The sequence below is a fragment of the Triturus cristatus genome, chromosome 4_1, assembly GCF_964204655.1.
Source record: "Triturus cristatus chromosome 4_1, aTriCri1.1, whole genome shotgun sequence".
Lineage (NCBI taxonomy): Eukaryota > Metazoa > Chordata > Amphibia > Caudata > Salamandridae > Triturus > Triturus cristatus.
The window spans coordinates 487,263,693-487,407,871 of NC_140585.1; positions in this window are offsets into that span (position 1 = coordinate 487,263,693).

Genomic DNA, 144,179 nt, shown 5'->3' on the forward strand with positions numbered 1-144,179 from the left:
AGTAGTAGAGAGTAGTAGAGTAGTAGAGTTGTAGAGAGTGAGTAGTAGAGTGAGTAGTAGAGAGTAGTAGAGAGCGAGTAGTAGAGAGTGAGTAGTGGAGAGTGAGTAGTAGCGAGTAGTATAGAGTGAGTAGTAGAGAGTGAGTAGTAGAGAGTGAGTGATAGAGAGTAGCAGAGAGTGAGTAGTAGAGAAAGAGTAGTAGAGAGTGAGTAGTAGAGAGTAGTAGAGTGAGTAGTAGAGAGAGAGTAGTAGAGAGAAAGTAGTAGAGTAGCAGAGAGTGAGTAGTAGAGTAGTAGAGAGTGAGTGGTAGAGAGTAGTAGAGTAGTAGAGAGTAGTAGAGAAGTTGAGAGTGACTAGTAGAGAGTGAGTAGTAGAGAGAGGAGTAGAGAGTAGTAGAGAGTAGTAGAGTGGTAGAGAGTGAGTAGTAGAGAGTGAGTAGTAGAGAGTAGTAGTGAGCAAGTAGTAGAGATTGAGTAGTGGAGAGTGAGTAGTAGACAGTAGTAGAGAGTGAGCAGTAGAAAGTGAGTAGCAGAGAGTAGTGGAGTAGTAGAGAGTGAGCAGTAGAGTGTAGTAGAGAGTGAGTAGTAGAGTGAGTAGTAGAGAGTGAGTACTAGAATGAGTAGTAGAGTGTAGTAGAGAGCGAGTAGTAGAGAGCAAGTAGTAGAGAGTGTGTAGTAGAGAGTGTGTAGTTGAGAGTTAGTAGTAGAGAGTTTAGTAGAGAGTGAGTAGTAGAGAGAGTAGTAGAGAGTAGTAGAGTAGTAGAGAGTGAGTAGTAGAGTGAGTAGTAGAGAGTAGTACAGAGCGAGTAGTAGAGAGTGAGTAGTGGAGAGTGAGTAATAGAGAGTAGTAGAAAGCAAGTAGTAGAGAGTGAGTAGTAGAGAGTAGTAGAGAGTGAGTAGTAGAGAGAGAGTAGTAGAGAGTGAGTAGCAGAGAGTAGTAGAGTGAGTAGTAGAGAGTGAGTAGTAGAGAGCGAGTTGTAGAGAGTTAGTAGTAGAGTGAGTAGTAGAGAGTAGTAGAGAGCGAGTAGTAGAGAGTGAGTAGTGGAGAGTGAGAAGTAGAGAGTAGTAGAGACTGAGTAGTAGAAAATGAGTAGTAGAGAGTGAGTATTAGAGAGTAGTAGAGAACGAGTAGTAGAGAGAGAGTAGTAGAGAGTGAGTAGTAGAGTAGTAGAGAGTGAGTAGTAGAGAGTGAGTAGTGGTGAGTGAGTAGTACAGAGTAGTAGAGAGCGAGTAGTAGAGAGTGAGTAGTAGAGAGTGAGTAGTAGAGAGAGTGGTAGAGAGTAGCAGAGAGTGAGTGGTAGAGAGTTGTAGAGAGTAGTAGAGTGAGTAGTAGAGAGTAGTAGAGAGTGAGTAGTAGAGAGTGAATAGTAGAGAGTAGTAGTAGAGAGTAGTAGAGAGAAGTAGAGAGTGAGTAGTAGAGAGTAAATAGTAGAGAGTGAGTAGTAGAGAGTGAGTAGAAGAGAGTTGTAGTGAGTGAGTAGCAGAGAGTGAGTAGCAGAGAGTAGTAGAGTAGTAGAGAGTGAGTAGTAGAGAGAGAGTAGTAGTGAGTAGTAGAGAGTGAGTAGTAGAGTAGTAGAGAGTGAGTGGTAGAGAGTAGCAGAGAGTGGTAGAATGAGTGGTAGAGAGTAGTAGAGAGTAGTAGAGTGAGTAGTAGAGAATAGTAGAAAGTGAGTAGTAGAGAGAGTAGTAGAGAGTAGTAGAGAGTGAGTATTAGAGTGAGTAGTAGAGAGAGTAGTAGAGAGTAGTAGAGTAGTAGAGGGTGAGTAGTAGAGAGCGAGTAGTAGAGTGATTAGTAGAGAGTGAGTAATAAAGAGAGAGTAGTAGAGAGTGAGTAGTAGAGTAGTAGAGAGTGAGAGGTAGAGAGTAGTAGAGTGAGTAGTAGAGAGTAGTAGAGAGTGAGTAGTAGAGAGTGAGTAGAAGAGAGTAGTAGCGAATGAGTAGTAGAGAGTGAGTAGTAGAGAGTAAGTAGTAGAGAATGAGTAGTAGAGAGTAGTAGCGAGTGAGTAGTAGAAAGTGAGTAGTAGAGAGTAGTAGAGAGTGAGTAGTAGAGAGTGAGTAGTAGAGAGTAGTAGAGTAGTAGAGAGTAGTAGAGTAGTAGAGCGTGAGTAGTAGAGAGCGAGTAGTAGAGAGTGAGTAGTAGAGTAGTAGAGAGTGAGTGGTAGAGAGTAGTAGAGTGAGTAGTAGAGAGTAGTAGAGAGTGAGTAGTAGAGAGGGAGTAGTAGAGAGTGAGTAGTAGAGAGTAGTAGAGAGTGAGTAGTAGAGCGCAAGTAGTAGAGTAGTAGAGTAGTAGAGAGTGAGTAGTAGAGAGTGAGTAGTAGAGAGTAGTAGAGAGCAAGTAGTAGAGAGCGAGTAGTGGAGAGTGAGTTGTAGAGAGTAGTAGAGTGAGAGGTAGAGAGTAGTAGAGTGAGTAGTAGAGAGTAGTAGAGAGTGAGTAGTAGAGAGTGAATAGTAGAGAGTAGTAGCGAGTGAGTAGTAGTGAGTGAGTAGTAGAGAGTAGTAGAGGGTGAGTAGTAGAGAGTGAGTAGTAGAGAGTAGTAGAGTAGTAGGAAGTAGTAGAGTAGTAGAGAGTGAATAGTAGTTCTTAGGCTCTAAAGCCACTCTGCTGACCTGGTTCTCTGTCTCTACAACAGCTCTGCTGACCTGGTTCTCTGGCTCTAAAGCAGCTCTGCTGACCCGGTTCTATGGCTCTAAAGCAGTTCTGCTGACCTGGTTCTCTGGCTCTAGAGCAGCTCTGCTGACCTGGTCCCTTGGCTCTAAAGCAGCTCTGCTGACCTGGTTCTCTCCCTCTAAAGCAGCTCTGCTGACCTGGTTCTGTCGCTCTAAAGCAGCTCTGCTGACCTGGTTCTCTGGCTCTAGAGCAGCTCTGCTGACCCGGTTCTCAGGCTCTAGAGCAACTCTGCTGACATGGTTCTCTGGCTCTAAAGCAGCTCTGTTGACCTGGTTCTATGGCTCTAAAGCAGCTCTGCTGATCTGGTTCTCTGGCTCTATAGCAGCTCTGTTGACCTGGTTCTCTGGCTCTAAAGCAGCTCTGCTGACCTGGTTCTCTCCCTCTAAATCAGCTCTACTGACCTGGTTCTCTGCCTCTAGAGCACCTCTGCTAACCTGGTTCTATGGCTCTGAAGCAGCTCTGCTGACCTGGTTCTCTAGCTCTAGAGCAGCTCTGCTGACCTGGTCCCTTGGCTCTAAAGCAGCTAAGCTGACGTGGTTCTCTCCCTCTAAAGCAGCTCTGCTGACCTGGTTCTGTCGCTCTAAAGCAGCTCTACTGACCTGGTTTCTCTCGCTCTAAAGCAGCTCTGCTGACCCAGTTCTATGGCTCTAAAGCAATTCTGCTGACCTGGTTCTCTGGCTCTAGAGCAGCTCTGCTGACCTGGTCCCTTGGCTCTAAAGCAGCTCTGCTGACCTGGTTCTCTCCCTCTAAAGCAGCTCTGCTGACCTGGTTCTGTCGCTCTAAAGCAGCTCTACTGACTTGGTTTCTCTCGCTCTAAAGCAGCTCTGCTGACCTGGTTCTCTGGCTCTAGAGCAGCTCTGCTGACCCGTTTCTCAGGCTCTAGAGCAACTCTGCTGACATGGTTCTCTGGCTCTAAAGCAGCTCTAATGACCTGGTTCTATGGCTCTAAAGCAGCTCTGCTGATCTGGTTCTCTGGCTCTATAGCAGCTCTGCTGACATGGTTCTCTGGCTCTAAAGCAGCTCTGTTGACCTGGTTCTATGGCTCTAAAGCAGCTCTGCTGATCTGGTTCTCTGGCTCTATAGCAGCTCTGTTGACCTGGTTCTCTGGCTCTAAAGCAGCTCTGCTGACCTGGTTCTCTCCCTCTAAAGCAGCTCTGCTGACCTGGTTCTGTTGCTCTAAAGCAGCTCTACTGACTTGGTTTCTCTCGCTCTAAAGCAGCTCTGCTGACCTGGTTCTCTGGCTCTAGAGCAGCTCTGCTGACCCGTTTCTCAGGCTCTAGAGCAACTCTGCTGACATGGTTCTCTGGCTCTAGAGCAGCTCTGCTGACCTGGTCCCTTGGCTCTAAAGCAGCTCTGCTGACCTGGTTCTCTCCCTCTAAAGCAGCTCTGCTGACCTGGTTCTGTCGCTCTAAAGCAGCTCTACTGACTTGGTTTCTCTCGCTCTAAAGCAGCTCTGCTGACCTGGTTCTCTGGCTCTAGAGCAGCTCTGCTGACCCGGTTCTCAGGCTCTAGAGCAACTCTGCTGACATGGTTCTCTGGCTCTAAAGCAGCTCTGTTGACCTGGTTCTATGGCTCTAAAGCAGCTCTGCTGATCTGGTTCTCTGGCTCTATAGCAGCTCTGTTGACCTGGTTCTCTGGCTCTAAAGCAGCTCTGCTGACCTGGTTCTCTCCCTCTAAATCAGCTCTACTGACCTGGTTCACTGCCTCTAGAGCACCTCTGCTGACCTGGTTCTATGGCTCTGAAGCAGCTCTGCTGACCTGGTTCTCTAGAGCAGCTCTGCTGACCTGGTCCCTTGGCTCTAAAGCAGCTCTGCTGACGTGGTTCTCTCCCTCTAAAGCAGCTCTGCTGACCTGGTTCTGTCGCTCTAAAGCAGCTCTACTGACCTGGTTTCTCTCGCTCTAAAGCAGCTCTGCTGACCCGGTACTATGGCTCTAAAGCAGTTCTGCTGACCTGGTTCTCTGGCTCTAGAGCAGCTCTGCTGACCTGGTCCCTTGGCTCTAAAGCAGCTCTGCTGACCTGGTTCTCTCCCTCTAAAGCAGCTCTGCTGACCTGGTTCTGTCGCTCTAAGGCAGCTCTACTGACTTGGTTTCTCTCGCTCTAAAGCAGCTCTGCTGACCTGGTTCTCTGGCTCTAGAGCAGCTCTGCTGACCCGTTTCTCAGGCTCTAGAGCAACTCTGCTGACATGGTTCTCTGGCTCTAAAGCAGCTCTGTTGACCTAGTTCTATGGCTCTAAAGCAGCTCTGCTGATCTGGTTCTCTGGCTCTATAGCAGCTCTGTTGACCTGGTTCTCTTGCTCTAAAGCAGCTCTGCTGACCTGGTTCTCTCCCTCTAAATCAGCTCTACTGACCTGGTTCTCTGCCTCTAGAGCACCTCTGCTGACCTGGTTCGATGGCTCTGAAGCAGTTCTGCTGACCTGGTTCTCTAGCTCTTGAGCAGCTCTGCTGACCTGGTCCCTTGGCTCTAAAGCAGCTCTGCTGACGTCGTTCTCTCCCTCTAAAGCAGCTCTGCTGACCTGGTTCTGTCGCTCTAAAGCAGCTCTACTGACCTGGTTTCTCTCGCTCTAAAGCAGCTTGTTGGAGGGAGGACCACCGGGGGGTCAGGGGGGCCACTCCGGGGCACCTTCCTACCGCAAAGTTATAGCCGAGCGCCGCTGAGAAGCCTCCTAGGAGAGGTCCTTCTCCTATGATCGTACTAGGCCCAGTAACACCACCACACAGGACTCCGTATCAGTTGCTTATCTAGGTACTTTATCAATAGTAGTATATTCAAAATATTTACAGGGGGATCGAGACTCGAGAGATCCAGAAAGAGTCTCAATGTCTTTGTAGGGACAGGGTAGCGGGACAGTCTTAGTGATGAGTACAGGCCCCAGCTAGGCCCGCAGGACACAAGGGTTCGCTCTCCTGCAATGGAATCTATAAGGAAGTTGGCACGGAAACTGCAAAGTACAAAGACAAGGTTTATTAACCCTTAAGGGTGGTCCTACAATCCATACAATACCCTTCAGTATTGCATAGAGTAGCACACAGAACTTGCATACACGGTCCCCTTTTATACACAACAGAGGGGCTCATAAGTGGGAGGGCACGACATGAGACGAGGAATGTTACCTTTTATGGACATTTGCAATACAAGATCGATATGTGGGCGGAGCTGACATACTCCTTAAGCCCGCGAAAACATGGTCAAGCAAGGACTAACTGATAACAGATGTGGTCAAGTCTGGGCATGCGCCAGACGGACAAAGGAACTATTTATAGACTGTTACTAGGCAGATTACAAGAGCAACTAACACAAAGATAAGACTCTCCTCGTGTTGAGCACGTGGAGACATGACAGTACAAAATGGAGTCCAGACTTCAGTCAACATAACAAAAGGAACATGTGTAAGGGAGGAGAATTCATGTCTTTAGTAAATGCTTAATCACATCGAAGTTGCAATTTACAACAGACGACCCTTTCAGCATTTACTGAAGACATCCGGCTTGTTAGAATAATCATCATATATATCAATTATCATCATCTCTTCTACTTCCTTAGCTAAACGTTTCTGATAAGTGACATTGGCAATAGCTTTCTTATCGGGGATACAAAATGATACACATACGGAACAGAGCAAAGGACCACATTGAATACAGATACAGCAAGAAAACAGAACTGCTATAATTATGCAGAGACCAGTCAAAACCTTCCAACCCCAAGCAGTGATCAATGCCCAAAACCATCCAGAAAAGGACCAAGTGCCATTTTCTGTATGGATTTCAGCTGCAATTTTATGCAACCTGTTAATTGCATTGTAGACTGAAGGTGTGTGGTCAGGAATAAACACACAGCAAATACTTCCGATAATTTTACAAGCTCCACCTCGATCAGCTAACATAACATCTAACACCATACGATTCTGCAATGCAACAATTCTGGTAATCTGTAATTCTTCCGTAAGATTTCCAAGAGCAGCAGCGGTTTGGTTTGTCACAGCCTCTACCACTCGTGTTAATCTTCGAATTTTCCTACTATTTAGGGCAGCTCCAACGAAGAAAAACAATCCTAGATTGAAGTCGATATACTGCTGTAAACTGGTGTCAGTTTGATCCACATCATCAATTGATAAAGTACGTTTATACCTATTTACAGTCACATTATTCAACAACTTTAAATCCTTATGATAGGATGCAGGTGCCAGAAATACAGGAGGTAACAAAAATGATACATAACATACTCCAGACCAACCGGCTGGCAAACGATAATAACCCTTAGTTCCACACACAAAGTACGTATTATGGGATGCTAAAAAAGTACTGTTATTCAATCCATCGATGTTTAATATGGTAATACAATCGCTAACACCGACGGGAATATAACCCACACTTTGGACACACAGGTCCGCTTGAGCTTGTGCCACTTGAATCACAAATTTATCTCTTCCCACAGTGTCTCTGGTGTTCGTAAAAACATATGGAATCGATTCATTGTCTGGTCGATACTCTTCCCATTCCCAAATTGTCCCATTCGCTTGCGGATATCCATCTTTATGCTGATGACATTCTTTATTGAGTCTGAAGAGTAATCGTCCCACTGTGGGTTTCCGAGTGGCAAAAAGCAAAGTGTACCATGCTCTACAAGAGCCATTATGAGAGAAAGGAAGAGGTATAAATGGCGTTCCTCCCTTCTTCTGATGAGCTGGCATCATACCACATATCCAACAGTTCGTAGCATTGGTGGCAACATGGGTATGATGTAACATCTGAATGAAAGTGTTATTCAAATAAGACTGACGATGCTTCAATTCTTGGTATGGAAGGGTATAGAAATAGTGCTCCGCAGGCACTGGAGTGGTCAGCACAAGCAACTCTCGGGCAGGAGTCACGTTCTCCACAAACCATGTGGTTATCCCAACAATAGTTACTGTGAGCATAAAACCTGTTGCGCAGAGGATCTTCTTCTTCTCCATGTCAAAAAATAAAAAAAATCAATATCTTCCTGAAACTAAAGGTTTGTCAGAACTCTTCCCCTTGGGCAGCGGTCGATTTCTTCACCAACGGGCCAAGACGGGTGTCACTACACTAATGCAGGGCTGATCCCCCCCCCTTGCCTCACTGGCTCTCCGTTTCACTAACCCAAAGGCCGTTCTGACAACATGTCCCGATACTGAAGGATTCACTTTCTTGGCCTCAGATGATATCGCCTTCCTCCAGGAGTCGCGTGGTCCGGAAAGAGCTCCTCAGCGTCGTTCGATTCTACAGCACGGCCTTTCTCTGTGGTCAGAATCTCTCGTTGATCGGTCAGTACAGTGGGCTCCACCAATCCGGGCGGTACTTTGCGGCAGTGCAGGGAATGAATCCAATTCTTTCTGTTGGAAACTCGCACAGCCGTCCTTGTTGCCAGCAAGACTTGCTCAGGGCCCACCCATCTCGGCTCCAGGCTGTTCGTCCTATCGAAGATTTTCAGCATGACATAGTCTCCAGGCCGGAGACTATGTCCTTCGCCGGTGGACCGATCAGGGAGCGCCTCCCGGACCTGTTGATGAATGGAAACCAAGTTATCCGTTAACTGTGCCAAATAATCATTCATCATTACGCAAGGTACATCATACACAGTCTTAGGTTTTGGCGGACCCCAAACATTCATTGGACGTCCAAAGACAATCTCATATGGTGTAAGACCGATTCGAGAGTGCGGTACCGACCTAATTGACAACAATGCCAGCGGTAAAGCGTCTGGCCAAGTCAAAGACGTTGAAGCTTGAATTTTAGCGATCTTGAGCTTCAGTGTACCATTATACTTCTCGACTAGTCCTGCAGATTGAGGGTGGAATACTGCATGGAACTTCTGGGTGATGCCTAGACCCTTCAGAACATACTTTATAACGTCCGCTATAAAGTGGGGCCCGTTATCACTCCACAGAAGTCTACAAACGCCATATCGAGGGAAGAACTCCTTCAACAGCATCTTAGCGGTAGTCATTGCAGTATTGTCCTTCGTGGGGTATGCCTCAACCCATTTGCTAAAGGCACACACCACTACTAGAACATACTTCAAATTATTACAACGCTCCAGCTGGATGTAATCCATCTGTAACACCTCAAAGGGTGCAGTAGGCGTTACGAATCCTCCTGCTGGGGTCCGAGTCCCCTTTCCTGGGTTGTACCGCAAGCAGATCATACAGGTCTGCACCACTCTCTTTGCCGTGCTAGCAATCTCTGGATGCTCCCAAACTTGGGTAAGCAATTTTACAATTGCGGAAGCTCCAACATGTGCTAGCCCATGTGCCATCTGAACCATAGGTTGTACAAAAGCTGTGGGTAATTTCCATCGATCCATCTGCTTATTTCTCCAGCAACCCTCATCATCCAATTCTCCCTCACTGGACCATTGCTCCCGTTCTTTATCAGAAGCGGTCCTCTGTATTTCTCGCACTTCTTCCTTCGCATCATGCCACCTTTCTACTTGCGACTTTACTACATACATGGCAGTAGCACCGGGCTGCATCGCAGTCTCCCGCGCCACTCGGTCTGCTAACGCATTCCCTTCTCCAACTTTATCGACTACTTTCCTATGGGCGCTACATTTAATGATAGCAATTTTCTTCGGATATGTCAATGCAGTTAAAATATTATGAACTAACTCCCCATGCATTATTTGTACTCCATGCGACGTTAAGAACCCTCTTTCCTTCCAGAGCAGGCCGAAATCGTGCGCTACTCCGAAGGCATAGCGGCTATCTGTATAAACATTCACACACAATCCTGTACTGAGCTCACATGCTCGTGTTAATGCTATCAGTTCCGCTGCTTGAGCTGATTTCTGTGGTATGCGTGCTGTCTCCACTATTGTTTGCAATGTGGTAATCGCATACGCTGCTGAAGTCGTACCATCTGGTAGCTTCAGGCATGACCCATCCACCCACAGTTCTCCATCTACATCTGAAAAGGGCGTATCCTGGAGATCAATACGACCCTTTGTTTGTTCCTCGGTCATGAGGATACAATCATGTGCTTCTCGTGCCTCAGACCGAGTCTCGGGGTATGGCAACAATGTGGCAGGATTTAACGTCACGCACCTCTTCAACGTGATATGAGGAGCCAAAAGCGTCAGCTCATATCCCGTTAAACGGGCACTGGTCAAATGCTGCGTCTTTGTCTGATTAAGCAGGGCATCAACAGCATGGGGGACTAATACCAACAGCTTATGAGATAACACAATTCCCTCGCTCTGGCGTATTGACACAGCTGTCGCCGCAACCGAGCGAAAACAACCAGGCAATGCTCGGGCAACAGGATCAAGTACAGCCGAAAAATATGCACAAGGGCGCTGCTTATCGCCGTGCATCTGCACTAAAACTGATAATGCACATCCATCTTTCTCATGCACATACAACGAAAAAGGCTTGGTATAATCAGGTGTCCCTAATACTGGTGCTGAACAGAGGGCCTGTCGCAGTTTCTGAAAGGCAGTGTCACACTCATTCGTCCAGGGGAGCGGGATAGGTGTATCTTTTGTCAAAAGGGCTAACAATGGCTTGGCTATATACGAAAACCCTAATATCCACTGCCTACAAAACGAAACAAGACCCAAAAATGCGCGCACGTCCTTCTGCGTGGACGGCGTCGGTGTATCCAGAATCACTTGAACACGGTCTGGTGTGAGTGCACGTCCCTCCTTAGACAAAAGGTGACCTAGATAAGTCACCTTTGGTCTACAAAATTGCAACTTTTTCCGAGAGACCTTGTGATTGTGGGATGCCAAAAAGGACAGCAAAGACAACGTACTCGTTTCACACAACTCCGGGGTGTCAGCCGCCAGCAAGATGTCATCGACATATTGAATGAGGGCGACACCCTCGGGCAGAACAAAGGAGTCCAATTGTCTTTTCAAGGCTTGACTGTAGATGCTAGGGCTTTCCGTATAGCCCTGGGGAATTCTACAAAATCGGTAAGACCTATTATTGAGAGTGAAACCAAAAAGGTATCGACTATCGGGATGAATGGGAATTGAAAAGAAGGCATTTTTCAAATCAATAACAGAAAACATGGTCGCCGTAGGTGGGACCAAAGTAAGCAACGTCGTGATATCCGAAACCACTGGGTACTGGGGTATCACGATCTTGTTTACTTCTCTCAAATCAATGATAAACCGGTAGACTTTAGCATCCGTATCCTTTTTCAGAATGGGTAGAATCGGGCTATTACAAACATTATAGGGAACTTCTTCCACCACTCCCACCTTAATCAAATCCTGCACAATCTGTATAAGAGCCTCTTCCCCCTCCTGCGAAATACGATACTGTGGAAGGCGTGGTAACACCGCCCCCTCCTGGACACTAATGTGAACAGGCGGAATCACCATCTGTCCCACATCAGTATCCGAAGTGGCCCACAGAGCACGGGGGAGGGCAGCTAACACAGCATCTTCTGTAGCCACACACATCCGTTCAGACAGGGGGTAATTGTCATTCAATATCACCCGCACTCCAGCAGGGGAACACCGGATCGTAGCTCTGAAGTGCTTCAGCATATCAAGGCCCATAATATTATCCGGCGTGCTCGGAGCTAACAAAAACGGACAGGGTGCAGAAAAGGAATTAACCCGAAATGCAAGGGGCTGCGAAAGAGGGCTTCGGGAGAGTGTTCCATCAAACCCTACCGATGTAACCATTAAGCCAGATGGGGGAGCCCTCGGAACCAATTGTTTAGACAGCGCACTACGAGTCGCTCCTGTGTCCACTAGAAACTGATCAGTGGAGCCCAAAACCTCAGCTGATACGTAAGGACCCCTCTGATCAACTGGCACCTCAACTGATTCTAACCCCCATCCAACGCATTCCTATGCATGCTGAGAATCATGATACCCAGACCGGTCAATTCCCGACACTTGATACTGATTTTGTCGATCAAAAACATTAGACCTATCTCGTTGCTGCCCAGCAAGGTCAAAACGAGCGTGATCAGTAGAATTCCCTCTAAAATCCGAGAAACCCCCTCTACCTCTGGGGCCACTCTGAGTGTGTCCCTGACCGTGCCCCTGCCGTGAAGCATGCAACGCTGGGCATTCTCTGGCCCAGTGCCCCGATTGCTTACAATACGCACATTGATTCCTATTCAGATCAGATCGGCCCGAGGGAGGACCATAAAATCCTCCCCTACCTCTATTTACACCCCGTCGGGGCGGACCATATACTTGTGCTAACATCACCTTCGTTTTTAAATCCTTCGATTTCTTTTCCTCCTGCCCCTTCGCTTCTAGCTCCTGGCGCTCATAGTACTGAGCTATAGTCAGAAGGGCTGTCGGGGTCGTAGTGGACCAAGAACTTTCACTCGCTTTGAGGCGAGCTGCAATTGCCGGTAATAAATTCGCCACATATTTGTCAGCAAAAAGGTGCCGACCCGTATCATCCGTAAGAGACTGACCACTAAAATCATGGAACGTCTCCTCAAAGCGCGTAAAGAAATCTGCAACTGATTCATCGGCTTTCTGCTTACACGAGGCTAGCATATTCCAGTCAATCTTTTTAGGGGGAATGATGGTCTTCAACTTAGTCAAAATAGCAGCGGGGAGATCTAAAATAATCTGAGGTGGTTTCTGCGCAGGCTTTCTCTCCCTATCCTCATCCTCAAGTTCAGACCATCGAGCCTTAAAAGTGGCAACATCATCTACCTTCCGCACGGATCGCCACATATCTGGTGGTAGAATAAGCCCAAAGAACAAATCTATATCCGCTAAGGTCATAATACAAGAATTCAAGGCCCCCTCGACTTCTTCGTAAAAGGCCGCTGGATTCTTGCGGGGATCAGGCAACGCATTCTTTAATGCCATGACGTCAGCCCTGTGCCAGGGAGTATAAACCCAATTATACACAAAATATCCCTTAGCATCGGCGGAGGTAATATCCGAGCTAGTCCCCGCTCCTTTAGGAGGAACATACAAAGGCGCCGCCTCGCGCATTGGTTTAGCATGCACTGGATCGCTCTTATCTGATTGAGAGATGGATGAATGGCCGCCTCCAGTACGCGAATCCGACCGCCTTTCCTCCTCAAGATGTTGGCGCGCTTTCTCTTTAAGGTCTGCTGCCGCATCCCACAACGCAAACAGTCGCCGAACTGCTTCAGGCGCTGTGGAAATATGGATTTTTCTGGTCAGTTATGTCCCCTATCTTGGACCCCAACGGTTCTATGTGCATGTTACAAGTACATGTATGTTCCCTCCAGTTCCAGTTATGAAGACGCAAATACATGTGCGTCCACCGTTAACATGTCCTCTTTCAGATCCGCCATGAATGGGCCGGATATTCCATTCCCAAGTACGAAAGGCCACCGCCTTTATATGGTTCACTTATGCCATTTTACAGTTCAGACGAGTAGGCCCTGATTCTGTCATCAAGCTTTTCTTGCTTTCTATCTCTGAAGCTCCAGTCCGAGCCTGCATCTGTGACCATGAACTTTGTCTCATCCTCTGTGCGGCTCACGATGCCTGACATCAGCTTGCTGCCTGCCAAGAACTGTATTTCACCTTCGAAATTATCTGCTCCGCTCCCTGCCCAATGCATTCCTGTCTAGTAGTTTAAGTAAACATTCTGCCAGCTACCGAGCAAAGGCCCGGCTTCTCTGTCTTTATGCAAGTAATTCATAGCCCTGTTACTATGGAAGATTCCTGCCCTCGCATCTAGTGTAGACACTTAGACGCTTGTACACGCACTAACAGTCAGTATAGTCAGTATAGAATAAGATTCTACTCCAAGAAGGCCTCTCTTTTGGATAACATAGTTCTTTAAACATAGGATGTTAGATATGATTTGGGATTAGGTTGACTTGACCCTCTAGACATCTGTCGCCACATGTAGAGCTAAATGTCAAGTCCCCTTCACCCCCTAGCTGCACGTCAATCACACGTCATGCTGCTGTGCGCGCATCTCTGCCAAGTATTTCTGCTGACATTGCGAAATTCTTTCATGGAACCACCCCATTATGACATCATGCCTGATGACGTTCCTTTGTTACGCCCAATCACGCCCATTTTTCATTACGCATGTACAATGTTATCTTCCTTATCAATTGTTACGCCTCTCGCATTTGCTTCACTGTAATGCCTATCGTATAAAAGTGATTAATTATCAATAATGTATGTACTTCACTTCCTGAACCTCCGTGGTGATGGAACCTGGAGGCCACGATTCCGAATCGTCCATTGAAATAAAGCCCATTCCGAACCTCTAATACCACGGATTCTGCCTCTTATTTATTGAGCTATTTTTATTATGTTCTGTATCAAATTAAGTCCCGGTAATTAAATTATTTACCACAGAAATGGCGCCCGAATAGGGACTCTTTCTCATCTCACGCGCCGGCGGTGCGTTGCAGGCCCGGTCTCCTGCCACAACTGGACGGACAACAACGCATACCAGCAGGATTTCCTGTATCTCCCTCCGGTCAAGCGGGGGCGACTGAGGCTGCGATCAACACCCAGACGAGGCGGTGAGAAGTGCGAAGTATCCCGACCAGAGCCTAGCTGAGAGAGCAAGATCCGAGGTATACAGAGGCCCACCAGGTTTCCGATGTCCTGAAGTGTCCGAAGTTTTCAAGTCGAGTCCAGTCCGGTCCAGTTCAGTTCAGTTCCGTTCCGAGGCCTTCCGTTCCGAGCTACCCGGTGAGTACCATTACTGGGGAGGCGTTCTGGCGTGCACATAAGTTGTGCCGGTCCAGACGGGTTTGGGTACACAAATCCGGTCTGCACTGTTTTAGCAGTGTATCTGTACTGTTTAGCAGTATATCTAGTATATCAAGTATATAAGTTCAGAATAATTTCCGTTAATGTCGAGAATTATGTTTTATGATTAAGTTTTCTTAGATCATCATCATCATCGCTGCTCATTTACATGTTAAATGTTAAATGTATTAATACGTCCTGCATATTGTGGTGTGAATGACTGTTCATTATTGTGTTTTATTGTATTAAGTTTGTTCAAGACCAAGTATCAGACCAGTTCTCAATATGCCGCTCTTTTCGAAACTAAGACAGATCACAACTAGAAAAGGGGTACTCGAAGAAGCTGTTCCCATTCCTCCTAGGGACACTCCAGGGTACTTCATGTATCATAAACACGGCCTAGACGCTATATTATTTCTTGATCTATGGGTAGACTACACTAAGGAATTACCAGAAAGTCAGAGGTGGCCCGCAGCTGGGACCTGGGATGCAGATTGCATCGTTAAAGTAGAGGAAGAGTTATGGAAAAGGAAAGCCAGACAGTCACAGAAAGACGCCATTGAATTATGGCGTAAAGAATCGTATAGACGCACAGAAAAAGCACGTAGACAGGAAGAGAAGAGTAAAGAGAATTCAAATAAAGTTCGAGAAAATCTATTAATTGAAGAAGGTACACGAGTAAAATCAGAACAAGTAGACAGACAAAGAAATGCCCTTATGAAGGGTATGTATCCCCTTCTGGCCGAGGGATTACCTAAGGCTACTCCGGGGATACCAAAAGACTGGCCACCCCCGTTATTTCCAATAAAGGTACATCCTAAGGGGCATCCTAGAACCGCAGAAGATGTTTTTCTTTCCTCATATTTAGATGACGCAGCTCCCGAGTATGCTAGCCCCGCCCCGCATAGACCGTCGACCGGGGAGGTTCAACGCCAAGATCCTGTATCTGTATCTCTACAACAACAAAACCTGACACAAAATCCGGCAAGCACGTCCATTTCCACATTCGCACTTTCCACATCTGTTCCTACAGCTACTTCTATAGCTGTGTCCACACCTATAGTTGCTGTATCGCGTTCAACGAATCCTTTCACGCCTGATAACCCAGACGGGGCTACTGGAGGTGCTACCAATATTTTTTCTACGCCACCCAGAGTAAATAAACTTACCTTTCAAGAGTCAGCACATCCACGTACCCCCAAACTCATAAATTCCCGCACGCTTAAGGAACTTCTTATAGATTGTAGATATGACCCTGTGCCCGGCAAAGAGGACGAAATGATCATGGCATCGTTACGTATCAGACGAGCTGCGGTGTATTTAGGAAAGCTACCAGGAATGACTATGCATTTAGACAATATATATCATTATGTCCAAACAGGGCGAGATTCTGAAAGTATTAACAGAGCTATGGAATACCAGAAAGTGGAGATACAGGGGGAACTGTTACGTTTCCTCATAAATTGTGTGATCAGAAATCAAGACCGACCGGGGGTAGACCCGGAAACAATGGAAACTCTTACCAGATGGAGCCAGAATATATCAGAAGGGAGACATGATAGGCAAAAATGTATAATAGCCATGTGCAGAAAGATCCGTAAAGAAATAGAACGCCTACACGAAGAGAGATTAGCGGTAGACCAGTTTGAACAAAACGAGGAGGAGGAAGGATCAGGACCGTCCACAGGACAGTCAGAAACTATAGCCTATGTAGGTAGAGGAAGATCTTGTAATAGTACTAGACGTTTTACTGACCCGATACGTCCGATATGTCCAGACAATAACAGGAATTTCCAAACACCTATAATAAATATGAGGTCCCCCGAGCATTCGTTCCAAACCGCTGACAAATTACTGCGAGAACGAAGGGGTTATCATTTACTCGATTCTATGGATGAACAAGAATTAGCCAGGTCAGCCGTTCATTGGGTTGACAGTCCCGAAAAATATGGTGATGATACAGTAGCACACACATTTTTGAACCTCACCCCAGATGAACAGCGTTTAGCTGGGATTGATATGATTCAACAACTTCTTATACTATATAAAAGCCAACATTCAGATCCTGGTCCCTTACCTGATATATTGACTGAATTACTCACGAATAGATGGAAAGGTTCAGGTACTAAGTTAATTAAGGAAATACTAGAATCCAGAAAGCAGTACATTCTTTTTGTATGTCCAGAACATGATTCACTGCCCATCAAGGAAAGACCGATGTATTACATGGACAGACAGAATCCCTTACGAGAAGTACACCCAATAAAGGGCGAGGACAATCAGTTTAAACGTGTATTTGTATATACGCCCATATCAAAAATAGAATTGTTAGAAATGAAGAAAGTGGTACCCAGTCATGACAAAGACCCAGCGGGTTTCCACCGAGAAATTAAAGACATGTTACTCATGGGAGAGTATACCTATCCCGACATTATGACAATATTAAAGGTATTAATGCCTGCTGGCATTTATGAAAAACTCAAGGAAAAAGAGTGGGAGGTAGGAGACCAAAAGATAGATTGGACAGCATTAGAAAATGAAGAAAAGGCCCGAGGTCCAGGTTCGGGGCTTGGGGACAAAACTAAAGCACTACCAGGTTTACTAGTACAGGTACTGCCACGTTTATTAACCACGAAAAAGGAAGACTGGGGTGCAATTTCAGCCTGTAAACAAAAGCAAGATGAAGACACTAGTGATTTCTATGCCCGATTCGAAAAATGTTTTGGTATAAATAGTGGTATAAAAGCAAGTAGCGAGTCATACCCACATCTGTTTGTGACAAAATTAGTTGAAAATTCCTTGCCCCAAGTGAAGAATAGAGTATTAAAATTCGAAAGTACCTGGCAAGGTAATACCCCATCACAAATGTTACAAATGTTACAGTACCATTACAATAGAATTAGAGAAGAACAAGAACATGAACAAAGACGCATGAAAGACACGAAAATGAAAATGCTAGTCTCTCAGACAGTTCCAGCTGAAGGACATAAAAAGGGTACGACACAGTCCGGTGATTCAGCAGGACCTGTAAAAGGGACATGCAACTATTGTAAACAGCCAGGACATTACATACACGATTGCCCAGTCCTGAAGCGTAATATCGCCACAGGTATTACAAAAGAAAGACCACGGCCACCTAGACAGGATCAGAATGAACAAGGAGCACCGCAGCATGCACAGTCCATGCCAGCTCCACAACAGTCTATACAGTTTGTGCCAGCCGCACCAGCGTTGCCTGCTGCTGCCACACAAACCACGACACGACAGCTGTACCAGACCGCACAGTATGACTATCCTGATTATCAACGATATGCATGAACCAGCCTAGAGAGGGAAGTTGACTTACCCCTTATCAAGGTCCCTGTAGACCAAGAAGGACCTTATGTACATAGTGAATTATTAGGCCAAGATAGAAAATTTTTACTTGATACAGGGGCAAGTCGAACAACTATAAAACGTAGTGAAGTTCCAGGGGCACCCCTCTCAGGCTCACAGAATATTTCCCTTGGTTTTTCAGGAAAACCTATTGGTAATGAAGTATCACAGCCTCTTCCACTTACGATAGGACCCTTGACCAGAACTACAGATTTATTGCTTACTAAATCATGTCCAGAAAACTTGTTAGGTATAAAAACACTGAAAGCTCTAGGAGCTATAATATGTTGTTCTCCGGAAGGAGTAAGATTGTTTTTGCGTGATTTCAAAGGTCACTATGTGTCTCGAGACATGGATTCCCGACTGCAGACTTTACCCACACATTTATGGGCACAAGGCCCTACAGATGTTGGTTGCATGAACATTACACCATATCGAGTCACACTAAAGGCAGGAGTGGTACTACCACGAATGCGACAATACAAGTTACCCCCAGATGCTGTAATGGCTTTACTGCAAATCATTGACGAGCTTATTGGCCAAGGAGTGGTTGTGGAGACCGACTCCAATGTATGTAATTCACCGATAATTCCGATTCTTAAACGAACTGATCCAAAGGCTCCCCCAGTATATCGATTGGTTATTGATCTGCGCGAATTAAATAAATGTATTGTACCACAATACCCCGTAGTTCCTGACATCTCTTCATTACTGACAGCTATTGATTCCGAAGCAACGTTCTTTACTGTAATTGATCTCAAGAATGCCTTTTTCAGCGTCCCAATAGATCCAGAAAGTCAATACTTGTTCGGATTTAGTTTAAATGGACGTAGCTTTAAATTCACACGCGCACCTCAAGGATTTACAGAAAGCCCCAGCATCTATAGCCAAGCACTGAAACGAGAACTTGACAGTATACACATGCCAGTCAACACTGCTCTGCTCCAATATGTCGATGATCTGCTGATCACCGCCCGAAGCGAACCTGAATGTGAAAAAGCATCACTGACGGTTTTACAATTTCTAGCCGAAAAGGGGCACAAGGTGTCCCCTTCTAAGCTGCAATTCTGTGTCCAGCGAGTTATTTACCTTGGTCACTCGCTGTCCAAGGAGGGAAGGCAGCTTACACCAGATCGTATCCAGCTAATTGCAAATATGCCAATACCCAAGACACAAAAGGAGGTGCGGGCTTTCATAGGCCTCACTTCATATTGTAGGCAGTGGATCCCTCAGTATGCATTTCTAGCAAAACCACTCATTCAATTGACAACACAGGAGGCAGCCACATCGACTGTCCTCCCGTGGACTCAGGAACACACACTAGCTTTTGAAAGCTTAAAGAAAGCTCTATGCCAAGCACCTGTTTTAGCAACACCATGTTACAGAAAACATTTTACACTCTTTGTTACAGAACGAGAAGGTACTGCCTTGTCAGTACTCACACAGGAACAAGCAGGATCACACAAACCGTGTGCTTATTTTTCTAGTACATTAGATCCCGTAGCTCAGGCTCTGCCTGCGTGCCTGAAATCAGTGGCAGCGACAGCTTTAGCAATCAGACAAAGCGATGCCATAGTGTTAGGACATCCATTGACAGTCCAAGTACCACATGCAGTAGAGGTTCTTGTGAATCGAACGCAAACACAACACTTGACCATAGCAAGACTTACAGGTTACGAATTAACATTGTTTCAGCCACATATAGAAATCAGACGTTGTAACACATTGAATCCTGCCACACTTTTACCTGTAAATGGAACAGACCCACTAGCTCATGATTGTATTGAAGTTATTACAATAACGACGAAACCCAGACAAGACTTGACAGATGTCCCATTGTCAGACCCAGACCTGACGTTGTATGTAGATGGTTCATGTATGAGAACAGGTACAGGAGAGTTAGTGGCCGCTTATGCAGTCACAACAGACACTGAAATTATTGAAACCAAGTGTATAAATACCTTGTCCGCTCAAGCAGCAGAGCTCGTCGCTCTGACACAGGCCTGTATTCAAGCCACAAATAAAAGAGTCAACATATACACTGATTCACGTTATGCATTCGGAGTTGTACATGACTTCGGCGTGCTGTGGCGAGAGAGAGGTTATTTAACTTCTCACGGTGCCCACATTCAGCACGGACCCCTCATTCATGCCTTATTAGATGCAATACATCTACCCATTGCAATATCGATTATGAAATGCAAAGCTCATACGAAAATTACTGATATCATTTCTCAAGGCAATGATCTAGCTGACAGAACAGCTAAACAGACTGCTCAAACTCAAACATCCGACATGACAAAGACAATAGTCCAGACACCAACACATTGCATGATGGTTAAGGATCCCGCTCTTGATGTAATTGACATACAGACACATGCTACTCCAGACGAAATAAGGAAATGGACTGAATTAGGAGGGATCCAAACGGATCAAGGATGGATGACGAAGGAAAAATCTGTGTGGTTCCTTCCTGATTCAATGGTCCAAGTCATTATTAACACTGTCCATAGTCCAGCGCATCTAGGAGAGAAAGCTATGCTAGACAGCATTCAACATATTTGGTTCAACAAGCATTTACGAGCAGCAGCGAAACAAAAAGTTCGTACCTGTATGATCTGTTGTCAGTTCAACCCAGGAAAAAGCATTCCCGTAGAACAGGGTGGATTTCAGCCTCCTGATTACCCTTTTGAAATTCTCCAGATGGATTATATCCAGATGGAACGATGTCGAGGATTCAAATATGTTCTCGTAGTTGTCTGTGCTCTTTCCCGTTGGACAGAGGCATACCCGGTTTCAGATTACACTGCCCCGACTACTGCCAAACAGTTAGTTCGAGAATTCTTCCCACGATACGGTTTACCACGTGCTGTCTACTCAGATAACGGCCAGCTGTTCTCATCCGAACTAATGAAACACGTTTCACTTTTGTTAGGCTATCAGTGGAAATTCCACTGTGTCCGACACCCCGAGGCAGCAGGTCTCGTGGAAAGACATAATCAGACCCTGAAAATTAGATTGTCCAAAATATGCAGGGAGAAAGGTGTCGACTGGGTAGTAGCATTACCAGTTGCACTCTTTTACATGAGAATGGTAGCACACTCTCGAACAGGGCTATCCCCGTATGAGGTGATCTTTGGCAGACCACCAAATATGTGGGGGACGCCTATACCACGTAAAATAACTGATATTGACTGTAATATGCTGACAGATTATTTGGCTTCCTTGATGTCTGCACTACAATCTTGTCGTTCACAGGTAGCTGCAGCTTTTCCTGACAACACTGAGGTGAAACCCCATGACGTAATTCCGGGGGATCTCGTTTTAGTGAGGAACTTTGATCGAAAGACTCAGCTGGATCCTAGGTGGAGGTCGCCGCAATTGGTCTTGCTCACCACAAGGACAGCCGTGAAGATCGAAGGCAGGAAAGGCTGGGTACATTCAAGTCATATCAAGAAATTTTATGGACTACCATCGGATGTAAAAGCTACACCTCGCGTGTCTTCACCCATTGACTCAAAACTTCCTTTGGTTGAATCAAGTAGTCACGAACACTATAAACTAAAACTCAGATCTAATCAGTCGGGCAATTTGATTGTTTAAGTCCTCTCCAAGGTGAAGCGGTTGAATTTGTCTCTGACATGTATCCCTTAGATCTGAATAGAGGAAAAACCCGAAAAATGATGAAACGACATGCATACTGTAAATCACTGCGTAGTCATTGCACAGTGACGTTATTAATTTTGTTTTTCTTAAGTCTCTTAATAATTATTGCAAGTATATTGTTGCACATATATTATCCTATTTCTAGACATGTTTATAATGTTACTGCTGAACATTCTTTTAGTGAATTACCTCCGCATGAATTGTCATACAGATTTGCGCTGCGCAATAACACTTTTATTAGTATGTTACATCATTCCCATCAGGTTAACAATGCTACAAATTGTTGGATATGTGGCCGACTCCCTCCCTATCAGAACTATAAAGGAATTATACCTCTTTTTCCATACCCGTTCACACACAACGGCTCCTGTGGAGCATGGTTTAGTTTAATTAACTCCTTAGATTCAAATTCTGCAGTTTATCAAGACAACTGGGTATGGGGAAATCTGAACTTAGTTTTACTTAAAGTCTGCCACCCCAACAAGGAGGGACTTCCCAAAAGAACAGGAACTGATCTAGAAAATGAAGTATATGGATTAGGTAATTTTACGCTTAATCTTATGATCCTAAATATCGAATCCGAAGCTACTCCAATTTTGCCCGCCATGTCAGTATTTCCAGTAAAAGGTGAATTATGTGTAAGAAAGAATGGTTCCATAAATATGGGCCATAGTAGATGCACCACTGTAATAGAATTCAGTGATCAAGGCAAGTCGACATTTAGAGCTTCCCGCCATTCCTATTTTATATGTGGTCAGATGGCATATGTACGTTTGCCTCTAAATTGGGATGGTACCTGCTACATTGGATTCCTTTTGCCACCTGTTTTTCTAGCTCCTCCTGATTATCACAGAAATACTCATTTAGTACACAATAGAGAAAGGAGAGATCTCCCAATAGTCGATTACACTGAAACAGCATGGGAAAAATACACAGATTTCAATAAAGGTCTCTTTCCCTATATAGGTACCGTTACTAATAGTAAGCTGATACGTAGATTAACTAGAACCCTTGAAGCAGTAGTGAACGAAACTATTTCCGCCTTAGGCAATTTAACAGAAGAGCAGTCTGCTATGCGGATTGTTGTGCTTCAAAATCGTCTTGTCCTTGACGTCATCCTGGCCGATAGGGGCGGAGCTTGTAGGGTCATCGGATCAAGCTGTTGCATTTTCATACCAGAAAATTCGCCATCTGTATATAAAGCTATAACCCGCCTTCATAAGATTGTGAGCCAGATACACCAGAATCCAGGCACCTGGACTTGGTCCGGTTGGTTTTGGAGCGTGTTATCAGCCTGGGGATGGAGAGTTCTATCCTTCCTAGGTATTGGCCTTCTCATACTATTCAGTTGCTGTCTATGCCTGCAATGTGGACCAGCGATTTGTGGTCTGTGTGCCACATCGTGTATTCCACATCAAGATTTTCGTTCAAGATCCCGGAAGAAGAAAGAAGAACAAATGATGCTATATGAACAGATCAATGGATTAATGAAGATTGATATCTCTTGACGGGCAAGTAGGGGACAAGGAGGGAATGTGGAAATATGGATTTTTCTGGTCAGTTATGTCCCCTATCTTGGACCCCAACGGTTCTATGTGCATGTTACAAGTACATGTATGTTCCCTCCAGTTCCAGTTATGAAGACGCAAATACATGTGCGTCCACCGTTAACATGTCCTCTTTCAGATCCGCCATGAATGGGCCGGATATTCCATTCCCAAGTACGAAAGGCCACCGCCTTTATATGGTTCACTTATGCCATTTTACAGTTCAGACGAGTAGGCCCTGATTCTGTCATCAAGCTTTTCTTGCTTTCTATCTCTGAAGCTCCAGTCCGAGCCTGCATCTGTGACCATGAACTTTGTCTCATCCTCTGTGCGGCTCACGATGCCTGACATCAGCTTGCTGCCTGCCAAGAACTGTATTTCACCTTCGAAATTATCTGCTCCGCTCCCTGCCCAATGCATTCCTGTCTAGTAGTTTAAGTAAACATTCTGCCAGCTACCGAGCAAAGGCCCGGCTTCTCTGTCTTTATGCAAGTAATTCATAGCCCTGTTACTATGGAAGATTCCTGCCCTCGCATCTAGTGTAGACACTTAGACGCTTGTACACGCACTAACAGTCAGTATAGTCAGTATAGAATAAGATTCTACTCCAAGAAGGCCTCTCTTTTGGATAACATAGTTCTTTAAACATAGGATGTTAGATATGATTTGGGATTAGGTTGACTTGACCCTCTAGACATCTGTCGCCACATGTAGAGCTAAATGTCAAGTCCCCTTCACCCCCTAGCTGCACGTCAATCACACGTCATGCTGCTGTGCGCGCATCTCTGCCAAGTATTTCTGCTGACATTGCGAAATTCTTTCATGGAACCACCCCATTATGACATCATGCCTGATGACGTTCCTTTGTTACGCCCAATCACGCCCATTTTTCATTACGCATGTACAATGTTATCTTCCTTATCAATTGTTACGCCTCTCGCATTTGCTTCACTGTAATGCCTATCGTATAAAAGTGATTAATTATCAATAATGTATGTACTTCACTTCCTGAACCTCCGTGGTGATGGAACCTGGAGGCCACGATTCCGAATCGTCCATTGAAATAAAGCCCATTCCGAACCTCTGATACCACGGATTCTGCCTCTTATTTATTGAGCTATTTTTATTATGTTCTGTATCAAATTAAGTCCCGGTAATTAAATTATTTACCACAGCGCCTTAGAGGGAGAGAAAACACCATTACGCAATGCTTTAGCATCCAATACCACATCGTCAGGTTCAAAGACGCTGGAATATTTCCGAAAGGCACCAATCACTTCATCAGAAAAGTGTCCCAAAAAATACAACCTTTCTCTATCCTGCCACGACTCCCAAGAAGCCAACAGTTCATCAAGGGATAACTTGCCCTTACATGCACGATAAGAAACCTGCCGAAGCTCACCCATTCGCTCAGCCGATAACATGGACCGCGTGTCTACCTTACTCGAACCCGATCCAGAATCTTGTGGCCTCGGGGCAGACGCGCCGACATAAGGAGGCGGAGAACGATCTAATAAATAAAAATCATCGTCATGATTATTAAGGACAGGATAGAGTGGCTGACGAACAGCATATTGACCCGAGACTTGTAACCTATGTTCTTTCTCTTGTTTCTCCGTCTGTTCTCTTTCCTCCCGACGCTTTGCTTCCTGCGCTCTCACATGATCATTCTTTCGTTGCTCTTTATCAAACAGCGCTTTCTCGCGTTTCTCTCGCTCACGCACTTCCTTCACCCATAGTCGCACACATTCAAACATGTCTTGCCGCGCACGCCGTTTACACATACACTGTTCCACATACTCAATCTTACGTATATCAAACGATCCATACAACGGCCACCGTAACTCAGGATCCTTCTTGGTATATTTCCTCCATACTGTGCTGTACATTATGGAGGAAAGACCATGCTTCACATACATATCCCTATTAGGAGTCCCCTCTGGGGGAGCTGGAGCAGATTCCTCGAGGTTTAACCGGTTTCCAAAACAGCAGCACCACTTACGGAGTGCGCTAAAAGCAGGCATGCTCAAAAATAATGCAGAATATGCAGTATTATCAAAAAAAATGGCACTTAAACGTTGTGCTGGTCAAAGTTACACAGTTCCGGAGAAATATCTCCACATTACCTGCCTATATGTGTTGCAACGCATATATTCTCACAATAATCAATACAAGATTTGACCGGTCATCGCAAATCAAACTCAAATAGCCAACCCAGGCTTCAAAAACTCGGAGCAAGTACCGTACAACGGTTCTTACCAATCAAGAGTCCAGATTCCAACTGCCAAGCTCCGAAATTCGCCCAAACGGCTGTCACGGCAGAACCGACAGAAGAGGTCTCAGTCGAGGACCGGCGCCACCCAGATGGTCAGCTCGGAAGGGAAGGAAGAAAAACCTCGGGATGCCAGGACTAAAGTGCCTCTGGCAGTGATCACATCCCCGGCCAAATTCCTCACCTTCGTCGCGACCAATCCTTCGAGCATCCGAGTCGCCGATGAGCCCCACGTGACGGGCGCCAATTGATGAGTACAGGCCCCAGCTAGGCCCGCAGGACACAAGGGTTCGCTCTCCTGCAATGGAATCTATAAGGAAGTTGGCACGGAAACTGCAAAGTACAAAGACAAGGTTTATTAACCCTTAAGGGTGGTCCTAACAATCCATACAATACCCTTCAGTATTGCATAGAGTAGCACACAGAACTTGCATACACGGTCCCCTTTTATACACAACAGAGGGGCTCATAAGTGGGAGGGCACGACATGAGACGAGGAATGTTACCTTTTATGGACATTTGCAATACAAGATCGATATGTGGGCGGAGCTGACATACTCCTTAAGCCCGCGAAAACATGGTCAAGCAAGGACTAACTGATAACAGATGTGGTCAAGTCTGGGCATGCGCCAGACGGACAAAGGAACTATTTATAGACTGTTACTAGGCAGATTACAAGAGCAACTAACACAAAGATAAGACTCTCCTCGTGTTGAGCACGTGGAGACATGACAGTACAAAATGGAGTCCAGACTTCAGTCAACATAACAAAAGGAACATGTGTAAGGGAGGAGAATTCATGTCTTTAGTAAATGCTTAATCACATCGAAGTTGCAATTTACAACATTATTACCAGCCTGGTACGGGGAAGCTCTGCGCCAGACCTTGAGTTAGGCCGAAGGTGGCTCCGGGGATCGGAGCGGCAGGTGCTGGTCTCAAAGCAGCTCGGACGTGGAGAGCCGCGACGGTGTCTGCAGGGCTCGGGTGGTAGTTCCGCTTGGGTCGAGCCGCGACACAGTCAGCAGGGCTCCGGTGGTAGGTCCGCTTCGGTCGAGCCGCGACGAGGTCAGCTGGGCTCTGATGGTAAGTTCAACAAGGTCGGGCAGCGACAACGTCAGCAGGGCCCCAAAGGTTTGTGAAGGTCTTTAAGCACGGTGGATCCGCGACGTAGTCAGCAGGGCTCAGAGCGTGGTTCCAGGATGAGTCTTTCTCCGTAGGGTCAGCCGCGATCCGATCAGCAGGGCTCTTGACTCCGGGATACAACTGCTGTCCTGTTGCAGGGTCGCCCCAGATATAGGTCTGGAGCCCTTTGATGTCCGGACCCTTGCGCCCGGGGGGGGCGGAGAGGCCGGGTCGGGAGCGGCCAGACGCTCAGCAGGAGAGGCACCAGGCCCAGGAGAACTGTGGGGCGATCGCACCTAGGTGTGGGAGGACGGTTGGGGGTCCCATCGATACTGCCCTCCGCCGGGAGTGGGGAAGTGTTCGCGTGGTACCCCCTGGCCAGTTGTTGGTGCCTTGATGTCGGGGCTTGCTGGGGGCCGAGGCCGGGTTGAGCGGGGTCACGTAGGCTGGTGCGCAGAGTCACGTACAATCCAAAATGGAGGAGCCCCGAGGTGCAGGGGACCTCGTGCGGCTTGGCGAGGGGGAACAGGACCACGCCACGAGGCCGGCTCCAACAAGCGTCCCCCCCAGCTGAAGGCAGGGAGAGTTACCCATCTCCTTGGGGGTTCTCCTCGCCGAGGCGGAAGAATCTGGATAGGCCGTCGGCATTGGCGTGGTCGTTGCCGGGCCGGTGCTCTACGGTGAAGTCCATCCCTTGCAGCGAGATGGACCATCGCAACAATTTGGGGTTCCCGCCCTGCATCTGAATTAGCCACCGCAGGGGCCGGTGGTCAGTCTGGACTCGGAAGTGGGTGCCGAAAAGGTAGGGCCGGAGCTTTTTGAGAGCCCATACCACGGCGAAGGCCTCCCGCTCGATGGTGCTCCACCTCTGTTCTCGGGGCAGCAGTCGGCGGCTGATGAAGGCCACAGGTCTGTCGAGGCCCTTGGTGTCCATCTGGGAGGGGACCGCCCCAACCCCGTACTCTGAGGCATCTGTCTGAACCACGAATTCCTTGCCGTAGTCAGGGGCCTGTAGTACAGGGGCAGCGCACATTGCCGCCTTGAGGGTTTCAAACGCGGTCTGACAGCGGGGTGTCCAGTGCACCGTTTTGGGCTGCTTTTTGGAAGTGAGCTCCGTGAGGGGGCCCACAATACTGCCATAGTCTTTGATAAATCGCCAGTAGTAGCCTGTGAGGCCTAAGAAGGCCCGGACAGCTGTTTGGGTGGCGGGGGGCTCCCACGCCTGGATGGCATCGACCTTCAACTGGAGGGGCGCCACCTGGCCACTCCCCACCTGATGGCCCAGATAGGTCACTGATCCTTGACCGATCTGGCACTTGCTGGCCTTAATCGTGAGCCCGGCCCTTTGGAGAGCGGCCAGGACTTCTCTGAGGTGTCCTAGGTGCGCGGCCCAGTGGTTGCTGAAGACTGCAATGTCGTCTAAGTTGGCCGCGCTGAAGGCTTCTAGTCCGGCCAGGACCTTGTTCACCAGTCTCTGGAAGGTCGCTGGCGCGTTCTTCATACCGAAGGGCATCACCCGAAAGTGGTAGTGCCCATCGGGGGTGGAGAAGGCGGATCGTTCCTGGGCGCCGGGGGTGAGCCTGATCTGCCAGTACCCAGCGGTGAGATCAAAAGTGCTTAGGTAGCGGGCGGCCCCTAAGCGGTCGATCAGCTCGTCTGCCCGTGGCAGGGGGTGGGCATCGGTCTTGGTGACTGCGTTTAGGCCCCTGTAGTCCACACAAAATCTGAGTTCCGGGGGGGTGCCGGGGGCGGCGGCCTTCGGCACCAAGACCACAGGGCTGGCCCACGGGCTGTCGGATGGCTCGATGACTCCGAGGGCGAGCATCTTGGAGACCTCCGTTTGTATGCAGGCTCGGACCCGGTCGGGCACTCTGTAGGCGTGGTGTCGCACAGGGGGGCTGTCCCCGGTATCCACGTCGTGGACGCACCAGGGGGTCACCCCGGGCGTGAGAGAGAAGAGGGCAGCAAAGGGTTGCAGCAGCTGCCGGCAGTCATGGCGCTGTTCTGGGGTCAGGGTGGTGGAGAGTTTGACGCCCTCCATGGAGCCGTCTTGGTCAGAGGACCCCAGGGGGTCGGGTAGGGGCTCGGAGTCGCTTTCGCCCCCATCGTCGGTAGCCAGCAGCAGGCTTAGTTCGGTTCGGGCAAAGTGGGGCTTGAGCCGGTTGGCGTGTAGGACCCGGAGGGGGTTCCTTGGGGACTCCATGTCGACCAAGTAGGTGACGGGGCTCTTCTTCTCAACCACCTTGAAGGGCCCGGTCCATTTTTCCTGAAGGGCGCATGGGTCCACGGGCGACATGACCCAGACTTGCTGGCCCGGCTCGAACTCGATGGTCGAGGCATTTTCGTCATACCAGCGTTTCATGTCTTCCTGGCTGGCTTGGCAGGTCTGGCAGGACCGGCAGTGGTGGTCCACGTCTCTCCGCATTCGGGGCCAATAAAAATGGGTCACCAAGCGGCTGTAGGTCTTGTCTCGCCCGAGGTGTCCGGCGAGGGGCACGTCATGCGCCAGGTTCAGGAGGAACTCTCCGAATCGGAGGGGAACCACCAACACACGGCCGGCTCCTAGTTCGGCGACTTTCTGTTCGCTATATAACAAGTCATTGTCCCAATAGATCCAGTGGGTTCCCGTGGGGTCCCCCGTGGCCTGGGTGGCCGCTTGCTGTCGGGCCCCCTCGAGGAACGGGCAGGCCTTCTGCTCTTGTTGGAACTGTTCGCGGGTGGGGCCCCCGTCGTGGCGCCACTGGGCCAGCTCGGGGATCTCGCTGAGGGAGGCGGCCTCGTCGGGGAAAAGTTCGGATGGCCCGGCCTCATCGTCAGGCTCCTCCGTGCCGGAGGAGGGTGGCAGTTCTGGACCCGCAGGCTCGACGGGGGCCGCTGCAGCGGCTGGTTGGGCGGTCATGGACCGGGTGGTGGCGCAGGCCCATTCGGGCAGCCCTAGCATCCCCAGATGCTCTCGGCGCTCCACCTGGGCCCAGGGGGAGCTCTCCAGGTCGTTCCCCAAGAGGCAGTCCACTGGAGCGTCGTCGCGGACAGTTACTTTCAGGGTGCCTGACACTCCTCCCCACTCGAAGGGGATCCGGGCCATCCGGCACATGCTTTCGGTGTTGTCCGCGGTCCGGACAGGGCATAGGACATGCAGCAGGATCTGTTCGGGGGTCACCAGGTGGCAGCGGACAGCGGTCACACTGGCCCCAGTGTCACGGAGGGCTTCGGCCCGTTGCCCATTGATGGTGACCCACTGCTGGTACTTCTGGGTGTTGCTCGGGATGGGGGCTCGGGGCACCATTTCTCGGGTGCCCAGGCATACGAGTGACATGGCAGCCGGTTCCCACTCGGGGGACCCGACGTCGCGGTTTTCCTCCTCTTCTTCTTCTTCCCCCAGGGCTGCGGAGGCTATTTGTCGGGGAGGGGGCCCAGCGGTCCCGTTTCGTCGGTTCACGGGGCAGGCCGGGTCGCTCGCATAGTGGCCTGTCTGTTGGCAGCCGAAGCAGGTCACTGTTGGTCGGGGTCCAGGCCTGGCGATGGGGGTCCCCCTACAGACCTGGGTCGGGGACGTGTGGTTGGCGGCTTGGCCTCGTGGCGGGCTTCGGGGCTGCTCGGCCGGGAATTCTCAACTGCGGTGGGACCCTCCTCCTCCGCCCCGCTGGCGAGGAGGTCCCGTGGTACTCTGTTGGTAGTCCTCCACGGGGTTCCGGGGGACCCGGGTGTTGACCCATCGGTCGGCTTCGGCGGCGAGCTTCCGGGGCTCGGTCAGTTTGCTGTCAAGGAGGTGTTACCTTAGTTCGACAAAGCAGTTGTTGGCGAGGTGCTCCCAGACAATGAGGTCGAACAGTTCGTTGTACGAGGTGACCTTGCTCCCTCTTATCCACCCTTCAAAGGCTCTGCTGAAGAAGTCCACGTATTCGACCCATGTGGTACCGGGGAGCTTCTTGCAGTCCCGGAAGCGCTGCCGGTACATCTCGGCTGATAGTCCGTAGTGGGTGAGTAGGGCCTCTTTCATGTGGTCGTACAAGGTCATCACTGCATCAGGGAGTTGCAGCAGGGTATCCCTGCCCTCGCTGAGGAACCTCCCCCATAGGCTGGCACCCCAATCCTTCCGGGGTACCCGATGGGAGGTCATGGCTACCTCGTATGCTCGGAACCATTGCTGGATGTCGTTGTTTTTATAGTACTCCTTGACGACATCCTTGGGGATATGAACCTTTGGCTCGGTCAGTGGCAGAGCGTCCCGGGATCCGGGGGTGCTGGTCTCCCCCGTTTTGGATTTCAGTTCGAGTTCCTTGAGGCCCCTCTCGTGCTCGAGGGTTAGCCGTTTCTCTCCTAGTTCTCGATGCCGTTTCTTTTCTTCGATTTCCTCCTGCAGCCGTAGTTGCTCCAAGGCCAACTTTTTCTCCGCCAGCAGGAGTTCACCGTCCAGCCGCAGTCGTGCGAGTTCCAATTCGTGTGTCCGGACCCTCTCCCGTTCTCGCATTTCTTCGTGGGATAGGCCGGCTTCCGGGATGCTTCGTCCCCCATCTGCCGGGGTCATGGTCGGCGGCAGGTTTTCGTCCAGGGCCGAGGTCCCGTCGCCTTGGGGTGGAGTGGCCTCGGATTCTGCCCAGGCTTTCAGGGCTTTCTGCATTTCTTCCTTGGTGCCCAATCCTGTGGTTGGGATCCCTTTATCCTTGCAGAATTGTTTCAATTCTTTGTGGGTGTATTCTTCCAACCTCTCTTGCTGGAAGGTTGCGGCCACGGTTGTTTCTTGGCTGCTCATGGTTCTCTTTCTTTTTCCGTCTGGTTAGGCAGCGGGTGCGTTACTTGCCTGTACGATTGCATCTGGCTCGGATCCCGTCGCTGGCCACCAAATTTTGGAGGGAGGACCACCGGGGGGTAAGGGGGGCCACTCCGGGGCACCTTCCTACCGCAAAGTTATAGCCGAGCGCCGCTGAGAAGCCTCCTAGGAGAGGTCCTTCTCCTATGATCGTACTAGGCCCAGTAACACCACCACACAGGACTCCGTATCAGTTGCTTATCTAGGTACTTTATCAATAGTAGTATATTCGAAATATTTACAGGGGGATCGAGAGATCCAGAAAGAGTCTCAATGTCTTTGTAGGGACAGGGTAGCGGGATAGTCTTAGTACCAGCCTGGTACGGGGAAGCTCTGCGCCAGACCTTGAGTTAGGCCGAAGGTGGCTCCGGGGATCGGAGCGGCAGGTGCTGGTCTCAAAGCAGCTCGAACGTGGAGAGCCGCGACGGTGTCTGCAGGGCTCGGGTGGTAGTTCCGCTTGGGTCGAGCCGCAACCCAGTCAGCAGGGCTCCGGTGGTAGGTCCGCTTCGGTCGAGCCGCGACGAGGTCAGCTGGGCTCTGATGATAAGTTCAACAAGGTCGGGACGCGACAGCGTCAGCAGGGCCCCAAAGGTTCGTGAAGGCCTTTAAGCACGGTGGAGCTGCGACGTAGTCAGCAGGGCTCAGAGCGTGGTTCCAGGATGAGTCTTTCTCCGTAGGGTCAGCCGCGATCCGATCAGCAGGGCTCTTGACTCCGGGATACAACTGCTGTCCTGTTGCAGGGTCGCCCCAGATATAGGTCTGGAGCCCTTTGATGTCCGGACCCTTGCGCCCGGGGGGGGCGGAGAGGCCGGGTCGGGAGCGGCCAGACGCTCAGCAGGAGAGGCACCAGGCCCAGGAGAACTGTGGGGCGATCGCACCTAGGTGTGGGAGGACGGTTGGGGGTCCCATCGATACTGCCCTCCGCCGGGAGTGGGGAAGTGTTCGCGTGGTACCCCCTGGCCAGTTGTTGGTGCCTTGATGTCGGGGCTTGCTGGGGGCCGAGGCCGGGTTGAGCGGGGTCACGTAGGCTGGTGCGCAGAGTCACGTACAATCCAAAATGGAGGAGCCCCGAGGTGCAGGGGACCTCGTGCGGCTTGGCGAGGGGGAACAGGACCACGCCACGAGGCCGGCTCCAACACAGCTCTGCTGACCTGGTTCTCTGGCTCTAGAGCAGCTCTGCTGACCCGGTTCTCAGGCTCTAGAGCAACTCTGCTGACCTGGTTCTCTGGCTCTAAAGCAGCTCTGTTGACCTGGTTCTATGGCTCTAAAGCAGCTCTGCTGACCTGGTTCTCTGGCTCTAGAGCAGCTCTGTTGACCTGGTTCTCTGGCTCTAAAGCAGCTCTGCTGACCTGGTTCTCTCCCTCTAAATCAGCTCTACTGACCTGGCTCTCTGCCTCTAGAGCACCTCTGCTGACCTGGTTCTATGGCTCTGAAGCAGCTCTGTTGACCTGGTTCTCTGGCTCTAGAGCAGCTCTGCTGACCTGGTTCTCTGGCTCTAAAGCAGCTCTGCTGACCTGCTTCTCTGCATCTTGAGCAGCTCTGCTTACCTGGTTCTCTGGCTCTAAAGCAGCTCTGCTGACCTGGTTCTATGGCTCTAAAGCAGCTCTGCTGACCTGGTTCTCTGGCTCTAAAGCAGCTCTGCTGACTTGGTACTCTGGCTCTAGAGCACCTCTGCTGACCTGGTTCTCTGGCACTAAAGCAGCTCTGCTGACCTGGTTCTCTCCCTCTAAAGAGCTCTGCTGACTTGGTTTTCTGGCTCTAGAGCAGCTATGCTGACCTAGTTCTCTGGCTCTAAAGCAGTTCTGCTGACCTGGTTCTCTCCCCCTAAAGCAACTTTGCTGACCTGGTTTCTCTGGCTCTACAGCAGCTCTGCTGACCTGGTTCTTGGCCTCTAGAGCAGCCCTGTTGACCTGGGTCTCTGGCTCTAGTGCAGCTCTGCTGACCTGGATCTCTGGTTCTAGAGCAGCTCTGCGGACCTGCTTCTTAGGCTCCAGAGCAGCTCTGCTGACCTGGTTCTCTGGCTCTACAACACCTCTGCTGACCTGGTTTCTCTGGCTCTACAGCAGCTCTGCTGACCTGGTTCTCTGCACTAACGATGCACGCACCCGACTTCGCAAAAATATAATTAAAAATATTATAAGTTTATTCTAAGTACAAATATGTATTATTTTTATGAATATCTTAGATAATCTCTTGCCCTAATATGAATATTAAAGACACCCAGCACGTATATGACGTCATGCGGCACCCGCAACCACGCAAGCATCTTGTACCTTAATGCGCAGGTGTCGCGAATGCGTGGGAGCAGGAGTCGCGGACTGGTCGCATACCAATCGCGCACATCACGTAATAATAAATGTATATGATGTAACTGAAAAACACACAGCCGTCGCACACCGTACGCGGATCCTTCACGACTTTTCTAAAATGGTGGCTGGAATGCACGCACCCACCATGATGTGTACGCTTTGAGTGCGTGAATCCGTAAAAAAATTAGATTTTTTTTTATAAAGAATATAATATAAATATATTAAAATAAAAAATGAAAACAAGAAAATTAATCAATATTTCAGTTTGAATTTATTATTTTTTTTTTTTGCAATTTTCATAAAAATATATGTTATTTAATGAATAAAATATTTATAAATAAACAGTTAAAAAACTGTAGAAAACCAGTACAAAAAAGAGGTATAGCTACTATCACACTTAAAAATTAGCATTTAAAAAACCTTTGAAATTCACTGAAAAAAAAATAGGTTTCAGAGACGTTATAGTTCGAAATTAGCATTTAAAAAAGCTTTGAAATTCACTGAAAAAACCATAGGTTTCAGAGACGTTATAGTTAGAAATTAACAGAAAAAACCATAGGTTTCAGGGGTGTTATTGTTAGCTGGCCATTTCACTCGTACAAAACCATAGAAATTCCTCTGTTATAGTTAGTTCTGCTAACTATAACTCGCGCGCCCGCAATGCACTGCTGATGATGTCACATATTGCATCATTCATGACATGGTCAGTGACATCACTGATGACATCATCCACGTGACAATCTGATACACCTCATCATACACTAGTATAACCTTTCATCGCTCACAGTAAAATACAGAGTACCATATTTGAAACTCACTGATTCCTAAGTCTACACACACAACTACCCATTCAACAACAGAATCATTTATACATGCAGTCACTAATTAATAGAACACTATCAAATGCACTTATACACATATATAGACATTGACACATCAGCAGTCATCTTAGTCGGTTATGCAGTAATCCTACTCACTCATGAAAAAAATTAATCACTTACATTTACTCCTTACACAATTATCCAACAACACCTCATTTATTCAAATAGATAGCAACTCATAGTTAATATGTGAAAAAAATCCCCATTACAATTATACACTCATTCATATAGTTACTCTCACAATCACTGACTCTTACACATACTTATTTATATGCACCAACTCTCACATACACTGCCTTTTATTTTTTTACTTTGTTGAAGATGTACAACTAAAACATATATTCGCTCACCAACACACAAATAAATACACTCAGTCACCCAAACAACTGTTTCCACATACACTATTAAACCTATACACCTAGTCAATCAACCATTCACACATCTATGCATAGAGTTACACACACCCCATCCAACCACACACAAACTCAGTGTCCCATACAAATACTCACCCAACTAATCATTAACTAATATACACACTCATGTAGTTAGTGATCAACTGATGCAGCATGTTTACAACAACAGAGACAATGCTGCACACATTCACATAGTTTAGTTACTAATCCATGTATTAAGTGAGACACTTTTAATTGCTCACTTTAACAGACAGACGGACAGCTTCTAGATCCTCCATCCAGACAGTTATATATCCACTCAATCTTCAATACAGATTGGTATACGTATAATACATATTTAAATTTCAAACTAAACCACATTCACTGGATGATGTCATCAGTGATGTCATCAGTGATGTCATTTGAGATGCCATCAGTGATGTCATCAGTGATGTCACTGACCATGTCATGAATGATGCAATATGTGACATCATCAGCAGTGCATTGCGAGCGCGCGAGTTATAGGTAGCAGAACTAACTATAACGGAGGAATTTCTATGGTTTTGTACGAGTGAAATGGCCAGCTAACTATAACACCCCTGAAACCTATGTTTTTTCTGTGAATATATGTATATATATATACATACGGTCGCCAGTATGTAGTTATAGTTAGGATCTATTTTCCATAGGAAATCTGCAACATTCTATTCCCAATAAGTCTAGCGACGGTTGACGAATCTTTGTGAAATTTTCCAAACTTTTGGCCAGCTCCGGTCCGCTCCTATCCTGAAAGATTTGTGGTGATTCGTCAAGCGGGGGCCGAGAAAAAAGGGGGTCCCAAAACGTGTTTTCCCCATGCAATTTCCCATAGGACCTGTTGACGCAGCTACAGCCTGAACTGCTGAACGGATTTACACCAAATTTGGCAAAGAGGTAGTCCTCAGTTCAGACTCGTGCCTTTTGCATAAATGGTATAAATCTGTTCAGTAGTTCCTGAGAAAATTAGAGTAAAAAAGATAGATATATCTATGGCCTCAGAGGATCTGCGCACCCTAAGCGCACCCTAAGCGCACCCTCCCCGAACTGAGCGCGCACCCTCCCGATCACGCGCTGAATGCTAATTGGCTGTCAAGTGTCTGTCTACATTCAAAACCAGGAACTGTTGGCAGCCATTTTGTGCCTCGATAGAAGCGAGGCTGATTAAGGAAGGGAAATAAGTGTGTTTAAGATGTAAAGGGGGCAGGGTAGAAATACTCTGACCCTCTAGTGTTGCTTAGGGGGTTCCAGAAGGACCCCCTGGCGCCCCCCTTTTTTTTTTTTTTAAACGGCGAAATGCATGCAGGGTGCGCGGTTCCTAACGCGTTGGGTGGGCGGATCCCAAAAAAATGGAGACAAAAAATAAATAAAGTTTTGAAAATATAGTTTAAAAAATATTTAAAAAAATATAAAACTATATTTTAAAACATTAACAATTTTTTTTTAAACCAATAAAAACAATTAATATTTTTTAATTTTTAAAAGAATTAAGTGAAAAAATAAGTTAAAAAAGGGTGATAAAAAAGTATTTAAAAAAAACATAATTAAAGGAATTGACACACTGAAATTGAAAAATTTAGAAATTCAATGAAAATCATTAAACATCATAGCTTTAGAGATAAATTATAGATAGGAATTAGCATTTAAAAAATCTTTGAAATTCACTGAAAAAACCACAGGTTTCATGCACGTTATAGTTAGGAATTGCACCCAATATAACTCATGTGACTCCGGCCTGAGTTGCATGTAAATAAAAGTTCACATGAAATCCCCAGTGGGATGACGCACAGTCTCTGCTCAAACTTGCTGCATGATGATGCCTTTGTGAAAGGGCTACCTCCCATAACGAATGCCAAGTGGCATAGCTTTGGGAAACGCTGAAATGGCAGCGGGGCTTCTTTCGCGGCCAGAGCAGGCCGCCTAAATCAAGTCAATCAGAGTTGCCCCCAGTGAAAAAAGCCTCAGCAGGTAGGTTGTAATCCTTTTAATATGTTCACGCTGGCTGCACATAGTCGGCAAAGAAAGTCATCACAGTTTATATTCCTTGCCAGACGCATTTCAAATCCTTCGATTCTTCTTCAATGGCACAAGGATCACACAGCGCAGGACCGGAAAGTGCAGCTTGTAAATTCAAATCAGTTGGCAAGGAATATAAACTGTGATGACTTTCTTTGCCGACTTTGTGTGCAGCCAGCGTGAACATATTAAAAGGATTACAACCTACCTGCTGAGGCTTTTTTCACTGGGAGCAACTCTGATTGACTTCATTTAAGCGGCCTGCTCCGGCCGCGAAAGAAGCCCCGCAGCCATTTCAGCGTTTCCCAAAGCTATGCCCCTTGGCATTCTTTATGGGAGGTAGCCCTTTCACAAAGGCATCATCATGCAGCAAGTTTGAGCAGAGACTGTGCGTCATCCCACTGGGGATTTCATGTGAACATTTATTTACATGCAACTCAGGCCGGACTCACATGAGTTATATTGGGTGCAACTACGAAGACCATGAGGCTTCTGGATAGACCACGCCCATCTGGGCAGGTGATTTGAATTTACAAGCTGCACTTTCCGGTCCTGCGCTGGGTGATCCTTGTGCCATTGAAGAAGAATCGAAGGATTTGAAACGCGTCTGGCAAGGAATATAAACTGTGATGACTTTCTTTGCCGACTTTGTGTGCAGCCAGCGTGAACATATTAAAAGGATTACAACCTACCTGCTGAGGCTTTTTTCACCGGGGCAACTCTGATTGACTTGATTTAAGCAGCCTGCTCCGGCCGCGAAAGAAGCCCCGCTGCCATTTCAGCGTTTCCCAAAGCTATGCCACTTGGCATTCGTTATGGGAGATAGCCCTTTCACAGAGGCATCATCATGCAGCAAGTTTGAGCAGAGACTGTGCGTCATCCCACTGGGGATTTCATGTGAACTTTTATTTACATGCAACTCAGGCCGGACTCACATGAGTTATATTGGGTGCAACTACGAAGACCATGAGGCTTTTGGATAGACCACGCCCATCTGGGCACGTGATTTGAATTTACAAGCTGCACATTCCGGTCCTGCGCTGTGTGATCCTTGTGCCATTGAAGAAGAATCGAAGGATTTGAAACGCGTCTGGCAAGGAATATAAACTGTGATGGCTTTCTTTGCCGACTTTGTGTGCAGCCAGCGTGAACATATTAAAAGGATTACAACATACCTGCTGAGGCTTTTTTCACTGGGGGAAACTCTCATTGACTTGATTTAAGCGGCCTGCTCCGGCCGTGAAAGAAGCCCCACTGCCATTTCAGCGTTTCCCAAAGCTATGCCACTTGGCTTTCGTTATAGGAGGTAGCTCTTTCACAAAGGCATCATCATGCAGCAAGTTTGAGCAGAGACTGTGCGTCATCTCACTGGGGATTTCATGTGAACTTTTATTTACATGCAACTCAGGCCGGACTCACATGAGTTATATTGGGTGCAACTACGAAGACCATGAGGATTCTGGATAGACCACGCCCATCTGGGCAGGTGATTTGAATTTACAAGCTGCACTTTCCGGTCCTGCGCTGTGTGATCCTTGTGCCATTGAAGAAGAATCAAAGGATTTGAAACACGTCTGGCAAGGAATATAAACTTTGATGACTTTCTTTGCCGACTTTGTGTGCAGCCAGCGTGAACATATTAAAAGGATTACAACCTACCTGCTGAGGCTTTTTTCACTGGGGGCAACTCTGATTGACTTGATTTAAGCGGCCTGCTCCGGCCGCGAAAGAAGCCCCGCAGCCATTTCAGCGTTTCCCAAAGCTATGCCCCTTGGCATTATTTATGGGAGGTAGCCCTTTCACAAAGGCATCATCATGCAGCAAGTTTGAGCAGAGACTGTGCGTCATCCCACTGGGGATTTCATGTGAACTTTTATTTACATGCAACTCAGGCCGGACTCACATGAGTTATATTGGGTGCAACTACGAAGACCATGAGGCTTCTGGATAGACCACGCCCATCTGGGCAGGTGATTTGAATTTACAAGCTGCACTTTCCGGTCCTGCGCTGTGTGATCCTTGTGCCATTGAAGAAGAATCAAAGGATTTGAAACACGTCTGGCAAGGAATATAAACTGTGATGACTTTCTTTGCCGACTTTGTGTGCAGCCAGCGTGAACATATTAAAAGGATTACAACCTACCTGCTGAGGCTTTTTTCACTGGGGGCAACTCTGATTGACTTGATTTAAGCGGCCTGCTCCGGCCGCGAAAGAAGCCCCGCTGCCATTTCAGCGTTTCCCAAAGCTATGCCACTTAGCATTCGTTATGGGAGGTAGCCCTTTCACAAAGGCATCATCATGCAGCAAGTTTGAGCAGAGACTGTGCGTCATCCCACTGGGGATTTCATGTGAACTTTTATTTACATGCAACTCAGGCCGGACTCACATGAGTTATATTGGGTGCAACTACGAAGACCATGAGGCTTCTGGATAGACCATGCCCATCTGGGCAGGTGATTTGAATTTACAAGCTGCACTTTCCGGTCCTGCGCTGTGTGATCCGTGTGCCATTGAAGAAGAATCGAAGGATTTGAAACTCGTCTGGCAAGGAATATAAACTGTGATGACTTTCTTTGCCGACTTTGTGTGCAGCCAGCGTGAACATATTAAAAGGATTACAACCTACCTGCTGAGGCTTTTTTCACTGGGGGCAACTCTGATTGACTTGATTTAAGCGGCCTGCTCTGGCCGTGAAAGAAGCCCCGCTGACATTTCAGCGTTTCCCAAAGCTATGCCACTTGGCATTCGTTATGGGAGGTAGCCCTTTCACAAAGGCATCATCATGCAGCAAGTTTGAGCAGAGACTGTGCGTCATCCCACTGGGGATTTCATGTGAACATTTATTTACATGCAACTCAGGCCGGACTCACATGAGTTATATTGAGTGCAACTACGAAGACCATGAGGCTTCTGGATAGACCACGCCCATCTGGGCACGTGATTTGAATTTACAAGCTGCACATTCCGGTCCTGCGCTGTGTGATCCTTGTGCCATTGAAGAAGAATCGAAGGATTTGAAACGCGTCTGGCAAGGAATATAAACTGTGATGGCTTTCTTTGCCGACTTTGTGTGCAGCCAGCGTGAATATATTAAAAGGATTACAACATACCTGCTGAGGCTTTTTTCACTGGGGGCAACTCTCATTGACTTGATTTAAGCGGCCTGCTCCGGCCGTGAAAGAAGCCCCACTGCCATTTCAGCGTTTCCCAAAGCTATGCCACTTGGCTTTCGTTATAGGAGGTAGCTCTTTCACAAAGGCATCATCATGCAGCAAGTTTGAGCAGAGACTGTGCGTCATCTCACTGGGGATTTCATGTGAACTTTTATTTACATGCAACTCAGGCCGGACTCACATGAGTTATATTGGGTGCAACTACGAAGACCATGAGGATTCTGGATAGACCACGCCCATCTGGGCAGGTGATTTGAATTTACAAGCTGCACTTTCCAGTCCTGCGCTGTGTGATCCTTGTGCCATTGAAGAAGAATCAAAGGATTTGAAACACGTCTGGCAAGGAATATAAACTGTGATGACTTTCTTTGCCGACTTTGTGTGCAGCCAGCGTGAACATATTAAAAGGATTACAACCTACCTGCTGAGGCTTTTTTCACTGGGGGCAACTCTGATTGACTTGATTTAAGCGGCCTGCTCCGGCCGCGAAAGAAGCCCCGCTGCCATTTCAGCGTTTCCCAAAGCTATGCCACTTAGCATTCGTTATGGGAGGTAGCCCTTTCACAAAGGCATCATCATGCAGCAAGTTTGAGCAGAGACTGTGCGTCATCCCACTGGGGATTTCATGTGAACTTTTATTTACATGCAACTCAGGCCGGACTCACATGAGTTATATTGGGTGCAACTACGAAGACCATGAGGCTTCTGGATAGACCATGCCCATCTGGGCAGGTGATTTGAATTTACAAGCTGCACTTTCCGGTCCTGCGCTGTGTGATCCGTGTGCCATTGAAGAAGAATCGAAGGATTTGAAACTCGTCTGGCAAGGAATATAAACTGTGATGACTTTCTTTGCCGACTTTGTGTGCAGCCAGCGTGAACATATTAAAAGGATTACAACCTACCTGCTGAGGCTTTTTTCACTGGGGGCAACTCTGATTGACTTGATTTAAGCGGCCTGCTCTGGCCGTGAAAGAAGCCCCGCTGCCATTTCAGCGTTTCCCAAAGCTATGCCACTTGGCATTCGTTATGGGAGGTAGCCCTTTCACAAAGGCATCATCATGCAGCAAGTTTGAGCAGAGACTGTGCGTCATCCCACTGGGGATTTCATGTGAACTTTTATAACATGCAACTCAGGCCGGACTCACATGAGTTATATTGGGTGCAACTACGAAGACCATGAGGCTTCTGGATAGACCACGCCCATCTGGGCAGGTGATTTGAATTTACAAGCTGCACTTTCCGGTCCTGCGCTGTGTGATCCTTGTGCCATTGAAGAAGAATCAAAGGATTTGAAACACGTCTGGCAAGGAATATAAACTGTGATGACTTTCTTTGCCGACTTTGTGTGCAGCCAGCGTGAACATATTAAAAGGATTACAACCTACCTGCTGAGGCTTTTTTCACTGGGGGCAACTCTGATTGACTTGATTTAAGCGGCCTGCTCCGGCCGCGAAAGAAGCCCCGCTGCCATTTCAGCGTTTCCCAAAGCTATGCCACTTGGCATTCGTTATGGGAGGTAGCCCTTTCACAAAGGCATCATCATGCAGCAAGTTTGAGCAGAGACTGTGCGTCATCCCACTGGGGATTTCATGTGAACTTTTATTTACATGCAACTCAGGCCGGACTCACATGAGTTATATTGGGTGCAACTACGAAGACCATGAGGCTTCTGGATAGACCATGCCCATCTGGGCAGGTGATTTGAATTTACAAGCTGCACTTTCCGGTCCTGCGCTGTGTGATCCGTGTGCCATTGAAGAAGAATCGAAGGATTTGAAACTCGTCTGGCAAGGAATATAAACTGTGATGACTTTCTTTGCCGACTTTGTGTGCAGCCAGCGTGAACATATTAAAAGGATTACAACCTACCTGCTGAGGCTTTTTTCACTGGGGGCAACTCTGATTGACTTGATTTAAGCGGCCTGCTCTGGCCGTGAAAGAAGCCCCGCTGCCATTTCAGCGTTTCCCAAAGCTATGCCACTTGGCATTCGTTATGGGAGGTAGCCCTTTCACAAAGGCATCATCATGCAGCAAGTTTGAGCAGAGACTGTGCGTCATCCCACTGGGGATTTCATGTGAACTTTTATAACATGCAACTCAGGCCGGACTCACATGAGTTATATTGGGTGCAACTACGAAGACCATGAGGCTTCTGGATAGACCACGCCCATCTGGGCAGGTGATTTGAATTTACAAGCTGCACTTTCCGGTCCTGCGCTGTGGGATCCTTGTGCCATTGAAGAAGAATCAAAGGATTTGAAACACGTCTGGCAAGGAATATAAACTGTGATGACTTTCTTTGCCGACTTTGTGTGCAGCCAGCGTGAACATATTAAAAGGATTACAACCTACCTGCTGAGGCTTTTTTCACTGGGGGCAACTCTGATTGACTTGATTTAAGCGGCCTGCTCCGGCCGCGAAAGAAGCCCCGCTGCCATTTCAGCGTTTCCCAAAGCTATGCCACTTGGCATTCGTTATGGGAGGTAGCCCTTTCACAAAGGCATCATCATGCAGCAAGTTTGAGCAGAGACTGTGCGTCATCCCACTGGGGATTTCATGTGAACTTTTATTTACATGCAACTCAGGCCGGACTCACATGAGTTATATTGGGTGCAACTACGAAGACCATGAGGCTTCTGGATAGACCATGCCCATCTGGGCAGGTGATTTGAATTTACAAGCTGCACTTTCCGGTCCTGCGCTGTGTGATCCGTGTGCCATTGAAGAAGAATCGAAGGATTTGAAACTCGTCTGGCAAGGAATATAAACTGTGATGACTTTCTTTGCCGACTTTGTGTGCAGCCAGCGTGAACATATTAAAAGGATTACAACCTACCTGCTGAGGCTTTTTTCACTGGGGGCAACTCTGATTGACTTGATTTAAGCGGCCTGCTCTGGCCGTGAAAGAAGCCCCGCTGCCATTTCAGCGTTTCCCAAAGCTATGCCACTTGGCATTCGTTATGGGAGGTAGCCCTTTCACAAAGGCATCATCATGCAGCAAGTTTGAGCAGAGACTGTGCGTCATCCCACTGGGGATTTCATGTGAACTTTTATAACATGCAACTCAGGCCGGACTCACATGAGTTATATTGGGTGCAACTACGAAGACCATGAGGCTTCTGGATAGACCACGCCCATCTGGGCAGGTGATTTGAATTTACAAGCTGCACTTTCCGGTCCTGCGCTGTGGGATCCTTGTGCCATTGAAGAAGAATCAAAGGATTTGAAACACGTCTGGCAAGGAATATAAACTGTGATGACTTTCTTTGCCGACTTTGTGTGCAGCCAGCGTGAACATATTAAAAGGATTACAACCTACCTGCTGAGGCTTTTTTCACTGGGGGCAACTCTGATTGACTTGATTTAAGCGGCCTGCTCCGGCCGCGAAAGAAGCCCCGCTGCCATTTCAGCGTTTCCCAAAGCTATGCCACTTGGCATTCGTTATGGGAGGTAGCCCTTTCACAAAGGCATCATCATGCAGCAAGTTTGAGCAGAGACTCTGCGTCATCCCTCTGGGGATTTCATGTGAACTTTTATTTACATGCAACTCAGGCCGGACTCACATGAGTTATATTGGGTGCAACTACGAAGACCATGAGGCTTCTGGATAGACCACGCCCATCTGGGCAGGTGATTTGAATTTACAAGCTGCACTTTCCGGTCCTGCGCTGTGTGATCCTTGTGCCATTGAAGAAGAATCAAAGGATTTGAAACTCGTCTGGCAAGGAATATAAACTGTGATGACTTTCTTTGCCGACTTTGTGTGCAGCCAGCGTGAACATATTAAAAGGATTACAACGTACCTGCTGAGGCTTTTTTCACTGGGGGCAACTCTGATTGACTTGATTTAAGCGGCCTGCTCCGGCCGCGAAAGAAGCCCCGCTGCCATTTCAGCGTTTCCCAAAGCTATGCCACTTGGCATTCGTTATGGGAGGTAGCCCTTTCACAAAGGCATCATCATGCAGCAAGTTTGAGCAGAGACTGTGCGTCATCCCACTGGGGATTTCATGTGAACTTTTATTTACATGCAACTCAGGCCAGACTCACATGAGTTATATTGGGTGCAACTACGAAGACCATGAGGCTTCTGGATAGACCACGCCCATCTGGGCAGGTGATTTGAATTTACAAGCTGCACTTTCCGGTCCTGCGCTGTGTGATCCTTGTGCCATTGAAGAAGAGTCGAAGGATTTGAAACGCGTCTGGCAAGGAATATAAACTGTGATGACTTTCTTTGCCGACTTTGTGTGCAGCCAGCGTGAACATATTAAAAGGATTACAACCTACCTGCTGAGGCTTTTTCACTGGGGGCAACTCTGATTGACTTGATATATATATATGCGACTACATGGGCAAAGTGGAACTTTTGTCTTTCCGAGGGATCGGATGTTCGCGACCCGCCGCCCATATTCCTGTGACTGAGACACTGCTGTCTGCTGGCGGTCCAAGACGTCTTGGAGAGACATAGGCACTATCCTTCAGTCTCCAGCCTTAGTCACTTCGGAAGGGTAGGCTGGAAGAAGGGGACCCGTGGTCTTTTATTTCCTGTATTTTGCCGAGCCTGCTGCCGGTACCACGAAATTTACCACCACACTGCATTCTGGGACTCGCAGTTCTGACATTTGGGCTGCAGCAACTCTTTGCAAGGAAGATATGGTACAGGTGTGCCCTTCGTCACATGATTAGGAGGGGCCTATGTAAGACACCTATCAGGAGTCTCGGCATCGAACTAAGGCATTTGAAAAAGGCGCACAGCCGAAACCGGTCATGCCGTCCAGCTTTTCAATAAAAGACCGAAGCAAACCCCGTTGTGTCCTCTGATCTACTCTGAAGCGAGGAGAGTTGGTGTGATATATATATATATATATATATATATATATATATATTATCTACTGGCGGTCGCCAGTAGATAGTTATAGTTAGGACCGTGTTTCCATAGGAAATCCGCAACATTCTATTTGGAATAACTTTGGCGCCGATTGACGAATCTTCGCGAAATTCTCCAAATAGGTGGGGCGCTCCGCTCCGCTCCTTTCCTGAAAGTCTCGGGGGGATTCGTCAAGCGGGGGCTGAGAAAAAGGGGGGGACCCAAAACGTGTTTTCCCCATGCATTTTTCCATAGGACCTTTAGTCCGAGCCACAGCCCGAACGGCTGAACAGAATTACTTGAAATTTGGCAGAGAGGTAGCCCTCAGGTCAGGGATGTGCCTTTTGAAGGTCTCGTGTAAATCTGTTCAGTATTTCCTGAGAAAATAGCATTTAAATCAATATATATATCTATAGGCGCGCTCCGAGCGCGTACCGTAAGCTTACCGTACGCGCACGCCGCCGTGCACGAGCGCGATTCTGATTGGTTGTTAGATCTTAGTAAACATTCGAATCGGTCGAAACCAGGAAGTGTCGGCCGCCATTTTGTCTCTCGCAGTCTGAGGGGGTGAAAAACAAAGGTGGAGAACGTGAAAAGGGGGCAGGGTGGACAGTTCCTGACCCCCTAGCCTTTGTCAGGGGGTCCCAGAAGGACCCCCAAGGGCAAAAATTAATTTTAATTTTTTTTTGAAAAATCGCAGAATGTGCGTAGCGTACGCGCACGGCGTAAACAGAAAAATTCCGCGAGAAAAATTCCGCGAACTCCGCGTAACTATTCCGCGATTACGCGTACCGTACGCGCACGGCAAAAAATGCATAAAAAAAAAAATACAAGTTTCAAGAGTTGTAGAAGATAATAACTATGATGTACAACTGTATGTAAACATTATTTTTTTTAAAATTAACCATTCCATAATGCAGGGTATAGTACATATATTATTTTATACATAGGTTGGATATTATTTTTTACCAAAAATCTCAACAAAAAAATTTGCATTTAAAAAAACGTACAAATTCACTGAAAAAACCATAGGTTTCACACACGTTATAGTTAGGAATTAGCATTTAAAAAACCTTGCATATTCACTGAAAAAACCATAGGTTTCACATATGTTATAGTTAGCAGGACATTTCACTCGTGAAAAACCAATGAAATTCCCCCGTTATAGTTAGTGCAGGCAACTAAAACTCACGCGACCGCAATCCTCTGCTGATGACATCAAATATTACATCACTGATGACATATGTGTCTTTCTGAAAAAAAAATATTTGTAATATATGTATAGCTAAAAATGAATGGAAGAAGACATGGGTAAATAAGTGTCTAAATACAGTGATGTAATATCTGACGTCATCAGCAGAGGATTGCGGTCGCGTGAGTTATAGTTGCCTGCACTAACTATAACGGGGGAATTTCATTGGTTTTTCACAAGTGAAATGTCCTGCTAACTATAACATGTGTGAAACCTATGGTTTTTTCAGTGAATATATATATATATATATTACCTACTGGCGGTCGCCAGTAGGTAGTTATAGTTAGGACCCTGTTTCCATAGGAAATCCGCAACATTCTATTTTGAATAACTTTGGCGCCGGTCGACGAATCCTCGCGAATTTCTCAAAATAGGTGGGGCGCTACGCTCCGCTCCTACCCTGAAAGTCTCGGGGGGATTCGTCAAGCGGGGGCTGAGATAAAAGGGGGGTCCCAAAACGCGTTTTTCCCATGCATTTTTCCATAGGACCTTTAGACAGGGCTACAGCCCGAACGGCTGAACAGAATTACTAGAAATTTGGCAGAGAGGTAGTCCTCAGGTCAAGGAAGTGCCTTTTGTAGGTTTGGTGTAAATCTGTTCAGTAGATTCTGAGAAAATAGCCTTTAAATCAATATATATATCTGAGCCAGCTTACGGTACGCTTACCGTAAGCTTACCGTACGCGTACGGTGGCGTGCGCGAGCGCGATTCTGATTGGCTGTTACATCTAAGTAAACATTCGAATCGGTCGAAACCAGGAAGCGGCGGCCGCCATTTTCTCTCTCGCACTCTGAGGGGGGGGCTGTAAACAAAGGCAAAAAACATATAAAGGGGCTGTTTAGACAGCGCCCATGCACATAGCCATGTTAGTTGAGTCCTCAAAGATCCCCCAAGGCCAAAAACGGTAAATTTTTATTTTTTGAAAATTTCGCCGATTACGCTTACCGTACGCGTACGGTGCGCTTACGCTAAAAATTTTAATAAAAAAAAAAAAAACACTCTCTGTGCATGGCATATTATTGTCATCACTTACAAATTAAATTTAACAGATTACCTATCACAAGGAAGCGCATAATATGTCCTCCATGTGCGCACAGTGCGTAACGTGGGCACGCGGTGCGCGTAGCGCACTGCGTGCCCACCTTGCGTGTACGGCACTAACTGCGTAAAGTGGGCGCGCAGTGCGCGAAGCGCACCGTGCGCGCACGGAACGAACTGCGTTAAGTGGGCGTGCACGCCACGAATGGCGTAAAGTAACTTAGCATTTAAAAAACCGTACAAATTCACTGAAAAAACCATAGGTTTCACACACGTTATAGGTAGGAATTAGCATTTAAAAAACCTTGCAAATTCACTGAAAAAACCATAGGTTTCAGACATGTTATAGTTAGCGGAAATTTTACTGATAAAAAACCAATGAAATTCCCCCGTTATAGTTAGTGCAGGCAACTATAACCCACGCGACCGCAATCTTCTGCTGATGACATATGTGTCTTTATGAAAAAAAAATATTTGTAATATATGTATAGCTAAAAATTTATGGAAGAAGACATGGGCAAATAAGTGTCTAAATACAGTATTAGCATCAGCAGAGGATTGCGGTCGCGTGAGTTATAGTTGCCTGCACTAACTATAACGGGGGAATTTCATTGGTTTTTTATCAGTAAAATTTCCGCTAACTATAACATGTCTGAAACCTATGGTTTTTTCAGTGAATATATATATATATATATACAGATATATATATATATACACATATATATTTTACCAACCGGCAGTTGTTACTGTCTGATTTCCTTACCGTACCTTTGGCGTTGTGTTGTGCCTTCTTCCTGAGTGTATGGGGAGTTGCACGCCGCCTTTTTCTCTTTTGCTGCTCTTTTCTGGGTGTTTCCCTTCCGCTTCCTTCCTCGCGTGCTGCAATTTATTCTGGGTTTGTGGCAAAGCCACAGTAGGTTCCATGGGTGGCGATAATGAGTATTTTAAAGCCGCCTCCCTGCTCCTTGTTGCTTGGGTTCACTTGTGGTTCCTGCCCCGGAAGGATTCTTGCCGATGGCATTTTGCTGACCCCTCATTATTTGATGTTTGCTTTGCCCAGATTATTTGGATTGGATTGCTTTACTAGCTCCATGGACTGCCGTTTTTTATTGGATCTCGTTTTTCAGGTGTTTTGGATGTTTTTCCCTCCTTCTCAGGATCCGGACCATGCAGCACATTATCGGGTTTTGGGAATTTCCCGATATCATTACTGTCCCTTTTCACAGTGCACTGGTGAATATATCCCTATTACCTCCTCAAGATTAACACTTGGATTGTTCCTTTATTACTTCTGTGTTTTGGGTGCAGGTTTTTTGCATCACTGGCTTTTTCCTGCATTTTCAGTAACCCCATGGCATTTTTTGGAGTGCTTTTCCATCCTAAAACGGACTGGGTATTCTCTCTCTCTCCCTGCTTCTGGATATGTAATTGGTGAACATTTACCATTGGATTTTCCTCAGAGTCCAGCACATAAAAGAGAGGGGATGAGCCAGAGATATGTTTATTTATTGTATGCCTTGTTGTGGTGATTTAATATTTGTTATCCAACTCTGTTCTTTTGTTACTTATTCAACTGTTCTTTGTTCTTTTCTTTTCTGGTTTTGAAATCTTTGTGGTATGCCTGGTGTCCCTGAGAAGTCCAGAGGAGAACATCCCAGTGATTATCCACTCCTGCCCTTGTTTTCTTTTCTTCTTGCCTTCCCCCAGTGCATTGTCCACTCGTGCCTTTTCTTAGTGGGGCACGAAGGGGCAAGGTATCGGGTGAGTGACGGGACATTCTTCGTTCCTGTAGTACCTGGCATTCAGGTGAGTGGGATCGGAACAACAGATGCCAGTAGGTTGTTATAGTTAAGATGTAGTTTCCATAGGAAGAACATTTTTCCATTTGCTCATAACTTTAAATGAATCTTTGCGAAATTTTCAGCAGCTGTATTGAAACTCTGAAGGTGATCCGTCAAGTGGGGGCTGAACAAAAAGGGGGGGCAAAATGCTCTTTCTCTATGTTACTTTCCATAGGAACTTTAGACACAGCTACAACCCAAACTGCTGAACGGAATTACACCAAATTTGGCAGAAAGGTAGCTCTTGGTCCAGAAAGCACTCTTCTGTTAAATGGTGTAAGTCTGTTCAGTAGTTGCTGAGAAATTTAAAGATGTCTCAGATATACAACTGAGGCTGCGGTGGATCTTTGACCCCTCCTTATCTCGTTCATGAGATCTGATGGCTGCCAAAACTTCAAACCAGGAAGTGTTGGCAGCCAACGTGTGACTTGTTTCAACCGAGTCACAAGAAAAACATTTTTTTTAAAGAAAAGGGGCAGGGTTGAAACACCGTGACCCCCTAGGCCCCTTGGGAGGGTCCCACAGGGACTCCACATGGGCCAAAAAAGCATTTAAAAGAAAGAATAGCAGAGGACCAGGGGGAAGGGGACCCTGTAAGGGGCCCCCAAAGTCACTGTCTGCCTGCCTTTTCATGGTTGGCGGACTGCCATGAAAGGGCAGGTAGAAAGCGACATCATAATCCCGACGGTGAAGCCGAGGCTGGGTCTGCCGTCATTATGGGATTATCATTCCATCCGCTGCCCCAACGGGCTCTGTGAGCCCATCGGAAAAAGAGAAAAATCTCCTTGCAGGGTTGCCTCTGACCGCCAGTATTATAATACAGAAACCATAGATGTCAGGCCGATTATGTAATGATTATTTTACTGGAGCATTCTACACATACAAAATATTTAATCTGGTTAGTCAATTAAGTATGGACCAAAAACAAAATAACCATCATCCATCAACACCTAATGTACACGGATATACAGAATGACATACCAAGGGAAGTTAAGGTATGCAATGATATTAACACACAAACACAGAAAGACGTTCTGTGAAACAATCACTTATAAGATAGAATAACTGAGAAAAAATGGGAAAGGCGACAGCAAGAATGTAGAAGAATAGTTAAGTAAAACAGCAAGGACAGAGAGATTGGTGCGGGTGTGCTGAAAATCAAAACATCTTAAAAAGCTGTTCCAGATGTTAGGAGATTTCAGCATATCTCTACATATCTTTTAAATCATATATTACCAACAAATAAAATCCTCCAGTCATACCTCAACTGAAAGTTTCTTTGCTGATTTCCAGTGCCACAAAATGGCCCGCTTCACACAAGTAGGGCCCACCCAATCCCAATGTACCTACTTCAGTCCAATTATATATCATACATTTAAGTTTCATTGATTCAGATGAAGTTGGTTTTAACTTTAATCAAGAGGGAATTACACTTACTAGCTCCATGACTATTTATACCTTTTCAGCTGCTAACACCAAGGAATGTCCTTTCTAATGCTTTTTCCACAAAGCTAGCTCTCGGAAGACAGCAGAGTATCAAAATTGCTTAACAAAATCGAGTCTAATTCCTTTGCAGCCACACACAAAGGGTTTTGACACTTGTCTTATGTGTCCTCAGGCAAGCTGGGTCCAGGGAAGGGAGGCAGAAATTCCAAACACCTCTGAAGGTGGAAACCTCCAGAATCTTCTCCTGCTTCGAAGTGGGAACCAGGTATACATAATGGATCCTGAGACACAACACCTCTGGACCTGTGGAACACTCAGTAGGACTGCTGTGAAGCTCTGCAAGAAAGACTATTACTCAGCTGCCTCGCTGCCTGAGTGAAAAAAACTGGACCAGCATCTAGAACTCAGGACCAGTAGAGGGACTCGATGGGCTACTTGGCAGGTCTCCTGATCAGTTTCTCAGGGACAGAAAAGGCTTCAATCACATTGATCCCAGCAGCTGGCCTCTGTCTGCTGGCAGTCCTACCGCCGAAGTGGTGCCACAAACGTCCCTGACCCTTTGAAGTGGACCTGAAGGTGCTCTGCCAACCCAGCTGTGATTCTGTGAGCAGAACTGAGGCAGTGTGACACATCTCCTCTCAGCCGTTTTGGAACCCCCATGCGTGATGCAACCCCGATACAGGACCTCGCATTCCGCTGAACTATTGCTTTATGATGCATCCTTGACGCAGACCTTTGCCTCGCAAACCCCTCATCGACTGCATCCTTGACAATGACGCACAACTCTGTATTGCAGCCTCACAGATTCATTAAAACTGCCTCAGCATGACACATTCTCAACAAGGGATCTTGCAACGCTCCACAACTAGGAATTAAGGTACTTTTTTCAGTGGGCCTAACTTGTCCCTGTATCCAGCGCACACTCCATCATGCTCAGCCTGAACTTGTCACTTGGTCCTGGAGTGGTGTAACCAGATAACCACAGTTTGCACTTTGAGCTTCTAGGAACTATCTGTACTTAAATCTTTGAAATAGCGTTTTACCCTCCTCAACCAGTCACCCAATTTCCTACAGATACGATTTCTAGAAAAATGATTTTTATGAAGAACGCTTTAGACACCAAAGCAGGAAACATACATGAAGATCTTCTATAAGATATATTGGGACACATGCATAGCACCTTAAGGATTACCCAGACAAAACAGCCTTTGTGTTAAGGGTGTGGGAAGAATCATGATAAGTTATGCATTGGCATTATAAGGGCGTACGGAGTAAAAATCCAAAAAGTCCGTCTGTGTGAAATCCATAAACAGTTGCTTAACGTGGAACATGCCAGAATAAGTGATAGGGTTGTTGTGAAAACTGAGCTGTCTTATAGCCAAGACAGCAAAATATAGAAATGTGTGTTACAGAATGACTCATCGGAAACAAAATATGTTTATAAGGAACACAGAGAAGAATTACATCGTAGGGAATCAGAGTAGTAGCCAAAATAAAAAAGAGTTCCACGCAGTGCTTCAGGGGAAAAGGATCTGCAGGGGATTTCATCTTGAAAGGACATTGTGCCAACCCTCTGAGTCATGACTCAAAAAACACTTTCATTTTTCCCACGATTGCATCTCAACATTGCTTTAGCAGTTTTCTTGCAGGCCATAGTTCTTGGCAAGACCAGCAGCAGTATGGTGCCATACAAAAAGAGTATGGTGCCATACAAAAAGAGCTGCACAAGGTGCCAAAACATGATGCTCCATGGGGGTACTGATAATCATGCAGAATTACCCAAGAATTATTTGAGATGAATCTTGCATATGTTGCATCAGAAAAATGACTGATGGTTACACATTTCAAGCTAAAAAATAGCACGAAAGGCATGTCGGGTTGTGCAAATGCACGGCCATTTCGTTTAAATAGGTCTGCTCCTGCCAAGCCATCCTCCCGTATTTCTTGCTCCCTAGACACCATCCAACCCAATCCACCCCATTCTGCTTCACCCGTTACCCTTTTCTTAATATATTTTCACTTTTTTATTAGGTTCCTACTCCCCTCCGAATTTATTTTACATTTTTTAACCTCTGTTATTCTGTCATTGTTATTTTGTACGCGTCCCACCCAAGCTATGGCAGAGGTAGGCAGCGGTGCTGAGTCCCACATCCTTGTGGCCGATGCCACCATGGGGGGGGTGACATCATGTCACATATTTAGGGAGGCGGTGGTAGTTTTTTATGGGCCTCGCAACCTACAAAACCAATGGATTGGCTTTGCCAGTGCTTGTTCTTCATACTAACTCTGTATGGGTAAATGTTTCACCTCATTAGTGGCAATTTAATTGCCATGCCATCAAAAAGCAATTGAAAGGTGACCGCTCAACCTTTGTGCGGGTCTTCAACTCTGCAGCAACAGGTCTTGCTGTATTTTAATACTTTTTGATCCATCTGAGCTAGAAACACATTTTTCTGTTAAAATCTGCAGATGATGGATAATCCATAATTAGATGGAACACAGCGGCCACGGCATCACAAAATTCCAGTGGTTCTGGTCATTATTTGTCAGACATAAATTGCATATAGAAACCGATCTTTTTCTTCCACGCGGCAGCCTATGGTAAGATGTGTTTGTGGGACTCAAGTGTGAGCCGAACCCTAATATGGACGCCTAATTCCAATCTCTCTTTGACGATTGGATGCCTGACCCCAAGATATGCTGACCAGAAGTCTTGTTATTCGCAAGGCTTCAGTTGGCCACTTGGGTGTAAGGAATCCTGATAGGCAAACACTGCTGCCTTCTCTTTGTCACACTCTTTCCACTTTGTCATGAGTCAACAAGATCCTAGGGGTTGTCGCACAGTCACTTGCACCAAGAAAAGTAAGGTCATGGGGTTTTCCCACAAACAAAAGACACTCAACAAGTATTTATTGAGAAGGAATTGCAATGATTTTAATCAATCACGCAATACAAAGGTATCCATTCATTCATTCATTCACTAAACAACCACCCCCAGGAAGACATGTAATTGGGCTACACATACACACAGACATGAAAACTATGGAAGAGCAAAGTAGGAAGGCCTTTTATCCTGGGCAGAAAAATCTAAGGGGCATATCATCAAGGATGCGATATAAAATTATTGCTACTTTTGCGAAAAGCGGCGATAATTTTATCGCTTAATCAGCAAGGTCATGCTATCGCGGGAATCCTTGCATTATCGCCTGTTTACTGAACGCCCAGCTTTGCATCTCTAATAAGATGCAAAGTGGGCGTTCCTGCCCTGACATAACTGGAGAAATGTCGCTAAGCGACATTTCTCCAATTATCAATGGGCACGCTAACCTGCAGAGCGACAAGCAAAGTAGCGTTAACAGAGGTTATCGCTACTTTCCTTACGCCTGCTTCAAAACTGACTTAGCCATGATATCCTATGGAAGGTGGATATCATGGCTAAGTATGCCTTGCCCTATCATCAAGCTATCGCCAAATTTTGTGAGATTATCGGTGGATTTCCAGCGATAATCTCACATTTGACAGTTAGCGCTTGGAATTTTATCGCTTTTGAGATAAGCGTTGCTAATAGCATGCTATCTCAGCGATAAAATTCCACGTTACCTGGCGATAATTATCCTAGCGCTAAGTGCGCTTAGTGATAATTATCGCCGGTCCTTGATGATATGCCCCTCAGTACTTTCAGTTGATAGGCGCTAAATGCACAAGCACTATCACACTTGCAGAGCAGAAAACAAAGCATCAATTAAAAGATAATATTTGACTTTTGGTAGCACCTTTTGTTGGGCTGGTTCAAGCGTCACTCAGGTGAACATCAGTTTAGCGCTCCTGCGCTTTTGTTTTTTTCCCATTTTTGGCCCACCTCTGGAATTCGGCCCTGATAAGCAAGGCTTGGTCTTCGCCTCATTGTGGTGCTGCAGTTTACTAACATAGGCAATGGAACATTCACCTGACTCCACGCGCACGATCGGACCCGGCTCCTTGGCTCCATCCAGAGTACTCACTGCCAGGAATGCGCCAAGAGCAGGTCCTACACACTCTACAATCCTTTCCTGCTTTTCGAATGTTTCTCAGACAAAATCATCAGATAGTCCTGCACTTGTACGTCAATCAGTGTAGTCCCCTAGATGCAACGCTAACACTCACCTTGCTCAACACAGCATCCTGCTCAGTTCTCCAGGTGTATCCTGGTAGCTGGGGGCCATGTCACAGCATTTCCTCATTTCTCAGTTGGGAAACTGTAGTAAGGGTTTTAGACTAATTGTTGAGGGAATGTTCACGATGCCAAAGTAATCTGGGGTTTGTGTCATTATACAGAAAGCCAAAGGTTTTTTAGAGAGCTCTGTGTGCCATAGGAGACTCTGAGACTGTAACCAATCCACACCCTTCCATCAAATCATCACTTGTATGTCTCTCCCCTGTCCCTTTCTTTTCATCAATAGTGTAATCATTAGTTTGGCATTCTTACACTCCCGAAGATCGCTACATTGGAGAGAAAGTGTTCACCACAGCAATAACCAACAATCCTCAACTTTCACATTTCCTTACACTCCTGTTCCCTTGACACTGGGAGCTCTCCTACTCGTTGCTAGACACATAACACGTCTTTCTTGTATGCTCTTCCTCCATCTGGCATAGTAGCTCCCCCTCTGCTCTCATACCCTAATGGTGTGATACCTCCTTACCACTTATCCACCATTCCCTCCTACTCTCCCGTAGCAGTGAAAAATAATTTTAAAAAAGGATTCAATTTTTTAAACTTTATTGTGTATGTGCTATTTTCGACACCCCAAGAATGTGAGGCTGAGTTTGAAAATGTGGGCAAACAGAAGAATTATCCAGCTTTGCATGATAGTGTCATACCCATATCTCTTTGCAAATTCATCCTTGTAATCTTAGGGATGAAGAAAAAAATAACTGAAGTCTACATGGACAGCAAGCTAATTTCACTTATCTGTTGAAAGTAGAAATGCAAAGACAGTAAGTCTTCCTTTAATGTTCTATTGCATGGAAGGATCATTTATGCATGCTTATATTTGTATCAAACTCAAAAGGTAATGGGACGAATGCTTGCAATTTGTTTTACCACTGGCAATTTCTTAGAGTTGCATTCCACACCACCATTCTTCTGCACTCCATGTCCCCTCAGTTTGGACCCAGCCATAGGCAAATCAATCTTGACCCTGCTCCAACCAGGAAGTGGTGGCAGCCATCTTGGGACTCGAGACTCACCCGAATACAATATGCCAATTCATTTCACTAGCAGCTTAAAAAGTTTCCACAACAAAACAGTGCTATCAGTACACTTGACGGTTCGATTTTAAAGTTAAAAGAAAACACATCTATCAGGCCCTTTCACATCACAGTAAAAGTCTCAGATATACGTTGTTTAAACTCAAACCAACTGTAGCAAGGGTCCTGGCTCCTATTGCCCACATCCACCCCAGAAACTTAGTGACAGTGAATGTATACGCTAATCTTGGGTCTCATCTGAGGATTCTGTGTTCAAAATATTTTATTGAATTTTGTTCAAATACAACTAAAAAAAAAATAGACAGGACATAAAATATTATGATTAAGCAATAATACCTAAATAACATTGTATATCATCATAATCAACCTCATAAAGAGAAAAAAATAAATAAATAAATTATCTTAGGTAATGAGAAAGTACATAATCAAAAAATACCAAAAGGGAGGGTAGGAGGAGGGGGAGGGAAAGAACAAATATAACAATTGACGTAGAAAATGCAAACAGAGCTACTATAAGCCATAATAACACTAATCATAGTAAGTTCAAATTTGAAATAAAATTAATCATACAACATTAAATGGATAAATATGCATCAACAGGTAACCAAAAAGATTGATAAGAGAAAATATTATGAGTGATCCCCTTCACAGATAATTGAGCACCTCTTCTAGAAAGAATAACCCATGACCACCAAGCATTAACAGATAATACAGAGACATCTTTCCAACAAAAAGTAATGGATTTTAAAGCAGCCGAAATAAGAAAATTAAAAAGCTTACTCTCTAAATCATGTAAATTTTGTAGAAGAATAGCAGATTTACAGATTATTAACTGATAGGAAAGATCAATTTGAAATTTAAAAATCTTCTTAATGACATCCCAAACTTCAGACCAAAATTTAAAAACCAATGGGCAATCAAAAAGCATGTGTTGTAATGAGCCAGGGTGTGATTTACAATGCCAACAATTAGGAGAGGGAGAAGTTTAGCTTGGAACAAACGTGATGGAGTCCATAAACGATTATAAAGAATATAAGAATTCGTTTGGTAGATCGAAACAGGCAACCACCCAGATATACTATTAAGCCAAATATCTTTCCATGTGTCAGCGGACAAGGAAAGAGAAAGTTCATTATTCCAAAAAGTGGAAATCATCTCTATATTGCTACCTAAAGTATCAGATAATTTTTTATATAAAATAGAAACCCCATGAGATGATTTTGAAACTGTTTGAATATAAATTGCTAAGTCAGCTGTAGCATTAGCAGGAATGGCATTAGGAAAGGAGTCTAAAATTGAATTGCACAAATATTGATACTTAACAAGATCAGATTTAAATAAACCAAAACTTGTTTGCAATGTTTCAAAAGAAATAAACGTATTATTGGAATAGACATCTTTAAGGTAAAAAATGCCAGCCTTAATCCATGAGAACCAGAAATTAACTTTCCTGTTCAATTTAATAACATTACTATACCATAATGATAATTCAACAGTGTTATTCATGGGAAAAAGAAAAATTAAATCAAGATCATTAAATAACATTTTAGTGGATTTAATAATAACTGACTTTTGAATAAATGGAGCATTATTATGCATGGATACCAAAGTAGGTAAAGGAAATGCGAAGCCACGTAGGAGAATTATTCAAAAAGGAGCAATTAAACCATAATGAACTTTGTTTTAAAATAAAAGCTTTATGATAAAGAAAAAAGTCTGGGATACCAAATCCAGCATTACGTTTAGGAACTTTTAATTTTTTATAAGAAATACGAGGAGGTTTGTTGTTCCATAAAAATTTTGACAAAAGTTTATCAACATCTTTATAAAACTTTAATGGAAATTGAGTAGGAACCATGGCAAGGGTATAGAATATTTTAGGAGCTATAGTCATTTTAAGAGAATCCATCCTACCCCACCATGAAAGATGTAATGCAGACCATTTAGACGTTTTGTCCTTAATATAGTTTAGGATAAAATCACAATTTAAATTAATTGTCGATTTGATGGAAGAGGAAAATAAAATTCCAAGATATTTTAACTTATTCTTTTGCCAAATAATTTCCTGCATGGGAAGCATATCAGGAGTGCAATAAACATTTAAGGGAAAGAATTCAGTTTTGTTAGTATTTAAAGTGTATCCAGAAACTGCAGAATACTTTGTTATAATATCCATTAATGAGGGAAAAGAAGATATAGGATCACTAACAAATAAAAGCACATCATCCGCATAGGCAAGGGTCTTAACAGTAACATCCTTAATAGTGATTCCTTTAATATGGTCACAATTTCTGATTAGGTTAAGAAAAGGTTCAATGCCAATTAAAAATAAGAGCGGAGAAAGAGGACAGCCTTGTCTTGTACCTCTAAAAAGCGAAAATTTAGTTGAAATTTGGCCATTAATAAATAGACGAGCAGTAGGGGCAAAATATAAAGCTGAAATCATACGAATAAAGGAATCTCCAAAATTAAATGAGGACAACGTATGGAATAAAAATTGCCAATGGAGTTTATCGAATGCTTTTTCAGCATCTAAGGCTAAAATTCCAGATGGCATTGATAAAGTGGGACTTTGTTCAATAATGTGTAGCAAAGTTCTCGTATTATTAGCAGAGTATCTATTCTTCATGAAACCAGATTGGTCAGGGTGTATAATAGAATCTAATATGGGGCCCAATCTAGTAGCAAGTATTTTAGCATATAATTTACAGTCTTGGTTAATTAAAGATATGGGACGGTAATTAGACACTCTGGTGGGATCTTTATCTGGTTTTGGGAGTACAATAATTAAAGCTTCTGTAAAAGAACCAGAAGTAGTTCCAGTGGATCCAAAAAACGTAAAAAGTTGGTGCAAAAATGGTAAAAGATGTGACTGAAATTCTTTGTAGAATTCCGCAGGGATCCCATCAGGACCCGGAGATTTGTTCTTTTTAAGAGATTTTATAGCTGATAGGATTTTATCTTTGGTAATAGGAGCATCAAGTCTAATTTGATTAGATTGTGAAATCTTGGGTAATTTACATGATTTTAAAAAGGAGTCCAATAAGGAAACTTCCAGAAAATCTGGTTTATTATATAATGCCGAGTAGAAATTCATAAATTCATTAACAATTTCATTGTGAGAGAGAGCAATATTACCATGAGGACCAAGAATTGAGTTGATTTGAGTTTTATCTTTTTTTATGCGCAAATAATTAGCTAATAGTTTACCGGATCTATTGGCATTAAAACTAAATCTAGCTTTAGCATTAGAAATTTGAATACCTGCCCTTTTGCTAAGGATTGAATTAAATTCATAACGTAATTTTTGTAGTTTAAATTTATATTGAGGATTGTTGGAAGTAATAAAAAGTCGTTCAAATTTCGCAATTTGCTTTTGTAAGTTTTTCACAGTAGCATGAAAGGTTTTATTTTCATGAGCCATAATAGATACTGTTACGCCCCTAATATAAGCTTTGAAAGCATCCCATCTATTTATCATAGAAGTAGACCCTTCTGGATTAAGTATGAAATATTCTTGAATAGCAGTTAAAAGTTTGGGCTTGTTATACTCATTCAGAATTATACCAGTGTTCATTCGCCATCTAGATTGTTTAGTATAAGTTGACTCCAAGTTCAAAACCAAAGAAATCATCGCATGGTCTGAGATATCAATGTTACCAATATTAGGAGCAGTTATTGAACCAATTTGGTGCCTGGAAACCAATAAGCAATCAATTCTAGAATGGGAATTATGAGGGTTAGAAAAAAATGTGTAACATTTTTCTGTAGGAAAATGTAACCTCCAAATGTCAACTAATTTAGTAGTTTGAATAAATGATTTGAAAGCAAAATATACCTTAGAAGGGCGAAACTTGGTAAGAGATGATCTATCTAATAAGGGGTCAAAAATGACATTAAAATCACCTCCGACAATTAAAGGAACATTACCAATCTTTAGAACCTCTGTTGTAAGATTAGACCAAAAAATATGATCATCTGCGGTAGGACCATAAACATTTAATAAAAATAGAACTGAGTCATGAACTTTAATTTTAACGAGTATATATCTACCATCCTTATCAGAAGATTTACTCAAAATTTGACAGTGAAGCTTTTTTGCAAAGAGAATAGCTACACCATTTTTTTTACCATTGGCCTGAGAAGAGACAATAGTATCTACCCATTTCTTCTGCATATAATCTAAAATGTTATCATCTATATGAGTCTCTTGTATAAAACAAACATCAGCTTTGCAACTACCAAGGTAATCTAAAATTTTTGTACGTTTAACTGGATGGCACAAACCTTTAACATTTAATGAAATTACTTTAATATCATGGATATTAGCCATAACAGAAGAAAGGAAAAAAGAGTATAAGAAATGAAAGATAAAAGAGGATCAAGAAAATGAGAAACAGGTATCTCCATAAAAAGAAGAAGGAAAGGAGAAAATAAAAAAACATGGAAAAAAGACAAACAGGAGACATAAATGTGAAATGTGAAACGCACACACGCTGTACAAGCATGACCGAAACCGCTGGAGCCCAATAAAGAGAAATTTCATAACAGTGTCAGAAAGAAAAACACAACCGGCAAAAATCAAGTAGCAGAGTCATTGGTATCCATAGAGTGCAGAGACTGTTGATCCAAAAAATACTTCAAATCTTCTGGACGTTGAAAAGATTTCGAAAAATTATCCTTCCAAATGCGCATCGTCGATGGATCAAAAAGACCATATTTATAGCCTAAACTGCGAAGTTGCGGGCGAAGAGCAGAGAATTCTTTGCGAATTGAAACAGTTTCTTTGGCATAGTCTTGATGAATAAATATTTTATTCCCATTGACCATCAAAGAAGGGATTTCTCTAGCTGCTTTTCTGATTAGAACCAAATGGTGGTGTCGAAGAACTTTAAAAATCATTTGTCGCGGTTTTGTGTGTTGAGGGTTCCTGTGTGAGGGAGTCCTGTGGGCTTTATCAATTTCAAACCTTTCTGAGAATTTAATTTGTAGAAGACCAGGTAATAAATTCTCCAAATATAATCTGCAGTTATCCCCCTCAACATTTTCAGGAAGATTAAATATGCGTAAATTATATTGTCTGTTACGATTCTCCAAATCCAATAATGCTGAGCACATAGGAGAAATTTTTGCCACCAGTGGAGTAAATGAGTCAAGTTTAACCTTATTATCGTTTATTTTGATGGAATTATCTGATATTTTCATTGAAAGGCTGGCCATATCTTTACGCACATTTTTTACTTCAGAGGCAATGGTATCTGTATTGACTCGAAGCGCCTGAATTTCTTCCAATATTAAAGACAGGGAAGGTTCAGAAGACTCCACTACTTTTGATTTAGCAGGAGGAGGAGAAACTTGCTGCTTCCTTTTATTAAGAGACCTCTTATTTTCCATTTTGAAGTAAAAAGAGTCAAAAATATAATTGCAGACACAAAATAATGAAGGAGGAAATGAAAGCTGTGTAAAACACCAAGGAATGACTGGTGCAGCAGCTAAAATGGGCTGGGGGAGTGGTTAGGCCCAAGCCAGGCCCTTTCCTACAAGCTTGCTCCGCCCCCTTGACTGAAAGTCTGGCTGTACCTGAATGCTGAGCAGGGAGCAGGAACCAGGCAGCGAAAAAACCCACTTCCGCCGTGCAGAGATGCTTGAAATTGCTCCACAGTGCAGGTGAGAGCTTTATAATGACAGCGACCTCCTCCAGGACATTTTTCTGACAGGAATCGTCGTTTAAAATGTCAAAAACGGGCCGAAAACGCGCGTAGACTCTTACGCGGCGGCCATCCTGGATCGCGCGCTCGCGCGTCTCCCCTCATCTGAGGATTCTAAGAGCAGTACAACTGCTTCAAGTCAATGGTTGCCTGCAGATTGAGTGACCCATTTCTGGTGGGGACAAACATATCCCGGTCAGGCAAATAGGACATGACCAATAGTTTTTCCAGAGCTGTTACAGGTGGAGCACAATACATCATCGTTTAGAGCCCATTTATTGGTAAATGTTTTCAAGGGCAATGAACCAACCCTGTATTGGAAATATAGTTTCCCATCCAGTGGCAGAGTAAAAGCATCCCAGTATGGTTCCAGAAAGATACTGCATATAAAGTCTAAGAATCTCCCCATCAATGAGGAGATAGCAATAGGTTCAACCTCATTTTGTCCAACCCATAGCCAATAGTGTTTTTTTTAATGCCTCAGCTGTCAACATTCTCGGGCATATGGCTATTAATAACTTTTTAATTTGTCGAAGCGGATCATTTTTATGGAACCTATCAGTCCCCATCACACCCTTAAAGGCCATGGCATATTTAGCTAGTTCTGGATGATACCATAACCTTCTCCAAAATAACAAAGGGCGGAGAGTGGCTTTATCAGCTAATGTATTCCTACCCATATCAAGCACCACAGGTTTCAGTGGGGTGCTAGACTGAAGACAAGTTAAATTTGTCAGAAACCTGTTCTCAGATCTTGTTAGAGAGGATATGTTCGAGAAACCCTACAGTTCATTCAGATTCATGTAAGACAGAGCTAACTGCTTTAGAATCATATATCTGCAGCGCTGGTCTGAAGGGTTTACTAGAAGAACTACTATGTCCTTTCACTATAGCACCAGTAATCTGCCTATGTTTGAGGCATATTAGGTCCACCTGGGGTTTCCATGAGAGGGTCGAAGATAGAGTGAAACTCAAGTAATTAAAACTATCTACTCTTTTCAAGTGGCATGCCCCCCAACTCTATTTTACCCTTAAAAGATTTACATTAAAAATGTAAAAACAATTCATCAATTACTATTCAATTAAAGAATGAACTCCGAATTCATAAATAAGTTTTATTCAATTATTAATTTCCCACCCTGCAGCTCTAGCAGCCCACACCTAAAATATAACTTAAAAATAACTATTCCATAATATATATATATATATTCAAAATAAATTAAATAATTACTTCACAAATAATCATTAATTGCTAATTAATTATTACTTAATTAACTTCTCGCCCTAGACCACTATGAACCTAGCATCACACAACTAAAATTAAATTAAATACAATAAGCATTTCACAAGTTATTTATTTAAAATTCAATTAAATCATTTATTTACAAATGATAATTAATAGTTAATTAATTATTACTTAATTAACTTCCCCTCTATTTCCCTGCAAACTTGGCATACCAGGAATAAAAAGTAAGTAAAATAAATCAATATTCCATATTCTACCTAAGTAAACGTCAATTCAATAATTAATTAAGAATGAATAATAAATGAATTAATTATTACTAAATTAACTGCCCACTCTACTCCCTCCACATCTAGCAGCACACAACTAAAATATAAGTAAAATAAATAAGTATTCCATAAAATACACAATTGAAAATCAATTAAATAATTAATTAATAATTAAGAATTGATTGGTCATTTATTATTACCTAATTAACTGCCCACACAATCCCCATACAAACCTAGCACCTTACAATTAAAATATAAGTAAAATAAATAAGCATTCCACCAATGACATAATTAAAAATCAATTAAAAAATACTTAATTAATTAACAACTGATAACTAACTGTTAATTCATTTTTACTTAATTAAGTTCCCACCCGACCCACCTACAAACCCAGCAACCCACTACAATACTATACATTATGTCATGTGTAATGTGCTTATGCCCCTACAGGTATTGTGATACTTAGGTGGTTGTTTTTCTCCTAGTACAGGTGGTGCTAGCGAGGTCCTGATTCCCTGCGTGACATTTTCCTAAGGTGGTTAGGGTTGCGTAGGTGGTACTCACCTGGTACCAGTAGTTACTGGTTGTGTGCTACATGAGTTATTTTGTGCTACAGTAATTTTCTATCCTATGTTCTAAGTGCTAAGTTCTAAAAGTGCTAATTCTTGACAGTGGTCCATGTGGCCCTGTCCCCTGTACATATAATCCCTTGTAAATTCTGCCCATGCCTGTTGGCACATTGTAAAGTGTGTGTTTTTATCTATTGTGTTTTGGTATAATACAAAGGCTATTGTTATATAATACCTTGTGTGGAGTTTCTTTTGTGGTGGGCCTTGGGTGTTGTTGCTGGGTGCGCGCGCAAATGCTTTACACATTGCCTCCGGGATAAGCCTGACTGCTCGTGCCAAGCTACCAAGGGGGTGAGCAGGGGTTATCTTTGGTGTGTAACTCCCCAGCCCTGACTAGAGTGGTGGTTTCTGCCTGGCTTTGGCGCGAGGCCTAGCCAACCAGAAATCCCATTTCTAACACATTACTATTAAAAATGTATAAAAAATTCGAAATCAATTAACATTACAAGCGATATTTTATAAATAATTAATATTTATATAAACAATAGTAACACATCAAATTAATATATCAAGTAAAACACAATAAGTCGTTTAAAAACTGAATTTTTAACCACTGTATTTGTGAAAACAGTATTGAATACATCGATATTATTTACAACAACATAACTTACCTCAAAAAACGATATTCTTCTCAACGATATTTGTGCATAATGATATTTGTGTGTCATGATACTGAAGTTTCAATATTTCTGTCTCCCGATATTTTGAAATTGATATTTTGTCCAAACAATTGTCCGCTCTCTGTGAGTGTAAGCCTGGACACAGACAATTATTTCGCTACTCCACCCAAAAAATGTTTCATCACTCCCTGATTGGATACATGAAGTTATTCATGCCACAAATGTTGTGCACAATATCATGTCCAATAAGAAATGGAAGGAGAATGACAAAGGAAACAGGCCAATAGGGTTCTGGACTAGAAAAAGAAATATTTCAACTTAGTGTATTGAAGATTACTGATAAGTAAAGGGCAATTATGTAATTGTCCTTCTGCTTTGTTCCAGTCACGGTTGTTACAAGTACCGGCGTCCTCCGTCATGCTATTAATGACCAGAAGGCAATCAAAAAAGTTGAGGAAGGAGCACACTGCCTGGCATACCAATACACAATTTGCCCAGATGAAATGTGGTAAATTCAGTCCATGATAAGACTCACTTGAGTTGAAATTCTCTGCAGTAGTCCCCAGTGTTGCTGTGCTGTGTATCTCTAGAAATGTGTTTCAGGATGTTTGTCCCTCTTCAGTAGATAGTAACACCTAAGTTTAGGGGTTCTGAAAGTGTTGCTCACCTTCGTCTCAAGTTTTGGAACCACTCCCAAAGTGAAGGAGCATCCCAATGAGCTTGTCGACCCAATAACTCAACATGGAGCCAGGAAGCACACTGCTTGCCATACTAGCAAGCAATTCGCCCAGATGAATTATAGTAAATGCAGTTCATGATGACACTCACTCGATTTGAAAGTCTTTGCAGTAGTCACTATTTTTGGAATAGCCAGTACTGTGTATCTCTAGACACATTTCAGGATATTTGTCCATCTTCAGTAGAGGTTGGCGCTTATATTGTGTCACTGGCAATGCTGATCACGGTCTTCTCAGGTTTCTGTGCCACTCCCAGAGAGCAGGCACATGCCACATGCCAATGAGCTTGTCAGACCAATAACTCAACATGAAGATAATTAAAAGAGCGAGGGAGGGAGCTGTCTGGTATACTAGCATACAATTCATCCATGGAGCATTGTGGTAAGTGCAGTGCAATGTAACACTCATTTGAGTTGAAAATCTTGCAGTAGTCAAAACTTTTGACCAGAAGACTAGCGGGCCGCTATCAATCTCTATGTATCTGAACATCAAGGAGACACACACAGGACACTGATCAAATGCCCCCAAAGGACAGTGAGAACAAGACGAAATAACCAAATAAGTTCCAATGGAACAAATAGAAACAGATGGATCCAGAAAGGTATTGAAGTCAAAAAGCAACAAATCCAGATATTGCCCACCTGCGTAAGAAAAACCTGAATCACAAGAGGCAAACACAGTCACCAGAACAAGAGTCAGTCACAAGGTGACCAGAAAAATTCCAGAGCCATCTGATTGGCATTCTGAGGCACATAAATTAAACCATCATGCCAGAAAGGGAACATGGGCAACCAGCAACACCCTCATTTCAGAGGCAAACATGTTGTCAAATGAGGAAATTTAATGCAGCAGATTATGAAAAGACTGCATTATTATAAGGTTGCTGGACTTCCTGGAATAGCCAAAACTTTGGAAGCGGTCAAGAGATACTTTTGGTTGTCAATCGCATTTGCTGTTATCAACGAGTGGGTGAAAACGTGCCATTTTGTGCCCAGATGAATCATTCTTGCGATAACCCTTTCAGGTTATTGGGATCGTTGCCTGTTACACCTTGACATATAGTGTGGTTGTATTATAGATTTACCCACGAGTCAGGAATTCATGGTTTTCCTGATGGCTGTGCATCATTTCAATAAGATGGATGGTTGTATATCTTTGCTAGGGTTGCCCATGTCTAAAGAGTTGGAATACGTTTTTAGCACAACACATTATTTGCTTACATAGTTTTCCACATGCTCTGATTACTGACACAACGTCCCGGTTTATTTCAAGACTTTGATCTGCCGTGTGTAAGAAGTTGATATGGAAGTCTGTTTATTCACCAGCAATGACTTTCGGAGAGATGGAAATATTGAAGGGGTGAATCAATGTGATGAACAGCAGCTGAGATATCCAGCTTTATACCCAAAGGAGGAATGGAGTAAGAAGTTGTTGGCAGAGCTAACATGCAATAATACTGAACATTGATCGCCTGGACTTTCACCTTTCTTTTGTATGCATGCCCACCATCCCAGAATATTATTGCTGCATCAATCCTTATGTGCAGTTGTTTTGTGGAAGAACATGTTATCAAGTTGAGAGAAATTCAGAAACCTCTAAAGGAAACTGAAAAAAGCTAAAGCTAGTTTACAATGTTATGTTGACCATAAGAGAAGTTTAGCACCCTGATATATTGTAGGCAAGAAAGCATGGTCACTGATAACAAATTTGCATTTAAAAAATCTTACAAATAACAACCAACATTTGTGGGTTCTTTTTCTGCTGAACAGATGTAAATCCAGTCACTGTACGAATGAAATTGCTCCAGCCTATCCAAAATCATCTGGTATTCCATGTATCCTTGCTGAAATCTTGTTCCGCAGAAACTCATCTTGCTCCATATGAATGCCGAAAGTGCATATCAAATACATAAGATTTTATAGGCAGCAATGGGCAGCAGCACATGCAATACCTATTCCATTGGAGAGGGTATGGTCCTGAGGAGAGCTCATGGGAACCAGCCTCTAATTTTCAGGCCCTACATTTGTTGTTGGAATTCTAAGCAAGACATCTTGACAAACCAATAGCTCTGCCACTGAGACAGTGACCTTTGGGAGGGCACTGTTAGGATATATGGTTTACTGTTTTGGCTTCAGTGGGTGCAGGACTGTAATACGTCAAATCATCTCATGCTACATTCATTCTAAGCACGCAGAGGCTGCCAATAGCCATTGAATGCCGAAGCCATGTGAAGACAGGCTTTGCGGCTGTGGAGAATGAATGATGCAATGATGTCTGACAAGGGAACTACATTCGCCAGGAATCCTTGAAATCACATGCTGTTTAGATATAGAGGCAGCCATCTTGGATCACTTGGTATAAATGCCCTTGTGTTTCAAGCCAGGACAATGACATTTGATTTGTGTAACTCTGCTTGGAGGACACATTCTCACAAGAGACAACTGGAGGTCATTTGCGTTTCAGGGAGCCAGTCTAGAATCAAGCTGTGCTGTGAAACAAACAAACTTTGAACTCTTTTGAACATTTTATTAGTTGTACAAACATTTGGAGAATCATTTTATTTGAACTCTGGGGTTCTTTTAATGAAGGAGCAATATGAATCATCCAGCCCGTGCAGGTAAGAACAGTGGGGCCGGGTGGGGAGGGGATTTCAACAGACGACCACAAGGGAAGATTAATTATTTATTTAATTTTCCATCATGGTCGTCTGTCGAATTGCCCCCGACCCGGCCCCACCGCTCTTACCTGCACGCTCTTACCTGCACGGTTCGCTCCTGGAATCCTCACACAAAGGATCCTATTTATTTTTGTGTATGTGATTATGTGCAAGGAATATGTAAAGTTATTGAACAGTATATGTATGTTGCCGATAATAGGAACCAATTGATATTTATGAGTATTTTATTGCCTTACAGCTGCATACACAGAGCAGTTAGGAACTAACTCTATCTTCTCCGGAGAGCGTGCCATCTTGATGGCAATGTAGTTAACCTTATCAATAAAGAAAAATGATTGTTAACCATTCAAGTATTATTAAATCTAGTTATGCTTAAGTTTCAGAAATATTACTTTCACTTCACAAACTCACCGAGTGACTTACACTAATATATTCTTCATTGTGTAGTTGCTCATGGAGGCAGAAGATGATATTACTCTGGTTGGATTCTGAATTCAAGACTTGCACTTTCTGACAAGAGGAATGGATTATCCTTTCTGCTCAGGTAATCACATCTCCCTGTACCCTTTCCTCCATTCCATGTTTCACCTGATGCACTGTACAGATGCACTGCACGCACAGGCCCATTATTATCTATTTGGCTGTAGTCTCATGAATCCACTCAAATGATCTGTATTTGACTCCTTTGGTTAAAGGTTGAAATTCCAGTGGGTCCACTCAATGTTTATTCTACGAGATTGATAAAATGAGTACCACTGAGTTGGGAAACATTAGACATGTAGGACAATAGGACCATGTGAACTCTTCAGATGACTTTACGCTTTACAAGTGTGCATATTATGTTATGTGCTGGCTGAGCACGGTGTCCCAGCACATGTTGGTGACTATCAGCACCAAGGATAGAGCGAACCTGCGGCATCTTGAACATGGCGGGAGCTGGCCTTTGGCGAGGGAAAAGCTTTGGCTGCTCCTCGATGGGGCTTTGTCCTTCCAAATTCCAGCTTCTTTCTGAAAGTGTATTGGCTTTGCTTGGAGGCACAGACCCACAGTGGGAGGTTGGCCTAGCGTTCCAGGTGGCATGGAAAGAAGGCCAGAGGGCTATTTTAGCAAGTGTGGCTCAAGCATCCAGCTGAGTTTTTTGTTCATGAGACATGGTGGAAATTGAAGGGCTAGACCCTTAGTTTTCATGTTATTACCAGAACAGCGATTTTACAGTTATCTGAGTGGCGCTTGTTCTGGAGACGAGCTTGGCACTGCAGCCTTCGCCTCTAGACTGCCATCCAGTGTACAAGTGTGGGCTGGAAACTGAGTTTGGCAGGGTGTATTTGGTGTTACAAGCACATTGTTTTATGGCAATGAATGTTTATAACCTGGAAGGCACTGAAGCAGGAAGTAATACTAATATTGCGATTACTGTTAATGTTTGGTTTGTTTGGATCAATTTTTCGTATCTGTTGTGTTCCCTAATAAGTATAGGCGTACGGCCTTTACATTCAACACTGTCCTCACTAATGTCCATTGTGGCTCACTTTCCCTGTGTAATTTCGATCCTCCGGTTATTGTCAGTGAACAGCAACAGCAGAGTAGGATTTTTGTTGGTGTATCAGCTTCTATATTTTATTTAACTTTTGGGTACATTTTTATTTTGATGTATCGTGTTTTAATATTCGTGCTTTCTTCATTGCTACAGTGAATTTGTTTTACACGAAATATAGAATGCATTAATCTAGAGAGAGGTGGCATTTGGAGAGGATGTGGCCTAATGGCTAGCGCGGTCGACCTCGATGCCGGGGAACTGGGTTCGAATCTTGGTAGGGACACCAACATCCTGTGATTCTGGGCAAATCACTTAATCTCCCTGTGGCTAACAAAATGAACATGTCCACCTGTAGCAACTGGTGCTCATGTAAAGTGCTCTGATACCTTCAGGTCAAGTTTACGCTATTTGAAACTCTCCAAACAATTGGCTCTGTTTCGGTTGATTTGGGTCAAAGGCTGCACAATATTATGTCTGTTCCACAACCCCTGACATTTTTGTGAAGTGATGTCCGTTAGTCCTGTTAGCCTTAGGGTGGTCTTCTCCCCAACTTTTTGTCTCACCTCCTACATTCCTGCAAAACTTATTTTTGTTGGCCATAGGACTCTGTGTACTTTACCACTGCCAACTAGTGCTAAAGGTGTGTGCTCACTCCCCTAACACATGGTTGAATTAGCTTATACCTAATTGGCCTATTAGCTGTACTTATAAGTCCCTTGTAGAGTGGTATACCATATTCCCAGGGTGTGTAAATTAATTGCTACCCATGGGCCTGCAGCACCTCTTGTGCCACCCACTTAAGTAGCACTGTAACATGTCATCAGGCCTGCCATTGCAGCCTGAGTGCAGTTTTAACCTCCATGTCGACTTGGTATTTGAACTGAGGTTCTGGACTTTTAAAAGTCCAGAGGTGTCAGGGAAACAACACCCGAAGACCCCTGAGTTCCTCCTGTCCCGGTGCACAAATAAACAGAGACACGGGCTTCTCGATGGCGGCGTCAAAGACCAAGGTTTATTTACTGCAGGGACACAGAAATCATAGGAACCACACAGAGGCAGAATCTACGAGACTGTTCGAATTGCATTAAGTGGGTCGTTTCTTAAATACAAGAAAAATGTCTTGGGGCAACATTACACGAATATTTCTCATGCCCAACCCGGTATCCCAAACAGATAATAAATAAATATCAAACAATGATTAGCTGTAGGTTTTTGGTATTCGATCAGGCTCTCTTGTCAGTTCTTCATTCTTTACTTGATCCTCCCCGTCATAAAAATCATAACCTCCCCATTGTAAAAGCCCAGAAGGAAAGGAGCAGAGCCAGGTGCAAAGGAATGAAACGTAGGATAAGAGGTGTTTATGGATCATAAACGGGCAGGGCAATCGTCTTCGGCCTTTCAGTCAGGACAACGGACACGAGAACCAGTATAGCAGGACTGGCCTCAGGCAAGGGAGGCAGCTTGATTCTGCCTAATCACGCATCGTCAGCCTTTCTCGGGCTCGAGCTTACGTGTCCTTAACAAGGTGATCCTGCCGGGGTCATCGTCCGTTCATTGACTATGTGAGGGCAAGAAACAAAATGGATGCCGTAACTAAAATGGGTGCCATGACCTTAGTGACAGAATGCCCTATTTTCCAGTGAATTCATGCTAGTTGCGCAGCGAAAACACTGTCATGTATATAATGGATCATTTGCGGTTCATTGGTACCAAAATCGTGTCAGTACTACGATACCGAATTCACAGGTTCGGATCGCTACAGAACCTCAGACCGTCCTTTTGCCCTTACATAGGCAATAACTCACTCTATGTCAGAGTCCATTTCTATGTTCATTAGGTCACTGATATGTTGTTGCAGCATTACTCTATCTCGTGGTGCATCTCTGAAAACAGGTGGTCTTCTTACGCACGATGAAACACAAACGCTACATAAGGCAGGGCCACACTGAATAATGAGACAGCACGAAAATAAAAATACTAACGTAACACCAATGACCATTAGAACCTTCCACCCCCATGCATATAACAGATTCCAGAACCATCCCATTAGTGTCCAGTCACCTTCCTCTACGTGAATGGAGTCGGAGATTTTGTGTAACTTAGAGATGGCCTTGTATACTGTTGGCGCATTATCTGGGATAAAAACGCAGCGACTTGATTGGATCATCTTGCATACCCCACCTCGATCTGCAAGTAACACATCAAGAACCATACGGTTCTGTAACGTCATGAGGCGATCCGCTTGAAGCTCAGCTGTCAGGTTACTAAGGGCACCTGTAGTTTCGATAATGGTGGATTCAACTACTCGTGTTAGTTGACGCAGGTTTCTACTGTTGACCATAGGCCCCCAGAACGGGAGGAAACCTTTGAAAAAGTCTCCTGCTTCTTGGCCAGCAGTATCCTCTTTACTGAATACACCTCTCACAACTCTCGTTTTGTGATAGTCCGGTGCAGCAGTGTATGTCGGAGGTAACAGTTGAGCGATATAACATGAGCCTGAGAAGTCAGCGGGCAGCCATGTATATGCTCTGTCTTGACAAACAAAATAGGTACCCTTAGCGGCTAAGAATGCAGGGGAAGATTGTGACGGGAACACGTATGTTTCAATACAGTCACTCTTCCCTAGTCGAGCCTTCGGATTCCTCCCATTTCCTTGCAAACAGACCTGACCTTGGTGGGGTACGACCCAGATCGGAGTTGAGCTCTTACGTTTGTTCTCACCCAGAGTAATGCCATATTCTGTAATGTTCCACCCCATGTAAACTCGCAACTCATCCTTGGGAATGTACGGAGTATTAGTGACATCTCTCACCATATCAGTGATTCCTTTTACCAAGGCTCTATTAGCAGAGTTATACCGGGCGGAACGCGGAGGTCATGGAGGGTAGGTCTCTAGAGCATAGGCGAACATGGTCTGAAATGCCCAGAATGATCCATTATAACTGAAAGGCAGAACCAAATAAGGGATGCCCTTGTCCATGGTATGTGGTATCAGGCCACATACCCAGCAGTTTGTTGTGTTAACCACTAGTTGATGTTGGTGCAAGAGCTGAATGAAAGTGTTATTTATAAACTCAGAGCGTCGAGCTTGCTCGTGGGCAGGAAAAGGATGAAAAGAATGAATAGAACCAATAGTCGGGGAAACAGAAATATGGGGAGATACTGTAGACGTAACAGGTGCAAAGATCAATTGAATACCAAAAATAATTCCGCCTATCAGAGTTATAAAAACAATCAGAAGTGTCAGGGCACATTGCATTAGGAAACATTTACTATACAATATGTCATATAATTTTGTCTTGTGCACATTTATGGCTTTAACCCGTCGTAATTCAGGAAGCTCCATCTTCTACAACCGTTCGCAACGGATGGTTTGTACCTGTTAAAAACTTACCTCTGTTTATCCTGGGAGTTCCCAAGACAAACAGAAGAAACCGACCTAATGTCTGATTCCCTGTAAATTAAAACAAGGCACACGTTACGACCCTACGGTAACCCAGACGGCAAGGTAAGAGGATAGCAAAAATAAAAGCAAACTTCCTGACTGTACGGGATGCAATACGATCAAAACAGTTTTACAATTATCAAACAGAAATGTAATAATGCAATGTCATCAGTTCATCACATGAGAACGTAGATTATATCTGTACTTTCCAGGTCTTGTTTGGTCTTGAAATAGCTGGTCCACAGGTGCAGAAATGTTCGATTCCACAGGTGACAAGTGTTCACTTTGTACAATACTCGGTTCAGGATTCAAAAGAGCGGTTTCTGCTGAGGTGCCAAAGTTCTGTGTTTTAGTTCGTGGATGGTCCGTTAGGTACTCTGCATCACTGAAAGGGATGTGCCTAGGAACAGGTTCTGTCTCGGATACACCAATTCCCTGTCTAACCCAGTTGTCATACGGGAGTGGAAGAGGGACACGCTTCGTGTGGCTGGCGTGCACCCAATTTTTCCTGCCAGCTAGGCGTACTGCAGTTCTGGTTACGAGGAGGACCTGGAACGGGCCCACGAATCTTGGCTGAAGGTTTCGAGTACGTTCAAAGTTCCGTACTACAACCTGGTCGCCGGGTTTCAACGTATGACCTGGACTCTCCGGCAGTTTAGGCAAGGATTCGAATACCTGTTGATGAATAAGGCTCAGTTTAGCAGTCAGATCATGAAGGTAATCGATCAACATTGGGTATTCTATCTGTTTGAATTCCTTTGGCCTAGGGACTCCCCAAACATTAGCAGGGCGGCCGAACACAATTTCATATGGGCTAAGCCCTACTCGAGAGTGTACAGTCGCTCTGGTGGACAGTAAAGCTAGAGGCAGAGCGTCTGGCCAAGAGAGACCAGTGGAAGCTTGAATTTTCGCAAGCTTCAGCTTCAGGGTGCCATTGTACCCTTCCACCAAACCTGCTGACTGTGGATGATTCACACTGTGGAATTTTTGTACTATTCCTAGACCTGCACACACACTCTTCATAACTTTCCCTACAAACTCACTTCCGTTGTCTGACCAAACAATCCGTGGCATACCATACCTAGGGAAGTATTCTTTGAGGAGGATTTTGGCAGTGGACATGGCAGTGTTATCCTTTAATGGGTATGCCTCAATCCATCTTGAAAAGGCACATACTACCACTAGGACATACTTAAGATTGTTACACCTGTCCATGTGGATATAATCCAATTGGATCACTTCAAAGGGACAAGAAGGGGGAGCAAAATGACCAGTTGGGGTTGGGGTTCCCTTGCCAGGATTATGCATCAGGCATACCATGCAGTTTTTCACCACTCTTTCCGCACACTTAGTAATTCCATCATTCTTCCATACTGGAGCTAACATTTTACAGATCCCTTTCGAACTGATGTGCGCCGCTCCATGCGCCATCGTGACTACCGCAAGTACATACGCATTAGGTAACATCCAACGTTGCTGCTCAGACAGATCGACCCAACATCCACTTGAATCCATTTTACCCGTTTTCTCCTTCCATTCGTTCTTCTCATTTTCAGTTGCTTCATTTTGGATTGCTTTCACACTGTCAATCGTATTCTCACACATTCCTGATTCAGCAATCCATCTTGCAGACGTTGCAACATACATTCGGCTCATCATGTTCTTGGCCGTTTCTTTAGCGACCTCATCAGCAAACGCATTCCCTCGGCCAACATCATCCGTAATCTTTCGATGTGCACTGCACTTCACAATCGCAACTTCATTCGGTAGGGTCAGGGATTCCAATAGATCGTTGACTAACTGTCCATGTTGGATCTTAGTTCCATGGGACGTGAGAAAACCTCTTTCTCTCCAGAGACGCCCAAAATTGTGTGCGACACCGAAGGCGTACTGGCTATCAGTAAACACATTCACTCTCTTTCCCTCAGCTAAAACACATGCTCTTGTCAATGCAATTAATTCTGCTGCTTGGGCAGAATTCTGACTCACTCTTGCAGTCTCAACAATCGTACTCAAAGTCGTAACTGCATACGCGGCCGTCACATCACCATTCTGTAATTTGAAACAAGACCCATCGACATATAACGTTCCGTCTGGGTCTGATAACGGAGTATCTTTTAAATCAATTCTACCTTTTGTCTCTTCCTCAGTTCTGAAACAACAATCATGGGGCTCTGAATCACTCGACTCCTGAGTAGTCGGCAACAGTGTTGCTGGATTCAATAAGTTACATCGCTTGATCTGAATGTGACTTGCCAAAAGCGTCAGCTCATAGCCTGATAATCTAGCACTGGTGAGGTGCTGAGTTTTCGTTCGATTCATGAGTGTATCCACAGCATGTGGAACCATGACTACTAACATGTTGTTCATGACTAGTCCAGCAGACTGTCGAATAGACACTGCGGCTGCTGCCGTGGCTCTTAAACAACTTGGCAATGCTCTGGCTACCGGATCTAATGTGGATGAGAAATATGCACAAGGCCGTTGTTTGTCACCAAATTGTTGTGTTAAAACACTCAACGCACAACCTTCTCTTTCATGGACATATAATGTAAACGGCTTACTGTAGTCAGGAGTACCCAACACAGGAGCTGAACACAGCGCATCACGTAAGTCGGAGAAGCTCTGTTGACATTCATCAGACCATGGCAAAGGGCTCGGAACACCTTTTCCAGTCAGGGCTACCAATGGTTTCGCCATGAGAGAAAAATTTGGGATCCATTGCCTACAGTATGACGTAATACCCAAAAACGCACGCACGTCTCTTTGTGTGCTTGGTACAGTCATCTGCGAAATTGCTTTGATTCTCTCTGGGGTCAACCTTCTTCCCTCCTTTGACAAAAGATGACCTAAGTAGGTCACTTCTTGGCAACAATATTGCAGTTTAGAAGGTGACACCTTGTGATGTAAGTCTGACAAATGACGCAATAAAGAAATAGTAGCTGCTTTGCAAGTTTCCTTGTCGTCAGCGGCTAGTAAAAGATCGTCCACGTATTGGATCAGAGCAACACCATGAGGAAGTACAAGAGCGTCTAATTGACTTTTTAATGCTTGGCTATAAATTGAAGGGCTTTCACAATAACCTTGTGGAGCGCGTTTGAATCTGAAACTACGTCCTCCTAAGGAGAAACCAAAAATGTCTCTACTTTCTTCTGCTATGGGAATGCTGAAGAATGCATTTTTCAAGTCGATCACCGTAAACCATGATGCCGATGCAGGAATCAACGTCAATAATGCAGTGATATCTGGTACCACTGGGAACTGTGGAATCACAATTTTATTTACCTCTCTGAGGTCAATCACAAATCTGTAGATTGGATGTTTGGAAGGGTCAGTACGTTTCAGAATCGGCAGAACAGGACTATTGCAGACGTTTCCTCTAGTTTCCTCTATCACATCTTTCTGTATCAAGTCTTTTACAATCAGCAAGAGTGCTTGTTCACCTTCGTTTGAAATCCGATACTGTGGGATTCGTGGAAATTTAACATTCGCTTTTAAACTTACCACGTAAGGGGGAATATCCAAGAGGCCTACGTCGTTGGGACCAGTTGCCCAAAGAGTATCAGGGAGAGAACGCAGCTCCGGTGGGAGCTTGTCCATCGACATGTACATCGGGGAGATGACTCCTTTACCTAATGTGAGCTGTACTCCTGAAGGAGAACAGTACAGTGTCGCATGCAGGCGTTTCAACAGATCTAAACCAAGCAGATTCTCATTACAACCGGTTGTTAAGATGAGGGGTGCTTCTAGCTCGCATGGCCCAACAGTGAAAGATAAATGACTGGACACAGGATTGTGAACAGGGGCGCCTGAGAAACCTACTGAAGTGTTCGTTAAGCCGGACAAAGGTGCGCCAGGGAGTTTCGTACGCATGATTGAACTTTTTGCTGCACCAGTATCCAACAGAAACGGTTCGACCACGCCTGATGTAACTACTGTGACATAAGGTCCACTCTGATCAACTGGAACTGATACTACTCCCTCTCTCTGCCTGCGGCTGTCCTATTGCTCGCTTCTTTGAATCTCTTCATTATGATCATAGTAATCTTCAACATGATACTGTGGAGATCTACTTGGCTGCGTAGGTTGTATATTTCGCTGGTCGAAATAATTCGATTGGCGATCAGCCTGTGGTGTCATCGTACCACGCCCTCTACCTCTAGGAGCTTGCATAAACCCAACATTACCTCTCTGAGCTGGGACACCACTAGTTTGTGGGTGCAGTACTGGACACTCATTCTTATAATGACCCTCCTTTTTACAATAAGCACACTGATTCCATGCTAACTGTTGTCGGGGAAAACTATAATTAAATCTTTGGGCCGTCCCTTGCTGGAATTGTGGCTGCTGCTGAAACTGGGGTCGCTGCTGTGAATCTGACTGATTCGAACGAGGCGGATATGCCTGTTGCAAAAGAACTTTGGTTTTTAAATCTTTCGTTTTCTTTTCTGATTTTTCCTTCTCTTCTTTCTCTCTATTCTCGTAATACTGAGCGGTTGCAAGTATCTGTGCTGTCGTCGACACTGCCCATGCACTTTCAGAATCCTTTAACTTATTACTAAGCTCAGGTAGTAAATTAAACACGAACTTATCAACAAACAACCTCTGACCTCCCTCGGTACTCATATCTTGCCCACTGTGGTCTACGAAGGTCTCTTCAAATCTAGTGAAGAAGTCAGAGACGCTTTCGTCCTTCTTTTGCTTGCATGCTGATAGTTTATCCCAATTTACTCATAACGCTGGCATCAGCGTTTTCATCAGATTAATTATTCTGCCAGGTAAGTCAGCAATCAGAGGTTCAGGTTTAGCTCCACCGACCTGCTGTGCGTCTGCCGCTACGATAGCTGGCCAATCACCTCCTAAGGCGACTGGGTGGTTCTCTTGCCGAATCTTGGCCCATATAGGCTGTGGCACTACATTACCAAATAGCATTTCAATGTCTGCCAAATTCATGATACACGCTTGGACTGTCTGTGTTAATTCTTTGTAATAACCAGCAGGATTTTTACGAGGGTCTGGTAATGCTTGTTTTACTGCTAATACTTCAGCCCGTTTCCAAGGAATGTGTATCCACACTCTCTGGAATTGTGCTAGAGCAGCTGCAATACCCAAGTTCCCATCAGCGGCAACTGCTTCGCGCCATATGGGCGGAACTTCTCTCATCGGATACTGACCTCATCTTTTCCTAGTTATCGGTGTACCATCAGGGTCTCTTGTCGCCCGAAAAGCGGACTCATCCCTATAAGCTAAAATTAATTCTATCGCTCTCCCTACTTCTGAACCTACCACCATTCCTGCGGCAAATTTCTGCTGAATATTTATTAAATCAGAGGGGACGGAATCTAAGTCATCATCTTCCCATTCCTCACACACAAGAGAACACATCACGTCAAAAACATAACGTTGAGTTGGTTCATTCCACTGCATAAATGTGTCTAACACTCTTCGTGCATCATACTTCGCAGCTTTCGACATCCACCTAAGAGCTGTCGAATCTAACGTCTCTCGTTCCTCGGGACCAGGAAGCTGGCTACGTCTCTGTATAGAGTCAGAAACGGGGGTCCCAATTAAGGACCTGTAGAGAGGAGTTAAGATATTAGTTACAGAGTCGGTTATTTTCCGACGAACGGAAAGCGGAGTCAGAATGACAGGGCTTGGGGACAGGGCAGCTGAAGCAGATGAAATAGTAAGGGTAGGAGTAGTAGGTAAAGCAGTTTGCGAAACGATAGGCAAAGGCGGAATAGGCGACCCAGGAAGAGGGGGTGCCGTAGGATCATGGATCACGGGAAAGACAGGAGCTGGATTCAAAGGAAGTGGAGCACCTATTCCAGGCTGACCAGCAGCTGGCTGTACAACAGGTAGTAACTGTGGTGCTGTAATGCCCTGTGCATACGGTGGAGGTGAACTCAACAGGTAAGACAACAGGGGATCCTTTTCAGGGTCCTCTATCGGCTTAGCAGGACATGATGGCAATACAGGGTAACATTTATCAATCGCTAAATTATGTTTTCTATTCGCCATCTCCATTGCTTTCTCGGTCTCGTTGACATGCAGCTGCCTAGCAGACTCCATTAAAGTCAACCCTTTCTCTTTCTGTTCTTTCTTTGTTTTCCTGATTTCTCTCTGTTTGGCTTCTTTGCGCCATACGCGAAAAGAATCAAACATTGCCGGCCGGGCTTTTTTCTTGAACAACTTCATTTCTAAATTATCTAGAATTTCTGTTTCGAAACTACCATGCGGTGGCCAACTAAGGACACCATCTTTCTTGGTATAACGGACCCATACTTCATTATACGTAATAGGACCCACACCATGTTTACAATAGAGCTCATATGTAGGAGTCCCAATCGGAGGAACCGAACACGAATCCTCCAACCGTGAATCCCCGTTGCAACGTAACCAGGACAAAAAACAGTTGCTACCCTTAGTCATGACTACAAAGACAAATTCCAACCAAAATGCGCAGAGAACTTAGGCCTACCAAAATGAACCAATACCAAATACAAAGATTATCTTAACAAGAGCAACCAATGATAATCTACAAATCCAAAGCAAACGTATCCAAATAACCAAACTGAGCACAACCCACTTAATACTTAACTGAAATGTGGAAGACGTCACCAAGGAGAACCCGTCTACGTCTCGCCGTACTAAGGTCTGCACCTTGGGTCCAAGACAGGGCGACAGTCAAGGCAGCGGTCCTCTGTAGCCGTCTGGGAACGGGAACCCTCGTGGAAGAGATCGTCGGGCCACTTTTACGACATGCAGGGATCGATGAAGCGGGGTACCTCCCTCCGGAATCTTCACACAAAACTTTTTGACCTTTTCAGGCTTTGGAACGGTACCGGATGACGTTGCCCCACGTTGGGCGCCAATTTGAGGTTCTGGACTTTTAAAAGTCCAGAGGTGTCAGGGAAACAACACCCAAAGACCCCTGAGTTCCTCCTGTCCCGGTGCACAAATAAACAGAGACACGGGCTTCTCGATGGCGGCGTCAAAGACCAAGGTTTATTTACTGCAGGGACACAGAAATCATAGGAACCACACAGAGGCAGAATCTACGAGACTGTTCGAATTGCATTAAGTGGGTCGTTTCTTAAATACAAGAAAAATGTCTTGGGGCAACATTACACGAATATTTCTCATGCCCAACCCGGTATCCCAAACAGATAATAAATAAATATCAAACAATGATTAGCTGTAGGTTTTCGGTATTCGATCAGGCTCTCTTGTCAGTTCTTCATTCTTTACTTGATCCTCCCCGTCATAAAAATCGTAACCTCCCCATTGTAAAAGCCCAGAAGGAAAGGAGCAGAGCCAGGTGCAAAGGATTGAAACGTAGGATAAGAGGTGTTTATGGATCATAAACGGGCAGGGCAATCGTCTTCGGCCTTTCAGTCAGGACAACGGACACGAGAACCAGTATAGCAGGACTGGCCTCAGGCAAGGGAGGCAGCTTGATTCTGCCTAATCACGCATCGTCAGCCTTTCTCGGGCTCGAGCTTACGTGTCCTTAACAAGGTGATCCTGCCGGGGTCATCGTCCGTTCATTGACTATGTGAGGGCAAGAAACAAAATGGATGCCGTAACTAAAATGGGTGCCATGACCTTAGTGACAGAATGCCCTATTTTCCAGTGAATTCATGCTAGTTGCGCAGCGAAAACACTGTCATGTATATAATGGATCATTTGCGGTTCATTGGTACCAAAATCGTGTCAGTACTACGATACCGAATTCACGGGTTCGGATCGCTACAGAACCTCAGAACCCCCTTGCCAAGCCATAAACTCCCCTTTTAGTACATATGTCACCCTAAGGTTGGACCTAGGCAGCCCTTAGGGCAGGATGCTGTGTAATTAAAAGGTTGGACATGTCCTAATATGTTTTACATGTCCTGGGAGTGGAAAACTCCCAAATTCATTTTTCACTACTGTGAGGCCTACCTCTCCCATACGATAACATTTGAGTTCCTGTAATTTCCAAATGGGACTAGGTAACCATTTCATGTTTGATGTCTCTGTAATTGGAATCTAAAATCCTAACTTATGGTAAAGTCGGATTTTAAATTAGAAGTTTTAAAATGCCACTTTTTGAAAGTTAAACCAAAGGGGGCGATGGACGGAGTGTTGAACATTGCAAGTACTCACCCCCAGTCAACTGATCTGGGTTTAATCCATCATCATTCTTTAGCTCACTCCGCCACCCCAGTATGGACATGGCCATATGCAAATCAGTCTGACCCTGTGCCTCATGGGAACAGTCCAGCCCGAACTGCCAAGCCATGTCTTCCCTGGACCGGAAACAAGCATCCTGGGACCGGTTTCAGGCTAATCAGCCGTCATCAGCCAGGCTAGCTTGAATCCAGTGACAAAGTGAGCAAGAGACCCACGTCTGAGCATATCCTGCCAACTTAGGGCGAACAAAGCAAAACCAAATGGGATGATGGATGGAGTGATGAACATTGCAAGCACTCACCCCCAGTCAACTGATCTGGGTTTAATCCATCCGCATGCCGCATGGGAACAGTCCAGCCCAAACTTGCAAGCCATGTCTTCCCTAGACCAGAAACAAGCATCCTGGCATTTTCCAACCCTTAGCCCTTTGGTGCCTGTCTTGGGTCGCATGACTGGGTGTAACTGACAGACTTAGTGAATTCTTCCCAGACAGTCACATAATAGAGGGACATGGTGTGCCTGTATGGGCCATCTGCTGACAGGATGGGGCGGAGCAGAGCACAGCATCAAATACAGCTTATTAGCCTGTGCTCTGCCTTCACACAAAGGGCCTAACAACCCCAGAGTGTTACTACAGTCAGCTTGGAACTAGGGTAGGGGAGGTAGGAAATCCCATGCACTTCAAAGTCACTGCCTAGAAGCATCTCCTGCTTTCCTGAACCAGGAATCCAGGGTGTGGAAAGAGGACCCCAGACATCAACCCTTCAGTACACTTCTGAACCTGTGAATACTCTGCCAGGAAGAAGGACTACTGAAATGCTAAACGGACTGACACTCTGCTGGACTGCTGCTCTAAAAGAACTGCTGCCCTGCTGTGCTGATCTGCTGACTTCTGCCCTCTTGCCTGAGAAAGAAGAACTGGACCTGCAACTTCATCTTGAACCCAGGACCCGGAGTGACTCAGAGGGTTAGTCTACTGGCCTCCTGATGTGGGCCTCAGGAACACAAAAGGCTCCTTCACCAACTCCCAGACCCAGTTTCAGCGAGTTTCTAACCCCCAAGTGGTGCCTCTCAGGTGCTGGACCCTTGGTGTAGCTCACAGGCTTTTAAAATCAAGCGTTCGGATCTTCATGACGGCAAACGGCCCTGCTTGTACCGAGACCACACTGCTCGCACTGAAATTCATTGTAAGGTACCGCCTTCTTACAGCAAGCATCAATCGCCCGCAGAGGACCACCAAAGTGAAGCACCAGCCCACCCCTCCATGAGGGCTGGCCCGCTCTTCATGCCACACTGCCCGCCACCCGCTATGTTCTCCTTGCGACCCTACCTAACGCGAACAAGACTCTTGGCACAATACTTGACGAGATAAACCTTCAAGGGGACTAATCTGGGACTGTATCTGACCTGCGCTCCTTCGCAATTGGTCTGAACTTTTGACTTTGACCTGGTCCAGCGTGACCAGATAAGCCTGGGTTGGTGCTTTATACTTTTAGGTGCTTTTTGACGTTTATTCTTTAAAAAAATCATAACTCTGGTTCTACTAATTAGATTTGAGTAATTTCAGTGTTGCTTTATTTATTAAATTCAGCACTAGTTTTCTAACCCGGTGTGGAAACCTTTATGTGTTCTGATTTCACTTTATTACTGTTTGAAGTGTTGCACAACTACTTTACACATTGCCACGGAGTTAAGCCTGACTGCTCTGTACCAAGCAACCAGAGGTTTGAGCACAGGTTAATTTAGGATCGGCTTGTGCCTTCACCTGACAAAGATTGTGGTTGCTGCTGGACCAGGGTTCACACCCCAGTCAACCAGTAACCCAATTTCTAACAATTTCCACACTAATAATGAAAGAATATGGCTCACTTTCATAATTACACTTGAAAGGCACGCTACCTCCAACAGCCTCCAAAAGCCTGTAATACATTCTGATGGACTAAAATAGATTATTTCACCTAATTGTAACTTTTTCGGGTAAAATAAGCACGAGCATGATGAACACTAAGGTAATGATTAATTACGTGCTTTCCATGAACCCGTACAGCACAGTGATGAGTCTGTAGTTCTTAGTCCCGAGAGTTACCCATACAGAAAACTCTGGAAGTACGGGGTGACCAGAGAGTTCATGTGGAATCCTGACATTCACTAAGAAATGAGGAATTACTATAGGAAAAGGCAATACAGCCCATGATTCTGCTCGTAATTCCTCATTCTCCCCTGAAGTTTCATCTTTCTGCATCTGGAGTCTCCAGTTTAAGCTACCTCGTTACTGGAAACATGTAATGTGAAAAAAATGGTAGGTGTTGCGTTCGCAGTATTGGGCCCAGATATTTTACCCTCAATGCTTGTGAAACACACGGCGGTACAAAGGGGCCATATGTACGATGAAGTGGTGGAGCGTGTCGTTAGCCTCCTGGGCTTAACGACCCGCTCCGCCACTTCAGAAATGCAAGGATGCACCATATTTCCAAGAATGTGGTGCAGCCTTGCGTTTCCCCCTGTAATGGCGCTAAATTTCACAACTTAGCGCCAACGTAGGCACCCTTGCACCAGAGTGCAAGGGTGTTTGTCTGTGTGCAGTGGAGGATTGGTTATGTGTAGGAAGGTGTCCCTTCCTGCACATAAACAATCCTAAAAAGGTTTGTATATGTACAGGAAGGGGCACCTTCCTCTACATAAACAAACCATGGCATTTTGCTTTTTCCATCTGTGCTGCACAAGGCAGCACACATGGAAAAAAGAAAAAACGAGGAGAAATAATGCATTTTTCCTCGTTACGCCACCTTAAAGACCTGGGTTTTCCTTGTCTTAATTTTGGCGCTGCCTCCTATGTACGCCACCCTTGTACATAGGGGACAGCGTCAAATACAATGGGTGTTGCGGTGGAACGCTCACCACAACACCCACTGCACGACCCTTTCACGCTAAACATAGCGTGAAAGGGTACCTTATGTACAAGGCAGCGTTAAGCTACGTTAAGTGGCTTAACGCTGCCTTATACATAAGGCAAGGCCCCTATCGCCATGAGAACGTCACAAAAAGTGACGTTCCCGTGGCGATAGGTGCTTGTACATATGCCCCAAAGTGTTTATCAACTTTTGGATACAAAATATTTTTTGCGTTGAAATTTGACTTGACCCCAGGCCCCTTTTAATTTATGCAAAGGGGTCATACTGTAGACAGAACAGTGCTTAATTAATATAGATAGCGAGGCCTAGGTTAGCATTAATTCCTAACACCAAAGGAAAGTATGTGTAAGCTTTGTTTAAGCAGAATATGACCGCATATAATTGCTATAAAACTACAGAATGTATACAGCTTAATTTTGGTTGCTTGTTCTTGCCTCGAAATTTGTACTGAAAGTTTCTTCTCATGTACAAATCTATAGCAAGGCACTGTTGGGTGAACTTTGAGCCTGTTGTAGGACTAGCGCAACTGATGACTTCATCGGCTTGCTCAATCTGGCACAGCACAATTAAGTTTTTTACCACATACATGTTTGTGGGTATTTATGACAAACCTTGGAATTGGGGCTGCTTTTGCCGTTTCTCTTTCACATTAATGCCCCATCGCCATTCCTCGTGGGCATGCCGTTTAGCATTGGCGCGTCACACCAACTTTAATGAATGGTGTGAGCAGCGAGCCATGACTAGGGACACAAAAGGTTCACCTTCTCACAAGTTTAACATTGTTCAGCTGCTTCACTCCAAATGGCCTCAACATGCGCATCAAAAACATTTAAAAGATTATGCATAAATAATGAAAACTGAAATCTTCTAGTCCAGGAAAAATCCAACCTTTTATTTGCGCGTAGAATTAATAATATTACATGAAAATCAACCTTGTCCATTGCCTTTGAAGTTCTCCAAAAATAACAAGTGGGAGGGTTAGCAGAGCACGATCGAGTTTGCGTTATGGCTCGTTTATGCTGTACGTTTGAATGCTGAAAGCCTCTTTGTAGATTCAGCTTAATGTTGCCATCCCTGGAGACCCTACTCTGCATGACTTCAGAGTACAGTGAATCAGTCATTGACTTTTGGAATCTGATATGGGGAATATTTACTCTTTTTCCTGTGAAAGTTAGGCACCACAGAACATCTCAGAAAGTCACTGCAAAAATGTGTTTGACGCTCACAAGATGGTCTGTTGATGAGTCAAAAAGTGTGGTAGAGTCATCGAAATCAAAGAAAAAATACATACTTTGAACATAGAATGGGTTGATGTAAGTAAAATATTGAGATAAATGAGACACCTAAACATTCAAATAAAAAAGGCAGATAAAGTACAATTATGGATTCAAACCTAAAAACTATTTATATTTTCAAATTATTGATGGCTTCGTAATCCAGAACTTGTACGACAGCAATGCAAGCCGTAACTTCTACACCAAAAGCTGTATATATACTCCTGTATGCATATATACTCATATACATTATAATACAACAGACTCCTTTGAACATTCTTTAGACTTAGACCGTATGTTTAAAGTCGTACAAAAGGGGGTGGTGATGGACGGAGCATCAGAACCAATCAAACACTCACACCCAGTCAACAGATCTGGGTTTGATCCATTACTGTTCTTTAGCCTACTCTGCCACCCCAGCTCAGACATGGCCATATGCAAATCAGTCTGACACTGTGCCTCATGGGAACAGTCCCGCCCGAACTGCAAAGTCATGCCTTCCCTGGACCGGAAACAAGCTTCCTAGGACCGGTTTCTGGCATTTCAGCAGTCTTCAGCCAGGCTTGCTTGAATCCAGTGGCAAAGTGAGCAAGGGACTCACGTCTGAGCATACCCTGCCAACTTATGACAAACAAAGCGGTACAAAAGGGGGTGGTGATGGACGGAGCATCAGAACCAATCAAACACTCACACCCAGTCAACAGATCTGGGTTTGATCCATTACCGTTCTTTAGCCCACTCTGCCACCCCAGTTCAGACATGGCCATATGCAAATCAGTCTGTCACTGTGCCTCATGGGAACAGTCCAGCCCGAACTGCAAAGCCATGCCTTCCCTGGACCGGAAACAAGCTTCCTAGGACCGGTTTCTGGCATTTCAGCCGTCTTCAGCCAGGCTTGCTTGAATCCAGTGGCAAAGGGAGCAAGGGACTCACGTCTGAGCATACCCTGCCAACTTATGGCAAACAAAGCGGTACAAAAGGGGGTGGTGATGGACGGAGCATCAGAACCAATCAAACACTCACACCCAGTCAACAGATCTGGGTTTGATCCATTACCGTTCTTTAGCCCACTCTGCCACCCCAGTTCAGACATGGCCATATGCAAATCAGTCTGACACTGTGCCTCATGGGAACAGTCCAGCCCGAACTGCAAAGCCATGCCTTCCCTGGACCGGAAACAAGCTTCCTAGGACCGGTTTCTGGCATCTCAGCCGTCTTCAGCCAGGCTTGCTTGAATCCAGTGGCAAAGTGAGCAAGGGACTCACGTCTGAGCATACCCTGCCAACTTATGGCAAACAAAGCGGTACAAAAGGGGGTGGTGATGGACGGAGCATCAGAACCAATCAAACACTCACACCCAGTCAACAGATCTGGGTTTGATCCATTACCGTTCTTTAGCCCACTCTGCCACCCCAGTTCAGACATGGCCATATGCAAATCAGTCTGACACTGTGCCTCATGGGAAAAGACCCGCCCGAACTGCAAAACCATGCCTCCCCTGGAGCGGAAACAAGCTTCCTAGGACCGGTTTCTGGCATTTCAGCCATCTTCAGCCAGGCTTGCTTGAATCCAGTGGCAAAGTGAGCAAGGGACTCACGTCTGAGCATACCCTGCCAACTTATGGCAAACAAAGCGGTACAAAAGGGGGTGGTGATGGACGGAGCATCAGAACCAATCAAACACTCACACCCAGTCAACAGATCTGGGTTTGATCCATTACCGTTCTTTAGCCCACTCTGCCACCCGAGTTCAGACATGGCCATATGCAAATCAGTCTGACACTGTGCATCATGGGAACAGTCCAGCCCGAACTGCAAAGCCATGCCTTCCCTGGACTGGAAACAAGCTTCCTAGGACCGGTTTCTGGCATTTCAGCCGTCTTCAGCCAGGCTTGCTTGAATCCAGTGGCAAAGTGAGCAAGGGACTCACGTCTGAGCATACCCTGCCAACTTATGGCAAACAATGCGGTACAAAAGGGGGTGGTGATGGACGGAGCATCAGAACCAATCAAACACTCACACCCAGTCAACAGATCTGGGTTTGATCCATTACCGTTCTTTAGCCCACTCTGCCACCCCAGTTCAGACATGGCCATATGCAAATCAGTCTGACACTGTGCCTCATGGGAACAGTCCAGCCCGAACTGCAAAGCCATGCCTTCCCTGGACCGGAAACAAGCTTCCTAGGACCGGTTTCTGGCATTTCAGCCGTCTTCAGCCAGGCTTGCTTGAATCCAGTGGCAAAGTGAGCAAGGGACTCACGTCTGAGCATACCCTGCCAACTTATGGCAAACAAAGCGGTACAAAAGGGGGTGGTGATGGACGGAGCATCAGAACCAATCAAACACTCACACCCAGTCAACAGATCTGGGTTTGATCCATTACCGTTCTATAGCCCACTCTGCCACCCAAGTTCAGACATGGCCATATGCAAATCAGTCTGATACTGTGCCTCATGGGAACAGTCCGGCCCGAACTGCAAAGCAATGCCTTCCCTGAACCGGAAACAAGCTTCCTAGTACCGGTTTCTGGCATTTCAGCCGTCTTCAGCCAGGCTTGCTTGAATCCAGTGGCAAAGTGAGCAAGGGACTCACGTCTGAGCATACCCTGCCAACTTATGGCAAACAAAGCGGTACAAAAGGGGGTGGTGATGGACGGAGCATCAGAACCAATCAAACACTCACACCCAGTCAACAGATCTGGGTTTGATCCATTACCGTTCTTTAGCCCACTCTGCCACCCCAGTTCAGACATGGCCATATGCAAATCAGTCTGACATTGTGCCTCATGGGAAAAGTCCCGCCCGAACTGCAAAGCCATGCCTCCCCTGGACCGGAAACAAGCTTCCTAGGACCGGTTTCTGGCATTTCAGCCGTCTTCAGCCAGGCTTGTTTGAATCCAGTGGCAAAGTGAGCAAGGGACTCACGTCTGAGCATACCCTGCCAACTTATGGCAAACAAAGCGGTACAAAAGGGGGTGGTGATGGACGGAGCATCAGAACCAATCAAACACTCACACCCAGTCAACAGATCTGGGTTTGATCCATTACTGTTCTTTAGCCCACTCTGCCACCCGTGTTCAGACATGGCCATATGCAAATCAGTCTGACACTGTGCATCATGGGAACAGTCCAGCCCGAACTGCAAAGCCATGCCTTCCCTGGACCGGAAACAAGCTTCCTAGGACCGGTTTCTGGCATTTCAGCCGTCTTCAGCCAGGCTTGCTTGAATCCAGTGGCAAAGTGAGCAAGGGACTCACGTCTGAGCATACCCTGCCAACTTATGGCAAACAATGCGGTACAAAAGGGGGTGGTGATGGACGGAGCATCAGAACCAATCAAACACTCACACCCAGTCAACAGATCTGGGTTTGATCCATTACCGTTCTTTAGCCCACTCTGCCGCCCCAGTTCAGACATGGCCATATGCAAATCAGTCTGACACTGTGCCTCATGGGAACAGTCCAGCCCGAACTGCAAAGCCATGCCTTCCCTGGACCGGAAACAAGCTTCCTAGGACCGGTTTCTGGCATTTCAGCCGTCTTCAGCCAGGCTTGCTTGAATCCAGTGGCAAAGTGAGCAAGGGACTCACGTCTGAGCATACCCTGCCAACTTATGGCAAACAAAGCGGTACAAAAGGGGGTGGTGATGGACGGAGCATCAGAACCAATCAAACACTCACACCCAGTCAACAGATCTGGGTTTGATCCATTACCGTTCTTTAGCCCACTCTGCCACCCCAGTTCAGACATGGCCATATGCAAATCAGTCTGATACTGTGCCTCATGGGAACAGTCCGGCCCGAACTGCAAAGCCATGCCTTCCCTGAACCTGAAACAAGCTTCCTAGTACCGGTTTCTGGCATTTCAGCCCGCTTCAGCCAGCCTTGCTTGAATCCAGTGGCAAAGTGAGCAAGGGACTCACGTCTGAGCATACCCTGCCAACTTATGGCAAACAAAGCGGTACAAAAGGGGGTGGTGATGGACGGAGCATCAGAACCAATCAAACACTCACACCCAGTCAATAGATCTGGGTTTGATCCATTACCGTTCTTTAGCCCACTCTGCCACCCCAGTTCAGACATGGCCATATGCAAATCAGTCTGACACTGTGCCTCATGGGAAAAGTCCCGCCCGAACTGCAAAGCCATGCCTCCCCTGGACCGGAAACAAGCTTCCTAGGACCGGTTTCTGGCATTTCAGCCGTCTTCAGCCAGGCTTGCTTGAATCCAGTGGCAAAGTGAGCAAGGGACTCACGTCTGAGCATACCCTGCCAACTTATGGCAAACAAAGCGGTACAAAAGGGGGTGGTGATGGACGGAGCATCAGAACCAATCAAACACTCACACCCAGTCAACAGATCTGGGTTTGATCCATTACCGTTCTTTAGCCCACTCTGCCACCCGAGTTCAGACATGGCCATATGCAAATCAGTCTGACACTGTGCATCATGGGAACAGTCCAGCCCGAACTGCAAAGCCATGCCTTCCCTGGACCAGAAACAAGCTTCCTAGGACCGGTTTCTGGCATTTCAGCCGTCTTCAGCCAGGCTTGCTTGAATCCAGTGGCAAAGTGAGCAAGGGACTCACGTCTGAGCATACCCTGCCAACTTATGGCAAACAATGCAGTACAAAAGGGGGTGGTGATGGACGGAGCATCAGAACCAATCAAACACTCACACCCAGTAAACAGATCTGGGTTTGATCCATTACCGTTCTTTAGCCCACTCTGCCACCCCAGTTCAGACATGGCCATATGCAAATCAGTCTGACACTGTGCCTCATGGGAACAGTCCAGCCCGAACTGCAAAGCCATGCCTTCCCTGGACCGGAAACAAGCTTCCTAGGACCGGTTTCTGGCATTTAAGCCGTCTTCAGCCAGGCTTGCTTGAATCCAGTGGCAAAGTGAGCAAGGGACTCACGTCTGAGCATACCCTGCCAACTTATGGCAAACAAAGCGGTACAAAAGGGGGTGGTGATGGACGGAGCATCAGAACCAATCAAACACTCACACCCAGTCAACAGATCTGGGTTTGATCCATTACCGTTCTTTAGCCCACTCTGCCAACCCAGTTCAGACATGGCCATATGCAAATTAGTCTGACACTGTGCCTCATGGGAACAGTCCGGCCCGAACTGCAAAGCCATGCCTTCCCTCGACCGGAAACAAGCTTCCTAGTACCGGTTTCTGGCATTTCAGCCGTCTTCAGCCAGGCTTGCTTGAATCCAGTGGCAAAGTGAGCAAGGGACTCACGTCTGAGCATACCCTGCCAACTTATGGCAAACAAAGCTGTACAAAAGGGGGTGGTGATGGGCGGAGCATCAGAACCAATCAAACACTCACACCCAGTCAACCGATCTGGGTTTGATCCATCACCGTTCTTTAGCCCACTCTGCCACCCCAGTTCAGACATGGCCATATGCAAATCAGTCTGACCCTGTGCCTCATGGGAACAGTCCAGCCCGAACTGCCAAGCCATGCCTTCCCTGGACCGGAAACAAGCTTCCTAGGACCGGTTTCTGGCATTTCAGCCGTCTTCAGCCAGGCTTGCTTGAATCCAGTGGAAAAGTGAGCAAGGGACTCATGTCTGAGCATACCCTGCCAACTTATGGCGAACAAAGCGGTACAAAAGGGGGTGGTGATGGACGGAGCATCAGAACCAATCAAACACTCACACCCAGTCAACAGATCTGGGTTTGATCCATCACCGTTCTTTAGCCCACTCTGCCACCCCAGTTCAGACATGGCCAAATGCAAATAAGTCTGACCCTGTGCCTCATGGGAACAGTCCAGCCCGAACTGCCAAGCCATGCCTTCCCTGGACCAGAAACAAGCTTCCTAGGACCGGTTTCTGACATTTCAGCCGTCTTCAGCCAGGCTTGCTTGAATCCATTGGCAAAGTGAGCAAGGGACTCACGTCTGAGCATACCCTGCCAACTTATGGCGAACAAAGCGGTACAAAAGGGGGTGGTGATGGACGGAGCATCAGAACCAATCAAACACTCACACCCAGTCAACAGATCTGGGTTTGATCCATCACCGTTCTTTAGCCCACTCTGCCACCCCAGTTCAGACATGGCCATATGCAAATCAGTCTGACACTGTGCCTCATGGGAACAGTCCAGCCTGAACTGCAAAGCCATGCCTTCCCTGGACCGGAAACAAGCTTCCTGGGACCGGTTTCTGGCATTTCAGCCGTCTTCAGCCAAGCTTGCTTGAATCCAGTGGCAAAGTGAGCAAGGGACTCACGTCTGAGCATACCCTGCCAACTTATGGCAAACAAAGCGGTACAAAAGGGGGTGGTGATGGACGGAGCATCAGAACCAATCAAACACTCACACCCAGTCAACAGATCTGGGTTTGATCCATCACCGTTCTTTGTACCGCTTAAGTTGGCAGGTTATGCTCAGACATGAGTCCCTTGCTCACTTTGCCACTGGATTCAAGCAAGCCTGGCTGAAGACGGCTGAAATGCCAGAAACCGGTCCTAGGAAGCTTGTTTCCGGTCGAGGGAAGGCATGGCTTTGCAGTTCGGGCTGGACTGTTCCCATGAGGCACAGTGTCAGACTGATTTGCATATGGCCATGTCTGAACTGGGGTGGCAGAGTGGGCTAAAGAACGGTGATGGATCAAACCCAGATCTGTTGACTGGGTGTGAGTGTTTGATTGGTTCTGATGCTCCGTCCATCACCACCCCCTTTTGTACCGCTTTGTTTGCCATAAGTTGGCAGGGTAGGCTCAGATGTGAGTCCCTTGCTCACTTTGCCACTGGATTCAAGCAAGCCTGGCTGAAGACGGCTGAAATGCCAGAAACCGGTCCCAGGAAGCTTGTTTCCGGTCCAGGGAAGGCATGGCTTTGCTGTTCGGGCTGGACTGTTCCCATGAGGCACAGTGTCAGACTGATTTGCATATGGCCATGTCTGAACTGGGGTGGCAGAGTGGGCTAAAGAACGGTAATGGATCAAACCCAGATCGGTTGACTGGGTGTGAGTGTTTGATTGGTTCTGATGCTCCGTCCATCACGACCCCCTTTTGTACCGCTTTGTTCGCCATAAGTTGGCAGGGTATGCTCAGACGTGAGTTCCTTGCTCATTTTGCCACTGGATTCAAGCAAGCCTGGCTGAAGACGGCTGAAATGCCAGAATCCGGTCCTAGAAAGCTTGTTTCCGGTCCAGGGAAGCCATGGCTTGGCAGGTCGGGCTGGACTGTTCCCATGAGGCACAGGGTCAGACTGATTTGCATATGGCCATGTCTGAACTGGGGTGGCAGAGTGGGCTAAAGAACGGTGATGGATCAAACCCAGATCTGTTGACTGGGTGTGAGTGTTTGATTGGTTCTGATGCTCCGTCCATCACCACCCCCTTTTGTACCGCTTTGTTCGCCATAAGTTGGCAGGGTATGCTCAGACGTGAGTCCCTTGCTCACTTTGCCACTGGATTCAAGCAAGCCTGGCTGAAGACGGCTGAAATGCCAGAAACCGGTCCTAGGAAGCTTGTTTCCGGTCCAGGGAAGGCATGGCTTGGCAGTTCGGGCTGGACTGTTCCCATGAGGCACAGGGTCAGACTGATTTGCATATGGCCATGTCTGAACTGGGGTGGCAGAGTGGGCTAAAGAACGGTGATGGATCAAACCCAGATCTGTTGACTGGGTGTGAGTGTTTGATTGGTTCTGATGTTCCGTCCATCACCACCCCCTTTTGTACCGCTTTGTTCGCCATAAGTTGGCAGGGTATGCTCAGACGTGAGTCCCTTGCTCACTTTGCCACTGGATTCAAGCAAGCCTGGCTGAAGACGGCTGAAATGCCAGAAACCGGTCCTAGGAAGCTTGTTTCCGGTCCAGGGAAGGCATGGCTTGGCAGTTCGGCTGGACTGTTCCCATGAGGCACAGGGTCAGACTGATTTGCATATGGCCATGTCTGAACTGGGGTGGCAGAGTGGGCTAAAGAACGGTGATGGATCAAACCCAGATCTGTTGACTGGGTGTGAGTGTTTGATTGGTTCTGATGCTCCGTCCATCACCACCCCCTTTTGTACCGCTTTGTTCGCCATAAGTTGGCAGGGTATGCTCAGACGTGAGTCCCTTGCTCACTTTGCCACTGGATTCAAGCAAGCCTGGCTGAAGACGGCTGAAATGCCAGAAACCGGTCCTAGGAAGCTTGTTTCCGGTCCAGGGAAGGCATGGCTTGGCAGTTCGGGCTGGACTGTTCCCATGAGGCACAGGGTCAGACTGATTTGCATATGGCCATGTCTGAACTGGGGTGGCAGAGTTGGCTAAAGAACGGTGATGGATCAAACCCAGATCTGTTGACTGGGTGTGAGTGTTTGATTGGTTCTGATGCTCTGTCCATCACCACCCCCTTTTGTACCGTATGTTTAAAGTCAACAGGGATCTAGCAGTGAAACCTGAAAGTTATTCTACAAAAAGATTCGTAGCCCACATGCACATGATTGTGCAAGTTTAAGATCTCGGAGGCAAGAGTGAATGTATAATCGTTGATTCCTTTCATGAATAAAGTGAATACATTTCTGCACTTTGTATAGGCAGCAGGTAAAGCACTTAAGCATGCCTTTTATGTTCTGCGATCATGTCATTGTGTTTATACAAATAATATATTCAAGATGGAGCACATTCATGTGAACAAGGATACATCCATAGCCGAAATGCGTCATACCTGGCAGCACAATAGAATACAATGCAGAGCATATCCATGAGCATCTGTGCCTTAGTGCCTTTCCTAAAGACATAAAATTGGATAGAAAGATATATATACAGCTGGGTAATATATATATTATATATATATATATATATATATTAATATATATATATATTAATATATATATATATTTTTTTAGTCTACGACAGGCGCCAAACCCTGACGCCGCGACCGCCGCGGACACAAAATGCTGGCGTAACAGAAGGAGGCGGAGAGAAGGAAACGCCGAAAGACCAAATCAAACGAACAGATAAAGAGGAAATTGGAAGAAAAAGTAAAATCTGACACGAAGACTATAATTAATCTAAGCACAGTCGACCTTTCTGAGGCGGTAAAACAGCTCCTCGCGCTAGGGCTCACATTCTGCCCTGAAAGCACCTTTGACTACAGCAACACGAGGATTGATGTTTACAAATTCAGAAGGAAGCTGAAGTTAATCAAATTTTTTAAGTTAAGACAGAACAATGCCAATCTCTCTATCACACCGACACCGTTGCCACCTGATGAACAAATCCTGACTGTGGCCGATATTCCATTACTTCGCACCATGGGAGAATTAGCTGTACCGGGCTCAACCAAACCAACTCATTTGCTATTACAGGATGAAGGTATCAAAAGTTTGTGTAGAATACCCACCCCCTTCAAGCCTCACTCTACTTTCATACCCATCATGCCATGGGATGCAATAGACATCTACAGTGATGTTATCACTGACGAACTTAAATCACTTCATCTAAAAACAGTCAAACAATCGACCAACAGGCGGCAGCGTAATCGCAATTATAACGACCTCATGAAAAAGCTCAAAAGTAACAATGAAGTGATTATTAACAAAGCTGCTAAGGGTGGGAACATTCTGCTGTGGCCTAGGAACTTATATCTCGAGGAAGCCAATAGGCATCTGAACAACACCAGTTGCTACAAACTTTCCAGCCACAAGGAAGTGGCCACCAGTAATAAAGACCTCAGAAAACACCTCAACACTTTCAGGTTGCAGGGCCTGCTGAACTAAGATGAAGTTGCATTTCTCAACAATGAATCACCGGTGCTGCCCATCCTGTATTTTCTGCCCAAGGTGCATAAAAATGTGACCCCCGATCCCTGGTCGACCCATCATCTCGGCCATAAAGAGTATGTGCGAAAACATTTCCAAATACGTCGATTACTTTCTCCAAGACTTGGTCTCCAGTCAAAAATCCTATCTGAGAGACACCAGTGACTTCTTGCTCAAAGTGAAGGACATTCCATGGCATGAGGACTACCTGCTAATTTCCCTTGACATCAAATCTTTGTACACGAGTATTTGTCACCAGGATGGTTTGTCTGCATGCAAGTTTTTCCTGGGGAAAAGACCGATTAATCACCATAGACACAATGATCTCATTCTTTTTCTAATTTCTATTTCTATTTCTATTTCTAGATTTGGTAAAGCGCAACAGCTACCCCAGCAATGGGGTGTCCCGGCGCTAGCAACAAGCAAACTCCTACTAAACGGGGGAGGGAAGGCCAAGAACCCTAGAAAGCGGGGAAGAGGTGGGTCTTGATAGCTTTGCGAAAGATTGGGAGACAGTCTATGGAGCGGATGCTGGGGGGGAGATCGTTCCATAGTTTGGGCCCTAGGACGCTAAAGGAACGGCCACCAATGCGACTAAGTCTGACTCTGGGAACTGTCAGAAGAAGTTGATTAGAGGAGCGAAGGTCACGGCCAGGGACATAGAGTCGGGCCAGCTTTCGCAACAGAGGGGGATTTCCCTTTTTGACGATCTTGAAGATCGTGATAAGAGCTTTGAATTTCACTCTCTGTTCTACGGGCAGCCAGTGTAGTTTGCGGATGGTGGCTCTGGCTGAACATCTACGTGGGAGACCGACCAGAGTTCTGGCCGCCGTGTTCTGGATGCGTTGGAACCTGGCCGTCTCAGCTTTATTTGCTCCCAATAGAAGGACGTTGGCATAGTCCAGGCGAGACAAGATGGTTGCCTGGATAATTAGCTGGCGAGCTTTAGAGTCAAATAGCCCGAGTATAGGCCGGAGGTTTCTTAGGAGCCCAATGCAGGTGGCTGCCACCTTTTTAGTATGTGACTGAAAGCTGAGGTTGGCATCCATCCAAACTCCCAAATTTTTAACACAGTTTTTAGGGGATGGAATGGTGCCAAGGGATGACGGCCACCAGTGCTCATTCCATAGGCAGGTGTTTCGGCCGAGGAGTAGCACCTCGGTTTTCCCGGCATTAAGCTGGAGGTAGTTGTCCGTCATCCATTGAGCCACTGATTCCATGCCCTCTTTAAACTTGGATGCCGCGATGGATGGGCTTTCAGAGAGGGTGACGACAAGCTGGGTGTCGTCGGCGTATGAGACCAGCGTAAGCCCCCACTCTTTGGCCACATCAGCAAGCGGCTGGACGTATAAGTTAAAGAGGGAGGGGCTCAGCGCTGAACCCTGGGGGACTCCTTGGGCTATGGGGTGAGATTTAGAAAGAAATTGATTGGTGCCTTAGGCACAATTTCTTCATGTTTGACAAGAAAGTCTACCATCAACTCAGGGGTGTAGCCATGGAGGCCTGCTTCTCTCCTAGCTATGCATGTTAACATGTTGGCTGGTGGGAGGAGCGGGTCCTCATGGTGAAACACTCAAGGGCATTCAACAACAACATAGTGTCCTGGCTGCGTTACATAGACGACATTTTTTTAATTTGGCGAGGGGATGTGAATAGTGCAAAAGTATTCATTGATGAGATCATCACCAATGATCTCAACTTAGAATTCAATGCTAACATCAGTGCCACCTCTGTCGAATTTCTGGACGTTCAATTGTGTAGCGCCAACGGTACTCTGCATTCTAAACTCCATAGAAAGCCCACTGCGGGCAACACAACACTCCACGCCTCAAGCTTTCACCCAAGGCACCTCATTGCCAGCATTCCGTATGGGGAAATGCTGCGGCAAGCTAGGATTTGTAGCAGTCAAGATGACCTTTATGAGGGCCAAAGTGAGGCGGCCGAAAGATTTAGGGCACTGGGTTACTCTGCAATTGCCATACGTAAAGCCATGGACAGAGCTAATGCCCTCCCCAGAGAAGACCTGCTGGCGGTCAAAGCCGTTCCTGAGATCACTATGAGTGCAACCAACATTTTAGCTGAGCCCAACAACACAGTCACCACTAGACTCATTATAAGCCACAACACTGAAGAAAGAGCAATCAGGGCTGCCATAAACAAACACTGGGGCATCATAAAATCAGACCAAACACTGGGGCCATTAGTGGCTAAACAACCTGACATTGCCTACAGGAAAGCCTTTTCAATGCGTGATGCACTTGTTAGGAACAGTCCTGAAATCTCTACCACCCAGAATTGGTTGGCGGATATAAAAGGTTTTGTCAAATGTCACAGTTGTAGGGCGTGTAAATTTGGCAAAAATATTACGCAGTTAGACTCAGCCTTCAGGCATGCTCCACTTCTAATCAAGTACAGGTTAACTTGCAGAACTGAGTTTGCTGTATACATTCTTGAATGCAAATGTGGGTTACGTTACATCGGGAGTACGAAATTACAGGTACACCTATGGATCCTCCAGCATATAAGGGCGATTGTGAACAGCGATCCAGCGTACACTGTAGCCAGACATTTCAAGGAGGTGCATAATAACAACTTAGAGCACCTCCAATACTCAGTCATTGACTGTGTCCCAGTACTGAGGCAGGGTGGTAATAGAGAAAGGCTTCTGAGGCAGTTGGAGAGCAAATACATCCTACAATTTAACACAAAGGCGCCGGCCGGCCTTAATACCAGTGAAGATCTACACCACTTCTTATGAGAATGATAAGTCTGCCAAACTCTGTCATTCCTGTGTATTTAATCTCACATAGGTATTTCTGATACACCTCGCCACTACAGTTTGAGGTTGCTCGATTTCAAGCACATTTTGTTTTAGATGTAGAGCTCTTCAGTATAAACTTTGGGTTTATTCACATCTTTGGTGTGTTCCAGCACCATGCTCTATAACATTCTTGTATTGTAGCTATTCACTGACTATGTGGTTTCTTGTTTTTCAACATGTGTATCATAACATATTTTAGTCTGCGACATGTAGCTACTCCGCGTTTATTTTTGTTTCACCCACAGGATTGATCCTTTCGATAACTAACTACGAGCAAAATTGAGCTCATTCAGTTTGTTTGCACTTGTATGTTATTTCTGTTTAGGTACATTAACTTTGATGCATTATGTCTGCATAGATGTCATTTAACAAAATATGTCATTTTTTCTTGTTCTTGAGGTGACACCATCACTACACGATCGAACACTGTATATTTATGCACCATACACACGAGTTGAACATATACACCCCGTACTTTAAGCCTTACCCTCACTCACTCTTATTACTTTAATTTTCCTAGTGGCGAGCTAACTTGCATTTAAGCATTTTAATTTCCTTCGGTTATCATGTCGGCATCTCAATAGTCCTCATACGGTTCCACGTGACAATGTCATACCTATTACAGCCTGCGTACCCATATCTTTACGAGGTTCACCACTGATCACCATTTGTTTGATCAGCACTTATTACACACAAGTGGTCAATATAATTTTCTCAATGCATGCACATTTCAGCGCCGCTACGCATTAGAGCATGTACTGCGGTCTCAGAAGCTCTGGCGATATGTTCACGCTTCTATGAGTTCAATTTATCGTATTGTCCTCGTTTTCAAAGCGCAATTTGCTGTATAACGACCGGTACACCAGTTGTCATGTACTCTTACTGTTTCATTTGGACACGTCGACACCGCACACACAGCAACACATTTTTTAGCACACTAGTGTTGAACATAGTCTGTTCACCATGTTAATGTATTTCAGCATCTGTGATGTCATTTTGCCTGTCAGCAGTAAAGTAATGATTTACCAACAGTCAGTACATGAGGTAAAATGCCTAGTCATATTGACTAACAAGGAAAAAATACTATCGCTGCCACTTGTATTTAAATGCACCGTTTGCCTTCAGTGCGCTATGTGAACAAGGCCGCATGTCTAGCGGCCGAAACGAGTCATCCGTACCCCTGATGTGTGAATAAACTACACTCTTGATTGAATTTGCCTATGGAGTCTGTATCCTGTGTTGCGCCGTTCCTGTGGATGGTATTAACTCTTGGATTTCGTTGTGAATATATATATATACATATATGTATATATGACAAACAAAGGTAACTCTGTAGGAAGCACTCGAGATTCAAGCAGCAAAAGGTTACCAGCCTTTATTGAAAGGGTATGGAGTAGTTCGTTCAGCCAGTAGATTGAGGCAGCCTTTCATTCGCCTGACGCGTTTCGAAAATCTCTTTTTCAAAGGTTCCTGGAAGGTGCGTGCTGTGGCGGAACTCCTTCCCAGATTTAATTAAAATAACACGCCCATAATTTCAGCTGCTCTAATGAAACTGTGTTGCATTCTGGGATTGTGAGTTCCTGTAATCTCCGTTAATCAGTTGCACTTATTCACTGCCAATATGAAGCCCTCAGTGAGCCCCAGCCGAATGAGCCAGTCCTGAATCCCACATGCTGCCTCTCCGCATCAGGGTAAGTATATCTTCTCCCCACGGCCCCCCAGTGATTCAGGGGTGGTGCATCCCGCGACTGAGCAGCCGCTCTTTAAATGACAAACCCCTGAAGTCATCTTGATTGGCATAAAGTGGTAACACTTAAAACATTTAATTTGCAAAGGAACAAAATGTGGGGGTTCATTTTGCCATAGAAATTATGATTAGTGCTGCAGAAAGAAAAATTAGGACACATTTTGACTTCTCAAATCCTCTTCTATTTCATTAAAAAGTTCTGACATGCAGACTGAAACATGCACTTTAGTAGTAGAGTGAGTAGTAGGGAGTAGTAGAGAGTGAGTAGTAGAGTGAGTAGTAGAGTGAGTAGTAGAGAGCAAGTAGTAGAGAGTGTGTAGTAGAGAGAGAGTAGCAGAGAGTGAGTAGTAGAGAGTGAGTAGTAGAGAGAGTAGTAGAGAGTAGTAGAGTAGTAGAGAGTGAGTAGTAGGGAGTGAGTAGTAGAGAGTAGTAGAGAGTGAGTAGCAGAGAGAGTAGTAGAGAGTAGTAGAGTAGTAGAGTGGGTAGTAGAGAGTAGAAGAGAGCGAGTAGTAGAGAGTGAGTAGAGGAGAGTGAGGAGTAGAGTAGTAGAGAGTGAGTAGTAGAGAGTGAGTAGAGAGAAAGAGTAGTAGAGAGTAGTAGAGTGAGTAGTAGAGAGTGAGTAGTAGAGAGAGAGTAGTAGAGAGTGAGTAGTAGAGTAGTAGAGAGTGAGTGGTAGAGAGTAGTAGAGTGAGTAGTAGAGAGTAGTAGAGAGTGAGAAGTAGAGAGAGTAGTAGAGAGTGAGTAGTTGAGAGTGAGTAGTAGAGAGTAGTAGAGAGTAGTAGAGTAGTAGAGAGTGAGTAGTAGAGAGTGAGTAGTAGAGAGTAGTAGAGTGAGTAGTAGAGAGGGAGTAGTAGAGAGAGAGTAGTAGAGAGTAGTAGAGAGTGAGTAGTAGAGTAGTAGAGAGTGAGTGGTAGAGAGTGAGTAGTAGAGAGTAGTAGAGTGAGTAGTAGAGAGGGAGTAGTAGAGAGAGAGTAGTAGAGAGTGAGTAGTAGAGTAGTAGAGAGTGAGTGGTAGAGAGTAGTAGAGAGCAGTAGAGTGAGTAGTAGAGAGTAGTAGAGAGTGAGTAGTAGAGATTGAGTAGTAGTAGAGTAGTAGTAGAGAGTAGTAGAGAGAGAGTAGTAGAGAGTGAGTAGTAGAAAGTAGTAGCGAGTGAGTAGTAGAGAGTGAGTAGTAGAGAGAGTAGTAGAGAGTAGTAGAGTAGTAGAGAGTGAGTAGTAGGGAGTGAGTAGTAGAGAGTAGTAGAGAGTGAGTAGCAGAGAGAGTAGTAGAGAGTAGTAGAGTAGTAAAGTGAGTAGTAGAGAGTAGAAGAGAGCGAGTAGTAGAGAGTGAGTAGAGAGAGAGAGTAGTAGAGAGTAGTAGAGTGAGTAGTAGAGAGTGAGTAGTAGAGAGAGAGTAGTAGAGAGTAGTAGAGAGTGAGTGGTAGAGAGTAGTAGAGAGTAGTAGAGTGAGTAGTAGAGAGTAGTAGAGAGTGAGTAGTAGAGAGAGTAGTAGAGAGTGAGTAGTTGAGAGTGAGTAGTAGAGAGTAGTAGAGAGTAGTGGAGTAGTAGAGAGTGAGTAGTAGAGAGTGAGTAGTAGAGAGTAGTAGAGTGAGTAGTAGAGAGGGAGTAGTAGAGAGAGAGTAGTAGAGAGTAGTAGAGAGTGAGTAGTAGAGTAGTAGAGAGTGAGTGGTAGAGAGTAGTAGAGAGCAGTAGAGTGAGTAGTAGAGAGTAGTAGAGAGTGAGTAGTAGAGATTGAGTAGTAGAGAGTAGTAGTAGAGAGTAGTAGAGAGTAGTAGAGAGTAGTAGAGAGTGAGTAGTAGAAAGTAGTAGCGAGTGAGTAGTAGAGAGTGAGTAGTAGAGAGAGTAGTATAGAGTAGTAGAGAGTGAGTAGTAGGGAGTGAGTAGTAGAGAGTAGTAGAGAGTGAGTAGCAGAGAGAGTAGTAGAGAGTAGTAGAGTAGTAGAGTGAGTAGTAGAGAGTAGAAGAGAGCGAGTAGTAGAGAGTGAGTAGTGGAGAGTGAGTAGTACAGTAGTAGAGAGTGAGTAGTAGAGAGTGAGTAGAGAGAGAGAGTAGTAGAGAGTAGTAGAGTGAGTAGTAGAGAGTGAGTAGTAGAGAGAGAGTAGTAGAGAGTAGTAGAGAGTGAGTAGTAGAGTAGTAGAGAGTGAGTGGTAGAGAGTAGTAGAGAGTAGAGAGAGAGTAGTAGAGAGTGAGTAGTAGAAAGTAGTAGCGAGTGAGTAGTAGAGAGTGAGTAGTAGAGAGAGTAGTAGAGAGTAGTAGAGTAGTAGAGAGTGAGTAGTAGGGAGTGAGTAGTAGAGAGTAGTAGAGAGTGAGTAGCAGAGAGAGTAGTAGAGAGTAGTAGAGTAGTAGAGTGAGTAGTAGAGAGTAGAAGAGAGCGAGTAGTAGAGAGTGAGTAGTGGAGAGTGAGTAGTAGAGTAGTAGAGAGTGAGTAGTAGAGAGTGAGTAGAGAGAGAGAGTAGTAGAGAGTAGTAGAGTGAGTAGTAGAGAGTGAGTAGTAGAGAGAGAGTAGTAGAGAGTAGTAGAGAGTGAGTAGTAGAGTAGTAGAGAGTGAGTGGTAGAGAGTAGTAGAGAGTAGTAGAGTGAGTAGTAGAGAGTAGTAGAGAGTGAGTAGTAGAGAGAGTAGTAGAGAGTGAGTAGTTGAGAGTGAGTAGTAGAGAGTAGTAGAGATTAGTAGAGTAGTAGAGAGTGAGTAGTAGAGAGTGAGTAGTAGAGAGTAGTAGAGTGAGTAGTAGAGAGGGAGTAGTAGAGAGTAGTAGAGAGTGAGTAGTAGAGTAGTAGAGAGTGAGTGGTAGAGAGTAGTAGAGAGCAGTAGAGTGAGTAGTAGAGAGTAGTAGAGAGTGAGTAGTAGAGATTGAGTAGTAGAGAGTAGTAGTAGAGAGTAGTAGAGAGTGAGTAGTAGAGAGTGAGTAGTTTAATTTAAAAGGAACACAATGAGGAGGTTCATTTTAACATAGAAATTATCATTAGTGCGGAAAAAAGAAAATTAGGGCACATTTTGAGTGACTTCTAAAATCCTTTTCTATTTCATTAAAAAATTCTGACATGCAGACTGAAACAAGCACTTTCAATACTGGTGAGCAGTAGCTTTACTACAGGGATCTAATAAGCAACTAGAGTGCTAACATTCCGAATTGATAGCAAATGAGTGACACATCTGAATGCTTTCTTGATGGAATGAAAGTAAAAAACCTGAACGTATTTCCTACTGAGGAGACTGTTGTAAATGAGGAAATTAGGAAACTTCAAAACAAATAAGTCTCCCAAGATGGCCGCCAGAGACAAAAGAGCCCAAATGTAGCACAAATATCACCGAGATGTAGCCCAATGACAGAATGTCCCAGAGTGTTTTAAAGAACAACTAGAGCGCTAACAGTCTTAATTATGACAAAAGTATGGCACACCTGATGCCATGTTGATTGGAATAAAGTGGTAATACTTAAAACATTTAATTTGCAAAGGAACAAAATGAGGGGGTTCATTTTGCCATAGAAATTATGATTAGTGCTGCAGAAAGAAAGATTAGGGCACATTTTGAGTGACTTCTCAAATCCTCTTCTATTTCATTAAAAAATTCTGACATGCAGACTGAAACATGCACTTTGAATACCAGCAGCAGACTTCCGTGGTGGGCAGAGACTGTCAGTTGATTCCTATGTGTTCTACTGCAGCTTCCCAGAGTGTTCTAAAGAGCAACTAGAGCGCTAACAGTCCTACTTATGACAAACGCATTGCACACCTGAAGCCATCTTGGTTGGAATAAAGTGGTAACTCCTAAAATATTTAATTTAAAAAGGAACAAAAGGAGGGGGTTCATTTTGCCATAGAAAGTATGATTAGTGCTGCAGAAAGAAAAATGACATGCAGACTGAAACATGCACTTTCAATACCAGCAGCAGACTTCCCTGGTGAGCAGTAGCTTTACTACAGTGATCTAATAAGCAACTAGAGTGCTACCATTCAGAATTTATGGAAAATGTGTGACACATCTGAATGCCTTCTTGATGGAATCAAAGTAAACAAGCATTGAAAATGCAATAGGTTTCGCCCTCGTTTAAGTTAAAGCAATTCTGTTTGTAATTAGGTGGCTTTTTAGCTTTGCTTGAATTAGAGTTTTTCAAACTTTCATGTACATATCATGCATATGTATGCATATATGTATTTGTATATGTTTGCATGCATTTATATTTATATAGATATGCAGATTATATTTATATGTTTATATATGTATGTATATATATACACATACATATATATAAATGCATATGCATATATATGCATATATATATATATGCATATGTGTGCATGTACAGAGAGGTAGAGAGGTAGAGGTGTATAGGTAGAGGTGTAGAGGTAGAGAGGTAGAGGTAGAGAGGTAGAGAGTAGTAGAGAGAGAGGTAGAGAGTTAGAGAGTAGAGAGCAAGTAATAGAGAGTAGAGAGTGAGTAGTGGAGAGTAGTAGAGAAAGTATCAGACAGTGAGTAGTAGAGAGTAGTAGAGTGAATAGTAGAGATTGAGTATTAGAGAGTGAGTATTAGAGATTGAGTAGTAGAGAGTAGTAGAGAGTGAGTAGTAGAGTGAGTAGTAGAGAGTAGTAGAGAGTGAGTAGTAGAGAGTAGTAGAGAGTGAGTAGTAGAGAGTGAGTAGTAGAGAGTAGTAGAGAGTGAGTAGCAGAGAGAGAGTATTAGAGAGTAGTAGAGAGTGAGTAGCAGAGTGAGTAGTAGAGAGTAGTAGAGAGAGAGTAGTAGAGAGTGAGTATTAGAGAGTAGTAGAGAGTGAGTAGTAGAGAGTAGTAGAGAGAGAGTAGTAGAGAGTGAGTAGTAGAGAGTAGTAGAGAGTAGTAGATAGTGAGTAGTAGAGAGTGAGTAGTATAGAGAGAGTAGTAGAGAGTAGTAGAGTAGTAGAGAGTGAGTAGCAGAGAGTGAGTAGTAGAGAGAAGTGGAGTAGTAGAGAGTGAGTAGTAGAGAGTAGTAGAGAGTGAGTAGTAGAGTGAGTACTAGAGAGTAGTAGAGAGCGAGTAGCAGAGAGCAAGTAGTAGAGAGTGTGTAGTAGAGAGTGAGTAGTAGAGAGTAGTAGAGAGTGAGTAGTAGAGAGAGAGTAGTAGAGAGTGAGAAGTAGAGAGAGTAGTAGAGTAGTAGAGATTGAGTAGTAGAGTGAATAGTAGAGAGTAGTTGAGAGCGAGTAGTAGAGAATGAGTAGTGGAGAGTGAGCAGTAGAGAGTAGTAGAGAGTGAGTAGCACAGAGTGAGTAGTACAGAGTGAGTAGTAGAGAGTAGTAGAGAGTGAGTAGTAGAGAGTAGTAGAGTGAGTAGTAGAGAGTGAGTAGTAGAGAGAGAGTAGTAGAGAGTGAGTAGTAGAGTAGTAGAGAGTGAGTGGTAGAGAGTAGGAGAGAGTAGTAGAGTGAGTAGTAGAGAATAGTAGAGAGTGAGTAGTAGTGCGAGTAGTAGAGAGTAGTAGAGTAGTAGAGAGTGAGTAGTAGAGAGTGAGTAGCAGAGAGAGTAGTAGAGAATAGTAGAGAGTGAGTAGCAGAGAGAGTAGTAGAGAGTAGTAGAGTAGTAGAGAGTGAGTAGTAGAGTGAGTAGTAGAGAGTAGAAGAGAGCGAGTAGTAGAGAGTGAGTAGTGGAGAGTGAGTAGTAGAGTAGTAGAGAGTGATCAGTACTGGATTCTCTCCGATGAGTGATTCTGACCATTAGTTACGGTCAGCGGAGGAAGCAAGATGGCGGCCTCGTAACGGAGGCCGACGCAGACGGGCAGTGAGGGCAATGAGGTTAATGAGTTAAGCCCCTAGGACACGGTCCGACCCGATTTTGGTAAAAAACAAGCTACGAAGATCTATCTTCGAAACCCCGTTATGCCGACGGCACTTACCGGGTGCCGGTTCTCTAGGCAGGCTCTCCGTCTGGCGCTGACCGTGTTCGCGGCTCTCTCGTCTGCCCACGGATTCCGCGAGCTTTGCGAGAAGGGGCGGAGTCAGGTCCAGAGGCCGCGGAGAGTGGCGCCGTGCAGCTTACGGCCAGGAAAGTCTGAAAGGGGCAGTTTCTGCAATCTCTGCAGGAGATCCTTGGTTTCGAGAATGCAGAGGGATACCACGGCCCCCAAAGTTGCTGTTGGTTCCAAATCAACGCACCACAGGAAAACATTTCAGAAGGAGGAGACCGAGGCTGAGGGGCCTGAGGACCTTCGAGGACTCCAGATACCAGCAGGACAAACGAAAAGGAAGCAGCAGGGGGCAGGCAGGACCCGGCTCACGGCAGCCTCAATCGCGGATATCTTCCCTAAAGTAGGTAAGGAGAAGGAGAAGGAGAAAGGCCCTAAGGTTGTTGAGGATGGTGTGAACATATCGGCAGATACTCTTTCTGGTAATTCTTCTTTGACTTTGGAAGAGCGTATTGACTCTGCCACCTCCACTGGTATATCCTCAGTTAACATCTTAAGCCCTTTATCTGCCCCTGCAGATAAGGAAGCCCTTCCAGTTGAGCCTTCCCCCCCTGCTGAGGTCGCCACAGGATGCCGTGGTGTAACCATCGAGCCACAGAAAGCCGATCCGTTGCCCATCGGTACGACTACCGATAAGGAGAAAGTGACGAGCGAATATTATTTCTCGGTCTCTGATGGGGCGGAATGGTCTGAGGAAGAAGAACATAGTTCCTATTCAGGCGCAGAATCAGACTCTGAGGATGGTGTTCCGGCAACGCTGGCGCGGCCTCCGGTGGTCAAAGTCAGTCTTTGAAAATTGGTCACTCCACCCGAGAACTGAGCTGGGATCATTCTCCTGACTTGGCCCTGCAAGGCGGATCTGCAGTGGGTAGTCCTCACCGTTCACTCTTGGAGACTATACATCAGGAGATACTTGCCCATAGAGAGGAAACTCGTCAGGATAATCGTAAGGCACAGGCCGCTATGAGGAAGATGCAGGGAGTGGTAAGGAAGCTCTCGAAAGTTTGCACGAATACGGCGGACAGAGTGACTAATCTGGAAGAGAGGGTGGTATCCACGGAGGCCGAGGTAGCTGCTGCTACCTGCAGTGTCAACACTCAAAGTTTCCAGGTTGTGGACCTACAGTGGAAAATGGAGGAGATGGAGAACAGGCTCCGTAAGAATAACCTGAGGGTCTTGGGGATTCCAGAGGGGGTGGAAGGGTCGGACATAAGAGCAATTATCATCAAGCTCTTTGAGCAAGCTTTTCCAGAGCTCTCAAGCTGGAATTGGTCTACAGAAATACAACGAGTCCACCGCACCCCCTTTAAGGCTCGCTCTAATGTCAAAGAAGGTGACAAACCCAGAGCAGTTTTGATATTTTTCGGTAATTTTATAATGAGACAGACCATTGCAGAAAAGGCTAGACCAGATGCTAAGAGGAGCGGCGATGGGTTTTCCTTCTTTGTTCGTCCTGATTACTGCCACACGACTGTGGAGAGAAGATGGCGATTGAGGGAAATGATTAAACCCTTGCAGGAGAAGGGGATCCAAGCCTATCTCATAAATCCGGCTCAGCTAAAAGTGATCAATGAAGGGAGGACTCTCATTTTCTCGTCTGAAATCAAAGCGAAGGAGTATCTGGCCTCCCTTGGCAAGAAGGTTGATTAGTTACCGGACTGAAAATAGGTTGGGAGTATAATCATACATGTACTGGGGGTGGTTGGGAACCGAGTTATTTTGTTTGCAGTATATAGCTAAATCAAGCTAAGGGGCCATAAAGGGTACTAGATATTGTGTGTTTTTTGCTTGTCCTCACATGCCCACTGCAGCTCCATCATATGCACAGACTAGGTCTGAGCGCTTCATCAAGGAGGGGTTGGGGGAGGGACAGCAAAAGGGGGGGTTTGGGCTGGGAGGAGGGGATGTAGGAGTTTGGGGGTTAAAAGGGGGAAAAATAAGGGGAAAAATTGCAGTTTGTCTCATTTTGTTTATTTTCTTAGCCACATAATGGCTTTGGTAATACAAAAGTTGTTTAAAGAGCAGGTTTATTATTATGTTCAAATAGTGCATCAAGATGACTCGCATTAAGGTCTGTTCAATTAATATAGGTGGGTTAAACGATTGGAGGAAACGTCTAAGGCTGGCCCATCTTGTTAAGAATAATGGAATCGATATTCTCTGCCTTCAGGAGACTCACCTACCCTGGTCTAAAAGGAGCCTTATGTCTCTTAGTGGTTTTGAGTTGGCGGCTTGTTCCACCCAATCTTCAACAAATAGGGGAGTTGCGATTTGATTAAAAACTTTTTTGGGAGGGGTCAGGCGGACTAAGTCGGATAGTTATGGGAGATGGGTTCTAGTGGAACTAGAAAGGGGCCTGACACTTTGTGTAGTGTATGCGTCAAACGAAGATGATCCAGAGCTCTTTGACTTTCTAGAATTAGAGCTAGCTTCCTGGCCAACCCCCACAATTATGTGTGGTGATTTGAATATTTCCTCTGGCTGGAGTGACTCTGTTGTGTATCAGGGCCGAAAACCAAGAGTTTTCAGGGCAATAAAAGCCCTTATCAATTCACATGGGTTGGAGGATGTATGGGGTACAAAAGAACCGTTAAAGCCCGGTTATACTTATTTTTCAAATCCTTATCAGAAGTTTACTAAGTTAGACTATTTTTTTATTTCTTCTAATGAAATAAATAGAGTAGGAATAACGAAACTCCCAAAATTTTTGTCTGACCACAATCCCCTGATATTGACTGATGAATTAGCGGGACATCATAGGGTTGGGACCAGATGGACTTTTGAGAGGCGTTTATTGTTGGATTTAAGATTCACCGGGCATATGTTGAAATGGGTAGATGAGTTTTTTGCTGCCAATAGGTATAGCACTTCCCGGAATGGTGTGTGGGAGTCATTCAAAGCTGCTCTAAGGGGCGAATGTATAAGTATTGGGGCCAGGATAAGAAAAGAGGATAAAAGGGAAGTCGAGGGGTTAATGGGTACTTTGTCTGCTGTAGAAGAGCAGCATATGAGAGATATAACCTCCGGAGGGGATAGCAGCAAGAGTCAGAGCGAATTGCTGAAAATTAGAGCAGAACTTCAGAAGCTGATTATTCAGAAGGCTTCGGGAGAGTACCAAACATCTAAGGCCAAATGTTACGAAACAGGAAAGCAGGCTGGCAGGGTTTTAGCTTTACAAATTAGGCAGGGGAAAGCTAGAAATATAATTTCCTTAATCGAAGAAAACGGGGAGGAATATACACAGACAAATGAGATAACTCAGGCTTTTAAAAACTTTTACCAACGCCTGTATGATGAGGAAAGGCGGGATGAAAATCAGGGGGTCGAGGTGGTTGATAATGGTCCCCGTCTCAATATTTTGGATAAGGATGAACTGGATAAGGATATTAGTGGGGGTGAGATAATTGAGGCTTGCGTGAGCTAGCTTCTGGTAAGGCCGCCGGCCCGGATGGGATCCCTCTGGAGGTCTACAAATGTTTTGAACCAGTGATTATACCATTATTAGTTGATTTAATCAATGGAATAATGTGTACAGGAGTGGTTCCAGCCTCCTGGCGAGAAACCAACATTGTAGTCTTCCATAAGAAAGGGAGACCCCATGAGAAACTGGGCTCCTATCGCCCAATCTCGCTAATCAATGCGGACACAAAATTATACTCCAAGATTTGGGCGAAGAGGTTGGGCAGGATCGTTGGTCGTCTTGTCTCCCCCTGGCAGCATGGGTTTATTCCGGGTCGTAGTACTACGGACCATTTTAGAAGAGCAATAGCGTTGTTCGATGCCCAGGTAGCCGGGGGAGGGGAGATGGCCATGAGCCTGCTCGACGCAGAAAAGGCCTTCGATAGGGTCGTATGGGATTTCCTATGGGGTGTGCTGGTTGGGAGAGGTTTCGGTGAGAAAGTTATCAGAGCTCTCAAAGCAATGTATGTAGATCCAGTCGCGAGGGTGGTGGTTATGGGTGAGAGCTCTGAGAAGATAGTCATTAAGAGAGGCACCGGCCAAGGCTGCCCTTGCTCCCCGATCCTCTTCGCACTGTACATCGACCCTCTTATACAGAAAATATTAGGGTCCCCCAGGATTAGCCCGGTGGTATGTAATGGCCATTCTAGTAAAATCTTGGCCTATGCCGATGATCTGGCAATTATTACTACCAATCCGCAGCAGGCTCTTTTGGCCCTGGTCGAAATAGCAGAGGAGTTTGGCAAGCGGTCGGGTTATCTTTTAAACGAATCCAAAACCCAAATTATCTGTACCAGGAATTTATGCAAAAGCGACACAAGATATGTGGATTCAGCAACATATTTAGGGATTAAGATCAATGCTTCAGTAGAGGAAATAATAGCTGAGAATTATCCTCCACTTTTGAAATCCATCGAAAAGGAGTTAAAGAGGATAGATGTGTTTCATCTTTCCCTGATTGGGAGGGTAAATGTTTTAAAAATGTCAATATTTCCTAGAGTTCTTTATTTGTTTAGAGCTATACCCCTATTTTTGGAGGACAAACTACTTAAAAGTTTGGATTCTATTTTTATAAGATTTATCTGGCAGTTTGGCAGGATCAGGCGGTCTACAAATTATATGTCGCCCCCCATGGAGAGGGGAGGGTTGGACTTACCAAATTTGAGATTATATCATTGGTCCTGTCTTTTGACTCAAATGTCTATTCTGTTTCAACATAAGATTACTCCCGGTGTTAGTAACTCGGCAGTCCAGGACATACCCTCTATTTTTGAGCTGTTAATTGGGGAAGAGGCCATAGGGTTGCTCTGGCGTGAAGTCGACCGTAGATATTATAAGAGGCCCCGCCTGAAGATCTTGGAAGGGGTCTGGGGGGTTTGGAGGTCTATTTCTAAGTATTGCAAAATCCCAAAGGTAAATCGTTATCTCCACCTGTGTAACTCTAGTCTGCTCCCTTATGTGGGGGCTGATAGGAATTTGCAGGTATGGAGGGATCTCGGCATTAGGACCTTTGGGGATATTTGGGGGGGCCCCGAACCACTCGGTTTTGATGACCTCCAACAAAAGTTTGACATTTCGGTTAATCATTGGTTTTTGTATGGTCAAGCTATATGTTCATTAAAGGCACTGAGACCAAAACCCCTGTCAATGGAGGAGGTCCCCATAATTGAACTGTTAATTGTGGGACGTAGGAAGATAAAATGGGTTTATAAGCAGCTAATCGCAGAATCGCGAGACGATATGGAAAAAACAGAGGCAGCTTTGGCTTTGAAATTGGGAGACCCTGATGTAGATCTTGATTTGGCCCTTACTCTGAACAGAAAAGTATTCAGATCCACAAACTTGAGGGCCCAGCATTACAAAACCGTATTTAATTTATACCATTCTCCTGCTAAATTATTCGCCTAGGGGGTTAGGGTAGATGATAGATGCCCTAGATGTAATGCCGGTCAAGCTGATACATTGCATATGTTCTTTAATTGCAGCTCATTGTCCTCATTACAGAGGGAAGTTGGAAAGTTTTGGGAGGGGCTGCTAGGTCATAAGATCGATCTATCCCCGACCCTGATGTTACTGGGCTGTGATCATAAGCAGAAATTGGCACAGGCTGAGGAAGTGCTGGTTTTTATGTCTGTGGCGGTGCTGCGGATTTTAATTTCCTCGGGCTGGAAAGATATATCGCTCCATTCCTTTCAAATGTGGCTCTCTAGACTATTGAGCATTCATAATAGTGAGAGATGCCTATATGAGTCGAAAAGTAAAAAAAAAGCGGGATTATGGAAATAAATTATGGGCACCGATATTAACTTGGAGGGAGACAGCTAGTAGTTAGCTGAGTTAGGGTCTTAAGATTTTAAACCTGCTTTTATAAGTCTTTTTTATAAGCCGCTCATTAATAGTATGTATTGTATTCTATGCTGGCTTGATATGTTTTCTGTGCTGATGTGTTCAAACTGCAAATAAAAATATAATAAAATAAATAAATAAAGAGAGTAGTAGAGAGTGAGTAGTAGAGAGTGAGTAGTACAGAGTAGTAGAGAGCGAGTAGTAGAGAGTGAGTAGTGGAGAGTGAGTAGTAGAGAGCGAGTAGTAGAGAGTGAGTAGTAGAGTGAATAGTAGAGAGTGAGTAGTAGAGAGAGAGTAGTAGAGAGTGAGTAGTAGAGAGTAGTAGAGTGAGTAGTAGAGAGTGAGTAGTAGAGAGTAGTAGAGATAGAGTAGTAGAGAGCGAGTAGTAGAGAGAGAGTAGTAGAGTAGTAGAGAGTGAGTAGTAGAGAGCAGCAGAGAGTTGTAGAGTGAGAAGTAGAGAGTAGTAGAGAGTGAGTCGTAGAGAGTGAATAGTAGAGAGTAGTAGTAGAGAGTAGTAGAGAAAGTGAGTAGTAGAGAGTGTAGTAGAGAGTGAGTAGTAGAGAGTAGTAGCGAGTGAGTAGTAGAGAGTAGTAGAGAGTGAGTAGTAGAGTAGTAGAGAGTAAGTGGTAGAGAGTAGTAGAAAGTAGTAGAGTGAGTAATAGAGAGTAAGTAGTAGAGAGGGAATAATGGAGAGTAGTAGAGAGTGAGTAGTGGAGAGAGTAGTAGTAGACAGTGAGTAGTAGAGAGTAGTAGAGCGTGAGTAGTAGAGAGTGAGTAGTAGAGAGTGAGTAGTAGAGAGTAGTAGCGAGTGAGTAGTAGAGAGTGAGTAGTAGAGAGTAGTAGAGTAGCAGAGAGTAGGTAGTAGAGAGTAGTAGAGAGTGAGTAGTAGAGAGTGAGTAGTAGAGAGTAGTAGAGAGTCAGTAGTATAGTAGAGAGTAGTCAGCCAGTGTCAGTCAGTGTCAGTCAGTCAGTGTCAGTCAGTCAGTCAGTGTCAGTCAATCAGTGTCAGTCAATGTCAGTCAATCAGTGTCAGTCAGCCAGTGTCAGTCAGTCAGTGTCAGTCAATCAGTGTCAGTCAGTGTCAATAAGTGTCAGTCAGTGTCAGTCAGTCAGTGTCAGTCAATCAGTGTCAGTCAGTGTCAGTGTCAGTCAATCTGTGTCAGTCAGTGTCAATCAGTCAGTGTCAGTCAGTCAGTGTCAGTCAGTCAGTGTCAGCTAGAGCAGCTCTGCTGACCTGGTTCTCTGGCTCTAAAGCAGCTCTGCTGACCTGGTTCTCTCTCTCTAAAGCAGCTCTGCTGACCTGGTTTCTCTGGCTCTACAGCAGGTCTGCTGACCTGGTTCTCTGGCTCTAGAGCAGCTCTGCTGACCTAGTTCTTATGCTACAGAGCAGCTCTGCTGATCTAGTTCTCTGGCTCTACAACAGCTCTGCTGTCCTGGTTCTCTGGCTCTAAAGCAGCTCCGCTGACCCAGTTCTATGGCTCTGAAGCAGTTCTGCTGACATGGTTCTCTGGCTCTAGAGCAGCTCTGCTGACCTGGTTCTCTCCCTCTAAAGCAGCTCTACTGACCTTGTTTCTCTCGCTCTGCAGCAGCTCTGCAGACCTGGTTCCCTGGCTCTAGAGCAGCTCTGTTGACCTGGTTCTTAGGCTCTAGAGCAGCTCTACTGACCTGGTTCTCTGGCTCTAAAGCAGCTCTGCTGACCTGGTTCTATGGCTCTAAAGCAGCTCTGCTGATTTGGTTCTCTGGCTCTAGAGTAGCTCTGCTGACCTGGTTCTCTGGCTCTAAAGCAGCTCTGCTAATCTGGTTTTCTGGCTCTTAAGCAGCTCTGCTGGCCTGGTTCTCTGGCTCTAAAGCAGCTCTGCTGACCTGGTTCTCTCCCTCTAAAGCAGCTCTGCTGACCTGGTTTCTCTGGCTCTACAGCAGCTCTGCTGACCTGGTTCTCTGGCTCTAGATCAGCTCTGCTGACCTAGTTCTTAGGCTTTAGAGCAGCTCTGCTGACCTAGTTCTCTTGCTCTACAGCAGCTCTGCTGACCTGGTTTTCTGCACTCACGATGCACGCACCCGACTTCGCGAAAATATATTTAAAAATAATATAAGTTTATTATAAGTACAAATATAATATTTTTATGAATATCTTACATAATCTCTTGCCTTAATATGTATATTAAAGACACATACATATCATTTTGGAACATTCATTTTTTTTGCGGGAGTCGCGCACCCAGCGCGCCCCAGCACATATATGATGTCACGCGGGACCAGCAACCGCGCAAACATCTCATACCGTAATGCGCATGTGTCGCAAATGCGCGGGAGCAGGAGTCGCAGACTGTTCGCATACCAATTGCGCATATCACATGATATTAAATGTATATGATGTAACTGAAAAACACGCAGCCGTCGCACACCATAAGCGGATCCTTCATGAGTTTTCTAAAATGGCGGCTAGAATGAGCGCACCACCGTAATGTGTACACTTTGAGTGCGCGACTCCGAAAAAAAATGGATTTTTTTTTAAAGAAAATAATAAAAATATATTTAAAAAAAAATGAAAACAAGAAAATTAATCAATATTTCAGTTTTAATTAAAAAAAAAAATTTTGTTGCAATTTTCAGGAAAATATATAATGTTATTTAATGAATAAAATATTTATAAATAAACAGTCAAAAAACTGTAGAAAATCAGTAAAAAAAAATAGATATAACTACTATCACACTTAAAAGTTAGCATTTAAAAAACCTTTGAAATTCACTGGAAAAAACAGAGGTTTCAGAGACGTTATAGTTAGAAATTAGCATTTAAAAAACCTTAGAAATTCACAGAAAAAACCATAGGTTTCAGGGGTGTTATAGTTAGCTGCCCATTTCACTCATACAAAACCATAGAAATTCCTCCGTTATAGTTAGTTCTGCTAACTATAACTCATGCGCCCGCAATGCACTGCTGATGATGTCACATATTACATCATTCATGACATGGTCAGTGACATCACTGATGACATCACTGATGACATCTAAAATGACATCACTGATGACATCATCCACTTGACAATCTGATACACCTTATCATACACTAGTATAACCTTTCATCACTCACTGGAAAATACAGAGTACCATATTTGAAACCATTGACACACCAATACCAGTTACTACATACCCACTCACTGATTCCTAAGTCTACACACACAACTACCCATTCAACAACAGAATCATCTATACATGCAGTCATGAATTAATAGAACACTATCAAATGCACTTATACACATATATAGACATTGACACATCAGCCGTCATCTTAGTCGGTTCTGCAGTCATCCTACTCACTCATGAAAAAAAATGTATTGCACTTAAATTTACTCACTTACACAATTATCCAACAACACCTCATTTATTCAAACATATAGTAACTCATCGTTAATATGTTAAAAAAGCACCTTTACAATTATACACTCATTCATATAGTTACTCTCATAATCACTGACTCTTACACATACTTATTTATATACACCAACTCTCACATACAATGCCTTTTATTTTTTTACTTTGTTGAAGATGTACAACTAAAACATATATTCGCTCACCAACACACAAATAAATACACTCAGTCACCCAAACAACTGTTTCCACATGCACTCTTAAACCCATACACCTAGTCAATCAACCATTCACACATCTATGCATAGAGTTAAACACACCCCATCCAACCACACACAAACTCAGTGTCCCATACAAATACTCACCCAACTAATCAATAACTAATATACACACTCATGCAGTTAGTAACCAACTGATGCAGCATGTTATACAACAACAGAGACAGTGCTGCACACATTCACATAGTTTGGTTACTAATCCATGTATTAAGTGAGACACTTTTAATTACTTACTTAAAAAGACAGTCAGACAGCTACTAAATCCTCCATCCAGACAGTTATATATCCACTCAATCTTCAATACAGATTGGTATACATATAATACATATTTAAATTTAAAACTAAACCACATTAAGTGGATGATGTCTTCAGTAATGTCATCAGTGATGTCAGCCGAGCCCCAAACAAGATGTGGAAAAAAAACAGAAGGGGGCAGGGTAGGAATACACTGACCCCCTAGGCCTGGTGGTGGGTTCCCACTTTTTTTAAAAGCAAGCACGAGCTCAAGCGCTTTTTTTTTTATGCTCTCTGGGTGGGCCAAGTCTCAGGGGGATTACTCACAGTATAATTAGGGGAGGGGAGGCACGTGTGCTCTCCCAGACGATTTCAGCCCTCGGGACTCCATACCCCAAGGCCCGCCCTTTAAAGTTATTTGGGACGGGGGCTCGTGGCCCTCCTCCCGGGCTGATTTTGAACCCAGGGACTCCAACCCTCAGGGCCCAGCTGTAATAGTAATAGTAATGAGGAGGGGGGCATGCAGATCCCCCTCCCCGGGACACTTTCTGCCCCAGGGACCAAATTTTCCAGGGCCCAGCCACAAATTCAAAAGGAATTCAGCCGGCCTACCTCCCTGAGCCATTAATCCCCCAGGGTCGTCTCTGGCTGTGCCCCAGGAAGCCCACCCCAAGGATATAGCAATTTCCCTTCCTACACTGCCATGGACAGGGAAGCCTGTGCTTGCTCTCGCTTTGCAGGATCAATTTCAAATCTCCTGCCAAGCAAAAGCAAGTACGAAGTCCACACCCAGGTGGCGGGAGCTTGAACAATGCTTCCTCCACCTGGGAGCAGACTTCAGATCTGTTTCCCTGCCTGCAGTGATGCGGGGAGGGAAACAGATCTGAATATTGTTCCCGCAGGTAGCAGCAATATAACACCTCTCCATTGTGTAGTTATAGTTAGACCAACATTCCCATAGGAAATGCGCTTTTTGCTTTCCTTAACAATTTGACACTGTTTGACAAATTTTCACAAAAATTGCCCAAAAATGCTCAGTGTTGCCAAGTTTGTGCATGGGAAGTTTTAGTGTGACCTGTCAAGCGGGGGCCGAAAAAAAAGAGGGATTGCAAAATGCAAAATCCCCATGCATTCTCCATCGACTTCTTTAGGCATCACTACCACTAAAACTGCTGAACAGAATTACACCAAATTTAGCAGGAAGATAGATCGTAGTTCACAGATTGTATTTTTGTGATTTGGTGTAAATCTATTCAGTAGTTTAAAAAAGTTTAGTTTAGTAGAAATTAAGGTTAAAAATATTTGTATATGTGGACTGTTGGGTTCAAGGGACACAGCGTAGACACGGACATGGAGCCTTGTCAGTGACTGGGGCTACTGAGCTTGAGGCTGGCACCCACAGCAAGCCTGCCATATTAGATGGGGGCTTCCTGCTACTGCACAGTGCTGTTGGCCTATCCCCTTGATCCGTTGCCATGTGTGGCCCACTGCCAGCCAAGTGTTAGTCCACACACACTGCCAGCCAAGCACCAGTCCACACATGCACTGCCAGCCAAGCATCAGTATAACCCCCACCAGCTTAGCACCAATCTACGCTCACTGCCAGCCAAATGCCAGTACATGCATACTGTCAGCCGAACTCCAGTTCTCACTCACTCACACACACACGCACACATGCACACACATACACACACGCACGCACGCACACACACACATACACACACACACACACACACAGAAACTTTCCCTGCTGTCTAGTGGTTTTCTGTTCCTTTTGGGGGCAGATGTGCCTAAAAATATGGCTGATCTGCCCCAAGGAGAGGCAGGAAATGGCTACAAAATTGGCATCATAATGGAGAACAACCCTTGCCCAAGGAGCCGCTCCCCAACATATAAATAAAGAAAATCACTGGCGTCTAGTGGCTTTCTGCCCCTCTTGGGGCCAGATGGGCCTAAAAATAAGGCCGATCCGGCCAGGGTGGGGCAGAAAATGGGCAAAATATTTCCCCCATAATGGGGAGCGACTCTCGCACAATAGGCCACTCCCCAACATAAATAAGTAAAATCCCTGTTATCTAGTGGTTTTCTGTTCCCCTTGGGGCAGATGTACCTATAAATACGGCTGACGTCCACCAAGGAGGGGCTGAAAATGGCCACAATATTGCCATCATAATGGGGAATGACCCTTGCCCAAGGGGCCGCTCCCCAACATATAATTAAAGAAAATATCTGGTGTCTATTGGCTTTCTGCCCCCATTGGGGCCAGATGGGTCTAAATATAAGGCCGATCTGGCCAGCGGGGCAGAACATTTCCAAAATATTGCCCGCACACCCCCGCATATAATTACGTAAAAACCCTGGTATCTAGTGGCTTTCTGCCACCCTTGGGGGCAGACGGGCCTAAAAATAAGGCTGATCTCCGGGGGGGGGGCAGAAAATAGCTAAAATATTTCCCCCATAATGGGGTGCGACCCTTGCTCAAGGGGCCGCTCCCCAACATATAAATAAGTTGAATCCCTGGTGTCTAGTAGCATTCTGCTCCCCTTGGGGAATGATGAGCGTAAAGATAAGGCCGATCTGACCTGGGGGAAAGAGGGGGCAGAAAACAGACAAAAGAGTGCCCAAATGATGGGGTTTTTATGAAGGTTTTCGGGTAGGGTACCAGGGTCATAGTGATTGCAGATGGGCAGACAGCATGAAGTCAGCCAGAGAACTCCCTAAGGTGGTAGCGATAAAATTGGAAAAGAGGTAGCTGAAGGTAGGGTGGTGAGCCCCTTCTTAGAGTGGCCCCTGACGTATTTGATCATTTCCCCACTGGGTGTGGAGCCTAAGAAAGGGGTGGTGGAAATTCAGACTGATCCACCACTTATATCACTATTTGGATGAATTCTTGGATGGCTTGCTAGCTGAGAGCGTCTAGAGCGCATTCTGCAATTTGTTGCTTGCCATCCCGCGTACTACTGGTCTTTTAAAACGCCCGTTTTGTATTTTGGTTATAAGTTGCTTTGCATTATTCCCTGCTTTTAATTGTGAGCCCTTCTATCTGCCCTCTTACCCGCACGATAAAAACGCTTATTCCACCGCTGTTGGGCGGGTCCCTTTCCCGGATAAGTTGGAGCCTGTCGGTCACATTGGGTGTACATTGGGACGCCTGGCGGTGCCATCTAGGACATCGGACGTTCTAGTCGTCACAAGGACGCTAGACGTCTTCATAAGGGGGTCATGCTGACGCGCAGCGGACTCGCGCAGCGGGGTTGCCGGATTTCCACCGGAGTTACGCCTGAGTTCAGCCCGTCTGCGCCCGTCCGCGCTGAGGACGCGCTGCGGGACGGGCTGGGCATTGAGGATATGTATTCGTTGCCTCAGGTACTATGTTCATATTCCTTTCAGGAGCTGATTGCTTTAAAGACAATCCTGTAATGAAACTTCCCTCGCGACCTCTATTTTTAATAATACAATTTAATTGTAATAAGGGAAAACAGGCCTAAAAACAGTGATGCAACACACAGATTTTTTTAATTTTTAGTAATTTAATTTTTATTATTTAACCTTTTTCTATTTTTCTTAGAAAGACTCAATACATTTCCTTTTTTGAAATATTTGATAATCACTGACTATATTCATTACAGTGATAATGCATCATAGCAAACAGTAATTCCTAGGGCACACTAATCTAAATCACAAAAAAATATTATGTCTTCATACAATTTCATCTGCATACATACCAACACATACCACATTCATACATCTGTCACAATCAAAAGAAGAAACAAAAGAGAAGTTTATCGTATACTGAACATTGGAGACACAAGACACATAGTAATCTCCTAGGACTAATAAGACAACTGCAAAAGCAGGATGTTAATGTCAATGGTTAGTGGTCGACGCGTTTCGATGGCATAGGTGCCACCTTCATCAGGACCAGAGATGTATTCAATAACGACAAAGCCCAGGGAAAACCTGAAACAACATATACATAAAATATAATGAATACATGGCCCAATCTTCCCTATTAAAATCACAGAAAGAAAGAAATCGAGGAGAGAGAGTCATCATGGAAGGATATTACTGTTGTAACTCTACTATTTTTTACTCCTCCAACATACCCAGGTAATTACTCTATGTGAAAAGAAGAATATTTTCTGAGACCTTTCTCAAACTAGGAGCAATTGCTCAAAGAAGGGGAAAACAATGTGTGGAGTACCCACCACCAATGAAATATAAAAACACCAAGTGTAAGACCAATATAATCGTCTTCTGTGCAGTACTTATGCCCAAATGTTGTAGATGGAAAAAGGGCTTACTTGTTTTTAAAAATAATTCCCGTCAAAGATAAACCATCCCGTATTGGATTATGATGATTTGGAAATCCTTATCGAGAGAATACAGAGGACTATTGTTAGATTTTCCATGACATGTGAGGCCAAATTTGTTAAATAAATGACCAATCTATTCCAGTACCTGTTTTTTAGGAAAAAGGTTTCACTGCCCGTCCTCATGGGTCAACAAATATTTAACAAGATCACAGTCTCGGTAAAGTGTTAATGTCCGAATATTTGGCCCTCATTTTTTGTGACATGGCAATGATAAATATTATAGATCATGTCACACTATCTTAACATTGATCCCAGTATCAACGATCTTATTGATATACATGAGTCCCTTTGATATCTTAATACGACTCTCATACAGAAATCAAAATTACTCTTTACTCATCATGAAAGACATATTTTGTGAGACCTTGTCAGGTCAGTCAACACATTGCTATTACATCTTGTATAACATACTTTACAGGACGCCTACTTTGTTTTTAGATGTGCATCAATTGAAATTGCTATACAAATTGCTCTGCGGATCCGGTTGCAAGTCTTTGTCACTCTATGAGAATTGTATGTGGGGGTGATTACATCGACCACCCTTTACTTCATAAAGAGAAAAAAGAGAAATGTCTTTTTTCTGTTAACGTGGGACAATAAAGTTTTGTATACTTCGAGCCTCCGTTTCATGATCGGCTATGGAGAGGCTACCATCATTGGTCAGCTAAGTGGCACCCGTTTCAAAATGGTGCTGACTAACCTTGGGAGGTAGTCCTCTTTTGTTGTTTGAAATCGGGTTAGTCAAACCACGCCCATTGGTTTCATGTGTTGGTCCTATTGGCTAGGCCCCAATATATTAGGTTTAGGTTGACGAGCCAAATGCGTGCTGCCGCTCCGTTGTTGCTGGTTCACCCGACCGATCGTCCGATTGGAAAACACTTTATGCCAAAGGAACTTCAAAAAGAAGGTAAGCCCCTAAGCGTGCACACCGTTTAGGAAGAAGTATCTAATTTTAGAACTTCTCCCTTCGTCTAGTATGATTCGTTGTAGAATTTGCTACAGCGCTTTTTTCATCGTTATATTCTGACGTTTTTAGATACCAAGACTTAGCGGTTTGTTGGAAATCTGCCTTGAAGCCGACCCTCTGCTCAACTTAACAAAAGGACAGCCTCTATATATTTAGACCATATTAATTAGAACAAGTTCATCTTTGGTTACAAATATGTCAATCATAGGATTATAACGGCAGCCATTTTCAGTTTTGTCATTAAAATCTAGCGATATCTTGTCACCAAAGCCCAACAAAAATGTTATCTTAGGTCTACACATCTATCTCTACTTGTCTTTTAAACACATGTTTAGATTTATTGTCCTTTTTAATTTGTATTAAGTACTTGATGGTACCATTACTAAAGAGTAGGTACTGTTTCTAAATAGGAATCACCTGTTAAGTAACCGTCAAACATTTTGGGGATACTCCCTTTTTTTTAAAAAAGATTAATTTCGTTAGAAAATATTATGTGAGGTTATTACTTATACAAAAATAGTAGACTGTTAATTTTCGATTCGCTTGTCATTTTTAGTGACACAAGAAAGGGGATTCCTTACTGGCCTTTGGCTCTCCAGAAATATTCGGACATTAACACTTTACCGAGACTGTGATCTTGTTAAATATTTGTTGACCCATGAGGACGGGCAGTGAAACCTTTTTCCTAAAAAACAGGTAATGGAATAGATTGGTCATTTATTTAACAAATTTGGCCTCACATGTCATGGAAAATCTAACAATAGTCCTCTGTATTCTCTCAATAAGGATTTCCAAATCATCATAATCCAATACGGGATGGTTTATCTTTGACGGGAATTATTTTTAAAAACAAGTAAGCCCTTTTTCCATCTACAACATTTGGGCATAAGTACTGCACAGAAGACGATTATATTGGTCTTACACTTGGTGTTTTTATATTTCATTGGTGGTGGGTACTCCACACATCGTTTTCCCCTTCTTTGAGCAATTGCTCCTAGTTTGAGAAAGGTCTCAGAAAATATTCTTCTTTTCACGTAGAGTAATTACCTGGGTATGTTGGAGGAGTAAAAAATAGTAGAGTTACAACAGTAATATCCTTCCATGATGACTCTCTCTCCTCGATTTCTTTCTTTCTGGTAAAATCTTGTTCTTATTGAGTGATCACCTAACATGTGAAGAAATTCTTTTCTGTGATTTTAATAGGGAAGATTGGGCCATTTATTCATTATATTTTATGTATATGTTGTTTCAGGTTTTCCCTGGGCTTTGTCGTTATTGAATACACCTCTGGTCCTGATGAAGGTGGCACCTATGCCATCGAAACGCGTCGACCACTAACCATTGACATTAACATCCTGCTTTTGCAGTTGTCTTATTAGTCATAGGAGATTACTATGTGTCTTGTGTCTCCAATGTTCAGTATACGATAAACTTCTCTTTTGTTTCTTCTTTTGATTGTGACAGATGTATGAATGTGGTATGTGTTGGTATGTATGCAGATGAAATTGTATGAAGACATAATATTTTTTTGTGATTTAGATTAGTGTGCCCTAGGAATTACTGTTTGCTATGATGCATTATCACTGTAATGAATATAGTCAGTGATTATCAGATATTTCAAAAAAGGAAATGTATTGAGTTTTTCTAAGAAAAATAGAAAAAGGTTAAATAATAAAAATTAAATTACTAAAAATTAAAAAAATCTGTGTATGCATCACTGTTTTTAGGCCTGTTTTCCCTTATTACAATTAAATTGTATTATTAAAAATAGAGGTCGCGAGGGAAGTTTCATTACAGGATTGTCTTTATTTCCCCTTTTTCCCTGACCTTAAGTACATTTCAAGGGGGTCCCATATTTTCTGCTGCTGATTGCTTTAAAGCCTTCCCCTTTAGTATGTCACCACAGGTTTTCGCCTGAGGGCCTCTTACGCTCTACTGTTTGTCATACCTGTAATGGCACTTTATTGCCCTCTTGCTCTAATAATGGGGTGATTCATGCTTCTATCATCCAAGGGAATGATATTCAACTCAGAAAGGGCTTCCTAGTCAATGCTAGGTCTCTTATTAAAAACAATGTTGCTTTTCATGAGTTTTTGACCGCGAGGAAACCTTCTTGGGTTTTTGTGACTGAAACCTGGGCGTCGGACTCTGCTGGTCACGATCTACGGATGGCTATTCCTGATGGCTATGCGTTGCATAGACTTGATAGAACAAGATGTAGGGGAGGTGGGCTGGCAATTCTCTAGGAAATTTCTCTTGTTTGTAGTATTAAAGCCTTGTCTGAGTCCTCAGACTCTTTTGAGGCCATGTACTTCTGTATCTCTTGCTCCCCCTCGGTATCTTTTACAGGTATTCTTATTTACAGACCACCTGGACCTAGATCTAATTTTAGCTGTGAGCTTCTTAGAATTTTGGAACCCTACTTTGGTAAGCCCCATTTGACCATTCTTGGAGATCTAAATTTTCATTTAGATGATTTGGGTTCCAACGATACGCTATCCCTGGTTGACTCGCTGGACGCGTGTGGCTTTAGCCAATTGGTAAACAGTCCAATCCATCTAGCGGGACATATCTTAGATGGGGTGTTTTCCAACGACCCGAGACTGTCAGTTGGTCCCCCCTTACGTTTGGTTTTGTCTGACCATCTGGCAGTGCCCTTAGAATTAGCATTTCCCCTTGCAGGGGCGCCTAAACTGAGTTCCATCAATAGAGTACTTAAAAGGAGCTACAAGAATATTACCAACGAATCTCTTGTTCCTTTCATAGGGGCTATCTCATATTCCTCTACCAAGGAAGCAGGTGAGGCTGCACAAGAGCTCGCTAACTCCATCTCTAGAGCGGTTGATGTGTTAGCCCCCACTTCCCTTCGGTATGCAGCAAGACGTAAACCTTCTGCTCCGTGGTTCTCTGAACCATTAAGGCTTCTGAGGCAGGGCGTTAGGAGACAGGAAAGAAAATGGCGAAACTTTTGGGACCCCAGGGAAAGAGAGACATACAAACATCTGCTGCGAGACTATAAGGTCAGGGTGATAAAGGAAAAGCAGGAGTTTTTCTCTAATCTTACCTTATCCCTTTCGTCATCTAAGGAACTTTTTAAGATCGTGGACTCCCTCTGTTCCCTTCAAGTGCCTGATCCAGTGGTAGGGTCGCAGGAGATGTGTAATAAAATCTCAGAGTACTTCCACAATACAATCGAGGACATCTATCTTGCTCTGGAATCACAGAGGAGTACCTTGGGAACTCATTCCTCCTCGGCCTTGGAAAAAATGGAGTCTTGGACTAGAGATCCTTCTAAGACCTTTACTCATTTCCCTCAGCTGTCCCTTGAGGAGCTTGATCTTTTGCTGAACAGGACAAAATCAGCCTCTCCTTTGGACCCTTGTCCCCTGAAAGTGTTGAAATCATGTCGGGACACGCTACTACCTCCTTTGTTGGAGGTGATGAATGGTGCCATGGCACAGGGGAACTTTCCAGTAGCCTGGAAAAAGGCGATAGTGAGGCCCTTGCTTAAGAAGCCCACCTTGGACCCAGAAATACTGAAAAACTTCCGTCCAATATCTCTGCTGCCTGCTCCAGCCAAAATGCTCGAATCCCACCTGAATCTTCATCTGTCGGCCTTTATGGATTCCTCTGGATACCTGGACAACTCCCAGCATGGTTTCAGAAAATTCCATAGTACGGAGTCGGCACTCACTATGGTGGTGAACAACATTCGATTGAAGGTGGACCAAGGTCAGACCACACTTCTGGTCCTATTGGATCTTACGGCAGCTTTCGATACCCTGTCTCCCTCAACTTTAACATCTCGCTTGAGGGAGTTAGGAGTAGCGGGCCCGGCCCTGAGCCTTCTGTCCTCGTTTTTAGAGCTAAGAGAGCAGAGGGTCAAGCTTGGAGAGTTCCTCTCCCCTGCCAAATCCTTGCAATGTGGGGTTCCACAGGGGTCGGCCTTGAGTCCGACCCTGTTCAACATCTATGTGGCCCCGCTTGCTAGGCTTGTGAAATCTCAGGGGATGGAGGTTGTGTCATATGCCGATGACACCCAAATTATGGTATCCCTAGCTCATTCGGCCTGTACCTCCGCGCTCAACTTTAGGAACTGCATGCAAGCAGTCGCAGAATGGATGATTCAAAATTCTCTAAATTTGAACGGCGATAAAACAGAGGTTCTGGTTTTTGGTAATAATTAGGACATTTGGCCCAATGAGTGGTGGCCCCCATCTTTGGGAACCTGCCCTATGCCATCCCGCTCGGCCAGGAATCTCGGCATTATATTTGACACCTCACTGAATTTGACTCTCCAGGTAAACAGAACGGTGGCCACCTGTTGGGGGGTTATTAAGATTCTGAGGAGAATTGTTCACTATCTCTCCCCTCAGGCACATAAGCAGACGGTAGTTGCTCTAGTGGGCTCAAGATTGGACTACTGTAATGCATTGTATGCTGATATCAACAAGGGTCTCATCTCTCGCCTCCAGGCGGTACAGAATGCTGCAGCAAGATTTGTTATCGCTGCACCCATTTCATCCTCGGCTACTTTAGCCAGAAAAAGTCTGCACTGGCTTCCAATCCAGCAGAGGATTTCGTTCAAACTTCTGAGCCTAGTGTTTGGAGCCCTATCTGCTGGATGTTCTAATGCATTAGGTTCTTTGCTAGCCTACTATACTCCTAGCAGGTGCCTTTGCTCCTCTGAGAAGAATCTTCTGGTAGTCCCCCGTGTAAAGAAAGTTAGATGGGGCAGTAGAGCTTTCTCCAATGTAGCCCCCCCATTTATGGAATGCCCTTCCCGCAGAGATTAAGGCCCAACCGTCACTAGTCCATTATAAAAAAGCGCTCAAAACATGGTGTTTTATTAATGCCTACCAGTAAGCACGTCTATTTTATCTATCTAGCTTTTTGTTAGGCTCCTTGATGCCCACTGGGCTGAGTAGCGCTTTATAAATTTGCTTTCATTCATTCATTCATTCATGCTTTCATTCATTCACTTCTTCTTTGTGGGCAGGAGAGCTTCCAGGACTTTTCTTAGAGCGTTTCGTCAATTTGAGTTTTTGGTGGTGGCTTTCATGGTGCCTTTGGCTCACAAGAAGATGGAGGGTCCTAGTGAGGTTGTGGCATTCCTGGGCATTCAGCTGGACTCTGTGCAATGGTTGACGTGGCTGCCATGGGTGAAAGTGATGGAGATACAGGGTTTTCTTGCTGAAGTGATTGGGGAGCGGAAGACTGAGTTGAGGGCTGTGCAGAAGCTGCTTGGTTTTCTGAACTTTGCCTGCAGAGTGGTGAGAGTGGGCCAGACTTTTTGCAGACATCTTGGCATGGCTATGTCAGGGCAGTGCTGACACATCACAGGGTGCAGATTTCTTTGGCAGTCAGTGCTGACCTTTGCAGATGGCAAACCTTATTGGACTATTTCAATGGTGTGTCTTTGAGCTTTTTGGAAGAGAACACAGTGTGGCAGGTCCAATATTTTTTTTAATTCGTAGAGAGTTTGGGGCTTTGGTCTGTTCTGGGATGGGAGGTGGTGTGTAGAGCAATGGCCGGAGCACTGTTTGAGTCAGGATGTCGCTTTCCTTGAGTATTTTCCATTGTTCGTGGCATTGTCGGTGAGGGGTAGCGAATTGATGAACAGGACGGTACTGTTCCATGAACGTGGTTGAACTCATGAAAAGGCAGAAAGCAAGGGACTTGAGAGTGATGAGGCTGCTGTGAAGATTTATGCTGGTATGCATGCGGCTAAATGTTGTGCTAAGCATGTTCCTGATACCAGCAATGATATAACCAACTCCATATCTCGTTCAACAGTTGTAACGTTTCTGCCGGTTGGTGCCAGTAGAAGAGGAGTTCAATACGCCACTGCCTGCTGACATCTGGGAGAGTAAGAGTAAGGGGTATGATCGAGAGATCACTGGCTGAGGCCACTAGGGGGAGCTACCAGCTGCAAGGAGAGAGTTTGGGAAGTATGCGGGTCAATCACTGGAGGAATTGCTGCTGGATTGTGAGGAAATTGAAGGAGCAGTGTTGCGCTTTGTTTTGTCTTGTATTGACAAAGGTTTATAGGCCAAACAATTTCAGGCAAGTTGGCAGGGATTTCGTTCCATGGCAAGCTGTATTGGGGTTTTGACCCTACCAAGAATGAGATTCTGGTCTGTGTGTTTTTTGTCCTGAAGACAGCAGCAGGGTTACTGCTTTCGAGCTGTTAGTTCTGTTGTAGATGTCATTGTGTAGGATAGTAAGGGACCTGGACGGTTTTGGCAAGCATTCTTTCCAGATTGACAGCGACGGTGGCTGCTCATTTTGGATGGTATTGGGGATAGTTTCAACTGATTGGCAGGTGGAGGTCAAGGTGCTGCAAGCGGTATGTGTGAAAGCGATTGGGTTTCTAGGTGGGATGTGGGGGTTGGGAAACGTTTACCAGAGCTAATTACCTTTTTTCTGCTGCACGGTGTGTGAATGGACCAGGGAATAAGATAGAGACCTGAATTGTGGACATTCATTTGTACACTGGGCAGTGAAGTATGTGGACCAGCAAATGAAATCTGGGACTGCAGAGCAGCTGGCATGAGGTGCTATGGAGGGGCAAGGGGGATGCATTGGGGTAGTTTGTTACCATGGCTGACTAATCTGGTCCTGCAAAGGGGCTGCCTGGAAATGCTCCTGATCCATTTGGGTGAGAATGACTTGGTTCAAATTGTCAGGTTTGATACTGCTTCAACATATGCAGAGGGACTTGAAGGCAATCAAAAGGAACTTTTCAGGGACCTGTTTAGTTTGGACTGAGTTTGTGCCACATAGAGTCTGGAGGGGGGGTCTTGAAACATGCTGCAACTGACAAAGCTTGGAAGAAGCTTAGCAGGGCAATGAGAATTGTCTTCATGGCAAATGACATCAAGGTAATAGCACATGGGGGCATTAAGGAAGAAGAGCAATGTCTTTTCAGGGAGGATGGGGTGCACCTTTCGCATTTGGGCAACTTGTATTACATGATGGAGTTGCGGTATGTGGTGAGCATGTTTTGGAATGAGATGATTTGGTGCAGGAGAACATGCCACTGATGTGTGAAAAGTGTGAGAGAAGTGGGTGCAGGAAAACACCCTATGGGGTTTTTCCTGGTTGGCGGTATTTTGGGGGGTGTTAAGTCACATGCGGGCATATCCACCCCTAGGGAGGGAGAGGAAGGGAGCACAAATGATTGAAGGCAGTGAGTGGGATGTGATGATCAGGATAAAGATCTTCATTGGAGTATATTTGGTAGGGCAAGTGAGTCTGTAGTGCTTCACTGTAAGGCTGTTGTGCTTTACCATATGCACACTGTAGATGAAAGCTGGACCAAAATACCATCTTCTCATTGGCTAAACTTAGAGAAGAGTGAAAATAGAATAACAGTTTGGCCATATTTTCACTTCTTAATGACTTTGGGTTTTGATTATGTTCTCTAAGTCAGGCCTTACTTAGATTTGGGCTTGGAACTACCGCTCTGCTGCAAGTTAATTACTCTGCTGGGCAGCAGGTCAACCAAAGGTTTCCTTATACACTAGGCCTACCTGGAGGGGTCTAAACCTGACTGTGGGAGAGGAATATGATGGGGACAGAATATGAATAAGAAAATTGCAGTCACCCAACCTTAAAAGTCCCTTCCCAGAAAAATCAGGGAGGAGCAGCCAAATGTCTGGCTCCATTCTATCCAGGAGGCTACCTTGAACGTTTAGTGGGAAAGAACTGGTTTGGCATTGGCAGCTGCAGGCGAGCTTAAAGCACTCAGAGAGCTATGAACATTGACCGCAATTTTAAAAAAACTCAAGATACTGTGCAGAAGGGATAGGATAGAGGTAGGGCCACAATGTGACTTCTTTGGATTGGGCAGATGTGTCCACTTTTTGGAGCTATCCACTCACCTTAAAATCCCGCATATGGAAGAGTTTGAGAGTGCAGTACTGGAATTTGAAGGAGTTAAAGATGGACAGAGCCTTCACAGATGAATTACGGTCTTTCAGGGTGCTACATTATGTACTTGGACTCTATGGGGGCTGTCTCTCCTGGACCAGTGGCAGTGGCTTCTCAACTCCCTCTGGGGAACAGTAGAGGGGTGGTCTGGCTGGACACCCAGGAGGAGAGGGTTTATTAGAACTGCTGAGGGCTGGTGCTGAGTGGGGTACGCTTGGGCTGTCAATACCACAGTAACTCACAGGAGGGGCAGGGACACCCCGATTTAGAAAAAGAGCCATATGATTGAGAGGGATTACAAAAAGAAAAGGAGTAAGGCACGGCCTGCAGCCACATCAAAGGCAGCACTCTTGGCTTGTATCAGCTAGGGCACGAATTGCCAATGAGAACTTTGTATAATTACCAGAAGTGATATCCCAGGAGCATCAGGGACATCACCATTAGTTTAAAACAGCTCTGGTGGCTGCCAGGAGAGTAACTGTGCCCTGAAGGAGCCTTACTACCAATTTCATGTTGCCACTGTAAGTGTCCCAGGACAGTGCATTTATGAAATATGGGGGCAGGTCCAATGACTTTAAACACTTTTTGAGCTGGGGCATTAAGTCTTTAGATTCTGGTGTATCGGGATCTTTGTTCATCGATACCTTTGCTGTTTTGCAGCTAGTGTTAGAAGAGAAGCAGCACTTATCCATTGCACTGTGTTAAATATTGAAATGTTTATTAAGAGTAGCAGTTTTACTAGTGAATCATTGTATTGTTTAATCTCATTGAAAGGTCACACCATACGGAAATGGTTTACTCATGATTACACTGTCTTTTCATCTTTACTTCTGCCTTTAACTATTGTTGTGATACTCGGGCAAAGGCAGTAGATTTGGCTGATAATACCTGCAACCACTATTTTGTGTTAAGCACAATGGGGTATTGTGCTTTTAGGGTTCAGGGATTGTAGTGCTTAGAGCATTAGAGGTGCCTTCAGTGCAGCAGGTACAGAGTACATGTAGGGGGTTTCCTGATCTGTAAAACCTTTGTTTAAGGTGATTAATTGTGAGGCACTTTAGTCTCTGTTACCATATACCTTTCCACTTCTGTAGGAAAGTACTCCTACTTTGCATGGTTACCCCACCATTTTTGCCTGACATCTGATGCAACACGACTTGATGTGCCCTAGGACCCTGCTAAGCAGGTTCCCAGGGCCTGTGTTCTTTCCCAAAATGGTACCTTTGTATCCATAATTGGCACATCACAGGCCACAGGTAAGCCCCTTGTAAAATGTACCATGGACACCAAGGGCACTGTGACCAAGGAAGACCTCTGAGGGTTGCAGCACTCATTGTGCCACCCTTAGGGGCCCTGCATCTTAACCTATACACTCTGCCACAGCAGGCTGCATGTTTTGGTGCAAAGAAAAGTGAAGAGTTGACATGGTACACACCCCTGCTTGCCATGCCTGCAATCCACTGCCTAAGGCCTAGGTAAGTCACCCCTCTAGCAGGGTGCACTAGTGAGGGTACAGAGGCATGAACCCTGTGCCCCTACAGTGTCTAAGTCTATTCATAGACATTGTAAAGCCAAAAAGAGTACATGGTCTGGGAGTTGGTCACTACAAACTATACATCTCCATAATGGCTTTACTAAAAACTGGGATGTTTGGTAGCAAAACTCCAGCACAATAAATCCACACTGATGCCAGTGTGGGATTTAAAGTAAACTGCACCCAGAGGGCATCTTAGAGAGTCCCCCTGAAAACCGACCAGCCCTGGTGTGGTTCCTGAATGGCTGCCTGTAATTGACACCACCAGACAGGTTTCTGGACACCTGGGTAGAGGACCTCTGCTCTTTGGTTCCAGAAACAAAGCTCATCCTGGGTAGAGGTTTCATGCCTCCTCCCTCAGGATGGGCTGCGCCAACGAAAGGGGAAGCTTCAAAGGCCTACTGCCTTTGGATGCTGTCCCTGCCTTGTGAGGCCCCCAGCAACTGGCTCCCACTGGTTCTGACCCCCACTTGGGCAGGAGAATCGGTGGAAAATCCAAGTTAGAAAAAGAGGTGCGCCCACCGTTGCCAACCCCACCCCTCAAGTGAGGAAAGTGAGATGAAGCACACATCTTGGAGATGAGGGGACTCAGCCAATTAGGAAGAGGCTCATGCCCCCTCCCACTGGCGTGTGACATAATAGGGGATGTACATCAAAAAGAATGGTAGAATGTATTGTATTTCAATACTTTAAATGCTGGATGCAATATGTAGAGCATGCTACCGTGGAATGCACTCTGTCCGTGTGCATAAGTAATCCAATGAAAACAGTTGGAGTCTCGCCAGGTCCCACATCGTAAAATACATGAACGTTCAATAAATTCAAACAGTAATTTATAATTTTTGTCCAGTTTTTTTCCATTGCATTCCAAAAGTAATGCAAGCTTTTTTCCAGTCTTTTACAAAATTCAACGAGTGCCAATATCGGCTTTGCTCCTAGACCCAGGAGATTCACTGTTCGTATAGTTCGACGACTAGAAGACAGTCCATGTAATTCATTGTGCAGGTGGTAATCCCAATGCATTTTGGGCAGATTCCCCCTTCCTCAGGGGTAACTACATTGAAAAACATACATATGAGAACCAGCCCCATAAATGTCATATATGAACTTTAAACTATCATTTGTGTTTTGTGTATAATAGGGGGTGTACCCATCCCAAGGAAGGGACCCATTGGTCCCAACCTACACACCCCATTAACACCCCTAAATATAGTATTTAGTGGTGACCCCAAACCTTGCCTCCTCAGATTTGAGGAAGAAAGAAGGATCAAAGAGCCATGCTGACCCAGGAAGAAACCGAGGACACCAACTGACTTGGCCCCAGCCCTACTGGCCTGTTCCAACCTCGACTTGCCTACAGCAAATAAACCAGTGTGTTCCACAGCGGCAGCCCCCCAGAGCCCAGAGGACATGCCCTGCACTCAACTAACAGACTCTGTCTCCCGTGAGCACTGGGTTTGCTCCAACGAAAGACTAAACCATCAGCGTCCAGACTTTGTGATTCTGCACCACTCTGCACCCGGCCAACACGGCTCGAGGTCGAATGGCCTCATACTCCAAAGAGGTCCCCCGGCGATCCTAAGTTGGGATCTGGTGACCGCAGACCTCCCACAAGCTTCAAAACTAAATCCATAGCCTTTACTTGAAGGGTAACCCGTCCGCGACCGAAGGCGGTAAGACAACTGCTCCCTTGACCGAAGCGTTCCAGGATGTCCAACCACATCTGTCCAACTGACACCAACCGATCGCACCCCAATCAAACCGACTCCTAAGACACTTCAGCCCTCAATACCGTCCCAGCCTTGGGTGGCTCAACCAATGGTGTCCAAGCATCCTCCCAGATCCCCAGTCACCTTCCTAGTCGTTGGTTGCCTCCAAGAAGTCCTCCCAACTGAGCCTGCAGCTTTCTGAAACCGACGGTCTCCACAGAGAAGCCCAGGGACCGTGAAGTCTGCTTTACTTCCTGCACCCGACTGCCTCGGTGCCGCTGGCAGTGCAGTTCTTGTGTTGGTCGTTGGCCCCTGCAGTGCCGACCGCAACCTTAGGAGCTTTGCTCCCACACTCAAGTGGCCTGCTTGAAAGCAGACCCCACCCAAAGGCCCTCTTAGCCTATTGGTTAACATTAGGACCCTGCACTCTGCACCCGGCCTCATCAGTGCTGCTGGTGGTGTAACTAGAGTGTCCACTTGGACCTTGGGTAACCTTGGTCCTAACCCCAAAACCTCAACCTCATAAGTACAATACTTACCTCCGAGTTCGATAACCTTTTTTCCTCCCACAGCGACTTATAGTATGAGATTTTGGGACTAGAAAGTGTTCTATGTACTATTTTAACGTAATACGAAAGTAATCAAAGAGTATTTACTGTGTAATGCCAAGTGTTCTGAAAAGCTATATCAACCTGTAACTGTTACGATTACAAGCTCAACTGCATTTCCTTGACAGTCATGCATTTGAAAGTATTTATTACCTAGAAGTGCCAAGTCCTGCTTGGTGTTCTACATAAACCAAAAGAATACCTTTTTTATAGTTACCTAATTGGTCTGGATTTTGCCTCTGAGTGTGTGACATCAGCCTTGATTGAGTGAATACAATAAATGCTTAACACACCCTCCTGATAAGCCTAACTGCTTGACCACACTACCACAATAGAGCTGTTGGTGATTTTCTAATTTAGCCTCTGTTATACTTTTGGGGAACTACTGGACTCTGTGCACACTATACCCTACTTTGGCATAGTATATGCAGAGCTGGCTTCCTATAACTTCTCATTTGTGTATTGGCTTGTAGATGTGCATGCAGTATTTACTAGTCTGTGTAATGAAGTACTTTTTATTTTTATTAAAATAATCACTGAGTTGACAGCAATTTATTAAAGGTTATTTTTTGTGTTGTTGAGTCTCTAGCCCAGAATATCTCCTTGATTAAGCCTTAGACTGCTCCAGCACACTACCATGCAAGTCAAGGACACAAGTGGTGAATGGCCCTAATTGTTACAGTTAGGGTGTAGTACCCCCTATCTGCCCTGAGACCCCCCACCATGATTTCTGGCACCATGTTTCCAACCAATATCAAATGTATCTGCATGTCTGCCTGTAGATTTTGACTTGCATATGTGCCTCAAGATATTATTATTATATATTATTTGTTTGCGTATGGGTGCTGTAAGAAAAAGGATTCTTATTTGGGAAGGATATGAGTTGTTCCCCAGTATTACGTCCACAGTCCAGCCAGCTCCAACACACAAGTCACTAAATAAACCTGGGTACAACCCTTGGTAGCTGGGTTCTCAGTTTAACTTAAGAAAATATGTGAAACATTTACCAGTAACAAAACAGTTAAAAAGTCATTTACAACACAATAAAAACCACACAACCAGTTTTGCAAAACAGAGTAAAATGTAATGAACAAAACGACACCAAGGCAACAAAACCCCAATAAGGGGAACTGTAGATAAGAATGTTTTAGGTTTTAGAAAAAAAAACACCAAGAAAAACGAAACGCTATTCAAAAGTCAGAGTTGACTGGGATCTAAGCACAATTTCAGGCTGACTATGGTGGAATGGAGATCGGATACCCTGACGGGAAGGCCCTCATCAAAAATCTACCTTCTGACTTGGCCTCTGAAATGGAAGTTTGAATCCTCCAAAGGACAAGGTTGCAGGCTTTATCTGACACGGTCCTCTGGAAGTTGAATAGCCAATGGATGAGGTCCAAAGTCAAAATATCTATGTATGGATTGAACCTTTTTTTATGGATCTCAAAATCCTCTAGTGGGGCAAGCCTGAAGTCCTAGGTTTTTCGAGCAATTCATCTTGGTCTCTTCTAAGGTTGCCTGGACCTCAAGGACAGCACTTAGGCCATCAGCAGGGTCCAGTCCAGGTCCTGTAGATACTGGTCAGCTGGTCACTCCATGAAAATGGCATCTTGCAAGATGCTGTGCCTCTTTAGCCTCAAAGGCGGTCACCAAACCGACCCTTAAAGTCCACTCACTTCTCAGTCCTGAGTGGGAGCAGGTCCAGTCTCTCAGGTTTCCACACAGGCCACAGACTGCAGACCTATTCCTATTCGGTTCTTTCCCAGTTCCAGAAAGTGTTGATATGAGCTGTGGGCAAAATTCACTAGTGAGAGGGTGGGAGTGAGGATGGGGGTGACTCGTGCACAATACCTAACCAATGAAAAAGGTTCCCAGGGACAACCCTACCCGCTTTTGCAGCACATCCTGCTTGCCATCTGCCATTCTGAGGCAAATCCAAGATGGAAGCACCCTTCTGCACTTGGAGGTTTCTGGTGCGCCTTCCAGTAATGTGTTTAGGGAAATCAGCAGTCCTTTCCTCTTCAATTACACCAAACTACTTCCTGAACCATATCCCAATACTCTAGCCCGGTGCCAAGCTGGCTACAGATGGCACATGGAACAAAGGGCCTGTTTTACCCAGGTCCACCTTCACACAATTATGACAGGCTTCACCTTGTTATCATTTTGGAGTTGGAACTGCAGATAATAGGATAATAGTGGTGCAATACCAGAGTACTATTATCAGAATATCGTTTTAAATAAATATTATCTTCTACACCATTATTACACAATTGAATTGATAACAAAACCTTTCTCCAATGGGATGATATTTTTGTAAACTACACACAATATTTATGTTAATTGTTTTTTGTATGTTATTATATAAAAATGATTATCTTATCTTTCCGCATTGAGTTCTAATCTAATCTATTTTGTGGACTCCCGTTGCTCTAATTGATGCCTTTGTTTGTTTAAACCACTTTCTTTGAGAGATTGCTTTATTGTCATACATGCACTGATCTTACAAATCAATGATAAGTGTCTACTTCGTATTGGCCTGGATGAAATTTTAAGAATTTTGCATTATGCTTATTATGCAAAATTACAACACACTGCATAATTTTCCCGCCATTCATGACAAAATCTTACTGAAGTATGTGGGAGTATTGAGAATGTCCAGAACATTAGTGGGTGTTAATCACAGCATTTGTGGGTTTTTGCACTACTTTTTAAAGTGAAAGGCGCCCTTGCGTAAAATATTGACTCGAAGATGCATTTCTACTAAAATATAGCTCTCTAAATGACGGATTTGCTTTTTGCTAAATTATCTGTAACTCTACCAACTTTTCCTGAAAGTATGTGTAAGTATGCACTAGCAAATTATGCTAATTTCACAGACTCCTACTTTGAATGCCTTTTTCAAAATGATTTGTAATTGTGTTGCTACAAAAATAAATGGTTGAATTCAACTGTTCCATAGTGTACTCCCATGTGGAGTAGGCTGTCCTAAAAGTTTCACTATGCAAAAATATATGGAGATATTTAGTGATCTTTTGCCTGTGATGTAACTAATAATGTTTATTGAATCCTTTGGATATGTTTACTGCATATAGTGACTCCAAGAATATTGCAGTTTATGGGGGCACAAATCGCCCTGCTCTCATAGCACAAGGCTTATATAATGTACGCTGGCCAAAGCAGCAAATATGTGCTATCACTGCACACACTAAGAAAGCTAAAATATTCCTGATATTATCCTTATAGATCTTTCATTCAGGTTCAAGGTGCTGTTGCAGTTCGATTTCACAAGCACGTGTTTCCTCTGCAATCTAAAGCTGCTAAACATTGTGGGGCAGATTTATGTTGCACTTGCGGCACTTTTGCGCCGCCGTTGCGTCACTTTTGTGACGCAGCAGCGGCGCAAATCCTGCGCCATGGTGCGGGGCATTTACAAACGTGACGCATCTCCCAGATGCGTCACGTTGTAAAGCCCTGCGCCACATGTAGGCGTTCCAGGGCAGGTGGGGGCGTTCCGGCGCAGGAACGCCTCCTAAAAGTGGCTGAGTGAAATCTACAAGATTTCACTCAGTCACTTTTAGGCCCATGCTGCGTCAAAACCCTGCGCCTGCTTGAAGCAGGCGTAAGGATTGACGCAGCATTGTACAGATAGGGCCCCCCAGATCATTGCTGGAGCTGCGTCGCGCTTGCGACGCAACTCCAGCAATGCGCCACTTTTCGGCACAGATGCGTCACGCATCTGTGCCGTTTTTGCCCCATGGTGCGCCGCATTATAAATGCGGCGCATCCATGGTGGCGCAGCTGTGGCGCATAATAACTGGCGCATCCCTGCTGATATGCAGGGATGCGCCAGTCGTCATAAATCTGCCCCTGTATCTCTGTAGCCTTCCGTCTTCCATCTACACAACTGCATCCACACTTCCACCCACAGCCATGAATTCATCATAGATTCCTCACTCTTGGACAACTTTACAGTGAGGGGTAGCTGTGTACCAGTAAGATGATGCGAATATGGCCTTTTAGGATTGACTTGTTAAAATCACAGCACCATTTGCAGCACAGCATGAAGATTCTGTTGGTCAATGTATGGGGACCCCTTGAGATCCATTCAGACCGCCCCCAGCCCCAGGTGGCTCACCCACCACTTTGCATACCTCTACTCTATAGAGAGGCCTTACCAGTTTGAAGAGCTCTGCTCTAAGAAGCCAGACTAAAAAGGTTGAAACCAGTCTGGGGTTGCTTGTGTTTCCTTCTGGAGGAGGCCTCGGGCTTTTGGCATAGACTGTTCCCATTAGAAGAATGGTGAGCACTGATTTGCATAATGTAAGCATTTTTCTAGAGTGGCACAGTGGTCAAACAACAATGGGATGGAATGGTTCTCAGATCAATTGGCTTTTTTTCCAACTATTCACAAGCATTTCTTCCATTGTCTTGTGTGTGTTTGATTTTGCCAATACTTAATCATGAATTTACGTGTGATGAGCCATCATGCATTTTCTAGAAATTCGTAGACATACTACAACCTTTTGCCCAGTTTGTGTGATGATTTGATTTGTGTTTTGAATAGAATTGAAACATTATATAATATTTCTATTTGTACTCAGGTAAAGCACCCTCAGGTTTAATAGAATCTTAGTGGATGATGTAGTTTCTTCAAGCTACCCAAATTACTAATGGATGGCATGAATTGACAATGAAGAAGAACATTCTCAAAAATGAACATGCAATCAACACAATTTCAAAGAATCCTAAGGCTTAGTAACCAAGTTGTTTGATTATAGGAACTAAGCAATAGTATGTTATTGGCTATCAACTTTAGTCTGCCTTTGAGGAGTGACATTTCCCTTACTACCCTGTACAGAATCTGCATCCAAGCCTATGCGATATTAGATACCACAGATCATAGAGCAATACCACATAGCCTCAGTAAACATCTGAGAGTCGAAAGAATAGCACTGAACCTGTTCACTTCAATTTTAGAACAATATTTTCACCTGCACTTAAAAGACAGGGAAGAGCAAGGAGATCTTACACTCAGTGTACTGACCATTGTGATAAGCAGAATAATGTTTATGGTCTGGATTGACAGAGCAGCCGTCACCAGGCAGGTATGTGAGCACCACCAGAGAGGGACTTTGTCTCCCCTCCCGTGTTGGGAGCCAGGGGTGTCATTGTTTTGATTGGGCAAACGTTGTGTCCTTCCGTAAAAAAGCACTTGCCCTCTACACAGCTGTAATCATTTTTTTTATTTATCCAACTGCTTGAGCCTGACCTTTCAGGGAAACACACATTGTAATGCTATTAAAGTGTCTTAAATAACTCGATAGTTTATGGTGTCTTTCTCTGGCAGCAGTACAGACAGGAGGTGGGCGGTCATAAACCTGCATAGATGTTTACGTCTGGCTTCTTTTGAATTATATTGACTTTTGAATGCAATTACCAATATCGGTAGTGAACGAATAGGATGGATGACATTTAAAGTAGTTTTATTGTTCATTAACAATAATAGAGGTTTTTGTTGAAATACTGCACATGTGGAATTTAATCAAATAAGACAAATGAAAAAGGTTAACATTACATATTGGGAGTGCCTTTATTATTATTTTTTTTATCTCTTTGTATTGTGAAAAATACAGATTCCTACGCACATTGATATATTGAATCAGTAGAATGTTAAACTGTATTAATTATATGTTTAGATTTGAAATATCGAACTAAATGGCTATAAATTTGACTTGTCAAAAATAAAATGATTGTTGAAGATTTGTATTGATTGTTATCTATTAGAGAGCCCTTGATATTTAGAAAATGATGCTTGTTGCTTGTTCCCAGTATATCAGGCTGGATGCCCCGAGGAATTTGTGGGGGGTTGGTTTCAGGTGTTCATGTTGGGACACAAGACTAGTGCACTGAATAAATTAATGCCGATAATTTTGATTTTAGCTCACCTTCTGCTGCTTATGAAGAGGTGTCTTTAGCGGACACTGTTGACGAAATTGTCAGTATTCTGCATTTTAATGAATCTGCAAAATACAGCAATTGAGCATGAGAGCAGCTCCCCAAGAGGTACATATTTTACGTTTATACCAAGATTAAGGTCAAATTGTCTTCGATTTAATTCCTCTAAGGAGCAGGTGCAAGTGTCATGCATTGAAAAACAGAATGGCCGAAACAAGTTGCCTTTTAAAGTATATTCCCAGAAACATTGTGCGTAAAACACACCAATTTTAAAAAGTCATGCTTTAGACGCTAAATTACAAACCACTAATCACTGACAGACAAGGACTTCTGGTTAATAGTCTAACAAAGATGGCTATGTCAAGGAATACACAGAAGGTTAGCCTAATTATATTGTGTCAGTACTTCAAACAAATTATCTGAATTTGTCTTCTGATTGTTGTATATGTGAAACGAAATTATACAATATTGCTCGATCACACCGACCTCTTACAGTAATCCATGCCAAACTAAACACAGTTGCCTGGCATTCTTAATAAACAGTGCCTCACCCCTAGTGTTCTAGTGCGTTTCAGCCGGCAGACTCTCACTTTATTGTTGCCAAGACTTACAAGAAATGATTTGGTTTTTCACGAACATTTTGATCACATATAGCTGCACCCATTACAAACTGGGTTCATTTTCAACACTTGATAGTGACTCTCCTGGTCAAAATGTATCCTAATGTAATGACGTCAGTGGACAAATGATGGCTGACGTTTTTAGTGTTGCTTAGCATACCCTTTGTAGTGTCCTCCCCAGCCCGGGAGCATGCAAATAAACACGCCACACACGAAGCTATATAACAAACATCTTTATTCCTCCACATACAATACTACACCTCATGCATTGCGTCATAACTTTTATAACAACACCTTAACACCTCCCAGCAGATTACGTAATTCCTGTTTAGAGTCCGCCCAGAACCGCAAGGGTCTTAGCACTCACAGTACCAAGACACTACTGGGAATATTTACAAGCCCCTATCGCTTCTTTTAGTGACGTTCCTGTAGCGATATTGGTTTCACCTTATTTACCAGGCAGTAAATAAGGCACCCTTTCACGCTATACTTAGTATGAAAGGGGCGGGCAATTGATGTTGTAGTGGGCGTTCCACCACAACACCCATTGATTTTGACGCTGCCCCATATTTATAAGGGTGGCGTAAATATGGGGCAGCGCCAAAATTAAGACCAAGGAAAAGCTGGTCTTACCCTGGCGAAACGAGGAGAAATGCTTTATTTCTCCTCGTTTATGCTGTTTCTATGTGTGCTGTAATGTGCAGCACACATAGAAACAGCAAAACGCCATTGATTGTTAATGTGCAGGAAGGTGTCCCTTCCTGCACATAAACAATCATCAAAAAAAAAATGACGAGTTGCAACTTCTATGTGTGCTGCACAAAGCAGCTCACATAGAAGTTACAAAACGCCATTTCAGATTGTTTATGTGCAAGAAGGGACACCTTCCTGCACATGAACAATCCTTCCCCTCAACGCAGACACCCTTGACACTAGGCTGCTAAATTTAGAGCCAGCCTGGGAGAAACTCAGGGCTGCGCAGTACTCTTGTAAATACAGTGCAGCCCTCCGTTTCAGAAGTGGCAGAGCGCGGCGTTAAGGCAACAAGGCTGACACCGCGCTTCAGCACTTCTTTTGTAAATATGCCTCTACATCTCCCCCTTTGCTAAATAAAAATACAGACAGCATTAGCAACATAGTTCCTCAATGCCAGATCTGCCAGATCGGGTGGTATGAGTTAGTTAAGGTGCACCTTGATTGTGCACCAATGACATAGGATCAGGTGCTTGATCTGGACACTTAGGCGAGTTTGCCTCACTCATGACATCAGGAGCTGACAAACATTGAGGTAGGTTACAAAAGTGTGATGAGTCCCATGTGTTGGATTTTCCAGGACGATGCTCTGTCATCATATGTTCTCCTCACGTTAAAATCATCAAAGGGTCGACAGCAAATGGAGTGTCTGTTTTCTGCTTCCTTTTCTGTTTGACCAGTACGCAGTCCCCTTTGCCAAAGATTGTTTCTTGGGTGCATCAGTACTGATCAGCATATGTTTTCATCTTGCACTTTTGAGAAAAGTCTGTGACATGAACCTTTTCGACATTCATCAGTCGGTCCGATCTCCATTGTGGTAGTTTGGTTCTCATGGCTCCCCCAAACAGCAAGGTGGCAGGACTATCACCAGTCATGGAGTGAGGAGTTGATCAATAGGCACGAAGGGGTTGACACAGGGCTTGCCTTAGATCAATTCTTTCCATCGATGCTCATCAAATTACCCTCTTGAGGGTGCCCATGAATCGTTCAACAACACCATTGGCTTGGGGCCTGAGAGGTGTAATCTTTTTATGCTTGACATCAAGTCAAACAAAAGAATTCCTTGAATTCTTTGCTATTGAAAGCTGGGCCATTGTCAGATTTGAGAATAGCAAGATTGCCCCATGCTGCAAAGATGTCATCAGGCCGCTCAATGACTTTGTCATGGGTTGTCGATGATAGGTCTTGGAAATGGGAATATTCATCAATGACTACAATGAGATGATGTCCATTTCCTAGAGGTCCAAAGAATTCAACTGCAACTCTATCCCAAGCATGCGCATGAAGGTCAGACATTGTCAATGGATGCTGCATCACCTTGGGGAATAAACAGAAACAAAGTTGGCATTATTCAGCTCTTTCTCAACTCTTTCATCTAGGCGAGGGAACCACACTTGTTTCCCGAGCTCTTTTGGTGGCCACAAGGCCAAGATGTCCTTCATGGATCAGCTCAGTGACTTGCTGTCTTAGTCTCTCAGGTATAGTGAGACTTGAGCCTCTCAAAAGAAGTGAAGAGTAGCTCATCCTGTGTGCTCTTTAAGTTTTTGAATTCAATATCATCAAAGGGTCAAATACTTTTTTCCACAATTGTGTTGTAATGAGGTCATTGAGAACGAGCATGTCTTTATCTGTGTTGGTAGTGGCAATATTCAGTTGAATGGATAGAGCTGCTGGCGTGCTGGAGCTCACAATGAAGTTGAGATATTCTTCAGCTGTTTGGATGTAGAACTGTGGCGATGTAGCAGTACTTGGGAAAAGTGATCTGCTGGGTTTTGAGCTTTTCTCGGCTTGTGTACAATGGCATAGTCATACTCTTGCAGTCGCAACCCCAACCTCGCAATGCGAGGGGGCATCTTAGCTTTTGGGTTTTCAAAGATAGTGAGCAACACCTGGTGGTCTGTGATTATAGTGAAACATTTGCCATATAGAAACACATAGAAATGTTTGTGAGCCCACACTACAGCCAGACTCTACTTTTTTGGCTGAGAATAGGCATATTCTGTTTCAGACAAATGTCTGCTGGTATAGGCCACAATGTGTCTCTAAGCATTTGGATGGCCATTGTGTTGAGCAAAATGTTCCCCCAGCCCCACCTAGCTAGCATCTACTGTGATCTTGGTACGTAACTTGGGGTCAAAATGGGCCATTTCAGTTGAATTCTCAATTGCATGTTCTATTTCTTTGAAACTTTGGTCACATTCAGGAGACCACTTGAATGGGACATTATGCTTTGTTAAGTCTCTCAGCGGGGCACTCACTGTAGCAAAGTCATGAATGTATATTGAACAAAAACTAGCTATGTCAAGAAGGATCTCAGCATGGTTACATCTTGTGAGGGGAAGTAGTTGACAATGCTTGCACTTTATCCAGGTCAGGAGTCATTTTCTCATCAGGGAATATGTGCCCAAATAATTAAAGTTTGGTATTGTGAAGCTCACACTTTGCGGCATTCAGAGTGAGGCCTGCATCAGCAAGGAATTGGCAAACTTGTGTAAGATCCTTGTAAGCTTCTTTTGTGTTGTCCCAAATATCAGTATGTCATCACTGTAATTGAAAGCATGTGTAACACGTTGAATTACTTGGCGAATAACATCCTGAAGTATCTCCACAGCTGAAGATACTCCAACACTCAGTCTTTTGTGTAGGAACAAACCAAAATGAGTTGAAAAAATAGCGATGTACCTACAGTTCTCTTCCAGTTTGAGTGGATGGTATCCTTTGTTCAAGGTCAAGATAGGAGAATACTTTGGCTCTGTTGGCTGCGTGATCGTGTCTACTATGTGGGAAACAGGACCTCTTTCTCTCTCAATTGCTTTGTTGTCCTCGTGCATATAAACACAAATGAGGACTGAATGAATAGATCAAACTGTCGTTTTTCGGCACCACCAACTATGGTCAAAACCACAGCATAGGACCCGTGGAGCATTCAATTATGTCATGCTTGATCAGTGTGTCTTGTTCTTTCTGAACAGCTTCTTGCAAGTGAAAAGCGACTCTGCGGTGCCGTTGGGCAACCAGATGAATGTCCTCATAAATATGAAGTTGCCCTTTCATTTTCTTGAGTCTTCCTAGGCCATGAAACAATTACGGAAACTGACTCCGATATCAGACTAAACACAGATGTTGTAGGTGAGAGATATCAGTCCCATGTCAGCAGCAGTAGCAAAGCTAAGTAGGCATTTACTCAATGAAGTTCCTTGAAGAACATGAATCGGCGCTTGCACTGACGTTGTTTTGTGCCTCATAGTTGCTGTAAATGACCCTTGACTCTTTAGTAGTTTCGAAGCAGTCCACATGTATACCTTCATGTTTGACGAGGTAAGGAGTGGCACAGGAGATAAGCTATTGAAGTTTTTTACTGGTATGACTTATTCGACATACCACTGTCTATAATGAAGATTATTGGGCAGCTGTTCACCTTTAATCAATGTTGTCTCTCCGTTTGGTGATTCTTCTTTGACTTTTGATCTTCTTTGCAAGCAGCTAATCCTACATGGGCATGTCGTTCCTTAGTAGATATCATTAACATCAATCCGTCTTCTTCAGTAGCACTTGCTTATGATGTTGAAGAGCCTTTATATGGTAAACTATTGACTTTGCTTGGTTTCTATTTGTTGTAATTGATGTTGCCTTTTGGCCTTGTGGGTATGGTCAGAATGCTTCTGGAACCTTCTGGCACCCATTTTCTCTTCTCACTGGTTTGCATTTGGTTTCTCTTTCACCTTACAGACTGCTCTGAAGTGGTTTTATTTCCCATAGCCTTTGCATATCTGACCTATGGCTGGACATTTACCCTCATGGGGAATAAAAACCCACAACGGAAGCATAACCTTTTCTTCTTCGGAAATGTTAGCTTGTGTGCATCTATTTTGTGTTTATGCTTGCTTTTCACGATCAACGCTGATTCATTATGCACCATTTCTACTTCCATATCAGCAGCTTGTCGATCTGCTTGTTCTTCAGCCCTTGCAGCCATTAGCATTTCCTCTAAATTGAGTATCTTTCTCAACATGCGTATCCTAAAGAAATCTCAAAGACAACCATCGATGACTTTGAGGTGCATGGCTTCTTCATCATTGTCCCAGAACTTACAATGTTTGATAAGTGCATCATCAACAACCTCATCCATTGTTTTGCTTGCCTGTTGTCATGCTTGGTTGAAGATGAATCTTTCATAGTCGCCATTTGGTATTGAATTAAACTTTACTTCCAATGCTTCTATTATCTTTTCCTACGATATTGTATCCGTTTGTGAGACTTTCTTTAGCACTTCTTTCTCTCCATCACCAGCAAAGTTTTTCAAATATTTAATTATTTTCCTATCGTCTTTTTCTTCTAGCGCATCTATGAAGTCGTACAACATTTTGATCCATGCAGTCCACCTGTCACCGATGCTCTGTTTCTTTACCGTATCAAATGGAGGTGTTGGCTTCAGGAATGTAGCTGCACCGTACTTTGCACTTCCTGCTATCACCATTGAGAGCACATGCTGTTCAGACAGCATTCTTTGTCAAAAGCAGGACCAGCAATCTCACAACGCAACACCCCTGTTACTTGGTCCTGGTCGTTTTATCCGATTCTACGTCATACGGCACTTTAATTGCCTTTGCCAGTAAGTACATTTCTGCTTTCATACCTAGTTTTCACTGCTTTTGGCGTTTGCTTTGTAAGGGTGATGGCTCTGTGTTATGGTGTGGCATGTTATCTTTTACCCTTGCCAGCTGGTTCTGAGAGGCTTTCCGAATGTGTTCCTCTGCAGGGCCTTCAACTTCTTCAATGGCTGTGCATGGGCAAGAGCTGGGCGTTGACTCCATATGTGCCACCCGCATTGCCATTGCAAACTCTCAGGGAGAGCAGCCTGGTTTCTTCTGGACACGTGTC